The sequence below is a fragment of the Vigna umbellata genome, chromosome 8 (assembly GCF_029865625.1).
Source record: "Vigna umbellata cultivar VRB3 chromosome 8, Vumbellata_1.0, whole genome shotgun sequence".
Taxonomy (NCBI): domain Eukaryota; kingdom Viridiplantae; phylum Streptophyta; class Magnoliopsida; order Fabales; family Fabaceae; genus Vigna; species Vigna umbellata.
Window position 1 is genome coordinate 42,781,073 of NC_142172.1, and position 144,179 is coordinate 42,925,251.

General features: G+C 31.7%; 16 protein-coding genes and 1 non-coding gene across 22 annotated transcripts; 9 read left to right on the plus strand and 8 right to left on the minus strand.

Annotated features, from left to right (window-relative positions):
- Window positions 1-4,385: 4,385 nt before the first annotated feature.
- On the plus strand, window positions 4,386-7,918 carry I-2 (phosphoprotein phosphatase inhibitor). Its single transcript, XM_088096186.1, is given in 6 exon segments — window positions 4,386-4,608; window positions 5,936-6,010; window positions 6,105-6,217; window positions 6,638-6,814; window positions 7,376-7,540; window positions 7,543-7,918. Coding segments are annotated over 5 exon segments (561 nt in total). The 5' UTR covers window positions 4,386-4,608; window positions 5,936-6,005; the 3' UTR covers window positions 7,644-7,918.
- A 113-nt stretch (window positions 7,919-8,031) lies between these two features.
- LOC124838836 (Sugar isomerase (SIS) family protein) lies at window positions 8,032-8,954 on the plus strand. Its single transcript, XM_047314531.2, has one exon. The coding sequence runs from the start codon at window positions 8,100-8,102 to the stop codon at window positions 8,718-8,720; it is 621 nt and encodes a 206-aa protein (XP_047170487.1). The 5' UTR covers window positions 8,032-8,099; the 3' UTR covers window positions 8,721-8,954.
- A 1,697-nt stretch (window positions 8,955-10,651) lies between these two features.
- LOC124838842 (uncharacterized) lies at window positions 10,652-12,507 on the plus strand. The gene is made up of 3 exons (XM_047314538.2): window positions 10,652-11,117; window positions 11,416-11,504; window positions 12,215-12,507. Exons 1-3 carry the CDS (start codon window positions 10,892-10,894, stop codon window positions 12,299-12,301), a joined length of 402 nt encoding a protein of 133 aa, XP_047170494.1. The 5' UTR covers window positions 10,652-10,891; the 3' UTR covers window positions 12,302-12,507.
- A 4,586-nt stretch (window positions 12,508-17,093) lies between these two features.
- On the plus strand, window positions 17,094-18,936 carry LOC124838840 (transmembrane protein 161AB protein). Its single transcript, XM_047314536.2, has one exon. The coding sequence runs from the start codon at window positions 17,136-17,138 to the stop codon at window positions 18,510-18,512; it is 1,377 nt and encodes a 458-aa protein (XP_047170492.2). The 5' UTR covers window positions 17,094-17,135; the 3' UTR covers window positions 18,513-18,936.
- A 6,980-nt stretch (window positions 18,937-25,916) lies between these two features.
- LOC124838835 (heat stress transcription factor B-2b-like) lies at window positions 25,917-27,545 on the plus strand. The gene is made up of 2 exons (XM_047314530.2): window positions 25,917-26,536; window positions 26,616-27,545. Exons 1-2 carry the CDS (start codon window positions 26,291-26,293, stop codon window positions 27,306-27,308), a joined length of 939 nt encoding a protein of 312 aa, XP_047170486.1. The 5' UTR covers window positions 25,917-26,290; the 3' UTR covers window positions 27,309-27,545.
- Window positions 27,546-32,705: 5,160 nt separating this feature from the next.
- On the minus strand, window positions 32,706-36,945 carry EMS1 (Leucine-rich repeat transmembrane protein kinase). The gene has a single exon (XM_088095712.1). The coding sequence runs from the start codon at window positions 36,721-36,723 to the stop codon at window positions 32,848-32,850; it is 3,876 nt and encodes a 1,291-aa protein (XP_087951838.1). The 5' UTR covers window positions 36,724-36,945; the 3' UTR covers window positions 32,706-32,847.
- A 12,897-nt stretch (window positions 36,946-49,842) lies between these two features.
- Window positions 49,843-55,183, minus strand: LOC124838838 (E3 ubiquitin-protein ligase XBAT33). Of its 2 annotated transcripts, XM_088097520.1 has the most exons (11): window positions 55,020-55,183; window positions 54,656-54,935; window positions 54,468-54,527; window positions 54,017-54,088; window positions 53,626-53,810; window positions 53,058-53,218; window positions 52,901-52,959; window positions 52,775-52,821; window positions 52,549-52,692; window positions 51,410-51,501; window positions 49,843-51,084 (listed from the first exon to the last, which is right to left on the minus strand). In XM_088097520.1, exons 2-11 carry the CDS (start codon window positions 54,830-54,832, stop codon window positions 50,543-50,545), a joined length of 1,539 nt encoding a protein of 512 aa, XP_087953646.1. In that variant the 5' UTR covers window positions 54,833-54,935; window positions 55,020-55,183; the 3' UTR covers window positions 49,843-50,542. The 2 variants fall into 2 exon arrangements, with proteins under 2 accessions (XP_087953646.1, XP_047170488.1); XM_047314532.2 differs by having other exon boundaries at window positions 54,656-55,183.
- Window positions 55,184-64,407: 9,224 nt separating this feature from the next.
- On the minus strand, window positions 64,408-70,553 carry LOC124838839 (homeobox-leucine zipper protein HDG1-like). 3 transcript variants are annotated; one of them, XM_047314535.2, is made up of 9 exons: window positions 70,380-70,553; window positions 68,735-68,952; window positions 68,491-68,608; window positions 67,702-68,391; window positions 67,377-67,478; window positions 67,086-67,298; window positions 65,760-65,934; window positions 65,285-65,652; window positions 64,408-65,214 (listed from the first exon to the last, which is right to left on the minus strand). In XM_047314535.2, exons 2-9 carry the CDS (start codon window positions 68,941-68,943, stop codon window positions 64,834-64,836), a joined length of 2,256 nt encoding a protein of 751 aa, XP_047170491.1. In that variant the 5' UTR covers window positions 68,944-68,952; window positions 70,380-70,553; the 3' UTR covers window positions 64,408-64,833. The 3 variants fall into 3 exon arrangements, with proteins under 3 accessions (XP_047170491.1, XP_087952750.1, XP_047170489.1); XM_088096624.1 differs by lacking the exon at window positions 70,380-70,553 and adding an exon at window positions 70,059-70,180; XM_047314533.2 differs by lacking the exon at window positions 70,380-70,553 and adding an exon at window positions 69,086-70,019.
- A 15,904-nt stretch (window positions 70,554-86,457) lies between these two features.
- On the plus strand, window positions 86,458-89,855 carry LOC124832476 (RHOMBOID-like protein 2). The gene is made up of 5 exons (XM_047306688.2): window positions 86,458-86,936; window positions 88,228-88,391; window positions 88,553-88,716; window positions 88,899-89,149; window positions 89,488-89,855. Exons 1-5 carry the CDS (start codon window positions 86,644-86,646, stop codon window positions 89,603-89,605), a joined length of 990 nt encoding a protein of 329 aa, XP_047162644.1. The 5' UTR covers window positions 86,458-86,643; the 3' UTR covers window positions 89,606-89,855.
- Window positions 89,856-90,309: 454 nt separating this feature from the next.
- On the minus strand, window positions 90,310-90,383 carry TRNAV-AAC (transfer RNA valine (anticodon AAC)). The gene has a single exon. It is a non-coding gene; the product is annotated as a tRNA-Val (tRNA).
- Window positions 90,384-90,582: 199 nt separating this feature from the next.
- On the plus strand, window positions 90,583-91,216 carry LOC124832477 (putative non-specific lipid-transfer protein 14). The gene has a single exon (XM_088095850.1). It carries the CDS (start codon window positions 90,608-90,610, stop codon window positions 90,968-90,970), a length of 363 nt encoding a protein of 120 aa, XP_087951976.1. The 5' UTR covers window positions 90,583-90,607; the 3' UTR covers window positions 90,971-91,216.
- A 1,408-nt stretch (window positions 91,217-92,624) lies between these two features.
- Window positions 92,625-97,182, minus strand: LOC124832475 (protein IQ-DOMAIN 23). 2 transcript variants are annotated; one of them, XM_047306685.2, is made up of 4 exons: window positions 96,564-97,178; window positions 94,404-94,601; window positions 94,060-94,128; window positions 92,625-93,602 (listed from the first exon to the last, which is right to left on the minus strand). In XM_047306685.2, the coding sequence occupies exons 1-4, from the start codon at window positions 96,954-96,956 to the stop codon at window positions 92,877-92,879; spliced, it is 1,386 nt and encodes a 461-aa protein (XP_047162641.1). In that variant the 5' UTR covers window positions 96,957-97,178; the 3' UTR covers window positions 92,625-92,876. The 2 variants fall into 2 exon arrangements, with proteins under 2 accessions (XP_047162641.1, XP_047162642.1); XM_047306686.2 differs by lacking the exon at window positions 94,060-94,128 and having other exon boundaries at window positions 96,564-97,182.
- A 5,913-nt stretch (window positions 97,183-103,095) lies between these two features.
- Window positions 103,096-107,151, minus strand: LOC124832478 (protein FAR1-RELATED SEQUENCE 5-like). Its single transcript, XM_088095715.1, has 5 exons — window positions 106,812-107,151; window positions 104,065-106,429; window positions 103,724-103,876; window positions 103,575-103,634; window positions 103,096-103,454 (listed from the first exon to the last, which is right to left on the minus strand). Exons 1-5 carry the CDS (start codon window positions 106,979-106,981, stop codon window positions 103,371-103,373), a joined length of 2,832 nt encoding a protein of 943 aa, XP_087951841.1. The 5' UTR covers window positions 106,982-107,151; the 3' UTR covers window positions 103,096-103,370.
- A 3,889-nt stretch (window positions 107,152-111,040) lies between these two features.
- On the minus strand, window positions 111,041-114,788 carry LOC124832479 (putative methyltransferase PMT16). The gene is made up of 6 exons (XM_047306691.2): window positions 114,126-114,788; window positions 112,440-112,650; window positions 112,063-112,351; window positions 111,599-111,988; window positions 111,430-111,507; window positions 111,041-111,329 (listed from the first exon to the last, which is right to left on the minus strand). The coding sequence occupies exons 1-6, from the start codon at window positions 114,750-114,752 to the stop codon at window positions 111,119-111,121; spliced, it is 1,806 nt and encodes a 601-aa protein (XP_047162647.2). The 5' UTR covers window positions 114,753-114,788; the 3' UTR covers window positions 111,041-111,118.
- A 6,635-nt stretch (window positions 114,789-121,423) lies between these two features.
- On the plus strand, window positions 121,424-123,575 carry LOC124832483 (DNA-directed RNA polymerases II, IV and V subunit 6A-like). Its single transcript, XM_047306699.2, has 6 exons — window positions 121,424-121,556; window positions 121,874-121,907; window positions 122,008-122,174; window positions 122,254-122,305; window positions 123,196-123,263; window positions 123,343-123,575. The coding sequence occupies exons 1-6, from the start codon at window positions 121,522-121,524 to the stop codon at window positions 123,410-123,412; spliced, it is 426 nt and encodes a 141-aa protein (XP_047162655.1). The 5' UTR covers window positions 121,424-121,521; the 3' UTR covers window positions 123,413-123,575.
- Window positions 123,576-134,540: 10,965 nt separating this feature from the next.
- Window positions 134,541-137,652, plus strand: LOC124832470 (F-box protein PP2-A13-like). Its single transcript, XM_047306681.2, has 3 exons — window positions 134,541-135,172; window positions 135,292-135,410; window positions 136,925-137,652. The coding sequence occupies exons 1-3, from the start codon at window positions 134,843-134,845 to the stop codon at window positions 137,343-137,345; spliced, it is 870 nt and encodes a 289-aa protein (XP_047162637.1). The 5' UTR covers window positions 134,541-134,842; the 3' UTR covers window positions 137,346-137,652.
- Window positions 137,653-137,991: 339 nt separating this feature from the next.
- Window positions 137,992-140,811, minus strand: CRR1 (Dihydrodipicolinate reductase, bacterial/plant). Of its 2 annotated transcripts, none has more exons than XM_088096040.1 (10): window positions 140,617-140,811; window positions 140,390-140,512; window positions 140,228-140,302; window positions 140,083-140,139; window positions 139,585-139,680; window positions 139,278-139,394; window positions 138,745-138,837; window positions 138,521-138,619; window positions 138,341-138,427; window positions 137,992-138,249 (listed from the first exon to the last, which is right to left on the minus strand). In XM_088096040.1, exons 1-10 carry the CDS (start codon window positions 140,734-140,736, stop codon window positions 138,217-138,219), a joined length of 900 nt encoding a protein of 299 aa, XP_087952166.1. In that variant the 5' UTR covers window positions 140,737-140,811; the 3' UTR covers window positions 137,992-138,216. The 2 variants fall into 2 exon arrangements, with proteins under 2 accessions (XP_087952166.1, XP_047162638.1); XM_047306682.2 differs by having other exon boundaries at window positions 140,074-140,139; window positions 140,617-140,809.
- Window positions 140,812-144,179: the final 3,368 nt, after the last annotated feature.

The following is a 144,179-nucleotide window of genomic DNA, read 5'->3' on the forward strand; positions in this document are numbered from 1 at the left end:
TAAATACTGATAACAGAACAGTCATTTATATAATATTACTTATAGTATTTTATATTTTAATAAATAAATTTTATTTTATATATAGTTATATATCTAAAATTATAATTACTTTTTTTTTTAAATTTTATTCTTTTAATTACTATTTTTATAAAATAAATAATTTATAGATTTGAAAAACGCATACACACAAACGCTTAATAATAGATTAAAATACATGTTTCACATTATTATCATAATAATAATATTACTATATTCATAGACAAATACTTAAAAATATCTTAAAGAAAATAAATTATCATAAAAAGGAAAAAAGTGGAGACAGTTATAGTAATGTAAAATTTCAGATAAATACCTAATTCTGATTCGGATGTATCATGTCTGAAATGTCAAATCATAATATTTCTTTTGACCTATAAAACTTTATACATGGTAATGTTACAATTATTTCTTTAACATTTGTTACATTTTTTTAAATAATTACCATTACAGCAGTCAACGTACCACAAATAATTATTATAATAACTTAACCTAAATGAAATGATAGAATACATCATCTATACTATATTTTTTAAAAATACACTTATGGTGTACACTTTTTATTTTTCAAAATTTATCTTCTTATGTATTATTTTTAAATTTAAATAATTATTTATAATAAAAAAATTATTTTTCACTTTGAGAGATTAGTAAATATTTTTTTTAATTCAAATAATTATTCATTATAACAAATTTATTTTCTTTTTTATCGTTTTAGTAATTATTTTAAATTTAAATAGTAACTCATAATAAAATATATATTTATTTACACAATATTACTTATAATATTTTTCTTTTAATAACTAAAATTTATATTATTTATAATAGTTATATATCTATAACTATATAAATCCTTTTTTTTCAATTTTATCCTTTTAATTACTACTTTTAAAACATAAATAATTTATAAATATTTAAAAAATACCTAAAAAAATCAACAGTATTTGCACTAGTTCAATTAAGAATAATAAATCAAAACACATATTTCTCATAATAATAATATTATTATATTCACAGACAAAATAATTAAAAATGTATTAAAGAAAATAAATTATCATAAAAAAAGAAAAAAATGAAGACATATATACTAATAATAGAAAAAATCAGATAATTCAGATAATTATAGAAAACATTATATAATATCACAATTATTTCTTTATCGTTCGTTTCATTTCTTTAAATAATTGCAATTACTCGGTCAACCTACCACAGATCATTTTTTCCATAAACTTACTGTAAATCAAATAACTAGAATAATACTTTATTTAATAATAATAAATTAAGAAATAAATTTCTGGTCAACATCATAATAATAATATTATTATATTCAAGGTCAAAATTATTTGCAGTTGTTACTGACAAAACAATATTTCAAAAGTATTTAGTGAATTAATTATTTTTAAGAGTTATTTTTGAATTATAAATAGGTTGGTGTAGATTTCTACTCCGACATATCATTGTTACAATCATTGTTACAATCATGAGTGCTCCAAAATTCTCAACCGTTGTTCTATTTCTGATAATTTTGTTGTTCTCAGTAGTAGATTCGTATTCAACCTCTGGTTTGGATGTGCATGTAAAACTGGGAAGGAAATCATTAGAAAGAAAGGTTTTTTCCAAGTTTTTTGAGAGGTATCATCATATTCCTTCCTCTTTCAACACAAGAAACCCCAACAAGACTCCCAAATTTTACATTGATGTCAAAGTTCCTACTGGTCCCAACCCTCTTCACAATTGAAATTATTTATATACATCACTCTAGATCACATGTATTTCAAGTACTCATCATATATGTTTTAATTGCATTCTTATGTTATCAGCAATAAAACTTGTGTCTCCCTTTTTTTCTTACTAGTTATCAGATCGACCCCTGTGGCTAACCATACATTATCATTCGTATATGTTATTTTATATATCACCAAATTTACTTACTTATATATGCTTCTTAATTATGTTAAAATTAGTATCAAATAATATATACCCTGTCACTTAAAGAAGGTGAAATGTTAAGAAAAATAATATACAAAATACCATTCTTCATCGTGTTTAGGTGGTATTGTACACTAAAAAACTTTTTAAACTAAAATGAAATTAAATTCTAACTACGTATTCATTAAATAAAACGAAAAGAATGTGATATAATTAGAAACTATTTATCGAATAGAGAAAAATACCTTATCATGTTATCAAATAAACACATTCAACTTTCGAGTAATTATAAAAAAAACTAAATTATTGTTTCATATTGCTTCGTACCAAATTGTTAAAAATATCACTGTTAAAATTTTCAAACCAAGTTCTCTATTAAAAAAATACATTTTTGACATTCAATTGATAAATATGTCATTGTTGACGAGCAATTATGATGTAAATAAATGAATAAAATTCATCTTTTGTCACCGAAAAAATATATCACAACAATCCAACTAAAAAATGTGTGTAACTTTATGCCCCAATATGGGTTTTGAAACGATCAATAATACCATAAGAATAAACTTTTATAACAAAAACTTATCTACAACCAAACCGATTTTACAAACAATAATGAAACAATCTCTTAAGTTTGATTATTATGTAGAACACTTGGTTTGTCTAGTATGGTCTGACTTAAAGCATCATTCAAATATTTTGAAATGGTTAAAAAAAATAAATTAAAAAACGTATTTAAAAAGATAAAGATATATAACGTGGAAAGAAATTACGAGTAAAACGTATTTAAAAAGACTTACATAGAAAAATTAAAAAATCAAACTCACTTATTGAAATTGAAAGCACGATAATTGATTCTGAGAAAGTATCTGTCTCAATAACAGTCACAGAAGTTTTGTTCTTTTGTTTTCCTTCATGCAATTAAAATTTGTAATAAATAATATTTTCAAATAATATTATAACTAAAATATGTGTAGACTTTCATACTATTATTCATTGATAATAAGTGGAATCATTTTTAATATCATGGTTATTGATATAGACTTAAGTCAATTGTAACGTCCCGGCAACTCACAGGGACCGTTGACTGCCCCCACAGACCACCACCAGGCTTTCACCCATCCCAGAATTGCTCCAGCTTAACCATGGAGTTCTTATGAGTCAGGCTACCGAAAAGCAAATGCATTTTGGTGATATGAGTAGTCAAATCAATTCCTTTAAGCTATCCTTCAACCGTATAGTCCCATACCTATACAGTCTCCAGATCCCTCTCATTCCGGTGTATGTTCGATTCGTCCATGTACCCCTTCCACCCGAAGCTGCCAGGAGCCGCTCCTTGTCTGTGCCCCCTGCACCATGCTTCTTGCACCGGCGTCACTCCCCGCCCTCGTCTCCGTGCCCGGGTGTCACAAATATGACGTGAAATATTATCCAACTTGAATTTTTTTTTTTCTAGGAAGCCAAACGAAAAAAATATATACCAAAAGAGAAATCAACAATGCATAACAAGAAAAGAAGAGACAGAAAAAGAAAATTAGAGGAAAAAAAATAAAATAAAGAGACAATTGTCAATGTGTTTGGCAGTATTATTTATTATACTATTATATATATATATATATATATATATATATATATATAATTAATCACCTTTTTATTTTATTCACTATAATTTTTTTTAATTTTTTGTAATTATACATTGTAATTTAAAATTATCATCAAAGATAAAATGGGGAAACAATTTATGAATGAGTTACTTGATTTTCACTATAATTTACTATTTTTTTAGTTAGTACTTTTGTAAAGTTTATATTGTAATTTGAAAAGGACATTAACAATATATAAATAATTTGTATAAACTAAAGGAGAAATTATAGATTATTGTAATTTAAAAAGAATTTATTTATAAGCATTTCTGTAAATATTGATAAAGGAATTTTCTCTTTTTTTTAATTTATTTTCCAATTTTACCCTTTAAATAAGTTTTTTTTAAATTAAGATTTTCATTTTATTAATTTGACACTTTAAGTAATTTTTGTTTATATTTAATCGTTTTTCTAATTTGATATTTTTTTTAAAATTAATCATTTTTTAATTATAAAACTATCTACAAAATAAATAAAATAATTTACAATAAAATTAAACAAAATATTTATATTTAAATTTATAATTATAATAATAATAATTTTAATATCTTTATTATTTTTAAAAAATAATCACAGTGAATATGTTTTCACAGGTTTTTATTATTTTTTAATTGTTTTATATTGTTCGGGTAAACACAAGAAAAAGGGAGTCTATTTTTATTATTTTATTTTGTAAAACAGTCTTATTCTTTAATTAGCACTTGTAACTTATCCCTAAGACCAAACACGGCAATCCATTTCAAGGTACACAGGTCTCTCTCTCTCTCTCTCTCTTGGTTTTTTCACTTCCATCTTAGATTTTCAATTCCCGTAGCGAGAAAGACGGAACATTGCTTTTTTTTTTTTTGGCTCTCTCAATTTTGACGGTGGGAGTGCTAAACTTCAAATTTATCAAAGGTTTTCTTATCGCCATGAATCTTCATTTTTTTTATTTGATCTATGTATTCCTCCCTTTCTCCTCAATGAGGACTCAGTCAACTATCAAATGCGCTCATTGCTGGTGAATAACATACTCTCTACAAGGAAATCTTATCTTTTCTGTTTGTTTATGAAGCTCTCTACAATCATGCCTTTGGATTTAGTAAATGGAAATTGGATTGTTTCATGCGTCAACGCCTATAGTTGTTCATTCTTCTCCCAGATTGGAACCTAATTCTAATGTTCGATTTAGTTTTTTTTTTCTTTTTCATTTCTAATCGTGTAATGAAGTTGCCCTTTCTTTCTGATAGCCGTCCCTTTGTCTCTCTTAAGCATGGAATATGATGCCTGATGTCTTCCATTTGTGTTGGTTGAATCTGTTACTTTTGAAAGATTCTCGACTTTGTACCAGAGATTTGGAAAACTTTGTAAGAGATCAAAGTTTTGGATATTCTTTTTGTAGTTGCAACATACCACCAATTGATGGTAATTTAATTTGGAGTTTCAGAATCGTGTAGTACATTGATTACGGCCGAGTTTTAAGTTCATGCAAATGATTATACCTAATGATGGATGAATGGAGTGAAAGCGATGATGAGATGGAAGGAAATAACATTACCCTCGAATGGTTAACATTGTGTATAGCTTACGGTTTCAAAGTCTAAAAGGCATCAGTTTGCACTTCCTTCTCAGGAACCAGATTGAGGGGAACAAGAGTGTTGGATTGAGATTAACATGGGTTACTTTCCATTCAACTTTTTTAACAAGTGAACTCTAAATGTCTTCTTTTCATTAGGAGGGATATTAGGGAATAATAGGTTGGTTTCATCCTATTCCATCCTATGTCCCAAAGTTTAGGGGCGGAGGGAGGTGATTGAATGGAATTGAAAACTAAGTCGCTTTCATCCTTTTCAATCAATTCAAACTTAGTACATTTTTTAATTAATATGGCTGCAAAGAGAACCTTATTTCTTGAAGACATGGTTGCATTATTTACTAATTCTTCCTGTGAAATAATTTGTTAGTTTAATTTCCTTTGTTTTTTTTTCTTATTTATAAGGTATTTGATGAACTTTGTCTTGTCTCTCTTCACAGGCATTGTGCTGGCTTATATTTAAGTGATTGTCCATGTTAGTATATATGCACCCAGCAGAAATTCTATAATTATTAGTTGATATGGTCCGGTTATTTTTATTTGAATGCTTGGTTTTTGTGTGTTTCATTTGCTTCTTTATGAAATACTCAAATGATGTATATAATTATAATTGCAATGGGCATTATTTTACTTGTTTTGAATGTTGTTTCGTCAAAGATTTGGCTCTCTTTCCTTAATCGTTCGTGGTTGTTTCTTTCTTTATTTTGTTTTGAAAGCTCAAGGACTTACCACATAAACTTGTTTCTTTGACCAGTTAACCAAGCCACGCCTGAGGATAGTTTTTTCATACCTTTGACGTTCGAAGGGCTCTTCCATCTGCCAAAATGAAGTAATACTAGCAGTCTGGTTTGTTTTGTTGTGCTTATTTGATTTCGGAATAGAAAATTAATATTACGTGTCTTCCCTTTGTTTTCACATTGCAGGGGACATGTAAGATGGAATGAGGCTAATATTGGAGAAATTGAAGCAAATAAACCCGTGAGGCAAAAAATTACTGAACCTAAGACTCCGTATCATCCTACGATTGATGATGAAAGTATGTAAACTATAGAAACAGAGTGCTAGCTCCTACTTACAGTTAAAATTTCTTACAGTTGTCTTAAACAAGAAGTGTGACTCAATGTTGTGATTTACAACATTTTTCTACCAGTAACAAAGAATGTATTCAAAGAATTGTTTTAGAAAATGTGTTGCTAGCATTTCTCATAGAAATAATATTAGCAGGAAATAGGAGATACTTTATTATTTTCAACTGAACTCTAGTGCTTTTAGTCTTCTGGCAAGTCAGTATTAAATTCTAATCTTTAGTTTGTCTTCCACTTGATTTGGTTTTTTAAAATGTTAACACTAAGGGCTTAATGCAATCTTGCTATGGAGTTTGTTGAAGATCCTTGTTTGTACTCTATATTTTAAGTCACTTTATGTGGGGCTACTTTTCATATGAATAATCTTTTAGGTTCTCCATCCCCTGTTCGAGGAGGCTTTGACGAATGTATTGAAGATCAAGATGACTCTGCCAATTCTGAAGGAAATGCTTTCAATAATGCGCTCTCTTCTAGCAGAACAGGAACTAAACAATCTGATGGCTGGACATCATCTGAGGATGAGGTGCAAGAAACTGAAGACGAGGAAGGTAATGATAGATAGTCATTCGGTGTTTATAACATTGATCATTACAGCAGATCTCGCGCTTATTCATGAGAAATTTGTGTCGGTGATCAAGTCCTAATACCCATAATTTATATTTTTTGAGAGAAGTAAATAACATCCCTCGAAATTTGGTTCTTAACCAAGGTGATGGTGTTGTACAATTCATGTAGCTGACCGACCTTACCTGGTGAAATAAGCTTTGTGATGACATGGAAAGAAAAGCTGGAGAGAAGTTAACCTTTTTAATTTTGACATGATATTTAATCTGAGATTCCAGTGTTAAAAGGGGGAATTCATTTAAATTTGTGTAAGACAGCTACAGGAAAGGCCTGTGCAGTGCAGTGAGTTTAGTGAATACTAAACAAGTTGATTCTGTCTATCCAAGTCAGGACTTCGTACAGATCATGCATATATCTTCAGTCCTCACCGAGAACTCGGGGCAGTTTTTTCATACTGCACCCTGGGACCAAGAGGCTGGAGTAATTTTTTTGTATTGGTAGATTAGCTATTCTAATCTGACCCAGTCTATTTTATTCTTAAACAGATAAAAGTCTGAGTTTTAAGGAACACAGAAAGGCCCACTATGATGAATTCCTCAAAGTCAAAGAACTGCAACAGAATGCTTCTATCCTAGAGGATGCAAGTGACGAGGATAACGGCGCTGAGCATACCAAGAGGGAGGGGGAAAATGGCTCAACTTCTTCAACGAGCCCTCCCTGAAGGAGGGCGACATCGAGGGAGAAAATGTTTCATCAATGCCCACTCCAGCAAATAAAAACCTTTCATTAGCCTGTGTGTATGACGGGGATTAGCTGTATTATTGTGTCTTGTGTGTGTAAAATATCTTTTCTTTTTTCACCCGGTATGTCCATTTGATCTTGCATGCTCCATTTAGGTTGTAGACTCTCTTGTAATATGCCAAATTAGATTTCCTTTTGGCTAGCAACAAACTTCCTGACTATAAACATTCCAAATATCATGCTTAGATTGCATTGATGTAAGCACTCCAATATTTAAGCAGCTAAGGTTGCATGCTTAGACGGATCAAATTGTATTGATTTTTAATTAAGGAATTTTAGCTCTGCAACACCTCAGTGATGATTTTTTTTTCTTTTTTTTTTAACTGAAAGGATAAATTGTAGAATTTAGCATATTCAATTTATTTCTTGGCCTCGAATTAGGATATAGAGTGGATGGATTCACACAATCAAACAAAATCACACCCATATATAAAAAGGGCATAAGTCCAATGAGCGCGAAGATGGGTGATGGCTTCTAATTCTGGTTCTATCTCCCAAGGGGCTTCGATGGCCACAGAAATCTGCACCCAGATAGCCTCCATATTTTCAAAGCCCACGCATCCATACCCGCCCCCACTGGACCTTCTGGTCACCGAGCTCGCCTCCGTTGCCTCTCAAAACGGCCGCGTTTTTCTTTACGGGGTGGGCCGCGAGGGCCTCATGCTCAAGGCTCTCTGCATGCGCCTCTTCCACCTAGGCCTCTCGGCTCACTTCGTCTTCGATATGACCACTCCCCCCATCGCCGCTGCCGATCTCCTCATCGCTTCCGCTGGCCCCGGCGGTTTCTCCACCGTCGACGCCCTCTGCGCCGTGGCGCGCTACCACGGCGGAAGGGTGCTGCTCCTTACGGCCCAGCCCGAGACCGGATCGTGCGTGAAACACGCTAACGTTGTGGCTTACGTGGCAGCGCAGACCATGGCCGATGATGCGGACGTTGCAGAGGATGCGAAATCTCGACCGTTGCTTCCAATGGGAAGTGTATACGAAGGGGCACTGTTTGTTCTGTTTGAGATGGTTGTTTACAAGTTGGGTGAGGCCTTGGGTGAGACCCCTGACGCCGTTCGATCTCGCCACACTAATCTTGAATGAAAAAGTTTTACGAGCGGCTCGATCATGCCATGTGTGGTGCCAAGCGAAAAACTGTACGGAGATATAACTGTTTAAACATTCGTACAATCCATCTGAAAATTAGCTTTTGTTGTGCTAAGAGTTTGGTTACCGTATTTGTCAAGGATAAATTGTGTTCATTTTAATTAATCATCTCATTGTAAACAGTCGCGTGGTAAAAAATATAATTTTATTGGGGTGTTTAAAGTAGTGAAATATTGTTTCTATGACCAAATCATTGTCCTTTTATCAATGAAAACTAGTTTGATTAAAGAGGTAATCTGTCACAAAATAATAAATAATGACGACGCAGTCAAAAGACATTAAAATATAACTCTGAAGAATTTTACATATGACTATTATGATTGACTCGTATTAACACGATGAATAGTGTGACTTCCATGCTATTACTTAATCTTAATTCATAATGACTGTACTATAGGATACCCAATCCTTCAATGGTCGACCGGTGACTCGGGCGACTTGGTGACTGTACTATAGGATACCCAATCCTCCAATGGTCGACCGGTGACTCGGGCGACTTGGTGACAGTTGAACCAATACGAGGCCTTCTTAAAGATACTGTGTCGTCGATCACTTGACCCTCGACAACCAAATAGTGATGTCGCGACATAACGTTCGCACCGCGCACACGACAAGTCACCTATTTATGTCGACGCACAGGATGGTCGACATACAAGCGCCATATCGTAGCGTGCAGTTACAGATAAGCAGTTACGCATAATCAGCCGCGAATCTCGGAAGTAATTGACTCAGTATCAGCACACGATCTAGCAGTTACAACTTCTACACAGTCAAACTTCAATAACTGACCAGATTGTCAGGTAACGGTTTATTTTACTGTTTTAAATACACAGAGCACACCAGAAAAAATGTACGTTTTTCCTCTGAGAGAGATTATTCTTCTTCTTAATCACTTTGAACAAAAAGATTCAGGTGACTCCTTTTCTGACTTGAGCGTCAGAGTGCCTTTGCAGGTACCCAGCCCACCTTTTCCTAAGGAGCAGAACATAAAGAGAGGAAGGAAGCATTGTGACGAAAAGCATAAAGAGAATCAGTTCAGTTTTGTTAGGTTTGTATCTCGGCCCCCACATCCCTACTGAAACAATGACAATAATTAAACATATTAAAAAAACGTTATAATGTTTAAATATTTAATTAAAAACTAAAAAAAAAAATTCCAAGGGATAAAAACATATTTTATTATTATATAATTAACATATTTCTTTTTTTTAAATAACTAATCATAAAATGAAAATTGTGAGCATTTCAATCTAATAATTAATTTAAATAGTAAATGTTATTTTAGAGATATTTTATATGATATTAATTAAACTGTTTAAAGAAAATGAAAATATGTTATTTGTACATCAAATTAAAAAAAAAGTTATGCATAAGAAAACAAAAAAGAAGTTGATTTCATACAAAAACACATGAAACCGTGTCTTATCTTATTCTCTTTGCGTACAGAAAATTAATACAGAAAACCTGTAATTCATTTATTAGAATTTAATTTGCATCTACATCGACGAAAAAGTGATTTGTTTGGGAAAACTCTCTTTGCGGTAGTGATGTATAGGTACGGTCAAGGAAAAAGTGAAAAAGAAATAAAAGAGAAAAGAAAGGAAAAGATAAGACTGTTTGAATTGAGAAAATGTACGTAAAAAAAAACGAATAACAATTTATATTAAAATTTTGCTAGAAGGTATTCGAGTATATTAATATTAGTGTAAATTAATATGATTATCATACATAACTATTTATATATGTAGGGTCTTTTTTGTTTTATTTATGAAAAGGAGTTTAATTATGAATGTTTGGGTGTTGGAATGGATTGAATTTTAGTTAAAAAATAGATCCGAATAAAATACAAATTTGATATCTAATTTAATTTCTTCCATATTTATGTGTTTAACTTTTGTACAAGGGCATTGATGGATAGAGAATTAGTTAGTAGTTTAAGAAACTATGATAATGAAGATATTTGTTGGCTTTAAATAAAGAAATAAGGTGGCCAGCTAATAAAGCCACCGTATCAGTATTCCCATCCCATTCCTCTCTTCCTCTTCACTTCTTTCTCTTCACCCAACCCAACCTTCTCTGCTCTCTTCATCCACCACCTACGCAACACAATGGAATCCACGCACACCCAAACGACGTCGGTTTGGACGGACGAGAAGCACCTTCACTTCCTCAACACCATGGAAGCCTCCTTCGTCCGCACAATGCTCCACCACTACGCCGTCCTTTCCTCCCACCCTCCTCTCCGCCTCGACCGCTACCTCCCCGACACCTCCGAATCCACCTTGGATTCCAAGCCCAATCGCAGGCCCAAGAAACATGCTTCTGCACCCCCAGGTTCCCCCATGCACTTCATTTCCTTTTCTTACTCTTTCTTCACCTTCGGAAACCTGCTGTTTAACCCAAGAACACGTAACGGAATAAAATGAAATAAAGAGAAGGAACATCCTAATATGGAATATACCTGAGATATTTGTACACAAAGTAGAATTTCTTTTTTCTTTATTCCCACTCCATCCTTTCTTGCGTGCCTCTCTTTTTTTCTTTTTTATATTCCTCGTCACAAATATCTCCCCCCCACCTTATCTGGTTTAATTAATTAATTAATTATTCTCAATCATATTTCTTGTGACAGATTCAATGGGTCCTACTCCCAGGGGCAGAAGATCGAAGAGGAGATCGTCTCATTCCCACCCTCACCTACACAGATCCTTGGTGGAGCAGGTGAGTTTCTGAACAGGCCCTTGCATCTCTTTCTTGCCATTTTCTTCCATTCTAATGTGGGGCCCTGATGCACCTTTTCATTCTTCTCACCTTCTTGTTCTTTTCATTTATACAAAACAAATTCAAACCAAATATTTATATACCATGCATCTATTTATTTCTTCATTATAACTATTCTATTATCAAATTATTTTAATGTCAAATTTAATTGACAAATATAACACAATCGGTTTTTTCGAGTCTGATATTTTTGTGGGTGGTTTTGTCTTTTCAATTCCTCGCGTGTTTGGGAAGGAATATCTATTCCATGATATAAAAAAAACGTTTCTTTTTGCCCTATATGACATGTTTTCTGTAATTTGGTACGCCCAAAAATTAATACAACCCCTGCAGTACTGGAATCATGTCCTTCCATAAAAACCAGACAGCTCATTTCTTCGTTTTTACCAGACAGCTTTGAATCAAAGTGTACTACATCATACCATATGGTATTTAATTTCATTTATTTTGTTTACATTAATGTCAACCGATTGCGTTGACATGTATTTTTTGTTGTTGATATTCTTATTCAACGACTCCTATTTATAAAACCAGCGAATCTATTTATACAAGGCATTTAAAAGGTGCATAAATTTGGTAATAACCCTACATTGTTTCCGATAGTGAGCATATAGAGTGAGTAACGAGTGATTTGGTTTATGTCCCCACAGGCCGTAGCAGAACTAGAAAATGGAAGAGAAAGTGGTGGTCCCGTCGTTGTAGGAGGGGATGATGCAAAACCAATAAATAATGTTTAGGGGTACCTAATCTCACAGCACACAAAGATTCATGGATTTTCTTTTTTCTTTATATTATATTTTTTTTCTCTCACTCTGCTTTCTAATTTTTCTCTTGTTTTAACTTCTATTCAAGTTATAGTGTATTTTTATTTCTAAGGATTATATTAAAAAGATATTATTGTGATAAGAGGATATTAAATACATAAAAGTCCCTTATGCATCAACCTAGCTAGCTGTATTTGGTTCATTATTTTATTTGACGTGAAAGACTAACAGTGGCGCGTAGGTTTTGTAATCAGAGATTTAAAGGAAGATAATTTATGGAAGTTGATATCATTAGAATGGTGACATAGATATTATAGAAGAATAGAATAAGATTATATAAAGTAAGATTTGCGATATTTTGATGGTTGCGGATGATGATATGACGTTGGTACGAAAAAGAAAGTATAAAACGAATACGTATTAGGTTTATAGGAGGAATAGGATTAAATAGAAAGAGAGGGGTTTTGAAAAATTGGCCTACGATAGGGGTGGTTGGTGGGGTAATCCTTTCAAATCCAAGTTTGGCAGAACACGCTGTCTTCTGTTTTCTTTATTTGGATATTCAATGACTCCAACCACACCAGCCTTTCAATCATTCCTTCTTCTAACTCAAACTTTTTTTTTTTTTTACTTTAGGTGGATTTTATTTTAGGAAGCTACAGTATCTGGATTTTAAAATTACTAATTTAAATATGAAATATTTCAATTATTTTAGGATTGTTAAATTTTCTCCTCCAAACGTAAAATAAACTTATATACCTACGAAGAAGAGGATTAGTTCCATCCATTTAGCATATGTGGCTGTTGCAAAATTCACATATATTACGTAGGATCTAACAGCTTGGGTTTGAAAAAAAATTAATGTTTTTATGTGGGTTAGTTTTCAATCCGGTTCATCGGATTTAATATGTGATGAGTCAACCTAATTTAATTTAATTATTTATTATTTTGTGTTTTAATATTATTAATTAATATTTTTTTATTATATTGTAGATGGTAACAAAGAAGAAGATGTTTTAAAAAGAGAAAAATATTATAAATTTATCTATTCAAGACTCTAATATTATATATGGACAAGTGATACAAAAATTATCAATATTAAAAATTTATCTGTTCGTCTTTTGTATATGTTTTCTGATTACACTCTGATTGTATGATATATATTTTTTATTTATTTTGAATTATTTTTAGAGTTTAACATCATTTTAGTGTGACGTTTATTTAGATTTGAATTAAAAAAATTATAATTTTTTTATTTTAGAAAAAACTTATAATTAAATGAACCAGTGAGTCAGCCCGTTTAATCCATCAACCAGTGGTGGGTTGAGCCTGGTTGAGTCTGATTACCCGTTTTGACAGCTCTAATATTTGATAAAGAATCTTTAACTATACGAATTTGAGGACAAATTCTCCTCAAGAAGGAAGGTATGATGGATGATTATTTTTTTGAGAAAAACTTGAAGAAAAACATTTACAAGTCAAAATATCTATAACAAGATCAAAGATCATAACACGTCTCCTTGAATATTGAATCTTATAATCTTTCATAAAGAGAGAAATTTAAAGAATGCGAAGATCATGAGTAGAATAGTTTAGGAAATTAAATAAATTGTATTTTATTTTATTTGCAAACAATTTGCTTCTATTTTTGAAGTTATTTTTGAACCTAATGTCTTTGGACTTTGTTTAGGGTCTTTTAGGTACCTTAAACATTTGTATTTGTATATAGGAGCACAAAATACATATGTAGACACTTTTGAATCATAATATATGTATTTACTTTTGTGAGAGGATTTTCTTTGTTATTGGTTTTGAATTGTGATTTTTATCAAAGATTAACATCTTTGTGGTGAATCTTTTTTGACTTATCAATCTGCTAGATTGTGGCGTATTCATCTATGTCCTATCCCGTATTCTTCTTTAATTTTTTTTTATTATCTCTTAAAGATTCAAATTTGAAAAATATTATATTCTTTCATGGACAGGATCGTATTAATATTTCTTTTAATTGCATTACAATTATTAGGCACGTTTTACCCTTCGAAAAAGTTTGTCTAATTTGAATTAAATAGAAAAGGCTTAAAATTACATAGCAAAACTAAAACAACGTCAATATTCCTGATTAGTATTGTTTGAAAACATAAAACAATATCAATACAACGTTAATAAGTTTGATCTCAGTTTATTTTTCCATTTTTTACTGTTTAATCATTAATCTAGCTTATTTATAACATACTGCGTATTAAATAATAAACAAATAACTTACTTACAATACATTATATGTTTTAATTTAAATTTTAAAACAAGTTTTTTATGTAATTTTCTTAGGGATGCGATAATCTGCTTTAAATCTGTCTATTATGTTAATTACGTGGAATTTCTGAATTAACACTTTTTGGAAATTGGAAGTTTAAGCGGGCGGAATATATAACATGTCAAAGACGGAACTAGATTCAAAGGTGGGCTCCTCTGAATTTTTACAATTTCAAAAGGTTAATTTATATTCATATAAAATAATATTTGGAAAAAATTATAAATTGAGTAATGATATTTAAAAAAAATAAAAAATAAGTTTTCTAATAAATTACTTACTTTTTTTTTCTAAATCTTTTAATTTGAGAAGTATAAATAATTATATTTAGAAAACTTCATTGGTTTGTTTATCATTATGTAATTTTATTATGAATGATTTGGAAATTAGTACTGTTTATTAACCTATTTCATCGTGGTATGTTTAATTGTGAAGGTTATATAAACCAGTGATAGTCTAATTTCATTACATAATTTTTTTAAAGTTGAATTTCATCATGTATTTGTCAAAATGTTATATGTTTAACTAGTTTTAAATATGTGTTTACGTATGAGTTAATGTTGATTTGTATAAAAAAATAAAGATCAACAAAAAATAATAAATATTTTAAATTTTATAATTAAGTTTCCTGATAGAATCAATCTTAAAACTAATTCAATAGAAAGTTTGTATATCTATAAAAATATAAATAGTAGATTGTGTAAAAATATAAAAGATAAAATGTGTGCAAAAATATAGTACAATCTCTAATAGTATATAGGATATGAAAAAATATGTAGAGTTGATTCGTTAAAAATATTAATTAGTATATAAATAGATTGATGTAATGTGGATAGTTATATTTGTTTAATTAATGCATTAACAAATTCGTTCAATATGTGTTGTTAGATTTGTCTAATAAGCATACAAACACATTTCTCTAATGTTTATGGTTAGATTTGTCTAATTAGTATATGGACAAACTTGTGTAATCTATATTACAATACTTGCTTAATCAATAAAATGGAAAAAGTTGTCTAATGTGTATTAATAGATTCATCTAATATATGTATGAATAAACTTGTCTAACTTAGAATCATATAATATAATCAGTGTATGGACAAACTCGTTTAATGTGTTTTACAAGACTTGTTTGATCAGTGTATGGATATATTCGTTTAATGTGTATTTTTAGAGTCATCTAATCAATGTATTAAATGAAATGACTCGTCTAATATTTTTTACTCGTCCAATCAGTATATGAATAAATTTGTCTAATGTGTTTATTGTTAGACTTGTGTAATGTTTTGTCTATATTCATCTAATTAATTTATTAATAGATTGTTTAATATATATTACAATATTCATCTAAACCGTAAATGAAAAAAATTATCTAATATTCATTAATAAATTTGTCTAATTTATATATTAAAAAATTGTTTAATATATATTATTAAAATTGTTTAATATATATTATTAAAATAGTTTAATAAATATGTGAATAACTTTTCTTTAAATTCTCGGCGCGGTTTGAGAATTATTACGAGGGAGAGACAATATAACGCTTCCCAATACATGAGCAAAAGTATAAGAGGTTGTTAAATTCGGTTTAGTGACAAAAATCCGATTTGGAACCGGATTTTGAAATCAATTTAGGTATGGAATTCGAGCGTGTGGTGGTTTTTGAATGGATTTGGAAATCTGATTTAGTTGATATCCAGTGAATCCGGTTGTGAGCATCAGATAGGAAAATTCAAATTTTTGTAAGTTGTTCATCGTTTTCAAAATTATATTGAGTTAGGAACCTGGTGAATGTGAATTGGAATTAAGAATTTGGTATGTTTTTTTATTTTTCTGGAGCTTTATATTAAATTATGAAATCCAGCAATTACAACCATCACAAGAATTTATTAGATTTCTTGTTCCAATTCATATCACATTTTCTTAATTTTTTGATGCAGTTAGTTCTCTTATAGATTATATTATCCAATTTCTTATTATTAAGAGGATAAAATGGAGAAAAAAAATGGAAGTGCTGGAAGAAAAACGGAAGGTGCAGATAGAAACATCCAACTTTTGGAGGTAAGTACTGTTGATGTTATACTTTTTGGTGGTAAGGACTATTGGGTTAGTTCCTACGCCACTCTAATTGCTTCCGCAACACCATATTTTAAAAAATTTTAAAAAGTATTTTTATATTTTAAAAAATTCTACACTTCCATTTCTTTAAAAAAAAAATTATTCAACGAATATGCCAAGATTTATATATTTTTTTATATTTTCTTAGTTTTTAATTTATTATATTTAAATTAATATATATATATATATATATATATATATATATATATATATATATATATATATTATTTAAAAAAGTTTTAAATTTGTTACCTAAACTAATTTTATCATTAAATTATTATATTTTTTAATTAATTGTAATAAATAGATATGTCACATTTTGTAGGAAGACACAGATTTGAGAGTTGGAGAAGAAGAAAGAGGAAGCAAAGAACAAGGATGGTGGAGTTGGTGTTGTTGTACAAGAACCCATTGCTCCACGCATCACTCTCCCTGATCCTCGTCTTCACCTTCGCCTTCTTCAAAATTCCCCTCCTTTTCCTTCACGCTCTCCAGACCTACATCCACCCCGATTCCCAACCCCAATCCAATGGCCTCAGAGCCGCCATCCGTCGCCCCGGCATCGACGGCTACCAGCCCCTCTCCTCCAAAACCGCCGCCGAAATCAAGAAGAGGAACAAGTCCAACAAGGACAAGCCCGATTTTGACGAAAACAATGCCCAGATCTTCAGACTCACGCTCGACCATGCACACCTCCAGTCCCGACTCTTCGTCGATCAGTACTGCATCGCTTTCACTCTCTCCTTCACTGCCCTTTTCTCCCTCTTGCTCCACCAGTTCCTCCAATCGCCCCCGAATAATGGGTTCTTCGCCAATGGGGCTTTCGTTCCCATTCTTTTATCAATTTTGAGTCTTTACATGTGGGGGACGCTGCTCATTAAGGTCACGTTCGAGAGATCCGCGTCCAGGAGGTCCGACAAGCAATTGAGCATTTTTTTTGGGGTTTTGGGGCTTTGCTTTGGGCTTTTGTTTCTTCCTGAGGGCGTGTCTTCGGTTTTGGAGTTCCATTTTGAGGCTCCTATCGATGGGTTTTTGAGGGTTTTCGTTGCTGCATTGATGGGGTTCCTTGCGGGGTGTTTGTTCATTCCGGCTTCTAGAAGTGCTCGTTGTTTTTGGCTTGGGACTGATCAGATAGGTTGCAATTTGTCGATGATAACTTGTGGGTGGTTTACTCGTGCGATCCTTTATGCAAATCAGGTGTTAGTTATATTTGTAGCTCTGTTGTGGATAAGCCCCTTGGCTGAGATTTTTGTGAATAGTGGAGATGGTGCGGCAAAGAGTGGATTTGGTAATGCGGAGAAATTGGTGGGGAAAATGGGGTTCTTGCCTTCTGATTTTGGTAGCTTTAGGAAGTGGTGCTTGTTGGGGTCTAGTTTGTTGCAGATTGTGGCTTTGAGGCCTAACCTGCAGATGTATCTGAATGAAGCTTTGTTATCTTGGTACCAAAGGCTTCATGCTAGCAAGGTTCCTGACTTGGATTATAGTAGGGCAAAGATGTTTCTGCATAATCACTACTTGTGCCTTGTGGTTTTGCAGTTCCTTGCCCCTCCTGTGCTGGTTCTTATCTTTCTTGGCTTGTCACATAGTGATGGTGGTTCTTTTGGAAATCTTACGATGTTGAGTGATTTACTGCCCAGGTTTGCTTTCATCAGGGAAGTGACTTTGTTTTTGGCTTGGTGGGTAACCTTCCTCTGGGCACTGTTCTCCTCGGCGATCCTTATGCTACATCGCCACTGTGTTTTATATGTTTCTTGATCGAGCTTTAGTTTTTATGAGTGCGATTTATTGGGCCTTTCGGTGAGCCTTTTATAAATACTTTCATTTTGAGAAGATTGCTGGACTTGTAACTGAAGTTTTGCAGGTTAGTTGACACGGTATCATTCTTTAGCAGATATGAGGTTTCAAGTTGTTTGTTGTATGTTGTTACTGTTGAAGGTATTGGACATTAGAATCATACACAATAAACTGACTATAGAAAGGCTGAAGTTTATATCAAAGTATACACTCCCTTCAAATATCATGCAGACTTACATGTGTCATAGTTTGTATTTAGAGGTGTATGTGTATACAGGCTGAAGGCACTTGACATGATTTTATTTCGATAAGTGCGAAAGTTTAGCACTGGATTAGACATTCATGTATTTTTCCTAGAAGTAAATGTTATCGTGCTTGTTCATCATCCTTTTGTTGTATGACACTTTTTGTGGCCTGTGCTTCATACTTCTCTTGGAAACATTTATAAATACTTGTTTCAGTTGTTTATTATGCCTAATCATATCATTTTTAGATATACACCCTTTCATTCTTTCCCTCTATAATAATAGTGTATGAACGTGAAACAAAGTACAAACATTGTTTGCTATAACAATTTCAAACACTCCTCAGTCTTTCAAGATCTGTACCTACTGCAGTTCTTTTACTGTGGTGTAATTGTGGTGCATCTATGCATAATTATGAACATGTAGAGTGCATATGACACTATATTTAGTTTTGGTACTTACGTGATGTGTTAAATAAATGAAGAAATAAATCACATTTATGCCTTGATTGAAACTTGTTACCCATCATTCTCTGTTATTAGAATATTCAATTGTAAACAGAGACTATAAATTTAAACATTTTAAGGTCTTTGCAATATGCTGCCATCTGTTAATAAATGATTTTTTCTTTGAGTAGAAATACAACTTAGCTGGACATTGCTATTATGACATAATTTTTAGGGAGTGTATATGTGCACATCATAAATTATGCACTTCCGTGTCTCGTGTATTGGATACAACGAAATTGCCTAGTTATTTAAAATGATGGTTGAGGTTGTCTTCACCTGTTATAGTATTGGAGTATATACAAAATGGGGTGAGACATGGAGCAATTTTAGGTGACAACATGAGAAATAAGAATTACTAATCTTTACCATCCATGAAGTGTTTAGCCAAAAAATTAGCTAACCATGTTTCAGTTGTTATAACATGTAAACACAACTGTTATTCTATATCCGTTTATATATATATATATATATATATATATATATATATATATATATATATATATATATATATCTGTTTTCAAAAACAGGAAGCACCCTTATGTTGAGAATGAAACTTTTGTAATGTGATTGTTTTCTTAAAAGAGGGTGTCAAAATACTTTTTTTTTCTTTTCTTGTCCAATTATGTATATCTTCCTTGATTAGATTTGTGTGTTTTAACTTTTAATTATATTAGCATGCGCTTTTGTACCATTTTCCGAAATCACGGACTTGATACCTGCACATGCCTATAGGAGTATGAAATCTGATAATAGTTTAATATCAAACAGAGACTTTTACTGATTGGTAGGTAAAAAAACATAGAATTCCTTGATCGATGATTAACCATTGCATTATGTGTGTGAGAGCTTGCTTACAGTGCACAGAAAAAAGTTTCAAAGTTGTTTGGTGTAACATCCCAAAAATTCAACATAAAATCATATCTAGAATATTCACGGATAACAATATTACAGTTCAGTTATGAGAATAAAAAGTACAGTTATATTCGAACGGCCTTAGGAAAATACTACAGAATTTAAGATTTTTAAAAGCACAGTCTAGACCGAACGGTTATCAAAACTACGCTAATACCGATCGGTTATACAAAATAAGACCAATCCTAATGACCGAACGGTCCTATGGTTCAGCTTTCACTTTCACTTCTTCCAAGACTTCTTTCAGCAATTCTTCTCCTTCTACTCACATCCATAGGATGATCATTGCAACAGAAAAATACGATCGAACGGACAAAACAGACAAGACAAAAAATAGGATAAGCTTATGTAATTTAATTAATTCAGTAAAATATATATTTCACATAAATCTGATATACATTAAAAAGTCAATCATGCAATCATCCAATCATACATTTCCAACTATAATTATACGTAAATACATGTCATGACCGACCACCTCACTCTGACTGTTCGGACTGTATGAATTCTGTGTAGCTACGACGTTTTTGCACCCGGTGATGTAATAGCTAGGATGCCCTCAACAACTGTCGCCCGAGGTTAGTCTGTTCCGTCCAAGTTCACCTTATGGACTAGGACCTCCTGTCATTCTCACACATGACTTACTCCTCTCTACTTGAGAATGGGTAATCATATAATATCAAGATAAGCGCCAACTAAGCTTTGTTCACATTCATACTCTACCATTCAATAACCACTCATGAGATATTTCTCCTTGGAATACTCTTTCATTTCCATACCATTCCATTTATATTCCATAATACAATCGAACCGAACCAATACAAACAGATCCCATCTAAAACCAAAATTCAACAATAACATTCCCCTAGAGACAAGACCGAACATTTTGAATACTTTCTAGACTAACACAGTTGGACACTTAGTGTGAGACCGAGTAGTCTTCCACTTATACATAGAACAGGACCAAACAATCCATTCTAGATAAGACTCATCATAAGTCGAACACTCGTGATAATATTTGGACGTTTTACTGGTTACTCAACAGTTACTACATAACAATATTATACTAGACAGAACTCCTAAGAATGTACAACATACTAAAGAATACATATAATTTATACTTAACCAAAAATTATAATAACTATTGATGGAACCTGAGAACTTAAACCGAACCTTACAAGATTTGACCGAATACTATTGACTTGGACCGAACACTCTTAGTTCAAATAGAGTACACAATGGGGTATAATAAAAATACCGAGCGCTTGGTTAAAGACCAACCACTATAAAGACCGAGCGTTTAGTTCAAAACCGAGCACTACTGAGACCGAACACTTGGTTCAAGACCGAGAACTACTGAGCTTAAATCAAAATGAAGGAATATATATATATATATATATATATATATATATATATATATATATATACACACACACACACACACACAATTACACCACTTATTTTCAATGAAGGATAAAGGTAACATCTACGACTTTAAGTATTATAGAATACATTAACTAAACTGTTTAGGAAGCATAAAGAGGAAACTATACTTAGATCGAACGCTTACCTACAAATATACTAAGAGAAAACCGATCGATCATTAACTGAAATTCTCCACAGAAGAAGAATCCAGTCCAGACCGAACACCCAAAGGAAAACCGAACGGTCAATAATGACTTTCAGTGACAACAACAGGAATACTCAGACTTAGAATCAAAACCTTATATCAATCCATTTTCTCATAATTTATGTATAATACATTCATACATCCAAACATATAGTAACAATCATATTTCATATTCATCCAATGATCAACCAATATGTAACCATTCAAAACAAAAATCATAATCAAATTATATAAGTTTCCCTTACCTCTAAACGTAGCCGAACGTTCACAATTTGAACAGAATAGCTCACCACCAGAAATCTTAGAATCCTACGGGTTACGATTTTTGAAACTAAACCAAACAAAAGACCAGAAATGTGCTTAGAATGAGATGATAAACCAATGCAACCAGAATCTGGGTTTGCATGTGACAAAAACAAACGTACTAAGAAGAGAAGTAACTCACCTGCTTAAAATCACAACTTGATCGGTTTAAGTGAAAGCCCCTGACGCTGGGAGAGTTCAAATGTTGCCTGATTGGTGATTGGAAGAAGAAAAGGATGAGAAATCGTAGAGAGAAGATGGAGATTGTAGAGAGAAGGAGGAGAAAATGGAAGGTTCAGAAATTTGGAGAAGAATGGTGTATGCAGAAAGTGAGACAAAATTTCAAAATTTTAACTTATATACCTCCTGCACAAACCGATCGATCCACTCTCCTGCAGCCACCTGTCTTCCACTTTTTGAAATTCTAAACCCTTTCATTGACACCTCACTTCCACTAACTGAGTTTTTAAGGGTTCTGACATTTGGATTAACATTTGAAGATTTAATATTGGTTTTGTAAAATTGATCCTAGTTAAAAGTTGCTTTGAGGCGTAGTTTTTGTGATCAATTTGTGTTGCAATTTGTGTGAGATTCTAGGAATGTAAAAAAATGTTGTTTTGTTGTTGTTACTGATATAAAATATGAAGTCAGTAGAAAATTTGATTTTAATGCAAAACAATAAAATACAACTTTTATCCATGATCACGCAATGGTTTCTGAACTTATCTCTTGAGATAAAAAAATTCTTTTATTTTATTATTATTATTTTTACAATTTTATTTTATATTTTATGTTTGTCATGGATATTTTTGCGAAAATTGAAATAGTAAAGGGGAAATGATAATTTTTTTTTTTGTATAAAACTTAGAAATAGGGTGGCATTTATATAATCAACCTTTATAGTATGAAATATAAAGTAGTATTTAAGGAAATGAGAATTTTAATACTCTAATCGATGCTCAATTTTAAAAGTGAGTCAGAATGGACTAATTTGCATAATATACTGTCCTTAAATGAAACCCTTATATCCTCTTTTATTTGAATATTTAAACTTTTAACAAAAAAATAAAATGAGAGGCGATACTATTCATATGCATATTAAATTTATTCATAATGTAATCAATTTTTTAATTTGAAAAACAATAAAAATAAAAACAATTGGAATTTGAAATTTATTATGATTTTTTATTCTTCATATGATCTAGATAATTGCAATAACAATAAACAAATAACTATAAAGAAACTTTATAAACTGAACAACTAAATCCAAAAAAAGAACAACTACAAATCTTGAAAATCTCTCTTTAATCATTCCCATAATCGCGTAATAATAAAACAACATAAATGTGAGAAAAATTTAATACTATTCCTACACAGAAAATATGTAGAGTATAAAATCACACTTGTCTTTTGAATCTCCAAATTAATAGGCAAATGACGATACAATATTTTTGAAAGCTTTAGTTGGTGGCACAAAATACAATCAAATCAAGTTCTCGTAATTCACACAATTTATATAAAAGTAGAATTTTTAACAACTTTTTAAGAAAGCATACTAGTATTATCTAGAATATGATTAGACTCATTCTCATTCTCAATAACCTATCAAATAAAAAAAATCATATAAATTAACAACAAAAGAACAAAAATTTCAGTGAGATAAGAACATTAATCTAATTTAGATATACCAATATAAGAACACTAATGATCCTTCCAAATATTAATACATCACTTTTACTTATTTTCAAAAAAATATTTTCAAAAACAAAATCATATGCATCTTTAATATCATGTCAAATCGAGGACGAGTTAAAAAACATATATTTTTTATATGTAGACTTATGTAATAAAATAAGTTTGCTCCTAAACCAAAGGTATCGTGTAGACTTTATTTTTCACCTAAATATTAGTAATTTGCGAATTCCCACTCACCTGAAAATCACACGAAATAAACCATTTAATAATTAATATTTCTCTTTTGTATATTTTAGTCTAAACAAAATTTTGAATTAATTATTCTATCCTAGTAATAAGCTTAATAAACCAATAAGTGATGAGATAACAAGTCAACAATCACCAAATTTTAAAAAAAAAAATTGTTACAAATTTAATCAACAAAAAAAACTATCTTAGGAGCCTTACAAAAATTGACACACCAAATAAGTAAAAAAAATATTCTTTATTATAAGAGAGAAGTTTCCTTTATGTTTAATAAAACATGAAAAAAACATCATTACTATAATTAATTTAAAAAGTATATTTATGTACAAATTATTGGTTGTAATCTACATTTTAGCACCCAAAGTAGTGTTTTGTTATTATTTTCTTAATTGATACATTAAACTTTTGAGTCTCGCATTTAGGGTTGTTTAACAATTTAGCCCAATAAAAGTAATGGAGCTTTCATAGTAAAAACATACTGGACCATCTCAGTGGCCTCAACTGCAAAGTTACCACAGATCAATGTTGGAAATAAGATATCTTAACTTTATTTTTACCTATTTCATATTCATAATTTTATATCCCTTTCAATCTATTCTCTGTTATCTTTGTTTCTAAATTAAATGTAGAAAATTTATTTAATAACATTAATTATTAATAATGATAAAATCATGTCAAACTTAAAAATTTTAATATTATAGTTCAATAAAGGTTGGAGTACATTTTAAAAAGTTATATTCGTTATTCTATCAATCTCTTTTATAAAATGTGACGACTACTAACGCCGCTAGAGTTGATCAGCGTTGTCCATATATACATAGTTAACAATGTTATTAACAGAGAAAAAAGTATACACTTTCATACCGTAAACTTAATATTAGAAACTACAAAAAGAATCTAAATAAGTTTAGGGAAAAAAGATAGTAAAGTTATTTTGCTTCCCAATTTGCATGAGACAAGAGTTGGCATGTGAGTTGGTTGTCATCTTATACTTGCGTAGCATGTGAAACTCTCTGTTCATCTGATCGAAAAAATAAGATACTTACGTTCAATGATAAATCTCTTACGTCATCGACGCAAGAAGTTCAAGAGATATTGAAATTATATAAAGATTTTCTCCTCCATATATTTTTCGAGATATTTTGTGAAAAAAAAAAACCGACTGCTTCGCACGAAAAGCGATACTTGTGCTCTCATCCAACGTAGTGAAACCATCAATTTGGTATAGGATTCTATTGTCTATGTTTGTCTCTCTTGAACTGAAAGTGTTTATGTTTAATTTAAGAAGACTAAACAATCTGTGAATAATTTTGAGAATATTAGGTTGTTTAAATTACATAAACGTTTTTTTTTTTTATGACAACAACTTTAAAACTACACTCTAGCGATAACTTTTATTCATTGATAGTGTTGCGTACAAAAGTTAAACATTTGTAAGAGTTTCAAGTTAAGTGGGATTGGAAACCGATGACAATTTAAATTTAAAAATTGTTTTGATTTTTAACTCATTAATTAACTGATAATATTAACCATTATATATATGATCTAAATTTATAACTTTCTTTCTCATTATAACCAAGAGTTTCCAATGAGTCATCTTATATATAGGAAATTTTATTTCAAACTTTCATATTAAAAATAAATACATAAATACATCATTAAACCAAACTTTTGCATCTCCTTGGCTTTAACAATGAAGTAATGCCTATTTGGTCGATAAGATGAAACTTCCTCCTTCTATGAAGCTTCTAGCAGATTGTTGGAATGGTTAGGATCACATTTCAATAACCCCTGGCCACAAATAAAAAAGGAACTCTATTCAATGCTGTGTATTTTGTCTGGAAATCTTTTCATATTAGAAAAGAGATATTTTTCATTTCCATGGTTTCTGCCAAACATAGATGAAGACAAATTTTAATCATTTCCCACTTTTATTTTAAATGTTTTCTAAATAAAGAGATTAATGTAGAAGTTTCTTGATTGATTAACTTAAGTTACCAACCTACCCACATGGTAAGGAAGTTTCGCGAGAGAAAAAAAAAAAGGTAACGTAGAAGAGCTTCTTCTTTCTTTCAATTCCTTTTCTATCTCTCTCTTTCTCCGCTCATTCTCATTCCCTTCTGTTATATTTCCACATTCTACGTGAACCTTCTAGAACCATCACCACACAGAAAACCCGTTCATCGTCATTTCCATTCCATGACTCCGCGGCTGGAACACAACAGCGACTCCACCAGCGCTGAGTCTCAGAGATCCCTACCCACACCGTTTCTCACCAAAACCTACCAGCTCGTCGACGATCACACAATCGATGATGTCATTTCCTGGAACGATTCTGGATCATCCTTCATCGTTTGGAACACCACCGTTTTTGCCAGGGATTTGCTTCCTAAATATTTCAAGCACAACAACTTCTCCAGCTTCGTTCGCCAGCTCAACACCTATGTAATTATTTTTTCTCTATCAATTTCGTTCCTCTTCCTTTCCTACTTTTGTATTTGTGTTAATCTTGCTTGACTTTTAGGGATTCAGAAAAGTTGTACCTGATCGGTGGGAATTTTCCAACGAGTGTTTCCGAAGAGGCCAGAAGCAACTTCTCTGCGAAATTCAGCGTAGGAAGATCCTCTCCTCGTCGCCTCCAGTCGGAGCAACGGCTAGCGTGGCGGTTCCGTCGCCACTGGCGCTCTCCGCGATTCCAATAGTGAAGCCCATCGTGTCGCCGTCGAACTCAACGGAGGAACAGGTGATCTCGTCGAACTCTTCGCCGTCGAGAGTTCCGGCAGAGCTGTTGGACGAGAACGAGCGGCTGAGAAAGGAGAACATTCTTTTGATGAAGGAATTGGAAGAGATGAGATCGCTCTGCAACAACATACTCAATCTCGTGTCGAATTACGCAACCTCTAAAGCGGACGGTGGTACCGATGCGGTAAAGACGCTTGGTTTGATGCCGTCGAAGCGGTGCTCTGGTGAGAACGCGGCGGAGAAGATGAATCCGAAGCTGTTTGGGGTGGCGATTGGTACGAAGCGAGCGAGAGAGGAAGGACGTGGAGCGGAGTATGATACGGTTTTGAGTCTTCATCCGTTCCACGCGGACGTGAAATCTGAACCGTTAGATTTCGAAAGACATGGAGAAAACAGAAGTACTTCGTGGCTAAATCACTGTCGTACAGCAAATGAGAGAGAGTGTGTAATTGATACACGACGTTGTAAAAGCTAGGTAACATTTCAGGTTAAGTTAGGGGGCGTCGTAGAGAATCGGAGTCACTAAGAACGGAGACGCACGTGTCAAATGCACGTGTTTAACCGATGGACTTTTCTCGCAGAAGTTTCTCAGAAGAAATCGATACTTTGTTGTCAATTTCCATCTGTTTCTTTTTATTATATTCTTTGGACTTGGAGTGTGGATTTGACTGCAAGGGAAATATACTAATTAATGATAATAGATTATCTTTAATATTTTGTTTTTAGCTATATAAGAAATATATAATTGTTTAGGCAATACGAGGGGCAAGGTATTTATATTTCTTTGTAATATGGCGTAACTTATTAATTTTAAAATGTATTGGAATAATCAATTTCAAATGTGACGGTCAAGTAATTTTGGGACTTCATTTTCTCATTAATCAATTCTATATAATTGTTTAACAATATCTGTAGTTAGTTTTAGGATAATACTTAAGTTATTTTTCTGTTAGAGTTCCTTATTTCGTTTTTTCATTACAATATTTATTTTCCAGTCATTTAAATTGAAAATTAAGGTTAACAAAATCAAATTATCATTGCAAGCTGTACAAAAGGTTGATACGATTTTTACGAACGAAGATGTACTTTTAAGTAATGCAAACAACCTTTGGTTCAAATAAGAAAAATAAACAACATATAAATAAAATATTTGGCTTTACAGTGTTAACGTTAACGGGAAATAAAAATATTTTAGAAATAATTTAGTTAATAAATTAAAATTTTACATAAATAAATTTCTTTTCTCCATAAAAGTATGAATGGAGATATTTTAATATGGTTTTTTCTTTACTCTAAATTTGTAATCCATATTAATAAAGAGAAAAGGAAGAAAAAAAACCTTAACTGGAAGGACATCCATGACCAGTAGCAGCTGAAACGTCTAAAATCATGATTTGAAGAGAGAACAAACAAGATTCTACTGAAAAACAAAGTTCAGAGTTTTTCCAACAGAAAGAAAAACGTAGAATTGATTTTTCTCATTTGATATTGATAGAAGCATGGTAGAAGTAGGTGAAGTTTCTTGTTTGAATGAAGCTTTAATTGAAGACTATTATACTATAAACCCCACATGTTGGATCTTGTTCATTGAAATTTCTATTGGGTGGAAGACCTTTTTTTAGGTTAAGTAGAAGACATTTTTCATTCAAGTTCAGAGGTTTCTCTCTACCACCAACGTACGTGCTCTCATACTTTTCACCTTATCCTTGCGTTTTCATGCTTCTAAACTATTTCTTTAAATTTAATTTAATCTTAGTTCAAATTATTTTATGTAAATACAATAATATAAATTTATTAAATTTTAACCTTTTCTTTTTGATAAAATATTTCAAATTATAAATAAAAAAATTTATTTAATCTTTATTAATATTATTTTACTGTTAAAATTTCTTAAGATTTTTTCACCACACATCAAGGTTTTTTATTGACGTAAGAAGTTTTTTTTTGTCAATGTTGAACACGCCTATTACTTCTTGACAATGCTAAACACACACTTTTACATATGTTGACATTGATCAAATTATTTCTACAACGAAATTGGGTTAGGGTATTTTGTTGTCGTCGGCTGAAAAATTCTTCCTGATGACTTTGGTAAATAAATTCTAATGAATGTGGATAAAATAACAATTAATTTTAGTACGACAAAAGCTTTAACTTAAAAATAGTTATTGTGTGATTATGACACTCAATTTATGACCAAGACAATATTGTTTCAGTCTCACTTAGGTAGATGTTCTAACTAAACCCAGACGAATAATGTTGAGATGTCCTACAAAAGATAAGAAGACGGGATAGGCGATTGAGGTTAATTTACAAAAATGGTGTAGTATGGTTATTTATCAGAATTGAAAAAAAGTTGTTTTTGCTGAAAGGGACTGAGGAAACTCCTGCTGTTATCGTTCGGAAACACTCCTCCTTCACCGAACGGTCTTTCGCTTCCGCCTTACCTCCTGATTCTTCCTCTCTCAATGTCAAAGTGGGGGGACCTGCAGAAAACACTCCAACGCTCAAGTCAAAATTTATCTCCGCAAGTCTAGTGAAAATCAGTCAGATCAGAGGGTTTACCTTCTTAATCGATTGTTATTTATATGATTTCAAGGAATATTATCCATTAATTTACCTTTTAATGACAATCAATCCTCACCTTAACTGCTCGACAATGACCGTTACATTATTAATCTTGCATTCATGGACATTCAAAAGTTGTCTCCAGTCTTGGAGAGTTCGCGAGTATTACCCTGACGTCCGATCAGGAATGATCGGCTTTCATCACCCTTACGTGCCCGATCGGTCTGATTAATACTTCCATCGTCCCGGGACAATCGATCCAACCTACTCGATAATGATTAAGCATGCCCGATCGGTCTATCCTATTCGGTAGTAACAAAAGTAATTACGAGGGTAGATATCGGAATCACGATTTTACTTTTTAAAATGAAGAAGTCATACATTATATAAAAAAAAAAACTGGAATACACGTTTGATGGTACGACTTTAAATAAGACAAAAATAATAATTTTTGAAACTAAAATCCCGAGTGAAATTATTCATTGTTAAGTAATAATTTTAAGCATAACTTGTCCACACTTTGCTCTCTTTAATTCTGCCAATTTTAGTAATAACTATACTAAATTGCATTTTTTTTGTAAATTAGTCACCGACTCCCCAACTTTATCTTTAAATTTGATTTTTAATTTTATATTTTAAAAATTTGTTATATTTATACCACGTTTAATTAAATACATATTTTTTAAGTTTTTAATTGATTAGTTAATATCTTATAAATTAAAAATCAATTATTATTTTTAAATGTTAAATTATTTATTATAATTAATAATAAGAATTTAATTTGCAAATGTTAATTATTTAAGTTTTCGTATTATTGTATACCTACATTAGACTAACATAATACCTATACTGTTTTTTTTGCCTCAATTTTTACTTTAAAAAAAATGGACTGATGGGTTAGATGTGGGTCAAACTGGTCCATGTGTCAAATACTCACATTGACGCTATTAGAGAAAGAATATAAATACCTTTAAACTTTTATTTAAATAGAATATAAAATTCTTTAATTTTAAGTAATTCAATTACATAGATAAAATAATAGAATTTTATTTTCTTTTAAAAAATATATTTAAATAATATATTTTTGTCATAAAACATTTCAATTTTTTATAAAAATGAATTATTCTATAAAAATTTCATTTAAACGTACCTTAACAACAATCAACTTCAAAGTTTTTCTGACATTAGGATTATTTTAATATAATAATTTAATTAAGGTCATTTTCGTCGCAAGAGTCGTTATATAGGATATAAATTTATTTTTAAGATTTCACATTTAAATATAATTTTTTTTAACATCCCACTTTAATGTTATTTTCCTATAAACTTATCGAGAAGAGTTGTTTCTAAGATAAAAAAAAAAATTTGACTTTTAAACCCTAATTTCTTAAAGTTTTTTGTTATAGCAACAGTATAATAGAGGAGTTTTATAAGAATCAGCTCTTAAATTTATGATCATAAATATAATTCCCATATCAGAGACATCCTAATAATTCATCCAAAACATATCCATTTATTTGTTTTCTATCCCTTTTTATATTATTATAATATGTGGAAAATAAATTTAAAAAATGAGACTTTCACACATAATGAAAAATATCATTTATGATTACAATTTAATTCTTAAGTTTATAAAAAAAGTGATATTTATATCATCATCGTTAATATTAAGGTGAATTTTTAAGCCTAACTCAATCCTACAAAATTGAAAGTGTAATTCAATCCCACAAAATCAGCTTGTAAAATAAGGTTTGTACCTCACTTATATACTAGAAATTGATCTTATTTATAGTCGATGTCGAACTCTTGACAATTAATTATAATCACACTGTGTGGCATGATTAATAATTAGTTAGAGTGCATCTGTATTAGAAATTGCTTAGCAACTAATAGTTTATTTTCAATAAAAGTATTATTTTATATAGATCATAAACGGTTTACTATGACATTTTATATTGTGGTGTGGTTAAAAGCATGCCTTGACACTGCAAGAGAATGAGAGATGAGAACATCACATTCCGATGTTGATTAGTGGGGATTTGGGCCGTCTTTGTCAAAACAATTTTGGATTGGTTTAACGACCTTTCAGGCCCAATTCGTTTCCTCTTTTAAAATAATACTAATTTTAAATCTGTATTTATTAAAAGAGATTTGTACATCCAAAAAATAAATAGTAAATACTTTTAATTTTATTAATAATTTTAAATAAATTTTATTTATATGTTTACAAAGTCAATAAAACGCATATAAATATTTTTCGTTGGGTATATTTTTGCCTGAGAAACACTCTACATGTCTTTTGACTAAATTCGAACTTATTCTGAGACGTTATGAAATTAGTTTTTTTCAAATCCCTGTTGACATATCAATCTATTTTGTGATACTCAGAAAACATTAACTGTATAAATATAAGTAAAATTAAAAAAATGTATTAAAATCATAGTTATATAATAAGTGATAAAACTATAAACACGGGTAATTGGTTTTTTAATTTTGAAAACTGTAAAAAAAAAGTAAATTCTCATATAAAGAGTAATTTTGTAAATATATTTTAATACATAATGTTGATTAAAAAATCAAATTATTACATTCAATTGGATAATTAAATAAAGAATAAAAGTGAAAACTTCAAAATACAGATCATTCAATCATACCTTGCTTCTATACTTATGATTTACATCGAATATCTATGATGTTATCAAGAGTTCTCCATTGACACACTCAATATTTTCACCTACACTTTGTTCTATGGTTATATATTTATGGTTGATCCTTAAAGTGTGTTACATTTTAAATAGAGGAATGGTCACAAGGAAAAGCGAACACATTGTTCTTTTCCACATGTTAAAGCTCACATGGAATTCCAGTTTCAAATTATACCATTTTTGCATTTTTATTTGATGTGAATTACAGTTTATTATATTAGTTTTACGTTTATTTACAATTTTTATTTCAATGTAAAAGTTTTAAAAAAATATATAATCTAATTAATATTTTATTTAATTAATTATTAAAAATATATTTCAGATACTAATATTTTTTTTTTGGTTTTCCAATTTAGTGATTTAAATTGTATGCATTTATAATAATTATATAAAATTCAAATCTTAAACATATGATAGAATAATTACTCCAATTAATAGTTTGAGGTGTAATTGGTGGTTTTAGCTTTGTTTTATCTATGGTTATGAATATGATAAAAAAAAACACAAAAAATGCATGATCAAGCAATGTCATGATCACATTACAAGCATATCTGAACTATGCAGGAGTTCAATCAATCAGCATCTCTGTCAACTTGTGAAGCCATGAAATCAGATGGATAAGAAAGAGCTTTTATACATATATAGATTGATAAACCATAATCTACATACATAACATTAGATTACTAGTCTAGAGCTTGTGTTAGAAAAGTTCAGTTAATTGTTGATGTAAATACTAGTGAACTACTCCCCCTTCATCCCCTTCAAGAATTTGTGCACTTGAAGCATGGTAGGCCTGTTTGCAGGATTGTCAGATATGCAAACACAAGCAATTTGCAGCATTTGAAGCATCATCTGCTTTGAGTCGGCATCAAGAACTGATGGATCAAGAACATCAGCAGCCTGTCCCTTCTTGATCTTCTGAGTAACCCATCCAACCAAGTTACCACCTTCAATCTCTTTAAAATCTGGTCCTGTTGGCTCTTTACCAGTCACAAGTTCAAGCAAAATGACCCCAAAACTGTAAACATCTCCTCTTGTTGTGGATCTCCCACTCTGTCCATACTCTGGTGGAATGTAACCAAATGTTCCAGCAATATCAGTGGTGATATGAGTCTCACAGGCACTGATCAGTCTTGCCAGTCCAAAGTCTGCAACCTTTGGCTCAAAATTTTCATTCAGCAAGATGTTGCTAGCTTTAACATCCCTGTGAATGATGTGAGGTATAAAACCATGATGAAGGAAAGCTAATCCTCGAGCAGCGTCAGTTGCAATTTTGTAACGTTTGTTCCAGCTCAGGATTTCAAGTGCCCCGGTCTTATTTCTCAACCAAAGATCTAAGCTCCCATTTACCATATATTCATAAACGAGCAGTTTCTCCTCGCCGATTGAGCAATATCCAAGTAACTCAACGAGATTTTGATGCTTCACCTTGCCCAAGGTTTCCATTTCAGCCATGAACTCACGATGACCTTGCGTTTTTGCCTCACTAAGCTTCTTCACTGCAACCGTTTTTCCATTAGGTAAAGTGGCCTTGTACACAGTTCCAAAACCTCCATCTCCAATTATATTTGTCTTGCTGAAGTTGTCAGTTGCTTCAAGGATGTCCACCAAAGTTAATTTCAGAAGAGGCTGCTCAAACATTGCAACATTGATACTCAATGGCTCCTTTGATCTGCTACTGCTCAAGAAATAAAGATTGTGATCAACATAACTGTTTAGTTTGCGCTCCACAAGCTCCTCAGGATTAGTTTGCCTCCTGGTAATCCATTTATGCAGAACAAAAGCAATGCTTAGAGTTAGCAGTAAAAGTGTAACCGCAATTGCAGCAAGCCGCCATGCATTATACAATACTGATCTTCCAATGCTTTTATCCTGACAAATTATACCCAACATCTGGCCACAAAGGTTTCTGTTCCCTGCAAGTCTAAATCTGGGTAGGTTCTGGCAAATACCATTACTTGGTATCGGCCCTTCCAACCTGTTTCGTGACACATCTAGGTAAACCAGATTATCTAGGCCGCATAACTTGTCTGGAATCCTTCCAGATAGTTTATTACCTGAAACATCAAAATATTCCATTTGCATAAGATCCCCAAGGTCTAAAGGAATGTCTCCAGTCAACATATTTCCATGAAGATCCAAATTTGTCAGGTAAGAAAGATTTCCCAAAGACCGCGGCAAGTTCCCATTGAAGCAATTGTCACTTAAATTCACTGTCTCAATCCTCCATGTCATGGAGTTTGAGAAGAGCTCCCCTAGTTGGCCTGAAAGCCTGTTATTTTGCACATAAATCCCAACAAGGCTTTGCACTCCTGAAAGAGAAGAAGGAAGCTCGCCGCTCAGCTCATTATAGCTCAAATCCAAGTGAGTCAACCCTTTCATGTTCTCAAAACTCACCGGAATTGAACCAGACAACTTATTTCCTGTCAAATTCAGCTTCACCAAATTAGTCAACTTTCCAAAGCTTTGAGGGATGGTACCTGACAGCTGATTACGTCCCAAATACAAACCCTGGAGCTTGAGCACACCTCCAAGCTCCAGTGGAATGGAACCCGACAACAAGTTGTCAGACAGATCCAAAGTTGTAAGATTCGTCAACAGTGAAAGTGATTTAGGAATGCTACCAGAGAGCATGTTGTTGCTAACTAAGAGATTCACAACCACTGCACAACTCCCAATTTCATCGGGTATGGGGCCAGACAATCTGTTGTGAGAGAGATCAAACACGCCAAGGTGCTGGACAAAGCTCAGATCAGGGATGCTACGCTGTCGAAAATATGAAGATTTTTTGGCAGGAATGGACCCAGATAGATTATTGTGAGAAAGAACCAGACACTGCAATTGACTCAGTTCAACCAGTTTCTCAGGAATAGATCCGTTCAGCTTATTATTTCCAAGGTCCAGTGTGGTGAGGGAAGTGCAGCCACCAAGCTCAGTTGGGATACTCCCTTCAAGCATATTCGCGTTCAAATTAAGAACTGAGAGATTTGAGAGTCTCCCAATTTCCTTAGGAATAGTACCTGTCAGACGATTATTGCTAAGAACAAGCCTCTCCAGAATAACTGCATTCCCAATCTCCACAGGAAGAGAACCCTCCAAACGGTTATTAGCAGCGGAGAATTCCATCAGAGCCAATGATTTCCACAGCCCAGAAGGTATTTTCCCACTAAAATTGTTAGAATCAAGGTCCAGCACCATCAAGGGTAACTCAGAAAGATACTCGGGTATAGAACCAACAATCCTATTATTCATCAAAACCAACTGTGTAAGGTTCTTACACTTGACGAACACTTTCTCAAGAGTACCAGAGAGAAAGTTGTCATCAAGATCAACCTCCAAAAGTGAGGCAGCATTGCAAAGCTCCTCAGGAATAGGACCTGTCAGCAAATTACTGCTTAAACTGAGGTGCTCCATCACAGAACAATTCCCAAGTTCAGGAGGAATAACCCCAGAAAAACGGTTAGCAGAGAGCAAAAGAGAATCGATATTGCTCCACTTCCCCAGCCAAGAAGGCAAAGGCCCATGAAGCTGATTTTTCTCAGCAGAAAAGGTTAACATGGGAAGCTCAGAAAGCTCCTCAGGCAGAGACCCAGAGAGTGAATTGAAAGAAAGCATCACAGACCTCAAATTCTTACACTTCCCAAGCTCGGCTGGCACCGACCCATTAAGCTGGGCAAACACAAGGTCCAAAATTTTCAAGCTCTCCAGCTCCCCAATGAACCGGGGAATCGAACACCTCAAGGGGTTGTAAGAAAGGTCAAGCTTGGTCAACGCTTTCAGCTTCGCCATTTCCTCAGGCAAAGGACCTTCGATGGAACAGGAAGGAGAGTAGAAAATTTCAAGTTTTGAAAGCAACCCAATCTCCCTCGGCAAAGTCCCAGACAACTTGTTAATCCCCACGTAAAGGGCACTGATGTTCCGCCAGTTCCCGATTTCCGGCGGGATTACGCCGGAAAACGAGTTGTTCGAGATATCAACGGAAATCAAAGACCTCGCTCCGGTAAAGAGACTCACCGGAAGAGAACCGGATAACAAGTTGTTGCTGAGGTCGAGAAACTCAAGCCGGGTCAAATTCCCGACGCTCTCCGGCACTTCTCCAACGAGCGAGTTCCCGGAGAGGTCGAGTGTGCATAGCTTCGTCAAGAGCCCCACCTCCGGCGGGATATTCCCGGCGAGCGAGTTGGAGCCCAGTCGGAGAGTTTCCAGCTGAAGCAACCCGCCGAGCTCGCCGGGGATCTCTCCCGTGAGCTGGTTGTCACGTAGGTTGAGGAGAGAGAGCGAAGAGAGAGAGAAGAGCGACGAAGAGAGTGTTCCTCTGAGGTTGCGGTTGGGAAGAGAGAGCGAAGTGACTCGTCCGAGTTGGCACGTGACGCCGACCCAGTGGCAGTGCGGGGTGGCAGGGTTCCACGAAGGGAGAAGGTGAGGGTTTTGGAGACCCTCTTTGAAGGAAAGAAGGTAAAGCTTGTCGTTGTTTTGTTCTGCGGTGACATGCAGAAAACACAAGAAGAAGAACAGAACGAGGTAGGAGTTTACGAGGTTGAAGGGAAGAGCCATGAAGAGAGTGGCAGAGGGAAGAACGAGAGAAGGGTTAGGTTGGTTTAGAGGAATATGGAGCATGCAAACGGCGTTGGAGAAGGTGGAAGATAATGGGTAGTAGTAGAAGCAGCACGAAAGCTAGGCATTGCCATGAAATGAAGGAGTTGGTTTGAGGAGAGAAGAGCTACAGTGGCAATGCCAAAAGAGGTTATTTGTCAGAATGCACCACGCATAGCACGTGACTTCTACCTTCCCTAACCCCAAATATTACTTTGCCTTCAAAACTGAACTCCCCCAACCCCCTCATCTTTTTCACCCACACATATTGGAGAAAATTTAGTTTTTGTTTATAAATTTATACACATTTAGTCAGAATTATTGACTATTGAAGTAAACTGTAAGATTAAATATATTTTAAAATATACTCTTGCACATTGTTTTAATTGTCAAGAGCAAAACGATGGAAAGAAAACCACAAAAATAATGAATGTGAGTTCAAAGATAGGAAGAGATAAGTTTTATAAGTATTTTAAAAAATAAAAGACGGTAAACATGGTATATAGTAATTGAAAAGAAACATTAGACATACATTATTGAAAATTAATCTTTTAATGCAAAAATAAACTTCTATAGAAAGATTATTCTTTTATGATTTTATTAATTCTTTAAATAAATGAAAATTTATCGACAAAGGTTTAATGCATGTTTATCTATAAATTTTAAAACGATGACAATTGTCACCTACTGGCAAAGCTAAAAATATGCATGGTAGAGTAAGGCATGATTATCGTTTTATGATTTATTAACGTGTTTAAAGAGTAAATTATATTCTATCAATAAATATTTAATTCATATTTATTTTAAATATTTTTTGACAGTTTTTTATGTATTTTAAATATATAAGATTAATATTTACAGTTTTCCATAAAAAGAAACAGACTTTTCAATTAAAATATGTATTTTAAACAAGTCGAACAGTAAGAAATTTAAATTTGTAAAAGTTAAAACTATTTGCGATCAACCACTTGACTGTTACTTTAGTACTGCTTTCCATTTATTGAAGGAAGTTCAAAATGGATCTTTCATGAAAGAACCATTCATGATGTTTGTATTATAATCTTAAACCGTGAAAATATCAAGCTGAATCGGCATATTTGTTTTTAATATGGTTTTGTATCATTCTTAATACTTAATCATTGTTCCTCAAAACTCCTCAAACAGTTAACAACTGCAGCTTCCTTTATAAGATAATGGTAATTTTGGACATAGCTAAGCTATTGGCTAAGGTCTTCAGAAAAGAGGGGTTTTGTCCATATTTTTTCCATTGAATTAGGGAAGTTTGTCTCCTCTTATCACTTGGGTTTCTTATGCTGCTCACTTTCTTTCCACATTAACAAATTTATAGAGAGATTTTAAATAGTTATAGGACTGGGCAAGCTTGTGGGATTTGCACATTGCACGGCTATACTTACATTCCTAATTCAAAGTCCAAAAAGATTCTAACTTTTCTTTAGATTAAACTATAACACACTTTCTTTTATCTTCATTGCTTTCGAATCAAAGGTTTATGCAATATGCACTCTTTTTGTTTGTTTCCACCAGTACATGTCATGTCACCAAGTTTAATATTTATTTTTTCTCTTTTGCTCGCTTTTCTTATTATTATTTTTTCTATAAAGTAGTACAACTAAGTATTAATATTTCAATGTTCTCTTCTAATGTTATGTTTCTTTAAAAAATATATAAAATAATTTTTGAAGAATAAATAAAATACCTGCATATTATTTTACTTTGGAAGTGAGGTTGGGATTTGGGCATGAGTGTGAAAGTGAGGTTATTTTGGTCATTAGGAAGCAATGGAGAAATGTGTTGTGGGGTAAGTGATTTGAAGGGACATTGGTGAGTGACTGATGAAATCAGACCAATGGTGGCTTCAAACCAAACACTGTCTCTCTCACTCTCACATGTCTCTTCCCGGGAAGCATGTCCACTTTTCCAATATTTTCAAACCCTGCAACTTCTATTTTCACTCTCTTTTCATTCCGTTTTTGCCCTTTTTTTAAAACTACAAAATTTTCTCTTCTACATATTTTTTTCAATTTAATATCAGATTTTATTTTCAATACACTGCATATAATAAGAGAACAGAATTAAAAAAAAGAGAGGATGTTATATGTAATGTTCTGTTTTTTTAACCTTACTTTCTCCTTTCACCTTATTTCAAACACTACTCCTAAATTTACTGATTTAAATTTATGAAGTCACATTGTATTTTGTTGAAAAGATTATTTTGATCAATTTTTCGTGATAGAAATTAGATAAATTAGTTTGACCGAATACATGTTGAAATAAAAAAATTATACTTTAAGTATCGGTAATAGTTTTTTAATTATAACATCTATATTCAACCATTATTTTAAAGATTAAAAATCGAGTTTGAATTCAATGTAATTTTTGTTATAATAACATCACTATTTCTTGAAATTAACATATTTATATTAATTTTTAAAAAAGGATATTTTAAGTATTAATATAAATTTTGATATTTCAGTTACCCAAAACTAATTTATTATTTGTTATTACTTGAAAATTTATTATAGAAAGTAAAATTTATTAAAAGAAAAATACAAAAAATGGGAAACCAAGCCAAATTCATAATAAAATTTATATTTAAATACAGTACTAACACAATTATAAAACAAGATAGATTAATAAAACAAAAAAAATAGTCTTAAATTATAAATTTAGTATTAACACAATTATCTAAAAAATAATCATAATAATAAATATATTTAAAATCATTACAGATGACAAAAAAGAAAACTTCTTTGCTTCACACTAATAAGACAATCATTGTTACATCACAATAGATAAGTTAATGTGCAAAAAAAAGTTTTCAAAAAAACAAACTTATATATATTATCATACATCATTCATTCATAAAAATAATCATATCACATGTGAAGACTCATTCTATATTCAATTATTCAAATAAAACATTGATGCAAAATCTCGAGGACCATTGCACTTATGATAACCTCTACTGTTATGTAGAGTCATTGTCAATAAATTTTACTCTATTATACAAGATTAATCCATCAACAGCTTTGACCAAGATAAAATTCTTATATTAAGACTTCCTACACCTCTCACCACATATTTCATTATCCTTTACTTAGACTTAAAAGATGATAAGAGCATAATATAACCTTTAATGTCTCCTTACACCGATAAAAACACCATCATAAAATCTATCTACGAAATCCATAAAATTGCTCTAAACACATATACAATATAACACTCGTATCCAATAAGAAGCTCTTCATCGTCACAAATTTTACACATCATTATTCGATCGCATATGGGTGTTTATAAAAGCAATAGCTGCGGTATTGTCCAGTTAATGAAGAGACACTCTTCACGTTGAGAAATGTGGTGTTTACATATTGTTTATTTTGAAGTTGAGAATCCAAATGAAAAAGTGAGTAAGAAATTATGGTGAGACACGGCCTATGTGTTTGAATCCGAATCGGTGTTTAGAAGGGAACTTTTGTTTGAGACAAACACAAAAGAGAAAACAAAAAAAGTTGAAATTGAATGAAATGAGGAAGCCAAAGGCTGCTAGAAAGGCGAGTCGAATTTATTTAAAATGTTTCTGCTTTAAAAACTTGCAGCAATTGGGTGTGTTACTGACGGTACACTCACTAATAACCTCCCGTGTTGAGAAGGTCTGAGAGATGCAGGGAATACAGAAAAAAGGTTGTTAGGGTTCAACACCAAATCTACTCTTTACTCATTGTTAGACCGTACCATATCAAGAATATCATGTGCAGCCCCATCTCATACCTCTGTGGTCCCTCTAACAAAAAAAGTTCTCTCTGCATAAAGCAATCTTGCTCCAACCCTTTTTCCTCCTTCACTCTTTACCTGTGACTCCACTCAATCCTCTACACACTTACCATGCTACCTACTTTGCATATTCACCATTCATTTCCATAACATCCAATTAAGGTTTCATCATTTTCCCAACTCATCAAAATCTTCTGTATTTGAATCATTATTCACCTAATTACCAGATATTTTCAAAAATCACAGTCCTTTGTTCGGAGCAGCGCAACTTCAGTTGCAGGTGGTCCTGATCGTTGCAACTCAGACTAGGCAGAAACATTTACAAAAACTATCACTTTCAATCCAATATAATCAGATCCAAAATAGTTTCTCGTACTAATCGACTTCCAACATTCCTATCATCTATGCAAAAATCCTCCCCACCTGCCTTCATTCATCCATCGCCATCTCAATTCATTTTTTTTTTGAGGTAAACTTTCCCTTCATCTTTATAACCATTCTGCACCGCATTGCTCTTTTCTATGTATATACGACATTGTCATAAATCCAGAAGGTTTAAGCTCACCGATAAATGAACTAATAAATTATAAATATGTTAGTTTTACTCACAAGTATATCCAAGTTCCAGACATATATATTAATCTTGAATTCTAGATATAGAGACCAAAAATATTCAAATATCAAGATTAATAATAAATAAAAAAACACAGTATGTATGTGAGTATGTAGAATGAATAACATCATTTGACGTATGGTTGTGAATGTGAGTGCATTGAATGGGTTTTGATAGGGAGCTACCCGTTTCTGCGATTTACTGACATCACACATTGATCACACTTGTTTGTAATGCCCCTTGCATTGTAAAGAGTTGTGCTTTCTTTTTGTTAAACTTTGATTCTTTCTCCATGTTTTAACACACTGATAAGCCAACTATCAGGTATTGTACTATTCTCATAATCAATTTTACTGTTTTCTAAACATCAGTTCCTGCTGTTATCTTTTTCTCACCTTCAGCATCTCACTGATATTTGAAATTGCCATTTTTATTAAATATAAAAAACTAAAATATGCTTATTAATAATAAATATAACTACTGCCCCCCCAAGTTAGGAATTCACACAAGCTTGGGAACATTTCCTCGCAACACCCGTACAAAATGTGTTAAACTTTCATACTTTCCTAGATAGGAAATTACAAATACATTTTCTAATATATATTCTCAAGTCATATTTATACTTTTTTTAACCACTGTGACTTCACTTGTTAAAAAATGTATTTTTAATGCTGTTAAAGCTTAGAAGATGTAAAGAAAAAAAGTAACAATTTTTTGTTTTTGAAACAAAAAAGATACTTGTATAGAATTTTAGAAAACCTCGAGTGTGAGTAATTTAAGAAGATCTAAAAAATGCGAGACTAATTTCATTCCATATATAAGAAATACGAGACTGATGATATATAAATAAATCGTATGTTTTATTCTATAATTCCATTTATAGAAGTTGAATCAGACATAACATTTAATAAAAGAAAATTAACTTAAATACTAATTTACTTAGTAACAAAATAAAATTTTGCAACTAAAGTGCTTTTTAATTTTATTTTCAGCGAGATATTCACCTGTTGTCCATCGACTACGCCTTTCGGCCTGATCTTAGGCCCTGACTCACCCTCCGTGGACGAACCTTGCGGAGGAACCCTTGGGTTTTCGAGGCATTGGATTCTCACCAACGTTTGCGTTACTCAAGCCGACATTCTCGCTTCCGCTTCGTCCAGCACTGCTCGCGCGGGTCCTTCCCCCTAAGGCGGAACGCTCCCCTACCGATTCATTTTGACATCCCACAGCTTCGGCAGATCGCTTAGCCCCGTTCATCTTCGGCGCAAGAGCGCTCGATCAGTGAGCTATTACGCACTCTTTCAAGGGTGGCTGCTTCTAGGCAAACCTCCTGGTTGTCTCTGCACCCCTACCTCCTTTATCACTGAGCGGTCATTTAGGGGCCTTAGCTGGTGATCCGGGCTGTTTCCCTCTCGACGATGAAGCTTATCCCCCATCGTCTCACTGGCCGACCTTGACCCTTGTTATTTTGAGGTCATATCTAGTAATCCAGAACGAACATATACTTTCTTTATATACTTCATTCTTGTTACAATTGCATTATTATTTAACAATAATTATAAATTTATTTATTATGTTCTACAAATCTTTAATATTTTATGCAAACCGACCTCATTGAAACTTTTTTTTAATGAATTAAGTAATAAGAACCTAACTTGATTTTCATCAATTATACAATTTTTTTCCACTTATGAAATCATTGTATTGGAGCTGTTAATATTTGGTACAAATCTGTTAAAGGAAGTTGCAGCGGATAATATGAGAATCTGAAATCTGAACAATTTTTGTCCAGCTCGGCTGATGGTACGAAATTAAGATGTTTTTTATCGTTACGTTATAATAATGATATCAGGCCGTGTAAGGACGAGAGTAGGTCAAATTACCATCAAGACCTTGTTGTTCAAATTACATTAAATTAAGTCTTTTGTCAATGCAATGTTTGGTAACAATCCACATAAAGTCAAGTAATACAAAAGTAAATTACATAACAAATTAAAAATAAATTAAATTTGAAAGTATCCTTAAAACAGAAAAGTCGAGCACTGTTTATTACTGCTTATCCTTTTATAAACTTAAATCATTACAAAATTTAAATAAAAAAAAAACAAAAACAAAACATAACATTTTTATTAAACACATCTTTCTAACGTCAATGTATATATATCTTGGATATAAGATTAAACGATAAAAATAAAGTTAACTATACTCGTATCATGTATAATATAATCATGAACGTGAATGTTTTGATCTAAAAGATCTTTTAGATCTTGATATTTAGAAGTGAACTTTAAACCTAATTTAGTTCCACAAAACCATATAATTCAAGGTATATATACGAGTAATTCGATAGCGGATGAAACAATATACTCAATAAATAACAAATATCTTAAAAAGAGAATTTTAAGCCTAATTCAATCTCATAAAATTAGTTTAAGGTAGGATATACACCCACTTATATATTTTAAATTAATTTTATTTTGATTCGAAACTTTTAACTATCAAACAATTAATAAAGAAAGAAGAAGCTGCGAATAAAAATCGTAATAAGTTGATTAATAGTTCAACATTTTTCGGCTATGGGATTTGATTTGAGATTTAAACAACTTTAGCTGGATTGAATTATAAAGTAGTGAATTTGTGCGTTTCCTTCGGTTAAACTTCAATGGTTTTTTCCTTTTTTTCCAATTTATCCCCCTGTTTTGCTGTGCAAAGCATTGTTTTCATTATGATCTACCTATAGGTTGAACCTTAGTCACTTTTTCATAATTTTACAACTTGAAGAGACACGGCATAGGGGATATATATAATATTATATACATTTGTTTGAAAGCAACTGGTCCATGAAGTACCCCACACTAACTCATAATTGAGTGATATATGTATGTGGATGATGATAGAAGAAGAGGACTGAAGATGAGCGAACAATGGTTGGAAGTTTCAGGAGTACTTTCCGTGGATGTTGTTTAGATTAGAATTTGGAATACACATGCTTAATTACCCTTGGTGCATGCTGAAAAGTGAATTGAAATTAGTGGGTAATTTTCTGGGGAAAGGAAAGAACGAGTGATGAAAAGTGGGAAAATAGAAGAAAAAGGCATGCAGGTGTATGCAGGGGCCCCCAAAGGCCAAAACACATAAGCTCCAACCACTTACAACTCACATTTTCACTGCTATGTGACTGTGTCCTGTGCACACACAGTGATTGTATTTGCAATCGTCAGCTAAAGCACCAAAGAAACCAAAATAAAGGCACTGTCAAAAAAGGGGTTGGTAGAGTGAGTTTGGTGTTGCGTTATAATTACGATCCCATGGGATTGATCGAGAGACTCATGGTATTCATGGAAGCGTGTACGCTAAAAGTGTCTCAAAACTTTGAAAAAATTTCCTCAGATTGGTCACTGCTCATTTTTCAACTGCATAAAGAAATTGTCCCAAAACTGGAAAATTGAGAAAGATTGTGATATGACATTGCGTGACCAAAGCCAATTACGCGAGGCCAAATTAAGTCTCTGATTTTGACTGCTTCTCTATCTGCTTTAATGCCAACAGAGTGAGAAAGAAAGCGAGATTCTCCTTCCATTTTTTTCTTTTCTTCACACTTCATTGATGGGTATTTCTTGTACCCAAAATATGAATCAATTCCTCGAGGCACGGGTTTTGAATATCACAATCACTTTTTTTTTTGCTTTGATCTTGTATTCTTGTCCTGAAGTGAAGGGTTCTGAGGGTCCTCACTTGAATCTCTTGAGAAGTGAGCATTGATAATAATGTGAGGACTGAAGTGGGAAGGATGAGAAATTGGTTGAAGCAGTGTACTGAAAAAGGTTGGATCAAAGTACGTGGTTGTAAATATGATCATGCAAGCACTGCGCAGTAATGTGTTGGGGCCCTTTGCAGTTGAATTGGAATCTTTATCGTTTTTGTACTCAAAACTATCTCTTATAATCCCAAATCAATTGCTACCATTTTCTGGAATCCCAAATCAATTCACACTGCCATTTTTCTGACACTTTATGCGTACATTCGGATATCATCAATCGCTAGCTAACAATGCAAACTTCTCACCTCTTCACTGTAAAACATAATCAATGTCTATACTTTCTTATACTGCAATTTCTTTTACTTCTCCTAATTAATAAAGTTTGTTTGTTTGCATTGTTTATGTTTGTTGAGAAATTATTTTATTAGGTAAATGGTTTCTTAAATAAAATAGAATTTTGAATTATATTTTATACATTACCATTCATATCCTTTTTTTTTCACGATCCTAGCTAAAAAGCCTTCATTCTCGCACCTGATATTTGCGTGCTTTCTACATCACTGTTTCGATTATGAAGTACACGGTTGTCTTTATCTTCCAAAATAAGACCTCATTTTCAATAATTAATTTATGAATTTTGTTTTCTTTTCGTTGGGAATTGTATCTTGAAAATGAAAATAGGCTCAGCAATTGAAAATGCAGTGTGTATCCAACTTATATATATCTCTACTCATCATCAAATGGACAATTTTTTAAAAATTACGTTAAGTCGTACTACTTTGTGAAAAAATCATATGAATTTAATATATAACATTTTAAAGTTGAAATTATGTCAAAATAATAAGATTTTAACTCAGTACATTTTCAACTAACATGATTTTAGTTCAAAATGTTTTTAAAATAAAAATTATACCAAAATGAGATGATTTATTTATATCAATATTTTTTTAAGTTGTATATTATAATAAATTCTTAAAAAATTATGTTAGTATGATGAAAAAAACATAATAAACCCGTGTACGTCATACTCGTATGAAGAAGACAAAAATTATAATTGTTTAACAGTTGGAGGCACGTTACTTTCGTGATACAGGTCGCAATTATATAATAATAGTTAAAATGTTGTTTTATTTTTATTAAATAGTGAAAATATTATTGTTAATCTTTAGTGTGAGTTTAGTATTAAGTAGGAATGAGGCTGAACAGCATATATAATAAAAGAGATTCATATATTTATTTATTGTCTTGATATTTTAGATTATGAGTGGGGTTTTATTTATTTATTTTTTTATGTAAAACGCTTATTACTCATTGAATTTGATTTTTCCTGAAACTTTTTTAAATTATGTTGTTATCAAAACAATGTTAAAACAAAAACAAAAATATTTATGAAACATATTTATTAGTTTGAGTATGTGTCAATTCTCTTATGTATTGAGACAAATATGGTATCCCATTGAGTGGCAAAATGAAAATAAAAAGATTACATGCATTTTAACATACACTAAAATTAAAATATGAAAATACGAGCTTGAACAAAAATAATTTGGAAATGTATATATTTTAATATATAAAATACAAGTGCATGTGATAGCAATATCGGAAGTATATATATATATATATATATTATGTTTTATTCTCCGTTGTGATCAGTTTCTTCTGTTTATGAAATATGTCATTTAAAATTTTGTCTGGATGGCTACATTATGAAAGAAGGAGTAAATTCTTTCACCGATATTAGATTTAAATCCAAACTCCAAAATTAGGATGAATAATTAATAATAATACTTTAACAATATTTTAACATTATCTATTTGTTATTTTGTGATTGGTTCATGTTGATGTTTATGATTCTTATTATTGATTATGAAGTAATTTTGGACCAATCACATAATGACATATCGTAGATATTAAAATATTGTGAGAAAAATGTTGTCAAATTATCATTATCCGTAGAAACTAATAGAAATATTAAAAACTCTAACAATCAATTAAATATCTATCAATATGTTTGGTATAAAAAGAAATAGGTAAAATAAAAATAAGTAAATTCAATAAAATAAATTAAGAAATGAAGGTTTCAAATTAGAAACACGAGTAAAAGTGAAAAATAATATAATATTTTCAAAATTATTTGTCTTCGACTTCCATTATTGTTTTCTAATTAAAAAAAGAATAATGGGAGTTTGGAGCACAACACTTTTAGAGCCACCCTAAGAAGTAGAAGCTACGCCGCACTGCTGTCGGAAAGTCGATGGCACCGCACTTATTATTTTATTTTGTCATCAAGTTATTGTAAATTGCAACCGTACCACCGCTATTACTATATGCACCGCTTCCTACCATTTCATTATTTTCCCTATCTTTTTCATTAATCATCAACCTACATCATACGATGCAATCATCATTTCATCATTTTTACTCACCACTCATTATTATTCTTCATTTTACACACCACTAAATCAACCTTCTTCCATCATTTTTTCTTGTACTTTTTAAATTAAGGAAACTAGCCACATTGATTAATCTAATCATCAATATTATAGAATTAATATTTATGTTAAAAAAATTGTATAATCTAATAAGTTAAGTGAGGATGATATTTATGACACTTCTTGTTTCATTTTACTCGCCCATGAGTGTAACGTGTAAGATGAATAAATCAATTAATATATTCATTTACATAAATAATGGCCCTCTATTTCATTAATACACTTCACAAAAAATCATCCGAAATTGAATGATATCCATAAAACATATAAAACAACTACTTCTTTCTACATAGTTTATACTTTAAAAAATAAATTGGTGTGATAAATATCTTTTCCTTGATAAGACTTTTCTTATCAGGATAGCTAAAAATATTGTTGATCATTTAAATTTTCTGATCAAATATAAATAAGAATGTTTCTAAACTAATTAGTATTTTCTTCGTTTCCTAAATAAAAAATTGTAACATGACAGAAATAGGACAAACTGAAACAAAATAAAACACAACCATCGAGGTAATAATATCAATATAATATTGTACAATACATTCATGATTATGACAGACGTATGACAGGTAAAACGACAAAAATAAAAATGAATAATATGATATAGTACATTTTTGATCAATGAAAAAAGAAATACAAATTATTTAGTTAAAAAAAATATTTTTAGCTTTTCGTTTTCTTAAATATGAACTATAAGAATGCTATTTTCTGTTCTTAATTATTTTTCTTGTATAAAAAATGTAAAATGAAATAAACTGTTTAACTATTTTTCAGGTAGATAGTTGAAAATAAGAAATAAAGAGAAAAAGGAAACATGTCGTGGTCAAAAAGAAAGAAAGAAATGAATTTTTAAATAAGAAGAGTTTGACATTTGTGATGTAGAGAAGAGGAAAAGCAAAAAGGAGTGAATGTGAGATTTGACCATCAACAAAAGTTTCAAAGAAAAAGTTGACTGCTCATAGAAACATGTGATGCGAGTGAAGTGTTAATAATTACCTAACAATTACTAGACTCGATTATTTAATAGAGAAGCATGGTTACTTAACAATCATCTTCAAACCTTCTAATATCTACTGCAACACTACCTTTTAGGAACAACAAAATTATTATCATATTTTGGATAAAGACATTTAATTTTTTTTTCTCTCTTCTTTTCAAATTTTACTGGTTTTATTTTTACTGTTTTTTTTTCTATCGTATTCTATGTTACACTAATTATGATATTTTAAAATATATTAAAAACAGTGTAACTTGAAAGTATAACAGAGAAACGGCGAAAAACAAATAGAGAATTAAACACTAATATTTATACAAAAATTCAAAATAATTAGGAGAAGGTGAAAATGGAAAACTTGTGGATATTGACAGCAACGGGGATAAAGGTGGGAGATGAGGAAGTGGACTGCTAGGCAGGTTTTAGGAAAGAGAAATATTATCAGCACATTCTCTTATATATTATTAATTTTTTACTAATAATTATTAAACATTATAATTTCTTTAAAATTTTATTTCTATTCAATTATCAGCTCTCATAACTTTGCATTTTTTAATTAATAATAAAATAATTATTAGCTTTAATAAAAACCAAATGAAAGAGTGAAAGGGTAAAGGAAAAGCAAAATTCACAAAAAGAAGAAAAAAGTGCAAAGGGTCCAGATTTTGATTTTTTATTTGGACCTGACAATTCTTAAGTTTCAAAATTGTCATAATATCTTGCAGTTCAGAATACAGACCGTTATTTTCTACATCCCATCAAATTTCTTTCTTGATGCAATAAGAAAAACTTTAAAAAATTTCTTTCGTGATTGGAAGGGGTGATTACTTTTCGAAGAAATATCAGAATTGTTTATAGTATTCCAATATATTTTTGATGCTGAAAGAAATATGACAGGATGCAGGAAGCAATAGCCATAATCAATCATCATGTTTTTTTTGTTTGTATGTGGAAATTTTTTGTTTTCTCACTACATTGTTGATTACGCTTTTATTACTTGTTTGAAGTTATTTTTGTTAATGAGAAGAGGAAAATAAATATTTCTGTTTCTTATGTATTTTAAAATAAGGTATTTCATCATTGTTAAGGGAATTAATCTCTTTATATTTTAAATTCTTTACTTGTCGTGAGAAAGAAGTAAATATGTGATGTTCTCATGGGGATGAAAGTCGTTGCCTACAAAATAATATCTATTTCCATTTATATCTTTCTCATTTTCTTTTATTGAAATAATATTATTTTAAGGGTTTATATTTATTATTATTGACGATTAGAAAAGCATAAAAGCATAATGTGTAAAGTAAAATGAGGAAATGCGTTTGGAGAGGTGCAACACAAACAAAATTTCCTTAGTTAAAAACCGGTCTCCTTTTCTAGCACTATACGTATTTAGGCATTAGAACATTAACTAATAAGCGTTGCATGGTGTATTATGTGTCATTATACAACACCAGATTTGTGGAACCATGATATCTTAACAAGAAGCAACTACGAACAAATTCTTAAAAAATGGACCAACTAAGATCATAACATAGCCAAACTTAGGGGCAAGTCACAAGTAGACAATACTGTTAATAGTTATAGTTTGACTCAAATAAGACGATCCCATAAAAAACTTGCACCACTCTATTAAAATGCCCTTTACAGAAGCCAATATGGCATGCTTTAATCACTATTTCAGCAGCTCCATATCAACTCCACAGAAACAGGTTTTCATAACTGTATCAGCAGGTTTCAGTCCCCAACTTCGGTGTCTGTAAACCTATGAAATTCGTCTCAAACATAATATACAGATGCTCCAAACGTGATACATGCTATAAAAAGCGTACGGTATTCCTTTCCCCCTTAATAGAAACTATTTCTTTTTCGGTAAGATGAAATCCAATTACAATAAATCACAATAACAATCTTACGAAACCGAAAGTAATTACACATACTCTCTAAATATCAGAAAAGAACATATCCAGAGGGTGGCTGTGTTGCTGAAACACCAGAACTGTATCTATCACCTATAGCATAGAGCCTATGCAGCCAAGCAGATCTGCAGAGCAGTTTTTTTCTCCTAGAGATATCCCGAGTTCCACCTTTGGAGGTTGGTTACTGAGGCAACTGTGGATTGCTGTGTTGATCTAAGTGTACCATACCATCTATCCACAACACAAGAGTGGGTCATACAAACACCATACGAGTCAAGCATTTATCTCTGAATTGCATTGGTGCTCCCTGCTGCAACTTCTTCTACCCCAAAACATGCTAGAGCAAGTTGTTTTATCCAATCTTGGCCCTTCAATTTTATCCTGATCCACTGTTGATGCTTGAGAGTGATGAGGTGATTCATCTCGTGTTTCTACTTCTCGGGGTTCAAATGATGGACATGGACCATCATTGCAGGTACATAGGGGAATTGCCATAGATGGGAATGGACTACAAGTGACGGGGCAGAGTATTTCTGATGGAACAGAAGCTACACGATTTCTTCCAATCTCAGGTGTCTGAGAGATGGATGGCTGATCTAGGTCACGTGGATGTAGCATGCAAGGGGTACACAGGCCCAAAGACACGTGTAACTTATTTTCTTTTGCTTGGGAACCTGGTAACTTGACAAAAGAGACAACTGCATGTCTACAAAGAGGGCAGGGGATAGAGCCCGGAGGGCCAACCATTTCAGAAGAAACATTGTTTGTTGAACAAAGATAAAGCGCACATCTTACACAAAGCTCATGCCCACATCCTGCAAGTATGATCTAATGGTATCACTTAAGCTGTTGTTCAAAAGTGAATCTAATACCAGAATCTTGAAAAATTGTCAAGGAAAAAGGAAGAAAATATGGTGTCAGAGGATGAGAATCTGCTATACACACAGGTATGGCAGCTTATTATACTCTGAATGATATTTCTGACTGTATTTTTTGGGTTCTGGAAAGTAGTCCTTACTTCCTCGCATAATCAATGTCTTAGGAATTAGGAACTAGGTCCACTTTTAACTGATACAGTTCATTAGATGTTTACAAACAGAAGGCATGCAACATATACTCAAAAGATAAAGAATGTAGTACCTTCAGCAGCCACGGAACAAGGTCTCTCCAGACATACAGCACAAAAGTCAATCTCGTCAGAGGAGGTTGTAGATGATTGTAATCCATACTCTCTGCAGTTATTTTAAATCAATCTTAGCCATTTTTCATTATAGGATCCAGTCTTCCCCTACTGTTAGTATTTAACTACAAAAATATCGTTGAGCTAACATATAAATTAACTAATCTGTCATTCTAGGTTAGACAACAATTTAGATTTAGTTGCAGCATATTTCATAAATAAATTTTGCTGTAAAGGCAACATAAAATTTACTTTCAAAATATTGGTTCATGTCAATAGACATTTCAAATTTTCATTACACTTGCATATTTTTATATTATCAATCAAACTAGAAGGTGCATCAAATGCCAACAATAGCAGTCTACACAGTTCTGATGTAATATTCAACTTCCCATAATTACGCTCATTTGCATTGCATTACTGTTCAAAATTCACCCGAATGAACTATTTAGATTACTTAACCAAATTCCCTTGTCATTTACATTATATAGCCATTCCAACATTCTTTTATTTCCAAATACTTCCATGGAAACCTTCAATTTCCATTTCAATAGAAATCCCTATGCTAACCACGTAGAAATCTATAGAGTTATTTTCTCCGTGCAATTTTTAGAATCTAAATCCTTTCCCTTCAACATTTATTACCCCTGACTTCATTCGTTTATTATTTTTAATGATAATACGAGAATCTAAAGTTTCTTGGGTATTTACAGAGTTCAAAATTGACATTTGACGGAGAAACCGATCGAAGGGCAAATATAGATGTCCATTCATAATTTCAAATGGTCGAGGAAATTAAAAAGGCATGGTTTCTCTTTATTTAATCTTACAAAGTGAACCAAAGTTTAACGAAGGTTGTCTTGTAATATATAATTCATTTTTTAATTATGTGTAAATTAAGGGTCCAAACTGATGGGTCACAAGTTCTCCTTTTCTTATCTAAATGAGGGATGATCAAAGATATACGAGCCTACTTGCATGCCTTACCTAAATTACTTTACTTTTTTTTTCAATGGAATTATGGTCCCAAATAATCTGCAAAAGATCTACACAGAAACACAGTTGGTTGGAGAAACAGAAACAGATGATTGCAAAATACCTAGCTATGTTGAGCACACTCATGAGAGGCAAGGACAAGTAGTTTGAATGAGAGAATGTAGGTACTGTGGTATCAGAACTGGGTGCCAGTAATTGTTCAAGCCAATGACGGCCCCACATCCTAGCAATATCAAGAGGAAGCCACCTAGGGGGAAAAGGTCCAAATTTGTATCAGTATGATATCAAGCAAGTGAAAGTTTGCACTGAATAACATTTATATATCTTACCCATTGCAATTTAAAGCCATCCGACTTGCACCTCGTGCAACAAGGATCTGAAAAGAATAACATCAGTTCCAGTTTCAAAGGAAAAGACACTGGGAATATTGAAATCAAAGCTAAATCAAATCTTGCCTGACAGCATTTTAAGTTGCCTCCACAAGCAGCATAATGCAAAGGAGAACTTCCAGCCCCTGGATCAAATCACGTTAGTTATGTTGAAAGGGAGGGGTAGAGGGTGGGGGGGAGAACGACCATAAGAGATATTAAGCACATTATATAAAAGACATACCGATTAAATCCATTGATGTTCCGTAATGAAATGTCACAGCAGACACATTGGCGTTAAGATCAAGCAGAAGTTGTACACAATCAAAGTATCCATTTAACGCGGCCATGTGAAGGGCAGTTATACCACCATCAGCAGTCTTATTTACAAACTTGGACAGGGCACTGCACTGGAATAAAGTAAATAAATTGCAAGAATATAACAAACCTAAAAGAAAACTCTCGTAGAGTAAGGCCTTAAATCACTCATAACAGCAAGCACCAAACAAAATATCATTTTCATCATTCCCCCAATAAAATTATGCATAGTTTTTACAACTAATTTTTTGTCTAAGATATGTTTATTCATGTGGAACTAATCATGTACTTGCATAAGAAAGACACTTGAGAGAAAAATCAAAGTAACTAAAAAAATGAAATATGCAAAGAAAATTTAAATAAAAGCATATTACATACTGTCAAAACATACCAGTCATTAAACCCTATTAGTCAAATGGAAATTATAACATACAAAATTCACTACAATGACATGTTGTTATGGGAAATAAATAATAATGAAAAGGAAACAGTACCTATGCTCATGTTTTCCTTTCACATTTGATCCACCATCCTTGTCAATATTTGTGCAAGCATGTATAGCTTGATAAGGTGCACTTGGTACAAAGTCAGCCACAACAAGTCTAATACATCTTACATGCCCATGCACAGCTGCAAAGTGAAGAGCTGTCCTCCCACTAAGATAATCAGCCCTCAAAACCTGTTATTTAATAGACAACAACCCAATGATTTTGAAATCAACGTTTACCATGTAAAAAGAGGTAAATACAAACAAACAAAGCAATCAAGTCCCACTTAGCAGGTAGTATCTTAAAAAACCCCAATTCCTAGCTATCACATAAATACGAAACATATGGTGAAACCTAGAAAGTTCAAACGGGGAAAATAAAATAAAATCGGACTCACATTGCATCTGAAGAGTAGAAGTGTCTGTACAACTTCCCAGTGCCCATATCTACAAGCTTGCATCAAGGCGGTCTTCAAATCAAGAACCAAGGTAAAACATACTATCAAATTAGTAAAGATATACATGTACGCACATATAGGGAGGGTGAACATATCCAAAGAAATTTTGTTAAACAGCTTAAAGTTCTCATTCTTCTATTGCATTGACACCAGATCAATCGATGTAATTGCTTATTACAATGAACACTCTAAATATGCTTCCTTACAGACAGCAACTCGCCTCACCGAACAGAATCCTACGCGAAATGAAAAAATGGAATACTCCAATATCGAAAAATTCAACTCTAAACTAAGTATAACCATCTCACCAATCTGTAATCACATGATGTGTTTTTATTTAATGTTTGTTCGCAAATAAAACCCGATATTCATAAAATTAAGAAAATCTCACCTGGCCACAATAATTTCTGGAATTCACATCAGCTCCATTCTCCAGCAGCAATGCCACAATCTAACGGTACCCCAACAGAGAAAAATAAACAAATAAATAAAGAGAAAACAAAATTCAATAAATAAATAAATAAAATTAAAAGGGTTACGTTAGATTGGATATGTTTGTGGATAGTGAAGCTAAGAGACCTCGTTGTGGCCTTTGGCTGCTGCAAAATGAAGAGGGGAATTGAGGCCACCGAATGTTGAATACTTGGCGAGACAGGGGTTGCAGTTCAAAAGCATCTTCGCCTCCACCAAGTCGCCGTCCCTCGCCGCCGACACCAGCCTCTCGCCGGAGGCCGAACACCCGAAGGAATTTCCCATCTCTCAACCAACACGCAACGTTTCAGTATGCTGACGTGTAAGGTTCAACCAACTTGGGTTGTGTTGTGGTCGCTGTTGTGTTGGTGCTTCTTTCTTGTTCTTGCTTTTGTCTCAAAACACATATCAGCAAAAAATAAATAAATTAACCTTAAAGTTTGCAATCAATACGCTTGCCACTAAACTTTACCTTCTCTTCCTCTCTGCTTTTCTCTCACATTGTTGGATCCACAACCACCTTTTTCTTTTCCATTTTTTCTTTATCCAAATTAATATAAATGGACACTTCCTCAATTAGAAAATTGAAATCTATCACCAAATGGTTAATTAGTTTGATCAGAGTAAACAAAGTTTACTGATATTGTTTCTCCGCAAACAATAAAATCAAAGTTTTTTTTAATTGTATTTGTTAGAGAGTTATAGTTTCTGGGGTCTTAAAGTGGGTAGCCCATCACACTCATAAATCATAATATATGACCCTTTTCTGTGCTCAATCATTTTTTTTTCTTTATTCTCATTGCTTTCATTTTCCAAAAGAATTATCTTCCCGGCTTAAATGGGTGGGTCAATTTAAAGGTATAAGGATTTGTGTCATTTGAATAGTGTGAAATTAACATCTATCGTCTTCCTTCACAAGCTTAATTATTACTATTATTATCTAAGAACTACTTATGCCAAGCAATTAGAAAGTTGTGTAATAATCACATTTGAATGTTCTGTCCGATTTCTAAATATTTGAACCTAACCCAGATATTTATTATTCAATTATGCCACTTTCTTTTTCTTTTTGTTTTTTAAGAATTGATAGCATTAGGCAAAAAGTGAGCAGAGAAAACACAGGCTTTGCCAGAAAGATTTCTTGTCTTGCATGTATTTTATTTGTTTCAGAAGCTATAAGTAAAAAGGAAAGTGTCTCTTAAAGAAAGATGGTATGAAAGCTGCTAAAACTTCACACGCTTTAATAATTTGAAATAACAATAGACGATCTGATTTGTCCATAATATATGACATTCGGACCAATTCCCCATCTTCTAATAAATATTCCATACATTTCCATTTCGAAACAGATTTCTAAAATACATAATTCAACTGTTAAATTTAAATTTCTCACAGTATATCAAATTTACATAACCTCACCTAATTTAGAAACAACTTTTATTTCATAGTATCATTTTATTTTATGGTATGGAAACATCATCTTAAGAGGTATTATCACTATAATCATGATATATATATATATATATATATATATATATATATATATATATATATATATATATTACATTTTTTAGTTTTTTCAATAAATTTATCTCTTTATAAGTAATTATAATATATTCATATAAAAAGAAATTTAAATAAAGTAGAAGACATATTTATGATTTTTTAGTCATCTCTATAAATTATTTTTTTATATTATTATTTATTTTCACATAGCACGTGGTCATTATACTTACGTGAGGAACAACAATAGCACTGAAACAGAGAGAAAATAAATTTTAAAATCTCACATATATGCATATAATAAAAGAGAATATATACATTTTCATAATTTATGTAAGTCGTTTAAATAGTATTTATACATTTTTGTGATAAACACTTCATAAATATATTAAACACAAAATTTAGAACTCATACATAAATACATATCAAATATCATGTAACTAAAAATTATTAACTCTTTTACACGGATTAGAAAATCTCTTACCAAAATATTACTCTTAACAATTTTACTTTTCATAAGATATTTTAACTACACAAAAAAATCTCAATTAAATATTTAATCAAATTCTCATCATCACAAATAAACAAATATTCATATTGAGTTATTATAAGTAGTTTACGTAGACTGCAAAAACAATATACAATTCAAAATGCTAAATTAGTTTTAAAAGGAATAATATGCAACTCAAAATACTAAACTAATTTTAAAAGGGGTAAAAGGTATTAATTTTTTAGGCAGTTTAAAGAACGAATAAATAGATTTATTTGCCCATATTCTTCACGATATCCGCAGTAGCAATATTGGACTGATTCCAATGGTTAAACACCTGTGAGCGATGTTTTTTATAAAGGGAAATCGTTTTGGAATAAGTCTATTTTCATGTACTTTCTCTATGAATTTCAGTGGAAATGTAAAGCTCATTCTATTTCTTAATTTTAATATATATATATATATACATACACACAACCTTCATACTCATTCAGATAAATAAATACACAATTTAAAACTAAATAAGCTTCTTCTTTTTCTTTATTGGAAAAAAAATTGTCCCAAGACCAACTGAAATTTCCATTTTAAATTTGATGTGAGCAACACAATTTTCCTTGAACAAAAATAGTCCGGAGAGCAATTCTACTCCTAATTCTTTTTTTAACAATATAAATATTACTTGAAGAGCAACACAAATCAATATTTTTCAATAATCTACTATATCAAAATCATAATTAATATATCAAAAGTATCACAATCACATATCTACGCACTTCCAAAACATACAAGTTCAACTATTATCATAAAAAATAACATCTCTACTTAAAATATATTATTGTTATTGTTAAATATAGTGAAAATTATTTATGGGATTAATCTCCCTTGTCTTAAACACACATAGGATTATCTATTTATAATAGAAGAAATATGGGCTAAGCCCAAAATACAAATAAAAAATAATAACAAACTAACTGAAAGATAAAAGATAAAGATAAAATATATAATATTTTTAACCGTTATCAAATTATATTTAGACAATTCAGATGTTTTGTCCTAGAGTGTTATCATAAATAAAACTTCACTTTTACAACTTTGTCTAGCTTAAGCTCCCAAATTTTAATACCCTATCATATACATGAAATACTCTTATAAACAATCTAAATGTATTATCATCTTTATGGACTAACAAAGTTCATCTTTATCCCACGAACTCTACGAATAAAGTTCTATATATAATATACAAACGACCATACAAAGGAATGTAATAAGAAAAAAGTCACTCCCGTACGACTTTTAGTTAAATGATAGAATTCTACACTCTATTACAGTATCTAAATTAGATTCATTTTGAGAAAATAGTAAACTACTATTTCAAAAAGAATTAATGAATAACTGTTACTTGAAACGTGTAATAGAATCCTGTTATTTAGCCAATATTCTAAAGATATTTGTCTATATGTTTCTCTTACAATTCATACAAACTAATTTTTTCAATATCTTTTTGAAATACAACCACTCGATGGTTCCTTTCATTAAACACAAAAAGTTAATACATATTTTAAATTTTAATATTTATTTATGTTTATCATCATTATCACATTATCATTTTCTATATTATTAATAGGAAGAATTTGATTCATAATTATTCTTTTATAAAAATTCCTACACTTTCGTCATTTATTATTATAACTATTTTTTTAAACTTAACTATAAAAAGAAAAATTACTTATAATAAAATTATTTTTTTATAATAATTTTTATGAACATATTTTTATAATTTTAATAATACTATTTATTTTAATAAATATTATGATATTTTTTTATTATCATAAAAGATGGAAACACGTGTTTCATTTATAACTATATTTTATATAGAATTTCTTAAGCGCGTGTGGGGATATCTTGTAAGTGTGTCTGATAAAAGAAGATGAGATCTGGTACTCCAAGGACCACACAAGAAGCATGGTCTTTGGATCCCACGGAACACGTGCCGGTGACATGTGGGGCTACGTTGACTTAGAAAAGAGAAAGTTGAGGTGTTGAAAATTCCTTATCTGCTTTGCTTTTTAATGCAATATTAATTTAAGTGGAGCCTGTTAAAAAAAAATCAACCACAAACATAACAAGAAATATTTTTCAGCATTTTAAATGCTAACATGATTGATATAAGTGATGGTAATAAAATAGTTTGGAATTTGCCAAATAAAATGTAAACACAAGACTTTCAATACTATGACAAAACGAATGTGAACATTTTTAATTCAATTTGATTTTAAGTTCAAACTTAAACCACTAAAGGTCTCAAACATTTTTAATTCAATTCTATTATTTTTGTTCCACAGTAAGTATTACTCCATTTTATAGCTTTTGTATTATATTTTTCCCACCAAAGAACTTCTCTTCAAAGGCGTGAGTCATACCTAAAAAACCTAACCATGATATGGCCTAAATATTTAGTCATGCCTAATCATGTTAGTTAATATATAATTAATTAAGCATTAAAGAAATAGAAGATATTTTAGCAATGGCTGATTTTGGTGTTCTTGTTAGGTTTGGTGACCTCACCAATTCTCCAAAAGAAGATTCTTGAAAGAAAATATGGCGTCTTCTTTTGAAAAAACATTCGAATATTAGTTGTTTCCCATCAATGAACAAACATGTCACTCCACACATACACCAATCACGTATGTAATCTCTTCTTATTTAACTCATAATGGCAAAAAAAGAAGAAGGTGATTGCTGTTTTGTGGCTTACGTAACCAAACAAATCCACATGTTGCGATGTTATTAGAGTTTGGTTAAATCACGATAGTTGTTGGATTAGTAAAAAAGACTATTCCCTCCTAATTAACGGCACCCTTATTACGTCTTACAAAGTAATTTCGATGTTAAACAATGATTTAGAGCTATTATTAAGAGTGGCTTTTACGTTTTATAATAATAAAACTACATAATAATTACAGCGACATTTTACAAAAATTATTTTGTTTGATGAACTGTTTAAAATAGTTTTCTTTTATTCGTGATTTTTTTTATATCCACAAGTAAACACGAGGGAATCTCTAATTTTTTTAAAACGGCAACAAATGGGCAAAAAAGGTCCTATCGCATTTTAATTTTAGTTTAAATGAGTGACCTTTAAATTGAATTGCTGACTTGAAACTATTTAAAAAAATAAATGATAAGATATGAATTACTTTAGAAAGTTAATTTGAATAATTATTTTTTAGTTTAATTTTTTAAAATAAGATTATTCATAAAAATAAATTTGTAAGCTATAACTTATGAAATTGAAAATTATACTTTAAAATAACATGTTTATTAATAATAGTTGAAGCACTATAAAAATATTTTGAAATGGTTCAATTTGATTCTATACAGTCAAGATTTTAATTAAATGAATGAAACCCGTAGAAGAAATATATTTTGAGGATTTATGAGTATTATAACCTTAAGCCTGATGATATTTGGGTTGAATAAGTACGATAAAATCGAACCTTATCTCAAGGATTTTACCCTAAGATGCATGTGATCAAGCTATTACCTCAAAATTAGTTCAAATAGAGTTTCGTAACATCCAAGGTTTTACATTAGTAATTAGATGATATAACTGAAAAGATGATTTTATTAATTTAAGAATGTTATGAGTATAGTTGGAACAAGACTTTTGAAAAACACAAGTGTGAACTATATTCAAGTTAATCGTTCACACGCATCTTCACTTCGTATGAACACAATTGTGATGTCCCTGTGAATAAGTTCTTCAACGAGTCTTTTCGTACGAACTCAGTAGTTGGTATGAGGGAGTAACAATCACGGAAACGTTGATATTTCCCAACCTACTTTTGCCTACTAGGAAGTTTTTTTCTCCTGCATGATTCTATGAGAAAAGGGAATGCATATTTTTCTGCTATCTCAACGACTACATAGTGCTCAGCAAATGGGTGTTGAAGAATACACTACTTAAATTCTAAAAGCTTATATTTTATCCTGACTTACGAAAAAAATAATTTTAAACTGTATTCTAAGACATGATTTATGTCGGTTTAATTCGAGTTTAAAGAGCATTGAACTCCGCTATACATTTCACGCATTCTTCATATAGTGGCTTACGTTTGAAATTAAAAATAACCACATATTTAATTGATACCATATAAAAATATACAGTTCAAACAATAAATAGCATCATAAAATGGACTCTGAGAAAAAAGACGTAGATGGGAGTGGGTAGTGTATATAGAAAAAGTTATAACAGTAAGATGTATCAGATGCCAAAGCAGGCCACAACTATAAGCCCAGTCCGAGTAATTTTGTGGGGTATATATTCAGGATGCATGTAATGCAATCTGCATTGTCATATAGTTTTATTTTTCACTAAAATTTTGTACTTGTAAGAATCCCGCAAATACTTGACTGTTATCAACGTGATGTCCTTTCTCCTGTGAAGAGTTTGCACCCTTAAATCAGTAATAAATCATGAATGTAAACTTTTTATGCAGACAAAAAGATTGTTCTACCAAGTTTGATGGTACGAAAAGATATCATGGACAAATGTATCAGAACAGAACACTAATGAAGATTAAGATCGACTTTATGTAATCCGATACAGTAGAATATCGAAATTAACATTATGATGATATCATAGGAGTAATGTTTAGGCGCAATGGAATATTACCTGACACTGAGAGTAGGCAATGGAAGATGATGATGATGATGATGAAGCGTAAAAGTCTTACAATGAATTGAAAACACAAAGCACACGGGGTAGCTGGGTTTAAGATGACAGGTAAGTGCATTTAAGGATCATAATATCTCAGCGCCCCAACAAATAAAGCTATGGTTCCATCCTTTGAATGCTAACCTTCAACTTGTTGCAGATTATATGGTCCACATAAAAGACATGACACGAGACTTTTCAAAGCCCAATCAACCACTCAAACACATTATTTGTTGCAGATGGAAACTTGATGCCCCTTCCATGGGTTACCATTGACTTCCAACAACATGTCAGTGACACTGTGGGAAAACCATTAATACTCTTATCTCAAATGGGAAAAATTATTCAGCAAGGGTAGTGAATAGTGATCATTTCAAACAGTTCACTCTTTCATCTCTGTCTAATGGGACACATTTTTATTTTCTCTACCTGTGAAGCCATCTACCCATAATCAAATCTTCCACACTTCAATTTCTGACGTCGTCATTGCTATGCCATCACTCCAAACAAGTCCCAACTTAAGACTGTACTAAGCCAAAAGCTTCTCATTTAAATGGAAAACTCATAAAGCCTTCTGTTACTCTATCTAACCCAAAATAACAAAACCTAAATAAGTCTTGATTATGTTTTTGTTTTGCCAATTACACTAAAATTTAATCATTTTATTCATGTACAGTGCCTTTATGGGGACTTCAATGTCACAAACAGTTAAATAAGTTTCCTGACGCTGCTAATTCTCCAACCTTCAAAATATTTTAACATCAACCATAGGAGTTACTTGTACTTTGTTTGCCTGCAGTTTTGAATGGGACATCATCAATGTCAAATATGCATGTATGCATCTTTTTGTGATTGTATATATCTCTTAATATATCGAGTTGTACATCACAAGCACTGTTGGTGTGTTCGGTAGGAATTAAAATAGGCTGATGCTAAAAGGAAATTTATTTTAATTTTCAAGGGAATATACGATCATATTATTCATATCATTTCCATTTTCCACCTCTCATATTTTTGGCATATACCGAACTCAACCAATATCATTCAAGAGTGTATCAGTCTGCTACTAGTGAGTTCATCAGATGACAGCTAGCTTTATATACTTGTTGAATCAATTTTACTGTCTCGGCTGGCAAAAGCAGTATCAGTTTGTGCCGACTGAAATAAATATGTCAACCTATCTGGAAGATCGATCAATTTAAACAAGAAAAAGATACCTTTTGACATGACCTAGTGGAATAAACCCTGGTTTTTCTTGACCAAAAAAGCCTGTATTTAAAATTGATTCAGTTATGACTAGGAGGGTTGGTTGTGGTACAGAATTTCCACCCAACATATTTCAGACAATAGTATTTTTTTTTCTTGTATGAAATTGAACACGGTACCAGAGTTCAAATATTAAGCATACAGATGTGTTGTGTTAAGATTATACAATAACGAGAGAGCATTGACAAGTCAATTATAACAGCTGCACTGAAGAAAAAAACCAGACAGCTACTTCTTTGTATGCCTCACTGTTTGCACATTGCATATGACTGCATGAAACAAAATCATGGTTTTGAGCATTGAAATTAATTACCATTCCTTTTTGCCCAGTAATCGTGACCTCTACCCGAAAAAGAAAGTATATTGTGTAGATGCATCTACAAAATTTCATCCAAAGAAACATTTATGACATTGGAACCATGTGGAAAAAAGATATGTACTTTGGATTTGCTGCTAAACTTGGTCGCTGTTTACGCTCTGCAGGAATAATCACATAGAAGGGGATTTGGGTAAATAAGCACAAATATATGTGCAATTATTAAATTATATGAATTTTGGTGGTGCATTTATAAATATACATCATGGGCTTGAGCTTTATGTGTATGGAGGCCCTTGTCAAGGAGTAAGAGCAAATACTTGGCCCAAATAAAATGTTGTAAAAGACTACTATTAATTTGGATGATTTTAATTGTTTTAAAATATGGCATTTTTTGTTTTGAAAATTAATACAAAGGTATTCCAATTTTAAATGATGCATCTCATGATTTTTGTTTGTTGAAACCCGAAACCTATAAATATTACTTGGCAAAGATCAAAGTAAAAAGTAGGTTGAATGAATATGAACACCTGTAATTTTGAGTGTAATCTTTCCCTGTATTTTCTATGATCAAACTTCTGATAGATAATTTTTTAGAAAATTAAAAGCATTAAACATGGTTATAGGACGATATTGTAACAAATTGTCTTGTTGAACTGCATGAAAAAATCATTGGTTATAGGATGAGAGTTGCAATGAGTGTCGTAAGCATATACCAATCTCATGAATTGTAATTTATTGAATCAAGAACAACATTAGAATTTTTTCAAACATAAAATAGTGTGAGCTATGTTTATTAAATGTTTGATCTTAGATAAGGAATTCATTTATTGTGAAACTAATAGAGAAAGTTAAACAAGATTAGGAAAAAACATAAAAATGAAAGAAAAAGATAGATAGAATAGTGTAGCGTAAATTAAAGAGTTTTCCTACCATAATGAAAATTTCAAAACCCATAAAAGGCAAGAAAAGAGTTAAAATCTCATAAAAGAAAAATAACTAAAACCTCCTAGAGAAGATATACCAAGTAAAACAAATTTTACTCATCCTCTATCTTTAATAATGGCATTACAAAGCTTATGTGAAACAATTAACTGCTAACTGAATATGCTAAGATATATATGTGTGCAGATTCTAATTGTTTGAGAAAGTATAACATTGACTATCTCCCAATAATTCTCAAGACCAAATAATTGCATTTACCCATATGCTATTTTCCAAGTTTTGTCTTTTACTTCAAGAAGCACATGTGTTTGAAATGTTCATAAAAGTCGAGAACATACGTTTTGACGATATCAATTATCTATTACATAAAATCTTTTTTTTTTAATGTTAATATGTAAAATCATAGACTTTTCATACTTATTTGAAAACATACGACCGTCAAAACCATGCCTTAATATTTAAGTAACATAAAAGTCTGTTGCTGTTCGGTTCATTTTCTACTTATAATAATTCAATCAGAAATAATCTGGTATAGTAAGTTTATCAATTTTTACTAGATGACAATGAAAACACCAGCGGATTGACCCAAATTAATTACACAAAAAGGAAATGAGGAGCCAAAATATGGAAATGTGAAAATGCATTCCGAAGTAAAATAGACTAGTTCAGCAATTTGCAAGTGTATGGGAGGACACTGGTAATAATAAAATAGAAACACGCACATATTTTTTTTTTATGGAAAGAAGATGGTGAGACTAACTCGCAGGTCAACGAGTCAATACCCGAACCACTATGAGCAGAAAACGCACAGCGGTTAGTGCAGTGCATGCAAAAGCAGCAGAATGAAGTTCCTCCATCGCGGTTCGTTCTTGACTCGAAACCTTCCTTGCGCGACCCTTTCTGCCTCAGCCTCTTCCACTACTCTATATAATTTAAATCCTATACACCCAACCAAATATAAATAATATAACCCCTCCCTCTCCTCAGAACAAAAAAATAATAAGGTAGGTAACTTAACTTCCATTCGCAAAATGCTTCTCTTCTCATCTTTATGCAACTCTCAGAGCACCTTTGATCTTCTGAATGGTGCACGAAATCAGGTTATTCACTGTGTCCACTGACTCTACTGTCAGCTTTGCCGTTGGCAGACTGTTCACCAGAATTTGAAACCCCACCGTCAGAAGGCTTCCGCCGCTGTCTTCTCCTCCTCCACCCTTCTGCATTGTCCCATTGCAAGTGCTGTTGTTGCAGTGACCATCGGGGACAATGGCGAAGCCTGAAGGCAAGAGTGCAACGTATGCAGAATCTCCCCCACTCATTACCACGTTCAGTGATTGCACGTCAACTGGCGCATATACCACCACCGAGCACGACGCGTCCATCCATGTCTCTTGCAGAATCAGCATGCTGCTATCGTTCGCATTAACAGCCTGCAAATGAGACACCGTCCAGTTATATCAACAACAAAAACCAACGTGTGTGCCTGACAAAACAACTTACGTTGGCACGGAGAAGAGAAACACAGTTTCCATGTCCTTGTCCTTTGGCAATATGTACCATCTCCTGCATCGGTCCACCATTGGACAAGATGTCCCACTCACTTCTCAGCCGTTCATCACGCAGAAAATCAAACACCCTTTGCCGTGACACTGGCATCCAAACAGAAGTTGCAGCACTGAGTACGATCCCCGGAGGCTCACCGGGGTCATCCACGTTTTTCCTAGTCATCACCTTCATGTCATCACCGAGAGTCCCAATGTGAAGCATGTCCCACTTGCGAGCAGACGAAGCACAAACCCCCGAACAGAAGTTACTAGTCATGCGTTGTGCCAATTTCAACATGCTCCTCCGACCAGCTTGGCTCAATGCTGCAAAACCATAGTGCCAAAGTTTACACAATGATACTGTGACATCATTACATTACATTACAGTACATGAGATAAAAGGGTAAACAAAATGTGGCATGCATGTGCACCTGTGTGATCATCACTTGAAATGGAAGACGACATGAGGATAGCCAAGCATTCACACTGCCTCTGGAGAGTGGCGATCCATCTATGAGCACCAAATCCAACACCAGAACTAAGCAATGGGCGATAAAGTTGGTGAACACCACTCTCATCATACTCCCAATGCTCAAGCCAAGTAACCTACAAACAGTGCAACTTATCTTCTATCAAACCCAAAAAAATATATATTTTTTTTAAAACTAGCAGAGGTTCTGTCATATAAAGATTCCCAAGGCAATGTAGTAAATGTTTGCATGCCAGTTGAGGAGCACAAAATAAAAAAATAACAATTTTTCCTTCCTTTATTTTTGTGTTTTAGAATTCAGATGTGCATTGCAATTCATACAAAATACGTTTCTAACTTTTATCCGAACATAACTATAAGAATCAAACTTCTCTGACGTGGTCATGGATAAAATTAGAAGGTTGGGTTATTATTGAATTTACGTAAAACTCCACATAAATAAAAAACGTTTGACATAAAACCCTAGCCTAATTATAAATTAATACCTCAGCTAAGAAGTATATGTAGAGGATTATGTAAAATATAAAAATCGGAGCAGATGTCAACGCCATAGGAGAATCCCAACAAAGTTAGCAGATCATGGAATTTTTTTTAATACTATAAAACCGATATGAATATATTAAAGGGCACGGATTAACACATCACCTGTCAACATTATAATATACGACTGGATCCAGATCATCAATGTCTCGTATGCAGTAAAAAAATAGTTCGTTCTATATCAAAGGAGATAGGAATAGAAGCATCAAGTGTACTTTTTTATACGACAAAGACTGAAGAATCCAAGATTTAAAATTTTCATACACTTATAGATGGTAAAAGATGCGAAACAGAAACGAAGTTTCAAGATATTGCTAAACAATATAAGCCTTGATTCACTATTCTCTAGGAGTAGCACTGGACAAATTAAATACAGACAACAGGAAACCCTTTCACTGAAGTTTCAAGATTATATAGAATTTAACAAAGGAAGCATCTCCCAAATTAAAAAAACTACTCAACGTGACTGATTTCGCAGGCAAAGTTCAACCTTATTCTATTTATATCAGTCAAAACAAAGTTCACTTGACAAAGAAGTCAAGTGAAACTTCTTGCAAAAGTATTACATCAGATATATCAAAACACCCGTTCATTAAAAAAAAGGGAACGAAGATATCATAAACCTTTTTTTAAAACTACGAATGCTATAAAAAAAGCAATAAACAGATTGAAGCAAAGATTAAGAGAAAAGAAAATGGTCTTAAAAAGAACTTAGATCAGCACTTACCTTGGAGTAACCATTGGGCATATCCTGCACAATACAGCCAGAAGGAAGCCTCCTACAGCTCATGAATGGCTGTGCATTAGCAGCATCGTGACCAACATCAATAGAAACATCAACCACAGCCCATACACCTTCTGCATGTTGCTTACAGAACCGGATGAATCTCACTTGGCGAACGGGGACTAGTGGTGAAAGCAATTGTACCTCAGCATGCATCTGAAATGAATAATCCTGGTCATCAGTTCCAGCAATTATTAAGACAAAGTCAAGCATATATACAGCAAAGAAACGCACCACTTGTAGAGCACCATTTCTTGTTCCACCCATGCCATTGGATATAACATCGAGGTTGATAGCTCTAGCAATCATAGAAGGAAACATCTCTGCCCATCGATTCTATTCAAAGAAATAACCAATTAAAATAAGATATTAAACATATTAAACAGGAGGATATCAAAGGTCCATTAATTAAGATCAAAAGCACCAAATCAAAGTGTTATCCTAACAAGTACTACGTTGCTCTGATCCCTGCATCATGGGCAATTCACTCACTACAGAAAACTAAAATTGGTTTAACTTCACTGAAGCCAAGCTCGGAAGTTAATCATCATAGACATACCGCGTCCATCAAAGTTTCCACAAGGGCTAAACTGTTGATGATTACTATCCCAGTTTCTCTTGTAGCTTCGGTTACATAACCAGTGGGTTTTGGACCAATACAAGGAGAAAACAACCTTGCATACTCCTCATGATTAAACACTTCCTTCTCACCATCCAAACTCTTAATCCAAAGAGGGCTCTCTGCCTGAGTCATCTTTAGCAATTCCTCCATAGCAGCCAACGCAAGATCTATAAGCATAGATCTCTCTAGCTGAACTTCGTTTCCCATCAACCCCAATGATGGTCTAATCCCAGGCATTCCAGTTTGAGTGCCCAATACTCCATCTCCCAAGTCAAGTCCCATTGGTAAGGGAGTGCCGAGAGTGCTTGAACCACCAAGCCCACTCCTTCCAATACCAAGTTCCAGACCAGAATTTGAGGTTGGTAGAGCCATGGGACCGGTCATTGATGAGATTGGCTTGCCAAGGAACTTGTTTGCTAAGGCACATATACGGTTCAACTCATCTTTTAGTCGAGCATTCTCAATTCTAATCTGGTGCTCCTCAAATGAAATTTGACCAGGAATCGCTGGCCCACCACAGCTGTTACACACTGGATTTGACATTGCTTCCTTCATCAGACTGTTCTCAGCTCTGAGCTTATCATTCTCCTGTCTAAGCATTATGTTCTCATGGCGTTCCAGTTGGGTCTGATTCAAGGAAAATCACTTCAATTAGCACAATATCTAAATTGAATCGCCAAACTGCATTCAAGTGCAATAATTCTACATTACTGTCCTTAAATTCACCTTCATTTGGGTTCGTCGGTTCTGAAACCAGAACTTGACTTGCTTATTCTCCAACCCAAGCCTCTTACTGAGATCCAACCTTTGCTTCTCATCAGGATGAGGACACTCCTTGAAGAAACTAAAAACCAATAAAATCAAAAACCCAAAAACCACAAACCAATCTTACCACGTAACTCAATTACAGAAGAAAATTAGAAAAAAAAAGTAAATAATTAAAAAGCGACTAAGTTTTATTAAGTCATACGACTCAAGCTCTTGAATTTGGTGAGGAGTATGTCTGTGGTATCTTTTCTTCCTCTGTGGCTGATCATCACCACCGTCCTGATCATCACCAGATACACCATCGAAGTTATCACTTCCAGAGCGGCTTTCATACTCATCATCCCTCATCCTCCCCATCAAACCAGCATCAAAATTTTCCCCAATGAGACCCATCTCACTGGGGCCCTCCATTTTCCTTTGCTGTAGAACATAATAATAGCTTCATCAGCAACGAGAAGGGGGATGAACAATAAGATGCATAAATGAAATTCAATGCCAACAGAGAGAAATAAACAAAAAATAAGAGGTCTGGAGATGGAGACCGAAACCATACATTTGAGTAGGAGAAGGAAGATGAATTTTGCATTGAAGAGGAAATGGATTGAGAAATAATTATCAGTCACAACAACTCTTGCACCCCAAATGCTAACCCTCAAGGCTCAATCCCCACAAAAGATTTTAAAAAATTGGACTGACCCTCTACCTTTTATCTCCCAAAAAATTCTGTGCTTCTCTCCCTCCCACGCTGACTCTCATGTTCTTCTCTCCTTTTGTTTCTATTTTATACCCGAAATTGTCACTATCACTTTTGTCAAGAAGCTTTTTCAGTTTTTTGACTCCTTATTACGCTTAACTTTTTGACCTTTAAACCAGATTGAGCTAAGCACTGACAAGATTGAAATTTTTTTTTTGTGAAAAAGTAGACAAGGCCAAAAAGTTGTTTCCTTGTCGACACCCCTTTCTCTCTCCAGCAGAAAGCCAAAAGGCTATCCTAAAACAGATGGAAAGAGCAAGAAGACAAAGAAAAATCCCCTTCCTTTCTGATCCAAGGTTCACACCTGCATATCATGTCTGCAACCCCAACAGCAGAAATAACACAAAACAGTGACATGAGAAGAAGAACTCTTGTTTTTCTATATTTCACACTTGACCGATTCTTTGTCAGTATAGAGAATTTTGAAAAAGACCCCAGCAAGAAGAAAATCCAAAGAAGTCTAAGCCAAAACGTCCCTCGGGAAAAAAAGAATAAAAAACAAAGATTGAGAATCTTTTCACACAAATATAAAAAAGGACAACAACAAATACAAAAACTTCTCTCATAAGTATCTTATCTCGGTCATATTCACACACCACCCTGACTTTTCAAATGCATCACACCAAACCTAAGCTAAAAAAACCGGTTGACACCACCCCCGTCATTCTCTCTCTTCTCTCTCCACCCCGGCACTGTTGATATAAGTGAGAAACTGAGAAATGGAGAAAGTTAGATGGTATACAAACCAACCATGGTACGGCGAAAACGATACCTTTTAATTTGACAGTGTGCAAAGTAAAAGAGCCAAAAAAACAAACAGAGCCGCTGGGTTCCACAGCCTAGAAAGTTATGATTTCTCTTTTAAATTAAATAATCCAATTCGTGGTTGATAAATTTGACAGCCAGAACATTAAATCTTAAAAGGTTAAAATCTCTTTCTCTTACTGTTTTTTTTTTTCTTAAAGATTGAAACATGCTGCGTCTATTGAGATTAGTGGAAGAGAAAGGGACAGATAAATAAAATAAAATGGTTTATAATTATATAAAATGCCGATTGATTAAGAATTAAAAAAAGAAGATGGAGCTGACTTACAGTGACTATGGGGGTAATGAGAAAGTCAATGGTTTTCTGCACTAAGATAATTGCGTTTTTCCTAAATGAAACAAACCCTTTCGGCTTTTTCTTTGAAATCGAATCCAAGTTAGATTCCAAACCCCTTTGTACCTGTTCCTGTTAATAACATAGCTGCTTCTTCAACCAGATCTTTCTCTCTGGTTACTCTCTGCACACACTTATTATTTTTCTATCTTCAATGTATAGCATACGAGTGTGGGGTCCATGCTAGAAAGAGGGGTTCGTGATGTCCGCCACCAATCACAACTCAACATGGAGCGCGTGCACACGCGTCTGCTTCCGCTATTACTGTTGTCAACTACAATCTACTCGCGTTGTCCTTTTGAATGGTTTTTTTTCCGATGTGTGCCAGTCCACCATAAGACCCGAAACAGCCAATAAGAATGTCAAGGGTTAAGGACTATAATGCCATTTCATTGATACTAAGGCTGTTTCTGGATCCAAGACTATGAATGACTTAGACTTCCTTCGTTTCTCATGAAAAAGTAATGAATATTTGTGAGAAGTTATATATATTTATTCTATAAATAAGAATATCTCTCTTAACAAAAACTTCATCTTCTGTAAATAAGGGAATTATTTTATTTCATATATAGGTTAAGAATCTTCTTTAAAATAAAGAAAAAGTATATTTTCACTACAAATTATGAAAACCGGTAGATAATTGGTAATTTGAGAGATCAAAATAGAGACTATTTGCATTCTCATTTTCATTGTTTTTACTAAATTAAATATCATAATTAATTTTTGCTTTTATTTTAAAATTATTGACGTTACTACTTTTGTTATTTTATTTCCCATAGTGACTATTTTTTATCATAAAAAAGGGAATTTGCTATATTAATTTTTAAAAGTGTTATCTTAAGTTATCTTGTTAGGCAGACTTTTAATTTGTGTAACTCAAATAAAGGAAAAATATTTATGATTGAAAAATGTTTGAGCTAAATGCATGGTAGTATTCTGATTGGGAGTCAATGTTAGAAGATTATTAATTACAAAATTCAAATTGTAAATCAAAGCAACTCAATGAAAATTATTCATAAAGATTAGGAATTTTTATATTGCATAATGACTATAGAAATTATCAATTTTTTATTGAAGTTTGTTCAAATATTTATCAATTTATGTCAATGTATAAGAGTTACTTACAAATTCTGAATATATAATTTAGAAGAAAATACTCTAATAGAGGTCATGTTGTCATAAAGTTATCAACATCGGAGTAATCAAAAGTTGGAATATGAAAAAAAAAACTGTTAACACCTTTAGAAGATCAACAAACTGGTTGATAAAGATATAAATATAAATTGAAGATGTTTTTGAAGCATGTTTAACCCTTGTTTTTCTCCTAAAGGGTTAAAAAGGTGTAGTTATCATTAATAATAATTTTTACCATACGGACAACTTAACTTGAACGTTGACCTGCTCTTGCATACTATTTGCTAGAATAATATTATACTGTGAATCTTATGTACTTGTAAAATTTTATAACTCGAATTATATTTTTTTTATAAATTAGTTTATCCGGTTTTCTAGTATTATTCTTTTGATGATCACATTTTTTTTAATGACGAAGCATATGTCTATACACTAGTTTAGAAATATAGGAGATGTTTTGAATTATTAGATCCGTATTATCTTCTTTTAATAGTTTTGATGCTATATGAGGTGCTTGCTATCTTAGTAAATGAGGTTTTTTGTTTTCTTAATTTCCTAGAAAATGAGATGCGTGACCGAAGGATGGAAGGGATTTGAATCCGGTGTATCACAACAAATCTAACAAATCCTGTGTTCCATACTTCATAATTTAAAAAATGGAAATAATTGAATTGGATTAATAATATTGATTTTGAAAATTCAGTATGTAGTAGTTATACATGTAAAGACTTTTTTATTTAAAAATATTTCGTATGATTTGTATAAATATAAATAAATAAAATGAAGGGTGAAAAAGAGAATGAGGCTATGTGTTAACTTATTGTTGTGGTTGGGTCAAATATAATTTTAGACAATCAGGCATTAACAAAATTCAATACTTGGGAATCAAAACTGTATTTTTTTTTATTTACCCCACTGCGTCCCTTCACGGGACCATGTCTTTTAAGTAAATATAAAAATACCATTTCTTTGCTATTTCATTTCACTAATTGAAAAATATAGTAAATAAATATATATATATATATATATATATATATAAATAAAATTTTAATAAAGTCTCACAGACTCTATTTACCCTGTCTGGAAACTTTTTATGTAATTATGTTATAGTTAATAATATAGGTGATGTCTTATGATTTAAATAAATTTTGACTCTGAAATTAATAGTAATATTTGATATTTATTAATTTTGTATGTGACCGTTAGAATGTATCTGCACAGAGTTGAAAAAATAAACATATGAAGACAAAAATAATTAAGTAAATAATTAGTATAAATATTATAGAAGATTTCTTCTTAAAAGTATACCATATTTGTATATACTTACAATAACTATTAGTTATTGTTTACAATAAATTATTTTATTATCTTTTATCATTGATTACTTATCAGTTTCAAAGATATATATATACACACACATTAGTTATGGTGATATATCTTTGACACTTTTTCATTGTGATTTAAAAAAAAAACTATGTAACATCACTATTTAAATATAGACTCAAATAAAAAACAAAAATCTTAAATTGTTAATTAGTGCATCAAAACATATTCTTATAAATATAAAGAGTTTTCCAAACAAGTTATCCTACCTTGAATAAATTATTTTTTAAATAAATTAATTATAAAAATATAAATATATAAAATTAAATTATAAAAAAAGACAACTTTTTATATTTTCCTTACGAATAAATTTAAATGAAAATAATAGACAAATAAAAGTGACTAAATAGGTGGTAAATACAATAATACCCATATTCATATTCATCTTATTAAAAAAATTAATAATTAAGATATTTATACTCATTGTTTGTAAAGATTTATTAAAAAAATTTATTTAGTAATAATATAATTTACCAGTTACATAAAACATTTGAACATCTCATTACTTATTCTTTTTCCTGTTTGCTATGTCTTTAAATTTTAAGAATTTAGATTCTTTGTTAAATTTTGTTTGCTGTCATCTGTGTGGGTGTCTTTAAAATGCACTGATCTATATTAATTTTTTATATTTTAAAATATATTAAATATATTTTTAATATATCAAAATGATGTAATTAGAAAGATAATTAGATAATAAAGAAACACAGAGATATAAGTGGACTCAATACATTAAGTAACTTGTAATTTAGTCCTCACTGAATTAAATTTCAATACATTTTAAATATAATTAAATTTTTTAAAATTAAAGTTATCCCCTTTGAAAGAGTCGTATTTAGATTGTTAAATTTGACACATGACATTTTTTATATTGTAATATATAACATATTACAAACATTATTAATATCAATTTAATAAATTAATCAAATAATTCTATTTAATAAATATTAAAATTCAATTAAATAAAAAATATAAAAATTAAAATAAACTATAAACATGATAAAAATACAAAGTTATTGCTTAAATTTTAAAAAAATAACTCTCGGACATAACTACGGTAGCTCATTGTTGAAAAGTAGATTCAAATTGTTTTAAATCAATAATTAATACTAATTAAAAAATAATAAAAATCCTTAAATATTTAACAGATATTTTATATTTTATCTAGATTTCAGTCATACATGTAAGTGAAACTCAATCTCCTATCTCTAATTTACATGCAACATACTTTGATATTTTGATGAGCAAAACTTTATAACACTTTCCTTTTTTCTTCTTACATGATTTTATTTAGGTCTATTTCTAAATTAAATTAATTCAAAGTAAAATAAATCAAATTCAACCTGAATTTAACCTGAATTAAGTAAATTATTTTCCTTCAATATAATTAAGTAATTACTTTGAGAGAAAAAATATGTTTTATTTTTAATAAACAATTATAAACATGTTTTAAATTATTATTTACTTCCTGATAACTAGAAAACATTTTTACAACTTTTTGCAAAAATTAATTTTCCTTTAAAAAAAATGTGGGAAAAGAGTCATCATAGAGCATCACGAAAATCATTTAATTTCATTTTCATTTTCACGTGAATTAAGGTGTTTTAGGTGTTTTCTGGCCAAATAAAAAAAACACAATCTCCATAATAAATATATATATAATCAATCAAAATCTGCATCTTTTCATTAAGTATGTATTTAACCAGTTTTCTTTTTTTTTATCTATTTACACAGACACTTCCATTTTAACTTAAATTTTTATTTTGTTCTAATAATATCTTCGAATTATTTAACTTTAAGAACAAACATCTCATGTGATAAAAAATATTCCATAAGCAACATGCTCATCACCTTTCTGTTTTTTTTTTTTTTCTCTTTTTACTTTCCAAACATATTTTCAAAGTGATGAGTATGAACCAGTTGATAATTAAAAAGTTAGCAAAAGAATGAGAATTTTTAGTTAGTTAATTATTATTGCACTATATTGCATTTTTTAAAGAGAGGTTTCACAAGTAGATTGAATAAGTAGAAAAATATTGTCACTTTCCAGATTTTACACAAGTGAGACAATAAAGAATTAATGTTTGAAGAAAAGGATGCATCATGGAGTTTTTGATGATTAATTAATGGGGTTAAATGATAGATATATGATGGTTAAATAGCTTTGATTTCACAGGTGAGATATTATTAAGAAAGTACTACACTATATAATGTAGTTCATGACTCCACAAGACTTTATTTGCACAATCCAACTACAAACATATACATTAATTATTTTTATTCATACATTAATTGACTTTTTAAAAACATTTTATGACTAACATTAGAAATAAATTATTATTATTATATACGTTATAAACGTCCATTTTCAGATATTATTATAAAAAAAATGAAATATAATTAATATAATAGTTTCTTAAGAATATTGGTGCTGGAATGATAGCAATACCACAATAAACACAATCTCTACCTATCTAAGATCGTGTTACAAAGAGTATTTTCTTAAACAATCTAAGGGAATATATATACATTGGACAACTTAAAAATACTTTTCTTTTAAAGAAAAATAGTTAATACTTAAAGATAAAATGAGTTTATAAATTATAACATCCCAAAAGTATAAACCATATAAAGGAGTTATCATATAATAATATTGTAAGACAGTTAAAGATGTTATAATAAGATTACAGTTATTCTAAAATAACCATAAAATTTAAAGCTTTACTGGTTGGTAATTACAAAATTTAACCGAACGGTTCAACCCAAAAACTAAAAACAGTAATATGACCGAACGGTCATATTTTAAACTGCAAGATTCTCGCTCTCCAACTCCTGCTCCAGCGTACACTCCACATCCTCTGCTCACACCCAAAAGGTGATCATCGCAAGAGAAAAACCGAACGGGAACATGGGCAAAACAGGAAATAAGAGTAAGCTAATGTAATTTAGTTATGCAAACATACATACAATTCGTACAAGTACAACCAATGCATAACCGAATACTCCAACATACCAAAACAAAAACATATATGCATATACAAATGAACACTATACTTCATGCATAAACCGTACACCTGACTTGACCATCCGGATTGTATGAATATGTAGCTTGAGGTCGTTCATGCATTCGAGTGGTGTAGTAACTGGAAAACCATCAGCTGCCACCCGAAGTTAGTCCGTTATAACTCACCCAAGAACCTATGGGCTAGGACCTCCTGTCATTCTCACACAATGCCTTACCTATCTCTACTTGAGAATTGGTAATCATCAGAATATCAGGATGAACTCCGTGAATTTCACTATCCATGTTCATACTATAACACCACTTTGATACACTTTTCACTTGAGACATTTACCACTTCAATACACTTTTCACCGAGACATTCCTCCTTGGAATTCTCTTCCACATTACTTGAAACTTGTTCCTTGTTTGAAATATCAATACAATTTCCCATACTCAGTAGATTAATACAACTATCTCAACCCATCAAATTCAAACAATGATAATAGCATTTAAAGACCAAATATTCATTCATAGCAGAAAACCGAACGTCAACAACGCAAACTCCGAGTACAACCAAACGGAAAGATCAACAAATCTTATGGACAAGACCGGACGGTAAAACAATTCCCATATGAGAACATGACCAAACAGTCATTTAAATAGTAAGACCCAAACAGGAGTTAAACAATATTGGCTTAAACCGAACCCTATTGGCTTAGGCCGAACATTATTAACTTAGAACAAATACGATATTGAGCACTGGTATAAGAACGAGCGCTCATAAGAGACCACACAACCCAATAATATTGATCGCTAACACTATCATAAGTGCTAGTACAAAACCGAGCACTATATCGAACGAGCGCTGGTCCAAGACAGAGCACTTACCAAGAACGAGCGCTAGTACAATACCGAGCACTACCAAGATAATACATGATCGAGCAGTCAATAACAATTAAAACCTATCATAGACCGAACGATGTTTACACTCAAATGTCGTGTCTAGACCGACTGCTATATTTACCTGAATATCAATACAAGATCGATCAGTCATTAACTAAGAATCCACAAAAGTAGAACTCAATTAAGACCGAACACCAATACAAATCGAGTACTATTAATACCGAACGCTAAACCTATTACGACTAATAACAAACGACAATACCCACCCTAAGACTGTCGAGATAAAAAACGAATACTTTTAAAACTGAACGTCAACATTAAACCGAACAACACTTAACCAGATTATCACTACGGAACCTAATACTGCTAAGCCCGATTACATGACCAGACCGAGCGTTCTATACCGATCGTTCGATTTTCTACAAAACTTGCAGAAACTGCTCAACTACTTCACAGATTTCGTTCAAACACAGAATATTATATACAATTCAATCAAACATACAATTGTTCATACATGCAAACGTTCAAACAGAGATTCCAAATACAACCACAGAAAAACATAATTAAATTACTAGTTTCCCTTACCTCTTAACTGGACATAGAACTTTCAGTGCAGAAACTTGCTCACCACCAAAAGTCTTAGAAACCTAAGGTTCACTGATTTGTGAAAATAGACTAACCACAAGACCAAAAATGTGATCAGAATTTAATAGAAAGAGGTAATAAACTCATGCAACCAGAAACTTGGTTTGCATGTGCTGAAAAACAAACGTTCTAAGAAGAGGATGAACTTACCAGCTCAAAACAACATCTTGATCGGTGCAAAGTGAAGCCCTTGACACTAGGAAGACTCAGAAGTTGCCTGATTGATGATCGGAATAAAAAGAAAGTGAGAATTTGTAGAAAGAAGGAAGAGAATTGTAGAGAGAAGGAGGAGAATAAGAATTCAGAAACTTAGAGAGAAGAAGTGCATGCAGAATAAAGTGGCACGAAATTTTGAAAAGTTTCCTTATATACTACTGTCAAAATTGATCGGCCACTCAGCTACACACACCTGACTTCCACTTTCTGAATTTCTAAATCCTTACACCTACTCCTGACTTCCACTCAGTGCTGAATTTAATGGTCCTTAAAGAAATAGTCACGAAGATGAAATGTAAATAATCTTAAAATTACATGCTTAAAAAATCTTGTCTTGTTTCAATATTTTATGACTAATTTATATATATATATATATATATATATATATATATATATATATATATATATATATATATATTTATTTATATATTTATATTTATTTATTTTCTTGACTTTAGAAAATAGGAAATATATCCTGTCGCCTAACGAGGAGGGACAAAATTCATTAAACCTCAAAGATCGTTGAACATAAAAATATTTAATTATTAATTTTAAAATTTACATAATTTAATTCTATATTTTCAAATTTTAATATACATAATTTTCGTTTTATCATCGGGAGATGGGTAAACTCATACCTATATTCATCCTTCCACTTTTACAAATATTAATTAAATGTTTTTTTAAAATAATCGCACTAAATAAAATCATATTATTAAATATCAAAGTCAAAATATAAACATTTTTTCTATCTAATATCACATATATATATATATATATATATATATATATATATATATATATATATATATATATATATAATGATATAAACATCAAATAAAAAAAATCAAACAATAAGGTTAAATAAAGATAGAAAAAAAACAAAGTGATCAAATGTATATTTTAAAAATAAATTATGAAAGTACATATCGAAGAAAAAATTTATATAAATTTTTTAATATTACTTAATAAATTAAATATATTTTAATAATATAAAAAGAGATCAAATACAAGAATAAGAACAAAAAGATGAGTATAAAAATGAGACGAGACAAACATATCATATTTATCATATTCACGTATATTAAAAATTTAATATAACTCGATAGCCATATTCATACTTTATTGATGTGAAGATTATGCATCTAAATTAGAATAAATTTAAATTTTATATATATATATATATATATATATATATATATATATATATATATATATATATTAAGTCTCCTTAATTTAAAAGTATAGTTATTGATAAAAACCTTTGCCTTTATTAATTACAATTATATTGTATTTAAGACGATACATCATTTAATATTCAATTATCTTATCAAAGTTTTAATTGTTAAACTGAATATGACATCAAATTTATTTTTTAATTTGTGACAATAGTTCATTCAAAAGTTATGACATATACTAAACAAAATTTTAACACCTGAAATCACTTTATAGTTATAATATTTTAATGGAACAAAATTATGTTGGTATTCTGTCCTCCTTCACGTCTGTTCTGCATTTTTCTTCAATTAGAAAACTGACTTTCACCAATTGTTAAGAATGATCAAGATTTAAGTTTTCTAAAATATTTGTTTTCCTTATTCATTGTCAATTTCGCTGTCGATTTATTTCAAATTATTTTTCAAAACACTCTTTAAAAAGAATATACTGATTATTACAGTTTTGCAATAAACTATATATGTTTAAATCATGCATTTATTTATGTAGTATTTTTTTGTTCTCTTTTAAGTGTTTTTATGTTACTTTATTAGATAAGTGATTTGTAATAAAATGGTCCATATGTTGATGCACACAACACTTCCATTTCGTAACCTTTGAGAAGCTTATAAATGAAATCGTCAAATAATTAGGTGATTTAAAGATTATCTGCGATTAAAACTATCTGTATTATGTAGACAGCTAATATTTTTAGGAAGAATCGAAAGGCACATTCAGCTGTGAGTTTAGCCTTATTGATTTTGGGCATGCTCAGATTTGGGCTTTGAGTGATATACTTCACGGGTATTACTTCCTCCACCACCACACACTGTTGCCTGCACCTCCCCGTTTCTTTTCTACCCTTCACTAATATTTAACGGATGTCAACATCCGTATACGGATATCGACATCCGTTTAAAGGACAAACGAATGTATATATATCTGCATTATATATCAAACTGCTACACTTAGCCAAAATAATTACTAATAAAAACTTACTACAAATAGATATATATCTGCAGGACTTTACCAGTATGATGTAGGATAAGTCAACGACGAGGGAGTTCTCGACAACACAAACACAAAAAGGTACCCTTCATAAACAAACACAAGCACAAAAAGTGACATGCACCTGTTAGTGGCATGCACCTGTTAGGTGAGCCAGCAACCATTGTTTCCAGTATCTAACCATTGTTATAAATGAGAATTAATGTTAATAGGTCAGAATCACATGTCCCACATTTTTGTATCAAAGGCTTGACATTGCCGAGAAGGTATAAGGTATTTTTGGAATTAAAAAAATAATGGAGAGGTATAGAAAGTTTTGGGGTGGTGGAGGAGCAACACCCTACTTCACGACCTCCTGCTCAAATTTTAGAAACACTTTCTTTATATTTTGAAATGTATTATCGAGAATACTTTTTTATTTTTCAACATTTCAAAAAGCCACTATCTGAAATACATTTTATTTTTTTAACATTTTGGAAAGTAATTTGCACGTAGGAGTGGAGAATGTTAGAAAACATGAAAAATGAAAAAAGTGGTTCAAATTCCAAAAGTTATTCCTTCGTTAGGCTCTCTTATCTTTATTTACATTTTAAATTGTACTTTCGGGAACATTTTTCTTTTTGACTTTTCATATACATATTTTGTGAATGTAAAAATGAAAAAAATGGGTATTTTCTCAAATGTAGAGTTGTCAAAAACGGATCAGCCGGCCCGACCTGACCCGACCCATCACAGGTTGGTCACTTAGTGAGCCAACCCAACTCGGCTCATTTATTAGCGAGCCAGAAAAATTCGAACCCGACCCGATCAACCACGGGTTGGTGGGTAAACGGGTTGGCTCACTCGCTCACTTAGTTACAATTTTTTTTAAAAAAAAATTACAAACTTTCTATAATTCAACTTTCTATAATTCAAATATAAACAAATTTCACTCCCAACATGAGTGTTTAATTAATTTTGAAAATAAGGAACTTAAATAATTTTTTCAAACAAAAACAAAATAATAAATATTTTTTTATAAAATTAAATTTTAATAAAATAAAATTAGGTAGGTGAATTGGTGGGCCAACCCGGCCCACCACGGGTTCAACCCTCATGAGTCAGGTTGAAATCTGACCCGCATAAAAAAAATACAATTTTTTTCAACCCAACCTGGCTCAAACCCGTGGTGAGCCGGATTAGCCAGTAGATTGTAACCCATTTTGACAGTTCTACTCAAATATTAAGAAAATAAAAAACGCGTTCCTAAAATTAAGATAATACGTTTGAGAATGTAAAGAGATGAAGTTGTAAAAAATACTGTTTTTAAGTTTCATAAAGAGTACTTGGAAAGAAAAAAAAAGAAAGATATTTGGTAAAAATAGTTATTAAGAGAGTGATAATTGTTCACGGCATTGAAAATAAGTAATTGTGGAAACGCAAAGGAAATAAAAGAGTTTTGGAAAGCAGGAAAGTATGGGTGGAAGTACGTAAAAGTAAAAGTAAGTGTGTACCTTATCTGTGATTGAAGGATGATGAGAATTGAGAAGACACCAACCAAAAATGATGATTGTTATTATGGGTTTACAATGACTTTTGAGTTTCTACATTCATTGTTTTATAAGTTTTTGTTGAAGACCATTTCTTTTGGGCACGTGAGTTTTTTGTTTCATCACTCTTTTGGTTGCATTTAAGGATTCCACTAACATATTCAATTTCTGTGTCTTTCTTTCTTTTCAGGCAATATCAGACGAGGATTGCTTCTGCCTACAGAATAACTTCTTAAACATCTTTCGTCTTATCTTTGCACACCTCAAAAAGAGGACTTCACTTTTTTAAAACAACATTTAAACTTCTCATTTATTAATCATAACCCCCACAACTCTAAATACAAAATGTATTCAGAATGTACTCTCCAATTAAACCTTTTGCAATGAAAATAACTAATTAAAAAGAAAAAGAAATAAAGATAAACCAATATTTTTCTCTTTTAATTATTCTTATATGTTTAGTAGTTTAGAGTCAAAGTTAAATGGAGTTTAATTTTTTTTTCTGTTTCTTAATTTATCTTCTAAAAGTAAAACTTAAGACAATATTTCATATATATATATATATATATATATATATATATATATATATATATATATATATATATATATATATATATATATATATATATATATATATATATATATACACACACACACATATATATATATATGGTTTGCTAGCTAATTTGTGTACGTATGTTTTTCAGTTGATACATTTTAGCAATATATACCGGGTTTTAGTAGACAAAAATACCCTCATATATTATGGATTCTAAGTTTTAAGGTCAAGGGTATTTGAATAATTTTATTCTCAAAACAAAAAAAAAAAACAAGAAACCCCAAAACCCTTTCGTCGCTAAACAATTTGTCTTTGTAAAGAATAGTCATTGACATATTCATCTTCATGCAAATGTTTATTCAACATCTCTTCAATTTCACCATCTTCACTAACCTCTCTAATTTCATCATCAGGAGGTGTTGAATCATCATCTCTAAAAACAACCCTCCAGACCAATTACCAATTCTTTCAGATGTCAATATGCTTGTGAAAATTAGATAAAATTAGGTAAGACAAAAATTATAAAATGAAAACTCATTATAAAATCATTTTTTGTAAGAAATTGTTTAACGAGTGTTTATGATTTTTTCCTATGCAATTACCAATTCCTTTGATGTCATTATGCTTCTGAAAGTTAGATAAAATTAGATAAGACAAAAATTATAAAATGAAAACTCATTATAAAATCATTTTTTGTAACAAAATTGTTTAATCACGAGTATTTATGATTTTTTCCAAGTCAATTACCAATTCCTTCATATGTCATTATGGTTGTGAAAATTAGATAAGACAAAAATTATAAAATGAAAACTCATTATAAAATCATTTTTTGTAAGAGATGAAAGAGAAAATGTTGGGGTGAGAGAGATGAAAGAGAAAGGATTGAGAGGAATGAAGGAGCTGAGTAAGGGTTTGGGGTTTTTTTGTTTTTTTTTTTAGTTTTGAGAATGAAAATTATTCAAATATGCTTGGCCTTAAAACTTAGAATCCATAATATATGAGGTATTTTTGTCTACTAAAACCCAGTATACATTGGTAAAATGTACACAAATTTGTGAGGCCAAACCTTCTTAACATTACTTTGTTTGCTTCATCACTCATTAATTTTAGTTATTTAAGTGTTGCCTTTTGTTTGGTTATGGAATATTTGTTTATACATTTGTTAGGTTGTGGTATTTATAATTAAAAATTTGCGATTAAGATGTGGGCTTGAACTTTGCACATAGAAGTCAGAGGGGTGTTGCTCCCTCCATTGCCATCCCTTGCTCCCTTCACCACTTTATTCATGTTTTACCCCTCTCTTTATTTTCTCATTCATATTTTACCTTTAGTAAAATTTTAGGGTTAATAGTTTTTTTTAACCTCTACCCACTCCAATCCTCTACATGTATGCAGCGACAACTCTTCTTTCTCTTTATCGTTCGTCCCCTCATTATTTCATTGTGCTCTTTTTCCTCTTTTTCACGTTCCACTTCTTCCTCTCATTCTTTTAATTGTGATAGAATTGTGGTCTCAGAGTGTGGTAAACTTTCATTAGCTGGTGTGCTTAGTGAGAGATTGCAAGTGGTGGTGGAAGCAATTGATCAACCGTGCCAAGATCGGTGTGTGGTGGTGCTTGAAGGATTCGTCGTGAAGGTGCGTAATAAACCCTAAAAGAATAAACATATAATCTTTAAACAGATGTGAGTATCTCTCTGCGAATGTCAACATCCTTTTAAGGGAAAATGGATGTCGATATCCGTTTTGCTTTAAACGGATGTTGACATCCGTTTAAAGTTACATGTTTATTTTTAATTTATTTATTTATATTAATTTTGGAGATATTTTAATAATGTAATTTATATGTTTTGATGTATTATTTTTTAATATATTTTTGATATATTTTAATAATGTATTTTTGAAGATCTTTATTGTTATTAGTTTATATTTATATTTTTTTTGTATTTTGCAGTTATATATAATTAGTTTTTTGTTTTAATGTTTTTGTATAATATATATTTTTATATATGATTTTTGTATTCTTTAACAATTTTATAATTATATAAAAAATTATTTACTAGTTTAATTATATGAAATATATAATTTTATTATATTAATATTTTTGTAATTAAAACAAACGAATGTGGTGGAGTTGGGGTGGGAATCTGAAAAAAGAGAGAAGAAGAGTTGGGAGATGTGGTTGAGTGAAAAGTAAAAATGGATAGAAAGATAGAGTTTGAGTTTAAAGTAAATAAATAAATTTAAAAATAAAAAAAATTATTTTTGTAATTAAATTTTTTTTGTAGAAGGTTGGGGAGTTGGAGGGAGAAGTGGTGATGGTGGAGGGAGAACACCCGAGTCAGAGAATGTTAGATCCAATGCGCTATTCGGCCTTTGAAGAATGAAATAGGACTCAATAAATCCGTGGAATTATACTTGTGATTGTTTTCACGCACCGATTGCCTACATTTTTGGGACAGGCTCTAATAAAAATCATGTCGATGCTGCAATCTAAAATTCTCTCTCCATATTGTATTTAGGACATTGATTATAATGTTCTAATGTATGTCTCCTAAAATTTGTTTTTAATGCATAACACTCCATTTTAAATTTATTAGATGGTTTTGGTTAACAAATATAATCTTAATTTAATAAATTTCAAAAATATATTTAATATAAAATTTTCATAAAAATTTAGGATTCTCACAAAGAACTTTTTAAAAAAAGTTTATAAATATGTAATGTAAATAGTTTCGAATTAGGAATGATAAAATAATCAATACACATGAATATCTATAAATAAATTTTCTAACAGATGTTGACTATATATCTTTAATAATTATATGTGAATAACATATAAAAATATTTAATTATCAACTAGTAAAATTTATTTGAATGTTTTTAAATTAATTAATTTAAATAAAAATTTCACTAAAAAATATATATCATAAATAATTATTTGAAATTTAATTTGATATATTTTGTATTTTTCATTTATATTCATGAAAATTAAGTATTTTTATTTTTTCTTATTTATATTTTAAAGTAATTCATTTAAATTTAGTTTTTAAATAAATTAAATTTATTTATAATAATTTATAATTATTATTTTTATTTAAATTTATATTTAAAAATATTTTTCTGATATTTTATTTAAAATGAAAATTTTATTGAAAAGAAAGAAAAAAAAAAGAACCGAAAACATGAGAGAACCTTGTCGAATCCATAATAAAAATATATCTAACACATGCAAAAAAAATATCCATGATGAAAAAAAATTAAGAAATACATATGGATAAAAAAAGTAAACCAATGCAACACAAGTAGAAAATCAAAATTCAATAATCAAATTCTTCACCATATTAAACTTGTTCTAAAATTTTTTATAGTTATTTAAAAATCTTTATTTTTTTGAAGGTTTAATATTACTTTTTTATGATCTATTCGGACTTCTTATAGTTTGAACTATTATCCTGACCATATCAATATCAAGAAATATGAAATATATAAGAAGACATATTCATCCCTCAAACCAATAATATTCTTCCTACATTTTTAAAAATAGATTCAAGTTCAAAAGAGAAAATATTTACATCTAAAACTGAATTATTATCATTTTATTTCTCTTTTTCAATTTAATTTAATATAATATTTATCTATATGTAAGAAAAAAAATCAATAAAAAACGTTTGAAATATTTTTAAAATTTAAATATTTATTTTCTTTTTTGTAATGTTTTAAAAATATTTTTTAACTTTATCAATTTGTAAATCAATTTTATTTTATTAATTTTACAAATTGGATAGATTCATAAAATTGATTGTGAAATATTTTATATACTTTATTTATTTTAATTCAATTATTATTTGACATTTTAATCTAAAATTTAATTATAATTTATTTTTTAATATATGATACTTAATTATACGAAAATATATAATTTTTGTATTGAATATTTAATACTATTAATATCAATTTTTAATAAAAAATAATCAATTAATAAAAATGGTAAGAAAAGTATAATCAGTATGAAATAACGAACCAAACCAGCGCAGCAACCGTTGCCATTCCTAATTGCAACTTACCCGTTCATGCTCTATTTCGGTCTATATGGACATGACTTATCAGTGCTTAACACAAAACTCATCCACTGCTCCCACCATCACAATATCTAAACCTATCTACCAACCAAAACCTGCCACATCGTCCCAAGTCCAATCAGTTCAAAATTGCGTAAATTTGGATGACTTTCGTTGGACTATTTTTTTGACAATATTATAAAAAATCTTCATTATTACCTGTTAATATTCTATTATAAATATATTTTTTAATCTTTATATATTTATATATTTTGTGGAATCATTATCTAACTAAAATATCGAAATTTTGGGACTGATCAGAAACTCAAATAAATAGTTTGATGTGGGTAATGCGAAGTTCTTACAGTGGCGGTTAGCAACGAATGACAGAGTGAAATGGCTCACCCCACTAACTTGTACTTTTTTCCCCCTCATTCCCCAATTTATACCCATTCACCAACTCCACTTCTTTCTTTTCTCCTATAAAGCATCCTTACAGAATAAAGTTTGAGACTTGGAAATTGGGTTTGATCGAGAGACAGAGATTATGGCCAGAAGAGATCTTGAGAGTGGCGGTGGGAGAACCAAGAACAACAGAACAGAGGAAAACTACACTGCGCATGAATCTTCTAATCTTTACGAAGCTGATACCCATTGGACATCATGGCTGGTTCCTATGTTTGTGGTTGCTAATATTGCTGTTTTTGTTGTTTCCATGTACATCAACAATTGTCCCAAGAATAACCTCGGTCTCCAAGGTGGCTGCGTGGCCAAGTTCCTTGGAAGGTTCTCCTTCGAACCTATGCAGGAGAATCCGTTGCTTGGTCCTTCTTCTTCAACGTAAGTTCAATGACTTGTTTTTATTTAATACCATGTGCTATTTATTTGATTGTTTTCGTTTCTGGTTTTATTATTCCTTTCTCTTGGGGAATTTTGATACGCTTTTATTTGGGGTCTCATTTTGGATAGAACCCAATTTGGGATTTTTCCCCCCGGTTGTTATTGGTTTTGTCTTCTTTGGAAAATTTTGCTCAATTTAGTGAATTGGGTGTGTTCTTAAATATGTTGTGCATGCTAAGCGAGTGCTTTATGGTAATTTTTTGTGTTTACTCTATGAGATGAATTTCAAATTTCAAACGACTCACTCTTCATTGCCTTTTCTGAACTGTTCTCTTGGTAGAGATTGGCGAACTCGATGACATCTTTTTCTTACTTTTGCGACGAATATCCACACTTCTCAATTGATTTTTTTCATCTCAGTGCCGATTATAAGATGTAATCATACTTAAAGTAAAGTAAGAGATAAAAAAAAAAATCTTTTGGGGAATCGTTTTGATTTTAAAAACATCGTATCCTTAATAAGACCCTTTATGGACAGAGTAACACTTTCATTGGATATTTTATAATTACTCGTGCATTTGAAGGAAAGGAAAGAAAGCCGAGAAGGGTGAAACGTAAAGGTTCTTTGCGTGCTCAAGTTCCTCAACTGAACTGAGAAAGTTGGGCGCATTTTGTGATTAACAACCGTTTGACTTGGCTAGGACTATGTCATTTTTTATGTCTTAAAAAATTAGCCACAACGCACAACGCTATGGAGTTATATTCTTTTAAATTTCGTTCTTTATTATTGTATGATAGAGCAGTATAAGTTTTTTATAATGCTTTCTCCATCACCCTTTTTAAGGGCCAAACAATGTAAGGTTCAAGGATTCTTGAAAACTGGTGTTTGGACCTGTACTTTGTTTCAGGTTGAATGCTCCAGGAAACGCTTTTTTTCTTCTTTCTTTTTTTTCCCTTTTGTATCTCAGTTTGGTTTTGTTGACTGGTTTCATGTTGTCATTCTTAAGAAATGTGAAATGGGATTTTATATTCATCGACATTTGAATTTTATTGGATACATATTGAGCTACAAATGGTTGCAGCTGACTTGTTTCATTCGGGTTCTTGACTTGGTTGTACACTTCTACCAAAAGGGCCAAAGCAAAGTATTTATCTATCCAGCAATGAGGGTGTGGGTTTTCCAATCTTGTAATTGTAACTTGCATGCACAGTTCTTGTAACAGTTCAAATGATAGCCTATTTTGTTCTCGGGAAAATTTATTGATTTCAAATGTTTCATTGACGTATGAAGATTGACCAAGATGGGAGCCCTTCGGTGGGATAATGTTGTGAACGGGCATCAAGGATGGAGACTTGTCACTTGCATTTGGTTACACGCTGGGATTATTCATTTGCTTGCTAACATGTTGAGTCTGGTATTCATTGGGATTCGTCTGGAACAGCAATTCGGGTTTGGTATGTTTTTCTTGCAGAAAAGTAAAATCTCACGTAAAATCAGTAAAACAGAACTTCTGAGTTTATCATTTGCTTCCTACGAAACTTAGTTTAGTTTCTCTTTTGGTCAATGTTTAGGTTGTACATGGACCTAACATTTTCCTTTGTCAAATTCATGGCAGTGAGGATTGGAGTTATATACCTGGTGTCTGGGTTTGGTGGAAGTGTTCTGTCATGTCTGTTTATCAGAGACCACACTTCGGTGGGTGCTTCTGGTGCCCTTTTTGGACTTCTTGGCGCAATGCTATCTGAACTTATCACAAACTGGACTATATATTCCAACAAAGTGAGTCTAGTTAATTCTTTATGGTTTTCGGTATGTTTGTCAGTTTTCTTCAACATGAGAGACACATAAAATCTTCTTACACTGTGGCTCATTGTCATCAATTAGTACCATTCCTTTAAATTAGATTAATATGGCAAATGTCAACTTTTGTTTTTGACTCATTCTTGTGCCTTTTTCTGTAGGCAATGGCATTACTCACCCTTCTAGTGATCATTGTGATCAACCTTGGCATTGGCATTTTGCCACACGTGGATAACTTTGCTCACATTGGAGGATTCGTGGTGGGATTTCTCCTAGGTTTTATTTTGTTGCCTCGTCCTCAGTTTGGATGGTTAGAGCAGCGTCGACTTCCTGCCGGTGTGCGTTTGAAGTCTAAGTACAAAGCTTACCAATATGTTTTATGGATAGTGTCTCTTGTTCTGTTGGCTGCAGGGTTAGTTCCTCCCTTATATCCCTCAACAGTAATGTTGTTATTTTGATAAGGATTTTTCTATAATTGATAGAATAGAACTAATATATTGTTTTAATTTGGTATGTAGTATAGTATACGGTCTTAGACAATTTTCTTGTCTTTTTTACATGTCTTTTTTACATGTCGATATAATCAGGTGAATTTTAAATAAGTTCATGTTAAACATCAATATAAATTTTGACATCTTATCTATGTTGACACCAGAAAACCTGTAAGTCATTAAATAGTTTCATGAATTCATGCATAAAATGTATTAAACAAATACATGCTAAAATCACTGATTTTTTATTGAATGGCAGGTTAACAATTGCATTGGTGATGCTATTCCGGGGTGAGAAAGGGTATGATCACTGCCATTGGTGTCGGTACCTAACATGTGTCCCGACCTCTAAATGGGAATGCAGCAATGGCAGTTAAGTCAGAGTGGGCAAACGATATTCACTTGCAAGTTCTTTTACGTGTATAGCCATAGCTCACAGAAACCTGGTTGTTTTGTGCATTTCCTTCTTTCTTTTTCTTTTTTGCTTCAAATAATTGGTTTGCCTTTATGGATATATGCTAACTTCTTTCTTTGTTATATAGTATGTGATATACAAAGAAACTTGTATATGAACCCAGTTTCCATCTTGTATATGAATATAAAGTAATCATGGACTTGGAATTTAAATTCGAGAATTCTGAAGCAATTATCATTGTTCATAAGGAAGGAAGACAATTTTGGTACAAGCATCGTGGAATTTAAACTATGGCCAACGCTCAATTTTTTATAAGAAGCAATAAGCAGAAAAAATATCCGTCAAACAGATAATGTGTTAAGAAAAAGACAAATTAGGTAGTAAAGCAATTGGTGAGAACAAATAGGTTGACGTCTCACCAGAATCACCACTCATTCCTTTAACAATACCCTTTTGGGTTCACCTAATTTGTGTTTGTATTTAAAGACTACCAGCTGTTCATTACTTCTACTGTACACTCGGTTGGGCTTACCCATTACTTTGGTACAAACGGGGATTTCTTAACAAGTTCAATTGGGGTTCTGAAAAAAACACTTATAACTTAGCCCATCTACTTTCTTCATAAGTCAGAAGTATAATTAAAAAGTTGAAAAACTAAGGTAAAAGTGGCGTCGCCCGGACTCGAACCGGAGACCTTCAGTGTGTTAGACTGACGTGATAACCAACTACACCACGACACCATGTCATTTTTACTGCTTCTGTAAAGATTAATAAAACTAGGACCATGATATCTTTTCAAATGGTTACGTCATGCATGTCTCAAAGCTCATAGAAAATTCATGTAAAACCACATGCTTCACATTGCACACCAACCCATTATGTTATTCTTATATATCATATAACTTAGTTTCTTTAAGGAAAGGCAATAGGGGGAAAAGAAAGTCTTCCTTAGAAGCATATTGTGATGGAACTTTGTGTGGGATGCAACAAGGCTTTAAGAATAATTGGGTTGGCGATGTTGTTGTCCTCGGCTCCAATTGTATCTTCATTTATAGAATGCTCCATAATTACTCAGCTTTTCTCAGCATGCTCCTTGTTCATCACCCACGGCACCCCAGACCCCATTCCAGGGTCCCCTTGTTGTGATGCTATGTCTGGGGTGAACAATATTGCCAACACTGCTGATAATAGGCAATATGTTTGTAGGTGTTTAATGGACCTCATTGACAATTTCAGTTCAAATGCCTCAGCCATTGGTATCTTACCAGGCTTATGTGGTATCTCTTTCGGATTCAATATTGATCCTAATACAGACTGTACTTTATAACTTTATAAGTATAGTTTATACTTTTATACCATATTTGGCGTATAATAATCCATTTAGAGTTCATGTTTAAATAAGATAGAAGAAGGTCTTCATCTACCACCATTAATAGTCACTAAAAATATATGAATATATGTGGTGTGACCATGGCAGATGTTCATAGCCATGTTAGTGACATTGCTATGTCCCCACACCAATATGTTGGGTGGTGGTTGTCGTTGGATACTTGAAGCTAAGGTCGTTCCAAAGTTTTATTGCACCCATTTTTCTAGTATTTTACGTTTGAGTGAGATCAGTTCAACTAATTCATAATGACCGATGTCAACCATAAAACTCGAGCTCTCTCTTGCTTTTAATTCAGGAGAAATCCGCTAACAGTAAATCTGACCTCTTTATTGTAAAGGTGCAATTCAATTCAAAGTTGTTACTCCTTTACAACTTTTGCATCAGTGGAGAAAAGCTAATGATTTTGGCATAATGAAGGTGGTCACACTTTATAAAAGCAGGAAAAGGAAAGTGCGTGTGCATTATAAGTAGGCATTTGATAAAAGCATTTACAAAAGGAGGAGTAGGGTGTCTAAGTGAGATTAGTTGTACATTAATTATTCTCAGAAACAGCTGCATATAATCGCTTGATTTCAACTGCATGGCCTAAGGTGAGCATCCAAGGACACAGTTCCAATTCGTAGTCTCATCAAAAACAAAAACTAGAACAGAACAAGATAAGGGAAAGATCCAAAGGTGTGAATAATGCTGTCATATATGAATTATTTTGTCCTTTTGTTTCATGTCCCTGTCTGACAAAATGGACCACCGAAAGACCAAACTACTGAGAAAGCATAGATTTAATCTCCGTGAGTTCACAGTGAATAAATCAAAATGGGAATACTAAATAAAAGCAACAGTTATTCTTTAAATAACCCTCAGGCAAGGTTTTGTAAAAATTATTGTTTGATGCACAATGGGATACTAAGAGGAAGAAGGATGCGGAGTCAAACTTGCATCCATGCAAATTATAGAGAAAATAAGATGATTGCTAATTCCATTATGATACATCATCTCACGTTTGAAGGGAAGACAAAATTACATTGCAAGTTATATATATATATTATAAAAAGATGAAGACCTTTACAAGTTGATAGAAAAAACGGTATGTGTACCTGGACCCGTTTTCTGGAATAGAGGGATGAAATCATCAAAAGAAGCAAAACCAGATTAGTGGATTTTGATAAAAGCTTTAGCGTTCAAAGGAAAAAGTGCATACCCCACAGGCCAACATCTTTCCAAAAATTTCTGCGGTAAGATCACTTAATGCATTACGTAGTAGATATGTTTTAGAGTTTGAAACAACTTTGATTTTGCAAACATAAATCAGTTAAAAGTGAGTATATAATACCATTCTTTATGTTTACTTACTATCATATCAAAAGTAATTTGACAAAACAAATGTACTCCGAATCATTTACCGCAAAATAGCACATTAATTACAAAAAGAGTAAAGTTAATAAAAAAGTGTTATTAGAAATCAAACTTAACATTTTCCCTTTCTGAATTAAAAAAACGGAAGTCTTTGTCGTACACATAATGATGTGCCAACTGCCAAGCATTTGTCCCTAACGATAAATGATTGCGAGGATCCATCATTAATTACATGAAGTGGTTAATTCCATGTAAGTTATGATTCAAAACATGCACTCCACTAAGCAAACAGTCAAAGCAAGTCATCATTTACACATCCACACACTGGACGTCAACAACGAGAGAATAATGGTGTATGGACTATATGAATACAGGTAAAATATATAATTACATTCTCGACTGCTGCCACACACAAAAAACTCAAACAAGAGGAAATATGTCTCTTCATTTTATGGAAGAAAGTGAAGATTGTCTTATAAAACACTCAAAGTCACCTTAAATTACTACTCCCAATTCTGTTGACAGTGTTAGAAGCAGGTAAGACTTTGTTTCTTAAATCTGAATCCTGGTCTGAATTAGGCCCCACCACATGAACAGGTCTCCTAGTGGAACTGTGTCTGTCAAACTCCAGCCTTTGTCTTGGTGCACTTTGTGATCTAACCTTGGCTTGAAAAGATTCAGTATTTGCCATGTAATTGGGGTGACCCGAGTAGCCACTGAAGAAACCCCAGGAGTACTCACTCCCGGTAGGTGTAAAGGGACCCCTCCTTGCACCACTTCCATTTCTAGAATTGGCTGAAAAAGCTTGTGGACTATTGTCAGCAGTTCTTGAAGTCGCTTCTTCTTTCCCCTTCTGAAACTTCAGAGAGTTCAGCTGCAACACCTCCCTTGATGAGAAACTTTGGTTTACAGTCTTTGCCGAACGTTTTGATGGAGACTCATGTGCCATAAAGTTATCATTATTGTAGTCAGAACTCAAATAATAATGTGCTGTCTGAAAGGAGCTGCTACTGTGGTGAGACTTGAAGTGTGGCCTCCAAGTATCTACTTCGAGAATCTTGTCACTTTTATCATCGTCTGGGCGTCCAGTTTTCAATGAAGCATCTCCAGTTTGCCTGCACTTGTTATCTAATTCCATCCAACGGTTTAACCAATTTGAATCAAACCGGGGTCGTTCTGAGTCAACGTTCCTAAAGTTGGCATTGGAACTACATCTCTGCAAGTTTTAAACAGAAAATGCTATTGAAGTTAAAGAGAATTAAGAGTGGAACACTTTTCTTCAAGTTATGTCAACACCTAACTGATTCAAACACCGGTCCAATGCGTCAATCTAAGCTTAAAGCAAACTTGTTATAAGTGGTTCATAATTTATGATGATTTTCTTTTAAATTCATTTAACATTTCTTTTCAATTCTAAGGAACATGATCAAGCTTAGTGCCTAACAAATAACAAAAGAAAGAGAATAAATACATTTGTGTGTTGATTTAATACTGTGAAGGAGAGAGAAATAACATTACTGAAGGGACTAAAAGAAGCAATGCATGCAGCCCTTTTTATTAGAAGAAATATAATCATAATAAGATAGGGGGGCCTTTTAAAAGAAAATAGTATTTTCATAAAAAGTAAAGATATTATTTATCTGTGGTGCTTAAATGGGGAAAGAATCGTGCACCTTAAGGATAGAAGATCCATCAAATTTTGTATTCAGGACACGAGGTGGGTGTTCATGTTGTTCAGGGACCTACAAGTAAGTATAAATAATAATAATAATAATAATAAAAATCAATCAGACAAGTTAATGGTTGTGAGCCATTCTTTGCTGAGCAATAATAGAACCCAATCTTTTAAACAGATAATCCTCATTAGTTCAACCTAAAACAGCATACTAGACTAAGCAGCTTCATATTTTACAATTTGGGTTGCTCAGCTTTCGTAGTACATAGTAGCATTGAAGTTGGTAGTTAAACGACAATAAAAAACAGTTGTGAAATGGAAAAAGAGAAAGTGTTTGCTTACAGGGTAGTGAGAAAGGGAAGACTTGAAAGAAGGCGTATTATATGACAAGTGCGCACGGCTTGCACGTGCCTGGGCCTGAAGTCTCACCAATGTCTGCATGCGCCTCAGCATATCAGCACTTTGCTTTCTCACAATGTGGCCCCTAACCAATGCTTGCAGCTTCACCAATGCTTTTAGTGCTCTCAATGCCCTCCTTGCCTTCCAATTTCATCCAAACAGATTATTATTTTTTTCTCAAGTATTTTCCATCATATTCTTATACACACCATCCATCCTATAACTACCACATTCTCCCAATCCATACTAGAGAGGACCACTAACAAAATCAATTTCCATGAAGGAGAAAATCCAAATCCAATAAAACATGTTTGCTACATGTTTAGTTTGGGACCTTCTAAACCAGGAAATCTCACATGCACAGTCATTATTAAACAAACACACGCCGTGAAAACCCATCCTATAATCATGTTCCTTTCTTTTCCAGCAAAGTTTTACGGTTCAATTGAATCTAAAGGCCTGTTTTTTATTTTTAGTAGATCATTTCCTTCCTCTGAAAACCATCCTTGTGTAAAAATTATTGTAATAATTTGTTGCATCATCCTATGCTAAATTTCCCTTTTGGTTTGGTTAGCATAGCCAGCAGTAGAAAAGCCAATAAGGTAAAAGTAGTTAAGTTCATTAGCCCAATGAATATTGCAACATCATTCTCTCTCTCTCTCTCTCCCTAACTTTTTCAGACAAAAGAACTTAACTAGAGTTACTTGTTTCTGATTAAAGCTAGAATGAGTTTATCTTAAAGCAAGGTGAAAACCCCCTTTTTTTGTCACGAAGGAGTGGTGTCTTGCTCTTCTGATATGGCAAGACAATGACATGATCAGAAATACTCTCCCCTCATAGAAGGGCAAAAACAAGATTAGTGGTTACCAACTTGGTCTTCTCTCTCTCCTATTACAGTACATTAATGGCTATCCCCACCAATGAGTAGTTAGGGTCATGAGCTTAGATGTGGTTGAAGATGGGCTGGCACAGGGCCACTAACCTTTGATGTTTTTTGGGCAGAGGGTCATTCTACTTTGCCTCTTGCAAAGGTAACTATCATAACTCACCATTCACCAACTATGTGGGCCACTCTTATGCTATTCACACACGTCCCATTTTCCTCTTTTCAGTCCCCCACACACTCAAATTCCAAAAACGGAACTTTTTCTTAAAAAACTTTAACCTTGCTTCCCACTTGCAAATCTTTACCCATCTCAAACGGGTAGGCAGGGCAACTTCCCACTCTCCATTTCATGCTATTCCTAATTATAATTTCATTAACTTTATCTAAAGTGTCGTTCGTTGTTGTCAATCAAACTATATATTCAATAGAGAGCAACGTCACATTCTCCAAATGTAGAGCCAAAGTTCATGAGATAAGCCACTCAAACGCACATTGAAGATATGACTCAAAGCAATAAATCGAATCAAATGTTGTACACAGCACGTGATAAGAAGATGTAATAATATTTTTTATAATTCAAAAGAAATGATCATGTCATGCGACCAGAAAAGGAAAAAATGAATTTCTTCATCAAATGTAAGTATATAAATTATGATTAGTCAAACGTAAACTGTGTCGAAAAGGTTATAATAGAAAAATAAAAGGAATCTGCAATTTGAGTATGATGAGATAATATACATATAGTAAATTGTCAGCACTCAGCAGCAGTATCCAACTCTGAGAGGACAGAGAGAACAAATACTTTCCAGAATCTTACTATATAAAATAAAAAAATAAAAAGAAGTCTTTAATTAATTATATAACAATGAATTCATATAGGATTTTGGAAGGAAGTAAAGGTGGGGTGTGGTGGTGGAAGGGGACCAATACCTATGTCCCCGGAACAGGTTGCTTTCAGTTCAAAAATTTATTTAAAGATTAAAAAAAAGTCTCATTATTCAAAAATAAGCAATTTTGACCATCGTTTGTTCCCGAGGAAATCCGTGGAAAAAATTCCATTTCAATAAAAAAATAGTCAAATAAATTAAGTCAGTTATGACCGTGGAAGAATATTTTTCACACAAAATATAAACCGAGACAGATAAACTTCGGAAGAAAAAAAACATGACCATGAAGAAAAACAATTTTCTAATTCTTGGTATTTGTTTTTAACTTACCAGGTAGCCACGGAACGCTGATTGTATCTTAACGGCGGCAGTCTGCTCCGGCAACCGCAGTTGGCTAACACGCGCCGCGGCAGCCGGTCTTGTGCTGTTGCTGGTACTTGTGGCGGCGGTGGCGCCGCTCGTGAGTCTGACAACCTCTGCTGCGGCGTGCGCAGCGGCTAGGGCGGCCTCGGCGACGGCGGCAGTAGCGGCGGCGACGGCGATGGCATGCTTGTTGGCGTCCAAAGGATTGGAAGAATCAAAGTGGGCGTTGAAGGCAGAAGGGGGCGGTGGCGGTGGGAGTGACTTGTTCCGGGCTGTAGGCTTGAGGAAGGCCCATCTTTTCTTGGGGGGTTTGGAGTCTGAGGGTTTTTTGGCGCCGAAAATTCGACGGAGAAAGCCCATTGGTGAAGTCAAGTCATGGTGGAGAGAGAGAAAATGAAGTGAGTTTAGTTAGAGAAAGAGAGGGAATGATAATGGAAGTTGCTGAAGAAGAGTGGAATACTTGGATTTTGTAGTTAGAGTGTCGGAGATTTGGACGTCTCGTTTTGTTCCCCGTTCAACTCCACGCGCCTTTGCAACACCTTCTTCTTCACTCGCAATTCCCTGTTTTGTTTTTTTCACCCACCCTCCTGTCACCAATTGTCTTATACATTTTTTATTTTCTTCGCTCAAACCTTATTGCATACTATTATGTAGTATATACCAGCAGATAAAGTTAGTGGAGTTGGTAACAATTGAATTCTAGATATAGGTTCAGATTAAAATTTTGTTAGTGCAGTATGACTATCCTCTCAAATTTAACTCATCTGAATTTTTCTGTATCAGTAAACTTTATATTATATTGTTTCCTTTTTAAATGTCGTACGTAGGTTGTTTGGACTAATTTATTTGTAACGTCTTCAAATAAAACAACATTAGTTTATAAAAAGTAAATATATTTATTTTACTTTCTTTTTGGTAAGTTGCTAAACTTTTCTTTGGGTACTGTATTTTATTTTTATTTATTTTACCTTTCTTTCTTGTAAGTTGCTAAACCTTTCTTTGGGTACTGAATTGATATAAAATGTCTAGTAATTTTCCTCAACACCAAACTCCTAACAATTTTTAAATTGTTTGGTAATCTAAGTCTTTACTATAGTATTATTTTATATATGGTAGATTATCGGCAAGAAGTACTATTGTCAGAGCTCATTAAAAACACACCCAAAAACTCCTCTGAACGGATGTCAGGTGTCAAGCAACGAGGATCCGAAAATCAGATAGTGGAATGCAGGTGTCAGCAGGAGAGCGGACGTTCGTTTTCAACAAAACTGATTTTTCTGAAATTCGCGTCACACTCTCTCATTCACTCTTCTTCTCCAAAACTCTGATCTTTCATTTTCTCCTCCTTCTCTCTAAAAGCTCTCCCTTCTCTCTACCAAAACTCACTCTTTCTTTACTCCGATCTCCATTCAGGCATCGTAGGAGCACTTCCAGCGTCCCAAGCTTCAGTTTGAACCGATTAGTTTCGAATTCTGAATAGGTAAGTTCTTCTTGTCCTTAGCCGTTCGTTCTTGTACACATGCAAACCAAGTTCTGGTTGCATGAGTTCTTAGTTTCATTCTGAACCATTTTGGTCTGTTGTTTGATTTTGGTTCGAAGAGTCGTTGAGCGTTGAGGGTAGAAGGAATCGTAGTTCGGCGAACTGAATTTCGGTCTGTAGGACGTTCGTTCACGCTCAGAGGTAAGGGAAGCTTATTTAATTTAATATGTATGTTTACTGTGCTGTATGAACGTTCGTTGATTTGATGACTGGAAATGAAATATGGTTGTGCTATGTTCTGATGCATGAAATGTATGAAATATCTATGTTTGGATGTTATGAAATATGAAAGTGATTATGATATGAATGTGGAAAGTTATGAAGTTATATGTTAGGAAATGAGTTTGAATATATATGAATTTTGAATATGAAATTCCCCTAAGAAAGTGTACGTTCGTTACTGAACGGTCTTTGACCGTTCGGTTTTCTAAGTGAACTTGGTTAGAATTGGATTCTTTCATTTGGAAAGAATCCTAGTTGAGGACGAGCGTCTTCGTGTTGTAATACTATGCTTTGGCGTTCGGCCAAGTATAGTTGTGTCTTGGTATTCCGTGATAAGTTTAAGCATATATATTTCTATACGTATTTGTATATTTTAGTTACTCTTAGACACTACTCCAATACTATTTTAGTATATTTATCAAACCTCTTCTCTTTAAATTTAGTAGCACTAGATCTTATACTAAGTGTTCGTCCTAAGCAAGTGTTTGGTCTTACACCAGGCACTCGTTCTAGCTTCTTAAGCTAAACTTCATAATAAGAACGTTCGTTCAAGCCCTCTTGGGTTCGCTCACTATAGTGTTCAGTCTTTGACTGACATTCGGATTTCTTGATACCAAACTCAATTAAACTAAGTATTCATAAGTGTTTGGTCTCTTCATGTGAATCATTCTAAGTATTAGTTTTGAAATGCCTTGAAATATCCTTCTTCATTGGTTTCACTCTGGAGTCCTCGTTCTTGGTCTGGTCTTTTTGACGTTCATATGGAGTTCTCAAGAATCAGTTCATCTAAATTGGCTCAGCGTTGTAATTGACGTTCGTTTCTTTTGTTTCTTGGAATATATGATTGTGCTCGTTATCTTTCTCAACCCAATATCAATCCCTTGTTCTTAATCTATTCCAAAATTTGAGATCTCGTAATTTTACTCTACGTGTCTGGTCTCGTTCTGAGTTCGGGTTGAACGTTCGTTATTTGGAATCCTTCTGAATCTTTGTGCGAGGTGGTTAAATGAGATACTTATTAATGAAAGATGAAGAAAATGTGATATGGAAATGTTGTGGATTTTGAACGAGCGTTCTAGGGAGGAACGACTCATGGATGATTACTGAATTTGTAAAGTATGAATGTGGTTATGCTAAGTTGGCGGTTCATCCTGATGTTCCGTGAGTACTCGTCCTCACGTAGAGGAGGGTAGGTCATGTGTGGGAACAAAAGGAGGTCCTAGTCCTTAGGGGTACTTTGGACAGATAGGACTAACCTCGGGTGGCAGCTGATGAGAGTATTCCAGTTATTACATCACCCGGGTGCATGAACGTCGTAGCTACACAGATTTCATACAGTCCGGACAGTCAGTCTAGTAGTAGGCCCTGCTTGAAACGTATGTTGAAATGTATCTTATGTGCTTGAATGTGAGAAATGTATGTTTATACTTGGATTAAATTACATAAGCTTACCCTGTGTTTTTCCTGTGTTGTCTGGTTTTGTACGTCCGTCCTTGTCGTTGCAATGATCATCCGTGTGAATGTGAGCAGAAGGAGACGAGCTGGTGGAAGAGGCGCTGGAAGAAAAAATTTGGTAGAAGTAGAAGTGAAGACCGAACAGTAGGACGTTCGGTCAGTAGTTTAGTTTAATTGTAAGGTGGTCAATCGATCACCTTCTCCCTTTCGTTTTGTATGACCGTCCGATGTTTGTTTTTTTTGTAAATCGTTCGGTCAAAATTTCTTATCTTGCACAGTTTAAGTTTGTAGCTCTTTGTATACGTTCTCTTTAGTGTAAGACTGATCTGTATTATTATTCAATGTGATTATTCTATTATATAGTTTTAGACTGTATTTTTGAGATGTTATAACTATCATGCTTTAAGTAAAATATTTTAATAATTTGAGTCAATTTTTAACTGTATAATAAATATAATTACTTAAATTTTCAAATGAATTATCATGAGAATTATTGATATATCATTAATTTTCTAGTGATAATAGTCCGATTTCTAAAACTAACTCAAATTATAAAAATTTTAACTACTCAATCAACTATTGACCAAATAATTATACTACATAAATCGACTGTAATTGTTATACTATAGACAACTTTTTTTCCTATACGCTCTATTAATAAAAGAAAAAGAAATAAAATATAAGAATCAAGTTACCTCAATTTAACTTTTACTGCATATTATAATTTTTTATAAAAAAAAGTAATTTTTTCTGTTAAAAATAAACTGATTATGTATATAATGCACCAGTCTCTAGTATTTTATTTTCCCAACTTAATAGTTTTGATAGCGGTAAAAAAATGTCATAACAAAATTTGCTAAAAATATTGTAGTTAAAAAATATTATAGTAAAATATAAATTAAAATCAGTATATAACTGAAACTTTAAATAAAGATAAACTATGAAAGTATAGTTTAACCCATTATTTGATTTGATAGACTGGTGGAAACAATTATTTGGGTGACTGTATGTAAGAATGAATGAATGAATAGTATGAATTTCTTGGTTGAGTGAAATGTATCTAACCGTCTAATGTTAAGGTTTTAATTCCTAACAGAAGTATTTATTGAATGGGATCGTATATAAACACTGTGAGACATTTATGTATACTCAGTTGTCCATTCATAGTAGACGCGTGGAATTTAATATCTAATAATCTGGCGAACTACCTTTTGGGTATGACCGTGGAAGAACATAAAGGATTTGACCCGTTGAGACTAAACTCTTTTAGCATTACAAATTTAAAATGTTTTTCAATATATTTCTATTCTGTTATAATAACATTTTTTTATAAAAAAGAAATTGCATTTCTTTTGCCAACGAATGGATAGAAAATAGTTGCTATATAGTTCAGAATTTCGCAGTGCCAAAAAAATAAAATAAAATTAAACATGTGTCGTACTTTGAGAAAAACTGCTGGGCCGGTTGTCAAACGACCAACATGCATTAACGTCTAAGCATGGCCGTGCCGTCATGCTCGCGTTTATATCTCATCCATTCTAATCTTTTATATGTTAATAAAACTTTATAATATATTCAAAATAAGAAGAAAAAAAAAAACTAATGTTATTTTATATTTTCTTATGTCTTGTAAGTTTTGAACAAGATAAGTGGATTAGAAATATCATTGTCTATGCTCACTCTGAATACATATCACCTAAAACTTATTTGTACAACTATCGATTGAAAAAAAGAAAATATTTAAAACAGATCATCTAACCAAAATAGGAAAGGTCCATGTATTGCCTTCTACCAGAATAATAAATATAAAGCTGCTTCTGTATTTTATTTTCTATTTTAAACCACCTAAACATATGTTTTGGGCAATAATTATTATTCTTTCAGTTCAAGCAAGGAGAGAGGAATAGTACCATCTTGCTTCTCTAAAATTGGCCAATAATAATCCTAGTTTTTGTTTATCTTTTTCAGTTCTTTATGGAAGAAAAGAAATTCCTTGCAATGCAAATTCATGCGATCGTGTGGCCCTTTTAGCCATGATCACTTTAGACAGAAAAATAACAAGACATTTTGGTTAATATGGTTGATATGGAAGTTGAGTTTTGCAGATACCAGTTTACCGTTTAGTTCTGACGTTGGTTAAGCACATTAATGAAAAGTCGGCAAATGCGAACGCTATAAAAAAACACACAATAAGCAGCCAAGTCAATGAATGTGACTTGGCGATGGGAAGATTCTATATCTGGAAAGTCAACAAAATTAAATAAGGTACTGTACAATAGAGCTACAAAGTAGTCAAATTAGAATAACACATGCGTGGAAGCAGGAAAACACAACACCAGAAAGGTCATGAAAATTCATTCGTTAAAATGATATCAAAATTCACACCACTGTAAAATAATTAAAAAAAGAATGACATTTCTGTACATATCAGTATAAAATCATATAATATCAACTAATTAACTATAACTTTAAAAATAATTAATATAAAGATTAATATACTTTTCATACGACAATTTATAATTAAATATCGGTACAAATTCTTTATATTACTACACAAATCTATCGAAGAATCATGTTCAAAATATGGAGATCCGAGAGCCATTGCTCCAACATCAAATTTTTAAAAGATGAAGGGGGAGGGGGGCAAATAATCTGAAAATTCGTGGTTCCCGATCACGAAATATCTCCTTACCAATTTCAGAAAGATATATAATAGACTAGAGACACAACACAAGTCCATGATCTAAATGACCAATATTTGGACAGGGTCCCGAATTTCGGCACAATGTCCCACCCTTGAATTTGTAATCACTTAAGATAACAAGGTCATGTGCTCGTATTACAAGCGAGAGCGAGAGGATCCAGATCCACAAGTAATGTAACTATATCGTGCTACTAAAATTTCCAAGTATAGAATTATCCAATTAAGAACACTGGATTAGCAAGATAAATATGAACAAATATGAAGCCATGCAACTATTTTAAATGATCATATGACCACAGTCAACTTTTAATATTTTCCATCTTTATATTAATTATATAGTCTAAATTTGTAGTTCTCACATTATGAAAATAACAATTACTCTCGCTATATATCAACTTAACAGTGTATCAGAAGTTTCTTAAAACAAAAATGTATCAAGAACTTTCAGAATCATCAAGCAGAAAATGTCTAGGGCCTCCAAAAGTTTTTCTCGTTCAGATTAGCAAGGAAATATTTGAATTGCATTCCTTGTAAAAGCAACGGAACAAAAGTAATTCATTTCAAGTAATAAGAGGATAAAAAGGAATGTATTATCTACCATAAAATATGGATGTATTTGTAGCTTTTTGTTAACTTTCATTCAAAAAATTTGTGTAGCCATCGCATTCGATTATGTAATGTTCATATGAGCTACACAATATTGTATGATGGATGTTTGGTTATTTACAAAGAGGGAAGGATGATTCTGTTTCAAAGCTAATGACTACATCAATCCGCACTGTACAGCAAAACATACTGATACAATCAGAAGAGATTACAAGAAAATGATTTAACCATTTTATCCCGTTGTACTTCATGCAGACTCAGAACTTCTGTATCTATGGTCATACAGCAAGAACGACGACGAATGAGGATTTTGGATGTCAAGATCCATTCCCTGCAACCAATATACCCAGAGCAGATTTAAAAAGTTAGCGACATGAATCTTCCACCAAAAATCTTTTTATTTTTTCAGGGTTGGGGTGATACTGAGTGTTTTGGACCAAGAGGTGTTTACCTGCCGCATCTGATTATTGATTGGCATGGACTCAAGGTAAGTGCTCTGGATTATAGGCTCCTGAGTAAAAATTTCTTAAAGTGTTATATTACATACACATGCATGTTCCGCATACGATAAAAACCCTAGATGACTAGAAAATTGAACACCTGCAATAGTTGAGATTGACCAGGAGAATCCTGTGGGTTAGAAAAGATGTTTTGCGGTTGCATCATGCTAGAATTAGATTGACTGTCCACCATAAGATTAGTCTGCTCATACATGCAGTTAACCACTTGATTGGCTTCAAAACTGTACAAACCCTGTATCACAAATGAAAGAATCAACAAATGTCAGTCTCTTTGGCGCGTGTATGTATATACACAGATATAAAAAGATAGAACTTATTATCTCAAAAAGTTGACTTATGAGCACTGAGTATGTTGATAATTGTAAATAAATAATTGATCACAGTATAAACTGTCATATCTGATAAATGATAAAAGATGACCTGCACAATCGGATTCGGTGCTGCAGGCTGAGATGAAACATATGTAGAGGGGGGGCTTGAAATACAGACAACAGTATTTTGCGGTGACTCTTCTACATTCAAAATCCTGTCAGAATCGGCTCCATTACATGTCATGGTTATTAAGTGCCCCCTGTCTGACGTGGCTCTCCTGTCTTTTCCACCATTTGCGCTGTTAATTTCATCCTGATCCTCAATTATATGCTCATTCGGAAAGATCTTTGCAGGCTCACTTTCTGAAGCATCTACATCAGAATTACGTGAGGTGACAACTTCACCTTCAGCTTTCGGTGTCAAGATTTTCTCCACTCCTACCATCACTTCATCAAGTTGCCTCATAGCAAATTGATAAGCTTCCTCGGATTCAGACGCTATTGTTGACAACTTGAGCAATTTGTGGCACAAGTCTTTGTAACAGCTAGCAACAACCCTTTTAGGATTATCTTGCACCTTACATTGCCTAATCTCTCTAAGATTTCTCATCCTCGCATCTTCAGTCCATCTCTCCAAGATGTACTGAGGTGGAACTACTTTTATGTTTCTTTGATCAAGAACTTTAAGCGCATGATCACACAGAAATCCAACACGGTCAAACTTCATACAACTGCAGACAACTGTGTCATCAGAGGAATTGAAGGTGACATTGTATTGTCTATTATGCCCAAATGTATTTGCTTTGTACTGAAACAATGATCCATTTCTACTGTATTGATTAACAATAACATTCAAAGACTTCTCATATGCTCGCTGAAATACTTCAAATGCTCTTGGTGTATAAATATTACTTGCATGCTTCAACAGAACCACATTACCCATTAGTCTTGGCAAACACCTGCTCATTTCATCACTAGCTTCTATTTCTTTATAACGCTGTTCACCTACTACCCTTTCAAAATGCTTAAAAAATTGAACTACATCAATTTCAGGATTTAGATAACTTCTAAACTTATGAGACAAAATCTCAGCTAAATGAAAGCCTTTGATGTCTACAAAAAATGTATTTCGACCAAAGACAACAGCCCATTTCTCTCTTTCTCTATACATCCATCTCAGCCATTCATTTTGCTGCAGATTATACTTCTCTATCACAGTTTCCCAAGAATGAGTAAATTCCTCCTCATCCTTGGGGTCGTAAAGAGTGCTCCGCAGATCATTTGCAAGAGATTCCGCATCCTTTACAACATGACTGAGGTGTTTCAAAGTGTTCTCATACAACTGCCATACACATGTACAATGATTTGTGTCAGGTAAAACTGTATTGACTGCTTCAATGATTACAGCTTCTTGTTCTGTGAGAATGGCCTTTGGCTTTTTCCCGGACATAGCATTAATGAAAGTTCGAAATAACCAAGTAAATGATTCAATGGAATCATCATACAAAAAAGCAGCAGCAAATATTAAAACTTGTCTGTGATGGTTAACACCTAAAAACTGTACAAGTGGCCGAAGATCTTCATTCGTTCTGCAAATTGTATCCAAACAAATGACATCTCCAAAGTGATCAAAATCCACGACCATACTGTCGTCAGACCAAAACATATTGCTAACCTTGTCATCAACATCAAGCTGTATGGCATAAAAAAATGCCGGATTTTCGAAGTGCTGCCTTTGGAAGTAACAAAGCAAACGCCCTGCTTCTCCTTCCCTCATATCTCTTTCCCTTGCACAATGAAGATAGTTGTCATAATTCATTGAAAGTATATCAAGAGATTCGTGTGCACTTATTTTTTTATTCAACATATCCAATGCTGACTCTGATTTAGGTCCCAAACTATTGTTTGATTCAGCTTCCATAGCTTGAGCAACACTAAATTCATTTAGCAAGTTTACCACGTTAGCATTGTTAGGGTTTACATTGTCATGATTATGTTGTGCTTCAAAATGGGTGACCTGGTATTTTCCATTTGGCTGCCGAGTGACGATCATATGTGCCAAACAGCCAGTTCTCGTTTCCTTCCTATGCTTCTTCACATTGACATCTCTTTTGTCTTTCCTGCGGTACCCCTCTTTGGAGCAGGTAAACTTTCTAGACACCACCTGACCATGCACCTTACTCCTATTTATCCAATCTTTTCTAACATTGAAACCCACCAAAGTCGCATACTTATTATAGAATCGGTATGCATGATCATCAGACTCGAATTCTGCACCAATTCCCAAAACAGTATTTGTGCTGTGTACACTTTTTGATGGAGGACAAGATTGATTGTCACTAGCATGAGCAATGTTTGGACTACAACAGTTCTGTTCCACATTCAAGTCCAAGTTATTGGACATCTCAGGTCCAACATCAACACCACCTTCATGCAAAATACCCAACCCATTTCGATTCCCATCCATTGATAACCTTCACCCAATTGGGAGACGAGCAAATTAATGATAAACATTTATAAAAAAGTCTACTAACTCACCATACTCACTCATTCTGATTGAATGATAGTGTAAAAAATGCATATATAATTGATTTTTAACTCAATTTGCTTAACTCATAAAAAAATATGGATCAGAAATTAAACCCAACAATTGCTGAGAATTAAGTTCATACTAAATCAACAAATAATTGTTTCAAAATCCACTTAGTTTCACTTTGCAATTTGCGCAATGTGCAATTTATCCTGAATCAAGATCAAAAGGTGGTACTGTAATTTTTTTAGAGGATAACAATTTATCATCAATCAGTGCTAGTAAACATTATGCAGCTATTGTTATTCCAGTGCAAACAACCTTACCGGTAGTTATAGAGAGGAACAAAGTAGCCAAGGAATCTAAGACGATGTAGCACAATTAGGGTTTGAGACAGAGCAAGTAATCCTTGGAAGGAACAAGATACCAACACCGTCCATGACCTTTGGGATATAATCAAATCGGAGAACTTTATGTGTTGAATCGTAGGATGCATTCAAATATAGATAATTGCAGAAATATGTGAATTATAGGTGCTTCCATCCCTGAGAGTTGGTGAGCTCGAAGAAAGACCTGAAATGGCAACTCTGCAAACCCTAGCAAGATGAAGATTGGAGAAGACGAGAAACCCTTCTGATTCTCTTCATACAAAATTTACAGTTAAAACTCAAAGTGACAGTTAAATTTTTTAAGAGTAATTATAACATGTAATGTTCTTTACAGTAAATTGCTTTTGCCTCCTCTAAAAGATTTTTATTAGATTATTCTTGGTCTCCTCTCTTCTTACATTAAATGTAAATTTTATATACTGTCATTGTAATTTTTGGAATATATTTTTCATTTAAGCTATATCACTTTTACATTTTAGGAATTGACTTTTACATAATTCGTTTAAAAAACAATGCTAAATAAATATGATATAATAACGATTATATTTTATATATAATATAAATTTAATGTGTGATTACTTTATTTATATAAATATTAGAATAATATAAAATGCATCGAAAGACAAAGTTTTATATACAATTTTTTTAAAAATATATATATAATATAAACATTAAATACACATTTTAAATAATTAAATATAAAATTTTTCATATATTTACAATTGGAGAAAATATAATAATATAGTATCCTTTTATTAAAAATTCAAATTATACCGGAATAAATTTTATTTAAAACTGGTGGAAATATGATGTAATAAAATCCATATTAAATTTATTAAAAAAATTATTAAAATTATAAACAAAAAATCATTCTTATAATTTTTTGTGATCAATTATTTTATTTTGTAAGTGATTCTTTTTTATTATAAATGGTTACTTAAGTTTAAAAGAACAATTGCTTAGGAATAAAATGATAATAATTTGTATATAAAAAAACATAGTTAAAATAAATAAAATTTTATCAATTTTATAGATTTGTAATTTATTTTATTAATATTATATGTTAGGTTGTTAATAACTGATTATTTTAATTCTACATTTCAATTACAATTTTATATCATTGTAATTTATTCTTTTTTATTTTGTTAAATCTTAAATAAAAATTTATAATTATCAAATCATTTATATTTTAATACATTTTTTAAGTTAGGTACATTTTAATCTTTACGAGTAAAGTGTTAAATAATTTTATATTAATATAAATTTTTGTATGTATAATATTTGAAACGAAATTTCAAAACGTAAAAAAGCATAATCAATCGAAAAGGTGTCGAATCATGCTTTGATTAAAGTTATACAGATGTAATTTGATTTTTTTTTCTCTCCTCTTATCTTATGCTGTATTATATATAAATAAGAAAATGTTATTGAGTTATCGTATAATTGATTTATGTAATACTAAATTTTACAAACTAACTTTTTTTATATTATCTGATGATATTTTATATATGGTTTAAAATATTGATAAAATTTATTATTGTTGAATAATTTGTATTTATATTTTTTAAATATATGTAGTATTCTTTTAATATCAGTAAAGTTAAAGTAATCACACTTGTTTATATTCATTATTTTCCTAATTTAAGAAAGAGTTATAGCCATGTCTAACAGTTTTAATGAATTTTAAAATGCTTAGTTAAATAATATTTTTATTTTTCTTTAATATGTGAATTTTGCTTATGATTAATCTTTTTTTCTCAAGTAGGTTACCGATGCAACAAAATTATTTTAATTCTTACTTTACAATAATTTAACAATGAATTATTCATTAAATGAAAATAAAATTTTAATTTTTCCTAAAAAAATATTTTATTGTTTTTTATTAGATTTTTTTTGTTATTATTGAATTACATCTTTTAAGGATAAGTCTACCAAAATTATTTATTATCTAGTCTTTAAAACTGTCATTTGATCTTATAGACTCTTAGAAAAGCCTATAAAATGAATAAGATAAAAGAATCACAGCCTAAATTGAATGGATTCCTTTAGAATAAACTTGTTTGCCTTCAAAGAAAAATATAAATTACGTTTTATAAAATAATCATCATATTTTAAATAAATTAAAAGCATATTAGTTTTAAAATAAATATTTGTATTATAACTTTTATTTACTTATATATTAAATTATTACATCTAAAATTTAAAATATGTATTGAATTTTAAACTTTATTTAAATTAATTTGTTTTTTTTTTCTTTTTCATTTTTAAAAAGAAATCAAAATGTTCCGCTATATCAACCGAAATCTAGTCAAGTCAAAAAATTCATGTATTTAATTAATTTAAACTAGAGATTGTGATTAATATTTAATTGATATATTGATGTTAATTTTAGGTGCAATTCATTAAGGGTTAATGTACTATAAAGTTGAGATATTTTTATAAAATTAAAATGAACATTTCCCCGTTCTAACACTTAAGTCAAAGATACATAAAAGAATGTAATAAACGCAATATTAAATTAACAATACACATATTGTAAATAGTGTCACATTTGTAACATTTTAATGAGATTTTATATATATCAATGGGAATGAATTAACTTGATCCAGGTATCTTAATACTTGGCTAATGTATTTGTGTCATTTTGTCATTTTAGTAGAGTAATATTGAGATATCTTAATTTACGTATAAATAATATTTTGACTAGATTTTCGGTTTATTACTATAAGTATTGACATATTTCTTTTCAATACAATAAGAAAAAATTGTGATAAAATAATTTAATTTCGTTAACTTTGTTTGAATTTCATATTATGGTCAGAATAATTTAATATATATTAAAAAAATATGTTCAATAACAACTAAATTTATAGGCAAAATATAATTAGACATAATGTTGTCTAAATTAAACACTATTTTACAGATTAAAAATTATTAGTATATAAAATAATATTTATTATTTAATAAAGTATTGTAATCAATTTGTGAATTATAATTTAAAGTGATTTTTAACATTATCTATTTATCATTAATGATTCTAAGTCTCTATTTTCAAATTATGACTAGTTTAAAATTAATAATAATAGATAACTAAATTCTTTACACTCAAATTTATTGATGAATATTTTTACGATAGATTTTACAATTTAATTAAAAGGAAGTTGAGATAATTAAAAACATTATCATCTTTCTTTATGTTTAAAATTCAACAGTGGTTTGAGTTTTATCTCTAAGAAATTAATTTTATGAATACTCATATAGAAAACATTGAAAGTATATTATAATATTTTAATGAACAATGTGTGAAAAAAAGTTTGGGACCTAAGTCTCCTTACAATTAAGTAAACTTTGATGTTGATTGGTTTAAATATTGAAACTCTTACATGTGTCATCAAAAGTGAAACAAAGTACTAAGACCCATCATACTAAATTACACCATCTCAATCTCCACATCGTCTCAACCCCCACATGATTAGGATAAGTTAACTTATGACTTAGCTAGAAAAAATATCTCATGCTTATCCTGTCATAAGAATATTCTTCCACTCTAATCATCTAAACTCTAATTATAGAATATAAGACAGTTTCTCACTAACACATATAATACATGCAAATCTGACCGAGATTGACACTTCCTTAGAAGCCCAAATCTCAAATAACAATACAATAATATAATGTGAAGTTTCCACCTTTCCACTCCTTTGACTCTCATACCAAACATTCGCATCCACCAATTCTCATAAATTCTCAAGGATTTTCATTCAAACAATTTAAAAACATAGAATATAGCAAACTCGTCCTCAACGCCAAGACTAGCTAGCGCCTCTTCGTCAGTGTCCAACGCAATCTCCTTTTGGAGCTCTTTGTCAAAGGAGCGCCCAACGGTAATTGGGTGATGCTCAACGCCCATAGCCCTGGAGCTATTTGCTAAGGTAGTGATTTAGTGGCACCCGACGCTATGATTCACATGCTTAAGTGTTTTCAATGATCAAATCACTCATTTGAGAGTTATACCCTTTCTAAATTTCCATCAAGGAGTATTTATAGATCTTATAAAAGTGAGCTTCAATTATAACACAACCATACCTAGAAGTTGCACTTTTCACAGTTATATTTTGCATTGCAAAAAAAGTGCTCGCATGTACCCCTACCTTTCCAAAAAAATATAAGTAAAAAGGAAAAATAAATAAATTTAAAAAAGTTAAAAAAGGAAACTAAAAGCAAAAAATCAATACAACAAATAATTAATTTTCCGTCCAATACTTCTTCACAGCAAATAGAACTTTCTCCTTCTCAAGATGCCCATCTTCATGGTCTACAATTATACTGTCCCATTCCAATCCATTCACGATGCTCTTTACTCTGACCAACATATCAACGTCATCTCGTATGATAACACATCCTTCAGGTCGAACAATCCTATCCATTTCTAACAGAATGTCTTCCAACTCACATCTACAACACACAAATTTGTTAGTTGCATTTTACATTGTCAGAATATACACTTAAAAAACTCGTCTCTCCAAGAAATATGTCTTCTTAACCAACATATTACCTGTTACTGTAAAGACTGAACATTGAATCAGCATGAATTAGATCATAAGTTCTAGGATAAGTAGACATTGGTTCACACCTGCATGACAACCAAACGATTCATTCATACATATTATATATGGAGAGAGATTCATGAAACATGCGACGAGATATTTTATTCTGCTAATTACCAGTCATGATATATTCCAATCAACCCGCGTTCATATATTGATCCAAGTGTGTCAACCTTAGCCTGAACAGGAACCACATTCATAACCCAAACAGGGTCCTCAATCAGTGCAGCAGCAAATCCACCCAAATAAGCATTCATATCCAAAAGATTACGGTATCTCCCGGTTCCTAGTAGTTTGTTTACTGTCTTGTAATATGATACCCTTTTCTTCCACAGCTCATAATTTTTTGAAAAGCTTTCATCTGTAACCCCTTCTATGGTACCCCTATAAATTCTCGGTGGGGTGGATTTTAATCTCTTTGGCCAATCATCCACCACCCCACCCGAAGTTTCTTCTTTGTTTGAAACTTCAGGAAGACGAGTCAAACATGTCTGCATATCGGTATACCTGAAGAGCACCAAAATAATTATAGAAGAACACGTCAACAGTAAACAGAGCACATGCAAGGAGGTTGGACTAACCAGGCTTTGTCAGGGTCATTTTGTGCACTGCAAAAAGACCTCTTTTGTGCGAGCTTACAATCTAAATGATTTTTGGGTTTTTGCCAGATAGCTATATCATCCTTCTCCACTAGCTTGTTCCAGCAAAGGCTTTTGGCTACCTCCTCAATTTTGGTCTGCTCTTCGTTCAAATCCTTCTCCGTTCTTTGCCACCCTTTCCAGTATTTCTTCCAGTTGATTGGTGGCCCAGACAGAATCCAATACCCACCAGGGCGTAGAACTCGATCCACTTCGTTGAGAAAAACTCCATCTGGTTCAACAAGTCATGACTTAACCCAAGGTCTGAAATATATATCATATAATTTGTGGTTTGATGATGTAGCACAATAATACAGTACCATATTCAGCCCATGGGATGAGGCAGCGAGAGCAATGGGACATGTCAAAAGCTCTTGAAGGGAAAGGTAGCCTCTTAGAGGCAAGAATTCCAATGAGTGCAGGAACTCCACGCTCAAGGGCAAATTGAACCTGTGCTTCGTGGGTGTCCCTTGGTGCCATTGACAATGTTAGTATATTGCGCGAGAGAAGATACGCTCCCCAACTAGCCACCTGCATATACACTATTCATTATTAAGCTATCCTGTAACACACTTCCGAATTTAAATTATCATTTTAAAATGTTTTTAAAGAACCAAAATAGGTAAACTGCAACCATTGGCTCCAAGCCATTTTTGTCGCATTGTTATATGCTTTTAAGAAAACCACCAAGCGAAAACAACGATTATCCAACACATCCAATTGCTTCGGTCTTCTACTCTCTCAGTTCATGGATAAGAAAACCAATAATGAAAATGTATTCACCAGTCAATGTGAAGTCTTTTACACACTTAAACAAAGGATTAATTACTTTGCTTCTCTTAGACCTTTGTTTTATTCAAACAACATTTTTTAATAAAAAATTAAATAAAATATTTAATTTAAAAACACAACAGGATGACTCTTTAAGTCTTTCAATTTTTTAAAATATAACAATGAAACTCTTTTATAAGTTGAAAACAATGTATTAGTTATAAATTAAAAATGTCAATGTTTATTTATTAACTATTTATTATTAATTAAGTATTAAAAATTTGAAACAAATCATAAAAATAAAACGGTCAATACATAATAAATAAATAAATATTTTGAGCTGTAACATACTGATACAGCTTAAAAAACCCAAGTATGGAAAGTATGGTCAGAAATTTAATATTAAATATAAACAGTTAAGGTAAAAGAATAGCGGTTAGAATTGGTTTGAGTTGACTCCTTTGTCGAAAATCATAAAAACGTGACGTGTGATGTGAACATACCTTAGTTTTACACAATATCCAACGCGTACTCCGCATATAAACATTAGAAGCAAATGCCTTCTCACTTCCTTATTTCTTATTTCGGAACCAACTCACGTACACGCTTAAACTTTTTTAACTTTCCAAACAATCTCTTATTTACTTTTTTAGTATAATAATGATAACCATATTAATATTATTCTAAATAAATACTCACACAAAATAAATCCTTTTACTATTAAATACATGATGCATCACGTACTGTAAAGCTATTACACAAAAAAATTATTATGAGTTCATCAAATATTTATAGAAATATTTATTATTAAGTGTCTTTGTAGAAAAAAATAATTATTATCTATTTAAACATGCAATAATTATGAAGGATAAAATAAACAACAGTATAAAAATATCCTAATGAATTATTCTTTTCATTAACTAATTTATTCATTACGTAAACCTTAATCAGCATAAAAAAAAGGTTGAATTGTATCTACCATGAACATAAATCAAATTTAAAATAGGTGTTAAAGATCTGAATTGCCAGATTTCCATTAACAAATGTAACCTGTGTGAATATGTGTAACTTTTTACAATATTGATGAATCTATTGTCCCAAAAAAAAGATGGCTAATAGTCATTCATTTGTAGAATAATTACTTTGAAAAATATAAGTAGGGTTTGTTTTAATTGATTTATTAAAATTGAAAGAAAATATTTTTAGGGAGAAAACAGTGAGAGAAGGTTAATTACCCCACAACCAGTGTCCAGAGCAGTTCTAATGGAGCCGTCTCTGAGATTAATCAACTTTCCGATGTCCTCAATGTAGGCATCGGCGCCATTGGGGAAGGTGGTTCCGCCACCGGGAAAAACGAAGCGCTCGCCCTCGAAGCGGATCCAGTTCTGCACGGCCTTCTCCACGGTGAGCTCACGGTGGGGGACGTTAGCGAACCACGCACGGTCTCTACTCGCGGGCCAGGGAAAGGGATTTCGATATCCATGAGGGGCAGGAACCCTACATTTCAAGGGCTCCTCGGGGCAGTGCCTCTCTCGGTATATCATTCTGTGCCGCTTGTACCCTAGAGACCGATGAGGATCCTGGCAGGGCGTGTACTCACTGAAGTTGGCGCTGCAGCGTGGGAACGTTCTAGAAGTCTGGGCAGTGAGGTGGTTGCACGATGCGGAGAGGTAGAGGGAGGCGGTGGTGAGGAGGGGCGCTCCTTGGTGGTACGCGGCGAGGAAGTAGGAGGCGATGCAGAGAAGAAGAAGGAGGATGAAGGTTGGCGTTTTTCTTACGTTGAAAATGGTGGGGGAAGAAGAATCAGTATTGGCCATCGCTATTTGGATTCTTGTAATAGAGAAGATGGTAATGATGTGCATTTATATATGCAAGCAAGCACAGTTAAAAACTATTTCATTCACTCTTTGTATGTATCTTTCTTTCTGACAGACAACTCAGGTCAGCTCATCTCCTCAGTTATTGAAATTATTTTCTCCTTATAAAGAATAATTAGTAATATTTATTATGAGTTTTTTTCATATCTTCTTGACTTAAATATATACTCTTTCAAAATCTACAATTTTTAATTTTTTTTATTCACAATATACCTCTCAAAAAGAAAAAAAGAAAATCTATATTTTGATCCAATTTTTAGTTTTATAACGTTTACTTTTCAATTTTCATCTTTTAACTGATTAAATTATTTTGTTAAATACTGAAAGAAATCACTAATACTTTTAGAGATTTTTGAATGGGTAATGATACACAGATTTTTCTTTTTACAATATTCACAGAATATATGTTATTCTTTTATAATACATCAATTCAATAATAAATAAATAATAAAATAGTAAAAAATACACGTGTAAAATGTTAAAAAATATTTTTTTAACGAACACTTTGGCAATATTTTTTACTTCGAACTACTTGTTTATTCATACTTTAACGGTATACATAAGATTTATATGGTTAATTGAACTAAAATAAAACATAATCAATAGTATATTAAAATAATGAATTTTCAAATATTAAAATATAAGGATCGGAATCACCGTATCAGAGTTCAAAGGAAATTAAAATTACATTTAATATATATTTTTCAATTGATTTGAAATAATAGTAAATAAAATATTTACCGAAAAGCGTTTATTTAATAACTCTTGTTTGGTAAAGTAAATGGTTAATAACAGAGTAAAAAATATTCTTAGGAAAAATTTTATTATCTAGATTATTCTAGTAAAAAAAATGTTTGTTTATAAAACATGAGATTTTTATAACTTTAAGCGTAATATATTTTTTGTTTGGAAAGTTTTTATTTATTAAAATTGTATATATTCATGAATGTAACTAATTATTTTAGCATAAATAAAATATTGTGTAACATCTATCTTAAATGCAAACTGAAAATGTAAATACATTTATTACACAAGAAAATGAAAATTATTAATGCAAACTCTTATGAAATAAAATGTTTCACTACTTTCAATAATTTTGTTAAACATGAATCCAAATTATGTTAAAGAGAAATATTTATTACTCCACAAATATAAATTTAGTTCACCCACTTTTGTTTGATTGCTTAAGTATTGTGTTTATTTTTTAAGTTAAAAATGATATTAATTGTTTTTTATTAATTATATATTTATTGTATCATCAATTAATTATAAATCAGACAATGATCACATATGGACGATCACCCAATAGATCATTCAGTCATACATGAGATTGGATGATCAACCACACCTTTTGAATGACAAGTTGTTGATCTTAAACAAATCGTTCGATCATACATCAAACCGAATGATCAACCAAACCATCTGAATGACAAGTTGTTGAGTTTGAATAGTCACCTAACATATCATTTGATCATATGATAAATTAAATTTAACCAAACCACCTGAAATGACAAGTTGTTGAGTTTAAATGGTCACCTAACAGATCATACAACAGACCGATCAGTTTAAACAATACCAATCAAATCAACTATAAAACCAGTTAACGGTTAAAACGTGTATTCACAATTGACTCGTAGTTAGCGACCCTAATAAGAGGTCAACCACAATATTCATAAATAAATATTTAAGATAAGAATATAAATTACACATTAGTTATAACATTGTTATTTGTTTTAATTAATCTTATTTTGGCATGTATCTTAATGCCATCTAAACAATTTAGAAACATAAAAAATTTCTCAACGGTTAAAAAATTGAAACGAGACAACAAGGATCAAATAGTTAACTTTAATTTTAAACCCAAAACATTTACCATGTGCTAATTTTTAATTAATTAGTTCATATCTATATATTTATTGTAACATCGGTGTGAAAATAAAAAATAAAAATTTTATAAGATTTTATTAAAGTAAAAAATAAAAGGTATTATATTTTTTGGTCATTAAAGTAAACCTGACATTTTGAGACAGAGGGAAATGGATGCTTTGGTACTGTCACTGGAATCACATAATCTCATGGAAGTCCAATTAAATTCAAGAGTTTCATATCAAACGTGTCAATGGCATTATTTATGAAAAATTAATGAGTTTAATTTGTATCCATCCTCTCATTAGTACCAAGCATCACACGACTGGCTCAGTTTTACCTGAGTTGTGAAACGGTGGTTCAGAGGGGAGTCACAGACGTTGAAAACAAGAAAAAGGTATGCGTTTGTAAATGATAACAAAAATTAAACTAAATATAAACTAAGTTTAAAATTAAATTAAATATATAAAAAAATTTAAAAATGTGAACATTAAAACTTTTTTTATAAAAATAAACTAATTTTATTATATAATATTTTAGTATTAATTGTTTTAATCAATTAAAATTATTATATCACTTGTTACGGTTAAAGATTGACACTTTCTTCGCAAATTTTTGCATGTTCGCAGTGAAAGTTAAATAAGAATTACATTCGCGTTTGTGTTTTCAGCTTTAAAATTATCAATTTTATAGTATTTTGTAGTCTTTTATCTTTGCATATCTTAGAAACAAATAAAGCATAAAGACTTTGTTTTTTTAAGATTATTTGAGGGGTAATGAATAAGGATCACAATGGATTAGATTAAAAACTATTAGTGTTTATTCATTATTTGATTTGTAATAAAAAATTTAATCCATTATTTGCAGGTTATTCATCAAATACTTGTTTAAAAGTTCTATGTGTAACATCCAAAAAATACAGTATAAAAGTTATATAAGGAAATAATCACATATTAATAATATTTCAGATCAGTCTTACAAAAGATGAGACGTACGCTTATGGCCGAACGACCTTACAAGATAACGGATAAATTAAAACTGTACAAATATGCAATCTAGACCGAACGGTTTACAGAGACGTACCGAACGGTCATACAAAAAAAAGAAGAAAACAACAAATGACCGAATGGTTATCATACAAAGAAAACTAACTTCTGACCGAACGGTTCTACTGTTCGGTCTTAACTTCTACCTCGACCAAACTTTCTTCTTCCAACGCCTCTTCCAGTAAAGTTTCTCCTTCTGCTCACATCCACACGGATGATCATTGCAATATAAGGACAGCCACCGAACGTACAAAATGGACAAGACAGGAAATAGGGTAAGCTTATGTAATTTAATTCAATTATCAATATATATCTCATTCAATTATCAATATATATCTCATGCAAAAATGTGAACATTAAAACTTTTTTTATAAAAATAAACTAATTTTATTATATAATATTTTAGTATTAATTGTTTTAATCAATTAAAATTATTATATCACTTGTTACGGTTAAAGATTGACACTTTCTTCGCAAATTTTTGCATGTTCGCAGTGAAAGTTAAATAAGAATTACATTCGCGTTTGTGTTTTCAGCTTTAAAATTATCAATTTTATAGTATTTTGTAGTCTTTTATCTTTGCATATCTTAGAAACAAATAAAGCATAAAGACTTTGTTTTTTTAAGATTATTTGAGGGGTAATGAATAAGGATCACAATGGATTAGATTAAAAACTATTAGTGTTTATTCATTATTTGATTTGTAATAAAAAATTTAATCCATTATTTGCAGGTTATTCATCAAATACTTGTTTAAAAGTTCTATGTGTAACATCCAAAAAATACAGTATAAAAGTTATATAAGGAAATAATCACATATTAATAATATTTCAGATCAGTCTTACAAAAGATGAGACGTACGCTTATGGCCGAACGACCTTACAAGATAACGGATAAATTAAAATTGTACAAATATGCAATCTAGACCGAACGGTTTACAGAGACGTACCGAACGGTCATACAAAAAAAAGAAGAAAACAACAAATGACCGAATGGTTATCATACAAAGAAAACTAACTTCTGACCGAACGGTTCTACTGTTCGGTCTTAACTTCTACCTCGACCAAACTTTCTTCTTCCAACGCCTCTTCCAGTAAAGTTTCTCCTTCTGCTCACATCCACACGGATGATCATTGCAATATAAGGACAGCCACCGAACGTACAAAATGGACAAGACAGGAAATAGGGTAAGCTTATGTAATTTAATTCAATTATCAATATATATCTCATTCAATCAATTTAAACAAGATAACTCATTAACTCTTTCATGCAAAGTCTAATACTAGACTCTGACTGTCCGGACTGTATGAATTCTGTGTAGTTACGACCTTCGTGCACCCGGGTGATGTAGTAACTGGGATACCCTCAACAGCTGTCACCTAAGGTTAGTCCGTTCCGTCCAAATTAACCATAAGGGCTAGGACCTCCTGTCATTCCCACACATGACTTACCCTTCTCTACGTGAGAAACGAGTAATCACGGAATATCAGGATGAACCGCCATCTTAGCATGCCCACATTCATACTTTACCAATTCTAATATACATTCATGAGATATTCCTCCCCGGAATAATCGTTCATAACCAAAGTCATTTAATCCATATCATATTCCATCATCTTTCATTATTAAAACCTCAACTGAACCAATTTGAATAAAGATCCCTTAGGATACCAAATACCAAACGTTAGTTTTTAATCCAGAACAAGACCGAACACTTGGAGTGAGACCAAGATGTCTCCGATTCAAAACAAATCAAATCAAGAGAGTTACTCACTGGTTGTGAAATGAATCGAATACAATAATACTTTTCATAGACTAATATAATCGAACGTTATTTACCAAGTGAGCCAATTTAATGAACTGACTCTTGAGAGTCCAAACCGAACACCGTAAAGCCTAGGCCGAGTACTAAAACTCTAGGCCGAAACCAATGGAGACAAACACTGTAGGACATCAAATAATAGTACTTGACGGAATCATATGAAGAAACCGAATGTCAATAAATACTTAGCTTCTTAATGAGTTAAACATCAATAAAACCGAATGTCAGTCGAAGACCGAGCACTATAGAGAGCGAACACTATTGAGTTTGGACGAACACTCTTATTATCAAGATAGATTACGGAAAGGAGAACGAGCGCCTGGTGTGAGACCTAACACTTACTTAGTATGAGCGCTTGGTATAAGACCGAGCACTACTTAGTATTATAGAATAAAGGCTTGATAAATATAAGATACCTTTTAAGTAGTGTTCAAGACGAACAATATATATACAAATACATATAGATATACTTAAGTTTATAACAGAATACCAAGGAACGAATATCCTTGGTTGAATGCTTATATACAAATATTACTAAACGAAGACGCTCGGTCCTCAACTGGAATTCCATTCAAATGAAAGAATCCAGTTCCAACCGAGTCCACAAGAAAACCGAACGGTCAAAGACCTTCAGTGACGAACATCAATTTTCATATGGAATTACATACTTAGAATTCTTTATATCAATTCATTTCTCAACATCTATCTTCATAATTTCATACATCCATATCATAGTAAATATTCATACTTCATACAGTCAAAACATAGCAACAATCATATTTCATATTCATTCAGCAAATCAACGAACATGCATCCATTCAAAACGAACATAAAATCAAATTATATAAGCTTCCCTTACCTCTAAGCGTGACCGAACGTTCACAATTTGAACAGAATAGCTCACCACCAATTTCTTAGAAAACTACGATCACGATTTACGAAACTAACCAAATGAAAGACCAGAAAGGCGTTCAGAAATGGGTTAAGGAACTCATGTAACCGAAAACTGAGTTTGCATGTACAGAAAAACCACTCGGCTGAGAGAGATTAACTTACCAGTCCAGAATCCGAAACTGATCGGTTCAAACAAACGCCCTCGACGCCGGGAGTGTTCAGACGGTGTCTGAGTGGTGATCAGAAGAAGAAAAGATTAAGATTTCTTAGAGAGAAGTAGGGGGTTTTCAGAGAGAAGGAGGATAAAATGAAAGTTCAAAACTTTTGGGAAAGAAGGGTGCATGCAGAAGTGTCGTGCATTTTTGAAAACTTTGAGTTTTGCTTCTACCGTCAAAACCGAACGTCCAATCTGCATCACACACCTGTCTTTTACTATATGATTTTCGGATCCCCTGTCTTGACACATGTAATCCATTAAGATGGAGTTTTGAGTGGATTTTAAGGGTCTGAAAATACGTGTGATACTGATAATACTACAATATTAATAAAATGTTGATGAATATTTACTATAAAATGTATACATCATATATTTATAACATTTTTTCAAAACAAATAAAGATAACAGTAATAATAAATATAATTAATTCTAATAAAGTATAAAGTAATACTACAATCTGAAGAACAAAATGGCACTAGGGTAAAAATTACACATACAGCATAATAATTATTGAAATATTAAAAATTAAAAATTAAAAATTAAAAGTTAAAAATTAAAAATTAAAAGTTAAAAATTAAAAATAATATTATAAAAAAGTATACTTAAAGATGTAAGGATTTCAAATTGAAAATAAAAACAAACTTTAAGTAACTCGTGAAAATAAAGTTTCAAAAAAGTAAATTTATCATGAATTATGGAATTGATCTTAAAATTCAAAACGCCCAAAACAAAAAATAATTATATCTTTATAACGTAAGGGTAAGATAGGAATATACGTGTAAATTATTTTATTACATATTGAGACTGATAGTTGAAATTTCTAGTACATCAGTTACTTCCTGTGAGGGTTTTAGGCACAAACACAGGTTTAAGCTTAGAGAAAAGGGTATCTTTCATTCTCTGCCCACCATGGCCGACGAAGACTATGATGACATGGACATGGGGTTCTCTTTCTTTCTCTCTACTTTACTGTCTCACTCATCTGCACTCACGGACTAACTAGGGTTTTACCAAATCAATTTGTGTATTGAAATTAGGGTTTATGGTAAACTGTAGTAGTTTTTTTTTTTTTTTTTAATATTCAAGCGACATAAAAGCTTTTCAAATGCTCATCTGTGGTGTTTGATGATCACATTTGTCTTTTTCTTCCAAGACTCTGCCAAGAAATTATGTTTCGTGCTTCGATTGCAGATAGAGTTTGTTTTGTAATCTATATATTTCTATTGAATGATTTTTCATTGATTAAAGTGTGCTCATACAGGTACGAGGATGAGCCACCAGAGCCTGAGATTGAGGTAAATAATTCTGTCTTGTGTCCTTGTTGTATTATTCAACTGATATATGCTCTGGGATGAATTAATGGAATTATTGACTGGTGGGATGATTGATTTGCAGGAAGGTGCGGAGGAGGATTTGGAAAACAAAAATGACGAATTAACTGGAGATCCTATTGACACTGAGGATAAGGAAGAGGAACAAGTGGACCGCCCTCGAAAGACCTCGAAATATATGACTAAGTACGAGCGTGCTAGGATTTTGGGCACCCGAGCTCTTCAAATCAGGTTTGGTTCAGGACTTTGTTAGCTTAAGATTATGCTTATTAATTATTTCTAACATGTTACAATTCTTCTGGCTGAACAGTATGAATGCACCTGTCATGGTCGAATTGGAGGGGGAAACTGATCCACTTGAGGTATCTTCTTTTTTCCTTTGCAATTTGATAACTTGTTTTGGTTAAGTTATTGTTTTTCAGCTCACTGATTATTTCATTGCTAAACTTGTAGTTTTGAATTTTCAAATATACGTCAGTTTGACCTTATTTTCTTACCAAATATCTGGATCCTTGATTGAATGGGGTGTTCTTGAAATTTGGTTTATACGGAACCCTGCAGTTGCACAGATGTGCTGCATGAATAACAGAATAAATTATGCCCTTTGAAGTTGTAATATATTCTTTTTAATTTATATTTAATAGATATTCCTAACCTGGGAAGAACAATTTACATGGGAAGTATTATAGTTATGACTTTTTAATCTGCTTGTTGATTACTTTCCCCCATTATAGCTTGCCTTTCTTTGCCTCTAGCTCCCTTTAAGAAAAAGTTATCGGTGCTGGGCATAACTGAGATTGGTTTGTTAGTTTGACAATAACATACCCTTTTTAGTATTTGGTTATTTAGTTTAAGTATTTATTAAGTCTCTGCCTGCACAATATCTACTTCCGGCGCTAAACTATTAACCTAAACTGACTAGTAATACGAACTGATTCAGTCTTACAATATTGAATCAGTCATATATTCATTTAGGATTTTACATAGTCTCCTTTAGACGATAGTGTACTGTGGCAGTGAAGTTTTTTATTCTCAAGTTTTTTTTGAATCAGTCTTACATAGTGAAGAGTGCACTGTGCACACCATTCTAGAAATAAGTTGATTACTTATTGGGCAATTTACTTACCATCAATATACATTGAGCTTTTTCTTTTCATGCCAATTATCCCAAATGTTTGATTCATGCGCTATACATGTTTTGTTTGTAAGCTCTGTTATATAACATGTAACATCGTGTTCTCCAATATGTTAGATTGCTATGAAGGAACTCCGTGAGCGAAAAATACCCTTTACAATCCGGCGTTACTTGCCTGATGGAAGGTAGATACTGTCCATTATACAAGTTAGGTAGTCCCATTTATGCCATACTTACTATTATTGTTTTTCACAATTTCTGCAGCTACGAGGATTGGGGAGTTGATGAACTGATCGTGGAAGACTCCTGGAAGAGGCAAGTAGGTGGTGATTAATGGTTTAACTGACATGCGTGGAGAGGAGTAACATAGAATAGATTTTGTGCCCTGGTAACTGTTATATTTGATTTCACAAGTTTGATAGTTGATACTGATCTAGGATTCCCCCACCTTAAAAAACTTGGTTATGCTTATAAAGATGTATTAGTTTATGGGTTCCTACTGTTTGTGCTTTTAAGCTTAGTTCTAACTTGTACAAGGGACAGTTGTGTTATAGTGTTACTTGGTCTGATAAAACGGAACAATGTTTGTCTAATCTACTACCTACTAGAACGATTAGGTTGTGTGGATTTGGATATTTCCATTAACACCTATATAATCCGAAGTAACAGACAAATGTGCAGGAAAGAGTTTACTTTTCTTAAAGGCTAAAACAGTAATATTCTAACAGAATATTAAATTTAGTATAGAAAGCAAATGATGAAATGTAGTTGCTCACACACTCTGTATGAAGTTGTATTGAGGTTATTGGGGTAGAAACCAACAACTGATGTAGTTTATTTTGCAGAGGATTTTGGGCTTTTGGGCCGTTATTATGGACTATGCCCTGAATCAGAAATAACAATGGGAGATTTCTCTTGCATCTCCAATCATTTTTCCCTGCACCTCCAACTTTTTATATAATCTCAAAACTATCTTTTGCAAAAAAAATTTAACTTAAAAGTAACTTTTTTTTACCTTTTTTCTCTCTCTGCACAAATTAAAAATCCTAACCCTGCACCTAATCTCTTCTCTTCTCTTGTGTTGTTGTCTTTCCTTCATCTCTCTCAAACTCTCCTGCATCTCTCCATCTCTCAATCTTTTGCACTCATCTTGATTTTGCATCTCTCCAGAACTCATTTTCATCTCTCTCATATATGTGGATGTTGTTTCATATATGTGGACGTTGTTTCTTGGTTGTTCCATCTCACATCACCATTGTTTCTTGTTCTTGCGTGACAAGTGACGTTGAGGTATTAAATGAATTTTGAAATTTGTTTTAGATTTCAAAATTTGTTTTTGGATTTTGAAATTTTATTTTTGTTTTTAAGTAGGTTTTGAAATTCGTTGAAGTTTTTAGCCTTGTTTATATTTTTTTTTTCTAAATTACTAATAAATATTTTAGAAAGTTAGAGATGGAAGGAGAAATGATTGGAGGTGTAAAGAGAAACCTTCGTAACAATGGTATTAGGCAAACAAAACATTAGTGTTCGGCTTAATTTTTTTATAACAGAACCGATGGTGTGATGTTACTCCCCACACGGGGCTGATGGATTGGGACGAATTCATCTCAATTCCTATTTAATTTATTTATTTATCCATGAACATAATCTCATCAAAATTTCGATTATATGCAACATAAGATCGAATTAATATAATTTGTTGTCCCAGTATATTATTTATAGCATTGCATATAACTAAATGAAATAATTTAAGCTATCTAAATTAAAATTAAATTATATTGTAAAGAAATAATATTAACTATAATATCTTATTATGTAAACATAAATTAGATTAAGAAATATTATTAGTATGTAATTATTTTAAAATGATTTTATAAAGAATATAAAATACAATAGCAGGTTAAATCATCTCAAACTATAGCTTAAATTTAGCTTCAGAATATACACAAACTAATTCTAAAACTTGAATCCATCATGATTAACTTCACACAGATGCATATTCCATCTTCTACAAGTGGATGGTTAAAGTATGACTATTTTTATGTGAAAATGGAATAAAGACAAGGGTTATGTGAGGGGGTCGTGCACCGTCGGTGGTTCACTGTTGACAACGGTTGAATCATGCATGTTGGCAAAAACATTTTAAATATTAACTAAATATTAAAATAATTCATCGAGTAATCATAATGAGTGAGTTGTTTAAAACTGAAGACAACCCATGAAGATACACGTGACAAATGTTGAAACATCTTAGTCAAAGCAAATGCCTACTGCCAGGCAACATTGCAACAGCTATCATGCTCACAAAAGTCTGAATTTAAGGGGTTTCTCGATTTCTTTCACATTTTATGAACATTTTTTTTTTCAATATTTACGAAAACAATAAACTTACATTGTAATTGTTGGCGTTTTAGTATACGATTTAATTTCTTTTTATATATTTAATTGCTGTGTCATGCATGGCCTTGAACCTCTTCACCCACAAAGTCATTGTGATAAGTCAACTGCAAAAATATCTTTTCCCAGTGACAGAATTGTATACAGGGTAGGATAAAGGTATAACAAAATGTCACAATTATCTTAATTTCAGTTTTGAGGAATTCAGCCATACCCTTTGTCTTCTGTATACGAACAGAGCTAGATATTATTTATTGAGGATAAAGATTCCTGAAATAAATTTTAAGACACAGAAATGAAGATCATGGAAGAATAGGTCGTTGGCCCAGAGGTAGAATAAAAGCATCAAGCTGGTTAAAGAATGATACTTCAAAGGTTGGAGCAATATTACAGGTTTTAGAGGATAACATTGCTTCTGAATCCAGATATTTATTGTTAGAAACATGCTGCAATTAACTGTTTATTTAAGTTGAGTCCTTTTTCTTCCAAATCCTTTTCGTAAAATTTTTATGGACGCAATTTTCAAAGAAACAAATTGAAGATACATGCTTAATACAATTAAATCTTGAGGAATATGTTTTTCGTATAAGCTATTCCAATCTTTCAATGACTACGACTAATTACATATTATGACCCGATAGCTAATAATTAATAGCAACCAAAATGATATATGCTGATTTATGTTTGTTTGGCTTTTATTGGTTGAGTTCGAATTTAATGTGCATCTCCGTATACATGCATTCTTCTATTAATTAAAGAAAATGCATTCTCATAAACAAAAGCCACACGATGTTTAAGAAGCAATGCTCAAATTTATTGTAGAGGAATGCTGTCAGTTTTGAAAACGGCGCATTTTTAGTATTACCAAACCGTCGAGGTTTTGTTGATGTTTTTGTTTATTATTGCTTGAGATGACAATTAACCAATGAAGTCTACTAACATGCATTATGCTACTGTGTTTACACTATTTTCTTTTTGTGGTTTGAAAATGAACAAAAGCCAAAGTGTGCCAACAGTTGATATTGCTGTCATATTTTGATTCATATTAAAAGTGGTTGGTTTTGTTCATTTGATTTTTTCTAAGAAACAGGTATCACCTAAGTGGAAGTTAACAAAATAGTACTGATACATGTTCGGATAAACTTTTTTTCATAAACTCTCCTATCAAAAAAATTTTAGAAGAATAAAGATAAATTAATTTTTCTAAAGACAGTTTCCTTGTCAAATAAACAGATAATAAGAATTATATCAGAAAGCTTTTTCCAATTACTTGAACAGTAGTCTATAACCTTAATTTATGAAACAATCTATCAAATTTGAGAGAAATATGCGTTTAGTTTCCGGAAAACCAGAGTCGTGTTTCTAGCCTGATTCTTATTTTCTCATTTATATTCCCTAAATGCAGGTAACCATACCTTCAAAAATAGTTATTTCTGAGGATTTTCTATTTGGATATGCATTGCAGGGATGCTATCAGGAAAAAAAAATCGATAGTTCAAATATTAAGTAATTTGGCTGAACTTAATTATGAAAAGGATGCAATGATACATGTACGACCAACTTGTTTTACACAAATAATCAATTCTTCTTGTAGATGCCAATTCCATGGACATAGCTAGAGACGGTGTTCTTAGATTTCATTAAGGAGACATAATCATCATTAGAGAATGCAAATTAGATTGTGTTGTGGTTTGAAAAAGTTTATGTTTTGTTGGACACAGCTCTTTTACCTTATAAAAGGAGTGCGATAAAGCATGAAAAGGATCTTTTGACTTAAGGGACACTATTGATGTTTGAGTTCAATGCTGGTGTTAATTACATGTGTTAGAAAATCAAAAGGAAAATTTAACATGTTGGTCTGCCCCCACAGTTCCATTAATAAATAGTTAGGAGGACCACATGTGGAAGGGTCAACATCGATGACTATTCACTGTCCACTATTGCTATCCTTTAGTTTAAGATTTAAGTGATAGTTTTGGTTCCATGTGCATTATTTTATGTTAATTGATTTGGTAATCCATTCTTCTAAACGAAGAAAATTGATCATATAAAATCTATGAAAGAAAATTATATGATACACGTGGTGCTGGTGCCTTATAAAATAGTCCCTAATTAGAAAATAGAAAGCGTAACCACGTGATTCTCCATTTGCCAGGTACCATCACGATCAACGTCATCTCAACTTGTAATTTATGTTATGGACATGACAACAAACCAAATCTTTTTTAAATTGCATAGACTTTAGAAAACAGGGTAAGTGGATCATGCTTCAATCTTTGATATTAAATGGGTTTTAATATCTCCAACCACTGGTTCGGAAGAAACATTTATGTGGGTCAAGGAAAAGAAACATTTATGTGAGTTTTAATATGAAAGTTTAATATTGTAGCTCTTTTTCTCCGGAGGGTTTTGAGATTGGAAAGTGGACTTTTAAGTCTAATTCAACTCCACAAAACCGGTTTGTAGAGTGAGGTTTGCATTCACTTATAAACTAAGAATTGGCTTTATCTCTAGTCGATGTGGACTTCCAACACACTACCTTCACACTGAGGTATAGACATCTCATGCGTGATAATAGAAATTGGATGGTCCGATAACGGCCCGATAGCGGGTGAAATAGAAGAATAGAATGTCTATTTAGAACTCGCTAGGATAGACTCTATGGTTCTGATACCATGTTAGAAGGTGGGTTTTAAGCCTAACTCAACCCCACAAAACCGATTTGTAAGATGAGGTTTGCACCCAATTATAAACTATGAATTGACCTTATCTCTAGTAATCACATTCTATTCTTCTATTCCACTCGCAATCGGGCCGTTATCGGACCATCCAATTTCTACTATCACGCACGAGATGTCTATACTTCAGCGTGAAAGGGGTGTGTTGGAAGTTCCACATCGACTATAGATAAAGCCAATTCTTAGTTTATAAGTGGATGCAAACCTCACCCTACAAACTGGTTTTGTGAGATTGAGTTAGGCTTAAAATCCACTTATAATTTTAATATAATTTTAAAGGTAATAAAATCAGTAACAATCTACTTTGATAAGAAAGAAGAGGTCGAATTTCCTATGTTATGTCTTAACATATGTGAAAATTTAGTTACTTTGTTTACATCATGTGTTCACAATTTTATTAGTATTTTGTAATTCTGTTTGCTTACATGAGTAGAACTGGGAGAAATTCTTTTCTCTTGGAAAGACTTTATGGGTTTCCTCGATATCAGAACTTTTGAAATCTGAAAAAAAAAAACACTGATAAATGTCAATATCTGGCTTAAGAACAGAACAAAAAAGCATTTGAGAAATGACAAACATGGAAAAAGAAAAAGAGAAAAAAAACACACGTGACTGTTAAATTGAAATACTGGTAGCCATATTCGCCTAATATTTAATCTATCAATTATTGTCTGTGGTGCTTATAAAATCCTTTCAGTCGTTATATAAGAACAGAAACTTATACAGTGGTTTAGAATTATTCTTAAACTTTATTTTTCTAACATCTTTTCATTTGGTTGATTTAAATATTTCAATTCTGATGGAGCTTTAAAGTCCTGATTAAAATAATTAATACGTGGATCTTATAATGAATATTTCAATTTGTCTAATTGTTTGTCAGGGAAACAACTTCAAAAAAGACACCACCATGCTTAATCACCCCACTTTAATGTGATTAATTTTAATAAAAAAACATTATCCATGCAACAAAGATACACCATTTTTCTGTTTTTCTCATTCATATAATCATGCTTTAGCCATCATACTACTGCTTATTTGTTCGGTAATTAATTATCTTAGTGATTTAATCCTTCAAAGATATAAAAATAACATTAAAACAGAAAAAAAAAAGTATTCTGTCTACCAAAACAAAGGTGGAAAACAAAATTAAAGCTTTGTTATCCATCATCATGTGACAACAATGATAGTTCAATGCTTAATCATCTCCCACAGATTATATTCTAACACGTACCCACAGAAACTAGTTTCTCACTCAATTTTTTTACCCACAAATAATTGCATATATGTTTTAAACAACATAAAGTGATAATTTAACTTGAAAAGCCAGTAAGAATTAAGATTTTAATTAAGTGGTACTATATATGTGATGGGTGATTAGCTTCGTCTATGATCTTTTTCATCCAAGACTTATCCTCTATTCCTCTATCAATTCAGTTTCAAGTAGGAAACGGTTGATTTGGAAATTATAAAACATAGGATTAGAAGCTTTTCAACAATAAATTTTTCAATTTTACTTATTTTATTATTGTAAATAAATCAGAATAATTCCTTCCATCAAAGTGATCAACATGTTATGAATGTGTCATTTAGGTACAAATCTTTCTCTTTCAAGAAAATATCAAATTCCTTATTTACAAATATTCCTAAAGTTAGTTTTGTAATTTATGTCAAATGTATACATTAATTTAACATCTGAACATAATACTTTTGAAAAGTTTAACTTTTGTACCTACTAAACAATCTTTTACACCTTTTTCTTTCAAGATGCTGAAAGTTGAGAACAAAAGAGATTAAAAAAATGAAAAACAAAGAACAAAAATTTAATAAACATGAAAAAAAATGAAATCGTGTTAAATTTTGATGCAAAACAAGAGAACACTTGTGGAAAAAATTGATGGTCCGTTATATCATAAGACTTTATGAATGATATTGTTAGAATTAATAAAATGTTTATGATGTAATTGATTATGTTTGGAATATATAGGTTATATTTTAAGAGATTACGTAAATTAACAAATCTTTTATATATATTATTATTAATAATTATAAATATTTTATTAATATAAAAATAATTTGAGGTATACCTATGTTAGAAAGTGGGTTTAAAGCCTAACTCAACTCCCATGTGGAACTTTCAACACACTCTCCCTTCACGTCGAGGTATAGACATATCGAGCATGATAGTAGAAATTAATGGGATGATCCGATAGAGGCCCGATAACGGTGGAAACAGAAATGCCTACATAGAACTCGCTATGATAGGCTTTAACCATGGTTTTGATACCATATTAGAAAGTGAGTTTTAAGCCTAACTCAACCCACAAAACCAGCTTGTAAGGTGAGGTTTGCACTTCACTTATATATATATATATATATATATATATATATATATATATATATATATATATATATATATATATTATATTTTGGCCTTATCTCTAGTCGATGTGGGACTTCCAACACATTTCCTTCAAGTCGAGGTATAGACATCTCGAGCGTGATTGTAGAAATTAGGTGGTCTAATAATGGCCCGACAACGGGTGAAATAGAAATGGCCAAAAAACAAAAAATATTGTTAAGATAGGTCCCAACCATGGCTCTTATACCATATTAAAAAGTGAATTTTAAGTCTAATTCAACTTCACAAAACCGGCTTGTGGTGAGGTTTCCACATCACTTATATATATATATATATATATATATATATATATATATATATATATATATATATATATATATATATATATATGGGGTTTGCTAATGCGCGTACGTCTGTTTTTCAGTTGGTACATTTTAGCAATGTGTACCGGATTTTAGTAGACAAAAATACCCTGTATATATGGATTCTAAGTTTTAAGGTTAAGGGTATTTTAATAATTTTCATTCTCAAAACTTAAAAAAAAAAGAAACCCCTCAAACCCTTACGCACCTCTCTCATTCCTCTCAATCCTTTCTCTTTCATATTTCTCACTCCAATCTTTTCTCTGTCATCCCTACTGTAGCTCCAATTGAAAAAATCAGAAACAATTGCCGTTAAACAATCTTACAAAAAAATGATTTTATAATGAGTTTTCATCTTATAATTTTTGTCTTATCCATTTTTATCCAATTTTCATAAGCATAAAGGAACTGGTAATTGACCTGGAAAAAATCAGAAATACTCGCGGTTAAACAATTTCTTACAAAAATGATTTTATAATGAGTTTTTATTTTATAATTTTTGTCTTATCTTATTTTATCTAATTTTTACAAGCATAATGACATCAAAGAAATTGGTAATTGGCATGGGAAAAATCAGAAACACTAGTTGTTAAACAATTTCTTACAAAAAATGACTTTATAACGAGTTTTCATTTTATAATTTTTGTCGTATATAATTTTATCTAATTTTCACAAGCATAATGAGATGCGAAAGAATTGATAATTGGCCTGGAGGGTTTTTATAGAGATGATAATTCAACATATGCAGATGATGAAATTAGAGAAGTTAGTGAAGATGGTGAATTGCCTGAAGGTGAATATGTCAATGACTCAACTCTTTACAAAGGAAAATTGTTTAAAGACAAGTGTTTCTGATTTTTTCAATTTGGGCTATAGTAGGGATGACAGAGAAAATGTTGGAGTGAGAGAGATGAAAGAGAAAGGATTGAGAGGAATGAGAGAGGTGAGTAAGGGTTTGGGGGGTTTCTTTTTTTTTTTTTAAGTTTTGAGAATGAAAATTATTAAAATACCCTTAACCTTAAAACTTAGAATCCATGTATACAGGGTATTTTTGTCTACTAAAATCCGGTACACATTGCTAAAATGTACCAACTGAAAAACAGGCCTACGCGCGTTAGCAAACCCCTATATATATATATATATATATATATATATATATATATATATATATATATATATATATATATATATATATATATATATATTATAAATTGATCTTTTCTCTAGTCGATGTGAGAGTTTCAACACATTTCTTCACACCGAGGTATAGACATTTCGTGCGTGAGAGTAGGAATTAATCGAAGAGTCTGATAACGGCCGAGTGAAATAGAAATAATTTGAGGCATACATATCCAAAACAATATCTATAACACGACATGAAGCTGGAAATGGTGAACTTGGGAAGATGTACCGCAATTCATGCGCAATTATCTTAAGTGGATGAATGAGGTCGACTTTAGTCTCTTTGATAAAGAGATGCAAGATAATTAATTATTTAATTTAGAAAAGAAGGAAAAAAATTATCGCTTAAATTTATTTTATAATTTTATGAAATCAATTAAATCACACCTCTTCATCTTTTTTCTATTTTATTTTATCAAACAATTAAATATTTTTTTTTCTTATTTTTTCTATTTTTTTTATTATTTGTATTACTTTTCTCTAAATCAAGCAAATCCTAGGTTTAAGTAGAGTTTGTATGGCATAATTAATAGAGATGACAAGAAGCCTTGACGCTAAATAAAAAAATATTCTTAGTGTAATTTAAATAAAATTATATTATGAAATTAGTTTTCATAAAATCAAACTTAATAACTTGTACAATACAGTATAATCTAAATAAAGTTAATTTGTCATAAAATAAGTTTGATTTCATAGGTTCAAACAAGAATCTAAATCCATAAAATAAAAAAGTTTCAATGTTAAATTATTTTCATCCATATCTTTATTTGAATAAATTTATTCAAAAATAAATAAATAAAAATTAATAACAATTAATAACAATCAATAACACAATAACTATATGTATCCGTTTTCTTAACGAATAAAGAATAAAAAAATATATATACTTACTATTAACATATATTTATTATAAACATCCCTTTAATATCCGGCGAATTTTTTTTTAATCCAATTGATAAACGTTGCCTCAACAATCTAGTTATATTAGCGAAGCTCTACTCACGTATGACGACGTATCATTGCAATAAAATAGGTAGCCCCACACACATAGGAAGAAAAAACTTTTACACTTATTAGGAGAATTAATAATTAGATAAATAATAAGAGTTATGCATTTATATTGAGAAAGAAAGACAGAAAAAGGATCAAGGTTATTTTCAATGTTCCTATTACTTTTAGTTTTTAATATATGTTTTTTAATCATTTTAGGTATCTTCCACAGAAGCAATTCATACATGTGATATAAAATTTTATAGTGTCACATCGTTATTAAATATTTTACACTATTTTTACTCCAGTAAAAGAAATTGTAAAATTTCTTAAACAATTCGAAAATTTATATTTTTAATTCAGACTTAATTATAATAAAATTTATTGTTCCAATGATTATGATATATATATATATATATATATATATATATATATATATATATTTTTTTTTTTTTTTTTTTAAAATGAGTTGCTTGAAGTTGATTGGAAAAGAAATTGAGAAATTTTTAAGACAACTTTGTAGTGTTACATAGGACCACGTTAATGGAAGAGTGGCTTAAAACAACCCAAAAGCATCTCTCACATTATGAAATCTATACCTTGAATTATTTGTTTGGTTTTTAATAGATTGTATAATAATGTCTCATTTTGTCCCCTTCATTCTGTTAATGTAACACCCAGTAATTATATTATTTATATGTATTTTTAAAAATAGTTACTATTAAACATAAAATTGGGATATGATGGTTAATTATAGTTTTCTTTTGTAGTCAACATGCACAAACACTTATTTTGTATCCAATGCATAAATGAAATAATAAATTTTATTTGTAAGAAACCGTACAACAAGAAGAGCTTATATTTGTGCAGTTACAAAAAAAATCGTACTTTCTTAAAATGAAGTGTCCATGCCTTAAAAAAAGGTACATGCAGTGAGTAAAGAAATAATAAAAAGCATATGATAGATAAAAAAGAAGAAGTCAAATTTAAATATAAAATGATCCGATTAGATAATTATCATATAATATTTATGACTATAATATAATTGGGAATTATTGAAGGAAATAATAATTAATAGTTGAGGATCATAACATAAGTATGAAATATTGTTTTTAAGCCACTTGTATAATTATTATATGCATATGGAAGTACGAATATTTGATTTCTGAAGGATTATGCTTCATTTATATCCATGTGAATTAGCGGAATCGAAGAGCTAGATATGATGATGCGATATTTTGATAAACAGTTGTAAAACATAATATTATAAAAATGCAAAAAAGTGTTAAGAAAATGAAGAGTAGACGTGGAAGCAAATTATAGGCGCGTGATCCCACACGTGACGAAAAGAAGTGAGAAAATTGGAAAAAAAAAAAGTTGTCGAAACAATGTCCATGCACACTCTGTCCACGTCCCCTTCGTTAGAAATTCCTTTCTTAGTTGGAACGCCGAAGATTTACGGGACACGAAGAATTTCACTTTATCCCTTTTCCCTCACACGCACACACGCGCACCATTTTTAAAACCAGAAACCTAATGGTGCCTTTGTCACTCCTTTCTCCTTAATCCACACCATCAAAATATGGAAGAATTTGCACCTTCTTCATCATCACTCTTTTTTTCTCCTTCAATCTCGCACCTGCTTTATCTCCTCCTTCTTTACCTGTAAACAACTTTTACAGTTTAACACAACAACAAACCCTCTTCTTTTTGTATATTTATTTTCCTTTTCTGTGATGGGGGCTGCTGTTTCTTCACCCGATAGAGCTGCAGACGAAGAAGGGTCTGATTCTCATCCATCAAGACCGGGTCTTGCTGATATCCCAGAGAGTTGCATCTCCTCCTTGCTCATGAATCTTGATCCACCAGATATATGCAAATTGGCAAGGGTGAATAGGGCCTTTCACCGAGCTTCCTCGGCTGATTTTCTGTGGGAATCAAAGCTGCCACCAAGTTACAAGTTTCTTGCTAATAAAGTTCTTGGCGAACAAAATATTGCTACTATGACAAAGAAAGAGATTTATGCAAAACTTAGCCTACCCAATCGTTTTGATGGCGGCGCCAAAGTAAGTCGATTACTTAATTAAATCTCATGCTATGCTATGGATCCATGTTCTTCATTAGTAACTATTACTTTATCATTCTTGATGGTTTTTTGTTGGTTCGGTTGTGATGATTGTTGTAGGAAGTTTGGTTGGACAAATGTAGTGGACTGGTTTGTTTGTTCATGTCATCCAAGTCCTTGAAGATTACAGGAATAGATGACAGAAGATACTGGAATTATATTCCGACCGAAGAATCCAGGTGAGGGATGAATAGATATTTTAATTGGTTTGATGTTTCTTTGACTTTTACATGATTTTGAGCCTCTTCTTTTCTCTCTCTTCTGTTTGTTCTTGATTTACGCTGAAACATGGATTGAAAACTGAGGTCTAGAAATGTTTGTGGTCAAATCGTGTGTCCTGACCCTGACCTGGCCACCCTTCGGTTGTCTGCTTTCCCCTACAATTGCTTCTGTTTTAAGAAAAATTATTAGCTCCTTCAAAAGTATTTTCCTTATTTTGCTTGTTTAATTTAGTCTACAAATTTGGATATTTTGTTTCTTATTTTCATGGCACGACCAATTGCAAGCTTTATAGCTTGAGGAGATTAACAACATATTTTTTAATAAAAACAAAGCACTTACTATATTAAAAAATAAATCCCACTTACTAGCCATTGATATTTCAATTATGATAAATTCTCTTCTCGCAAACTAAGTCAGATTAATGTGGTTTGAAGGTATTAAGTTTATTAAGTGTGACCACCCATTATTATAAATGAGACGTCTTTTACCACCGTGGAAAAACTACTCTTCTGTCATAAGAAGTAAAAGTCGTTTTTGAACAAAAGAAATATCGTGGAGGAATATATCACTTTATGAAAAGTTCCTAACTAAGAAAACTTTTCTTAATTAACAAAAACTGCTTACGAGGCCACAAGAAATGTAAAGAGTAAAATATATCCAAAATTAGGCATAGTTAGTTGAATAAATGTAAGTGATACGGATTTCTAAAAATCAAGAACAATGTCAACTTATTTTAAAATAAATCCCAGAAGAAAAATTCAACTAATTAATATTTTACCAAGGGAAATAATTATTATTTAATGTAAAACGCGTTGAAGACATTTAACCAGAAAGAAAAATCAGTGCTTGGCAGCCTAAATAATTAATTGCATAATTAGTTGCAGAGATGAAATTTTCAGGAATTACGACGGAATCACCTCGTGTTTAGATTCTCTTAGATTAAAATTTTTAAAGAATGGAAAAGGTTACGAGCAATGCCGAATTCTTGCAGACAAAACCTTTCGTGTTCAGACATTAATATCTTATTATAGGTAATTGAAAATGTGGCTATGAAAAATACTACCCTAATCACTGAAAATGACTTGTGTTTAAGTGAAAGTGATGTTAAATAATAGATCTATTGTGTCTAAGTCAGAGAAGCAATGCCATATGGTATTTGTCATTAGCTTCATTCCTTCAAACAAAAGCTTCTTTTCACATATTTATTTATTTATTGCCTCAGTAGCTTTTCCTCTTAAATTAATAATAGTAAACAACTTGGGATGGGATGCTTGTTTTTTCATTATGCGAATTTTTGGTGGCATGGGATGGGAGCCTCCACTCAAAGTTACATTATGCTATATTCTTAAAAAAGTTATAGTCACTTTTACTGGAATCTATGCAATCTAACACGTGCTTTTTTTTAAAACTTTTTAGAAATTATTTTTTGATAAAGGTAAATTAAACATGGTGATTGTGTTTGTACGTGCAGGTTCAAGAGTGTCGCATATCTACAACAAATGTGGTGGGTTGAAGTGGTGGGGGAGCTAGAGTTTGAATTCCCTGTGGGGAGTTACAGCTTAGTTTTCAGACTCCAATTGGGCAAGGCCTCAAAGAGATTGGGCCGGCGAGTCTGCAACGTTGATCAAGTTCATGGTTGGGACATCAAGCCCGTCCGATTCCAACTGTCCACATCGGACGGCCAGCACTCACTCTCAGAGTGTTACTTGCAAGGACCTGGGGAATGGGTCTACTATCATGTTGGAGATTTCGTGGTCGAAAAGCCCAATGAGCCAACAATTATGAAGTTCTCATTGGCCCAAATTGATTGTACTCACACCAAAGGTGGGCTCTGCGTGGATAGTGCCATCATCTGCCCGACGATGTTGAGAGAAAGACTAGGAAAAAGTTAATTAATTATTATAGTTATAATTTACACAGTTTAATTATACACTTGTGTAAAAGGAAAAAAAAAGAAAGAAAAAGAGGCATTGTTTTATTTATTTTTTAACAGAAATTTGGTATTAGATGAAAGTACTCAAGTATAGCCCTCGTTTTAGGTGGGTTTGAGTGTTGTTTTGCAAATTACGTGTAGGAATGACTAACGTTAAATAATAATGCTAACTCGTGAACTCACAGAGACTTCCTTGTGTTAGTTCTAATACAATTTAATTTGAGTGTATTAATAATAGTATAAATATTTGTTTTATCGTTATTTAATTATAATAAATTGTCATTGTTTATTGATTTTTTAACAATTATTTTAAGCGTGACGTTTAGTATGGTTTTTGTAATTACTTGAATTCAAGTCAAATTATCGATTTAAAATTTGGACAAAATTATGGCTTACGAAATATTCAATGTGAATATATTTAGTGACTTAGCTATTGAAATATCAAGTTATTCAAGAAGCTCAGCAAACATTTTTCTATACGCGTATTTAAAGATTAAAGTTATAATTATACTATTAAGGAATGAGATTTTACCGTATTTTAGATAACTCTTATTTTTTATATTCCTAGGTGGGATGATTTTTTATTTATTTAATTTAAAAAGCAATGCAGATTAAAATGGGTAGATCGTTTTGACATAAAAGCCATCAATACATCTGAGTTATAATCGGATGTACAAAAATATTTCCAAAAGGAAAATTCATCAAATGATGTGATTGAATAATTGGGTCGCTAGAAAACAATGTGGGAAGGACCTGTTTCTATTTTGTTACTTATTTTGCAACCTTCTATGTGATGTTTGGCAAGGAGATTGAAGAGGTGGATCATTTTTTCATATAAACTTCTCCAGGCCATATACCAAATTCTGCAAGATTCATAAAGTGACGATAAAAAAGCTTGAGCCAGATGAAGCTGAATGATACAAATAATTCACGGTGATGTGATTAGGTAGGTACCTTGAGACGCACTACTTTTCTAATGGCTAAGAGCAAGCCTGGCATGAGGCACTGCACATCTGTGATATCATGCTTGATAGAGTAAACCTGCAGCAAGGGACTTGATGATCAAACAAATGAAAAAAATAGTGCATCATGGCCAAGATTGAACGGAATCAGTTCAATTTATAGAGAACATACATCTCCTGGACCAGAGAAGTGAACTGCTGTACTAGAAGGAAGTCCTGGGAGGACCAAGCTGTGAACACGAATTCCATCTCCAAGGACTTGACCCCTTGCCTAAGGTCACAAATATATATAACATGTTAGATATGTATCTCTCAACTGTGTCTATAGAGTCTGAACTTAGTTGTATCTGATTTTGTATAAGTTGGAACATATACTGAAGCTGTTTTTATCCTTACCAGGACATCTGTCGAAGAGTCTTCTCTGTTATAGATTTGTCCTATGTTGGAGAGATTGTTGGCAATTTGGTTTGCATCTGCTGATGGAAGATCCTGTTCACCAAGACCAATTCAGTTTGATATAATTTATCAGGTGCATTTATAATTTTTTTTTTCCCAGAACTTGTGCTTCTGGCAAGCACATATTTCCTTTTTCACTAATTTTTTTGGTTCATGGAGCGATATAATATATCTTAAACTGAAGTGAAATGTATTTTAATGAAGTTGGAGTAACAGGCTAACTCCATGCCCAGCCCAAGATTTTAAGTAGGGATCAGGTACTGTATCAGAATTTCTTTTTCTATGGATTGTCATGTCTTGGTCCCCTTAGTTGACTTATTTTCTTGATGATAATTTCATCGTTTTAATTTTAACTCATTTTACAATAAATAAGTACTCTTCATCACTCATATATGCCTTGTTTTCCCACTCATACAAAAGAAGATGCAAAAGCTTAACATTGTTACAAGTATAAACATGAAAAGAAATCTTACTTTTGCATTAGCCCTGGACTCCACAATTTCGACGTTGCTGTAATGGAAAGAAGCTGAAATCGCAGCTTGTTGCAGTAATATTGATCCTATGGAAAGGGTTGGTGCAACCAAAACACCCTGACATCAAGGTTAATCATAAGCCACATAAGAACAAATGGCTTAGGAGCAGGTTTTGACTAATGCTGCAACATTTGCTATTCATCAAATACGGAGTGTGGAATAACTAAAGACATCATACAACAGAAAAGAGTAAAGAAACAATTTGAAGTAAATATTATTTTGTTCTTGTGTCTCACCCCGTGCTCACCATGGTGGCCTTCTCGCAGAGTGCAGATAATGCAGCCACCGTGTCTAATTTGATTCGAGGCACGTAAACTATGCTTTTCATGCCAAATGCTGTTGCCTAATGAAGAAAGAATCAATGTTAAGTTCAGCACTTGGCACATGTGGAACCAGTATCAAAATACAAATTCTCATGTTACAAGTCATGACGAATCTAGTCATGCTGCCTAACTAGCTCTCGAATTGTGTTCCATGGCTATTAAAAATACAAATCTACTACTAATTTAACGGCCCAAAGATGCCAAATTTCTAATATAGCATAAATAGTTTATAAATGCTGATGTAACTACATCATACTCATGCTTCCTATTTAACAATCGCCCTTACACTTCCCTTTTGCTTCTGTAGAAGAATATAGCAGAAACATACCACATAATAACCACTTAGTTCACAATTTACAAAATAACACAAGCATATTTGTAAATCTAATTTTCTAGCTAGCCACAAATCAAACCTGCTTTACGTTTTCATATACTGAGGAAGGGTCGGTGAAATCAACTACAACTCCCGGTGCCTTGGACTGCAAAATGCTATAATCAAAACATAATTCAAGCAGAAGAGATAAAAGAAAAAGAAAAAAAAGGAAGTGTGTTATTGGTTTACATTACCTGAGATATAGAGCCCAAAATCAAAGTAAGGTCATTTATTATGGGTATTTCAAGGGGCTCTTCCATGCCACAGACCTAGAAGAATTGAAAACTATCTAAAAAAGGTAAAAGAAAAACTCAAAGAGTTGATTTAGTTTGGCTAATAACAGCAAAGACAAAAACCTTTCCAATATCTTCCCCAACTTGACAAGTATCCACAGCTCCTGCAACTTCCATTCCTCTAGCCTTAGTCACTGCAACTACTGCTGCCCTTCCTATTTCCTTGGTTGCCCCATTAATCACAACCTGTTTCCACAGAGGGTGTGTTGCAATGCAAACACTTCGTAGTTTAACTTCTGCATCGAATCAAAGAGTTGAATCTTTATATTGCATTACATTTCAGCTTATACCTTAATATTGCTTTGTGTAGGCTGCGCTGAGCAAGATATGAAACGTTTCTTCTTCCCGCTATTGACATTCTTAGAATTCAACAAGTTGGTGGTATGAAAGTGACAGCTTAAGGAGGCCATGGCTACTCAAAAGAAGATAAGAGTATATATTTGATGAGCGTATAGTAGAGTATAATCATGGCAATGTTTTGATAGATAAGGTGTTTGGGTTTTTTATGACCCTTAATTGGAAGGGATATAGTGACAAATGTTTGTGAGATAGGGGACCCACGAATGAATGAAATGAAAAATCCAAATTTCACACTATACTAGACTTTACCTTCAAAAAGAAAAACCACATAAATCTCCTCTCCCATTTCATTTATAACAGTTCATCTCTTTAACTAAATAGTTTTTACCGTACTCCTAAAGTTTGATTTAAATTTTAGTAAATTAAATTTTGTTAACTTCAATGTTGCAATATCGGATGACTTTGAGGTTAGTGTTGAGAATTCAAGTGTGAGGTTAAGTTTTATATTGGATAGAAATGAGAAAGTAGCGGTATATAAAGATGAAAAATCCACTAATGTATTTTCTTAAGATTTTGGGTAGAGAGTGGTGTCAGTTGGACTTATATTTCTTTAGTACTGTGTCCTCCGATGAGGGTGTTTCATCCTGTACTTCCAAAAATTTCACTTTTAACCTTCTAACATCTCATCCTTATCATTATCTTACACCTTCAACTTTTTCAAAAATTTAATTTTTAACTTTAATAAATACTTTTTCATTTTTTTTCTTTTTTTTATTAAAAACACTTTACACCATCTTAATAATAATTAAATTTAAAATTCAAATATTATTTAATATAATTTTATATTTCAATAATTATTAAAACATAATTTATATTATAATAATAGTTATTTTAAAAATATAAAAATAGAATAAATAAAATAAAATAATAAAAATAAACTAAAAAGTATATTAAATAACATATTTAAATATATTAAATTAAATTAAAATAAATAATTATTAAAATTTAAATAAAAGCAAAATTTTAACAACAATCGAATATTAAATAAAATTATATTAAATAAAATATTTAAATACATTTAAATTATATTAAAATATTAAATTAAACTAAATAATTATTAAAATTTAAATAAAATAAAAAATTTTAAAAAAATTGTTCATCACGTATGGATATCCGTGAGATAATTTATCGGATGTATACATCCGATTAACAAATTTTTCAAAATTTGGATTTTGTTTAAAAATTAAAAATTATTAATTTTAATTTCATTTTAATATATTTAAATATATTTAAATGTGATTTTAAATATTACTTTTATTTTCATTATTGTTATTCTTATTTTGATTATTGTTATTTTAATTTTTTCAGTAAAATTATTATAAAAATATAAAAAGTTATTTTAAAATATAGAAGATAGTTTTAGAATTTAAAAAAAAATTGGTGGTGCAGGGAGCAATATGGGTGTTGTAGAGAGTAACCTCGCCAATTTATTTCTTGCATCTCCCGGATAAATTACGTTAGAAATATTATTAATTGTATGATTTGCAAATTTGTTTTAAATTGTATGATTTAAAATCTAAAATATATTTTCATCTGTTAAATTTGAAAATATATATTAAGTTATACAATTTAAAATATACCTTAAGATTTAAAAATGTATTTTACATAAACAATTTAGAATATTTTGGATTACATAATGTAAAAATACATCTTCGATTATCTGGAATGTATTTTGAATTATATAATCGAAAAATGCATTCCGCATTATATAATAAAAAATATATTTCTAGATAAAACAATCCGAAAAGCCATTATAAATTATATAATCTAAAAAATTAAATATTTTTAGAATTAAAAATGATCTTAAATTGCTTAATTCAGAATGCATACGTGGATAAAAAATATATTTCATATTTTGCAACGTGGAATACGTTTTCTAGATTATTGTACTTTTCCAACCCCCAGGAGAGGTGCAGAAGGAACTATCGGGTGTAAGAAGCAATCGCCTTGTTCTAAAACAAGTGCCCAGAATATCTGTGCAGAACAAGTGTACAATATGTGACATCCCCATACTATACTACATGCATATATAATAAAAACGTCATTCGGTTATAATATTGGAAAGCAGTTAGAGACATATAATAGATTACATTGGTTACAGTCATCCAAAATAAAATCAGAGTTGGTCTCTTAAACATAAAGGACCACTGTGAATTATCATCAGAATAATACTACTAATCAAGATCCTAGACATACTAAGCTGCAACATTACCTTCTTCCAGCGCTTGCTCCACAGACACCTCCTCTTCATGTGTTCACATCCAATTTAGGATGATCATTGCAACAGGAAACATACCCAAACAAAACACGAACACACAAGCAAAGGTGAGCTAGTTTCACAAGCAAGCATACTATATTAAAGTAAACAATTCATCAAATAAATACTTTAAGCCAAGCAAGTTAAACCATACAAAGGAACATGTCATAAACTAGACTTGACACGTCCGGACTTAAAATGATAGTCAAGCTATGGCGGGTCCTGCACTCGTGGTGACTTATGAAACTTGGGTTCCCCACCCTGCCACACTCACGAGGTTAGCCTGTTCCGGGCCTTGAGGCATACTGGAAGCCCCCAAGACTAAGACCTCCTGCTACTCCTCACCACATGGATTAATCCCTCTACTTGAGTATGATTAGCCATTGGAGTTTCAGAATGACCCCCAAGACTGAGCTCCTACTTTCATTCTAAAACACTAAGGATCTCACCAAGAGATCCTACACAGATGGAACTTGATTTACAACTTGGATCATACTTTCATCACTTTGTAATCATATACTTTCTGCTACAATCAACATATACACAATCTCAACAATATACATTACTCACCACTCACAAATTATAAAAATAACATCTCCACAATTGAATCTAAGTTAATCAATACCAAGAATCAAACAGCTCCAACTAACCCATAACAGCTCATAAAATGCATCAATTTATACATACCAACTCACGTTTCAATATAAGAAACAACTATCCTTACTTTATTTTATATATATATATATATATATATATGATACGTAACGTTATAAATATATATTATTATATTATATATATATATATATATATAATATAATATATATTAGTTTAATATAATATAAAAATATATATTTATAATGTTATGTATCATATATATATATATATATATATATATATATACCCTTCCTTTAAATTCCAAACACACAGTGATTGATTTCCTAAAATTATAATTGACTATAAATTATTAGAAGATAACTTTATGCATCTACAATCAACTTGTTTTATTTTATTTTCATCCTAGTAGAGATATTTCTCTACCCCAATTGGTCACCGGAGAGGACCCAGATGTCTGAACGCATCAAACTCACCTTTGACGCCAGCACATATGACTAGTCACAACTGACTGAGACCAGGCCAGGGCTGCTCTATGATTAGGGATGTGCCAACTCAGGTTTTTAAGGTTCCTCTATCCTACCAAGAAAGACTCTCAACAATTAACAATTAATTTAATTATCT

Excerpts from the sequence above, each read along its gene's own strand:
- LOC124838836 (XM_047314531.2), top strand. The coding sequence starts at position 8,100 with ATGGCTTCTAATTCTGGTTCTATCTCCCAAGGGGCTTCGATGGCCACA.
- LOC124838842 (XM_047314538.2), top strand. The coding sequence starts at position 10,892 with ATGGAATCCACGCACACCCAAACGACGTCGGTTTGGACGGACGAGAAG. Across the intron at positions 11,118-11,415 it reads ACATGCTTCTGCACCCCCAG|ATTCAATGGGTCCTACTCCC; the intron begins GTTCCCCCATGC and ends TTCTTGTGACAG. Across the intron at positions 11,505-12,214 it reads ACAGATCCTTGGTGGAGCAG|GCCGTAGCAGAACTAGAAAA; the intron begins GTGAGTTTCTGA and ends ATGTCCCCACAG.
- LOC124838840 (XM_047314536.2), top strand. The coding sequence starts at position 17,136 with ATGGTGGAGTTGGTGTTGTTGTACAAGAACCCATTGCTCCACGCATCA.
- LOC124838835 (XM_047314530.2), top strand. The coding sequence starts at position 26,291 with ATGACTCCGCGGCTGGAACACAACAGCGACTCCACCAGCGCTGAGTCT. Across the intron at positions 26,537-26,615 it reads TTCGCCAGCTCAACACCTAT|GGATTCAGAAAAGTTGTACC; the intron begins GTAATTATTTTT and ends CTTGACTTTTAG.
- EMS1 (XM_088095712.1), bottom strand. The coding sequence starts at position 36,723 with ATGCTCCATATTCCTCTAAACCAACCTAACCCTTCTCTCGTTCTTCCC.
- LOC124838838 (XM_088097520.1), bottom strand. The coding sequence starts at position 54,832 with ATGGGAAATTCCTTCGGGTGTTCGGCCTCCGGCGAGAGGCTGGTGTCG. Across the intron at positions 52,960-53,057 it reads AACATCAATGGATTTAATCG|GGGCTGGAAGTTCTCCTTTG; the intron begins GTATGTCTTTTA and ends GATTTGATCCAG. Across the intron at positions 51,502-52,548 it reads AGTGTGCTCAACATAGCTAG|AGAGTATGGATTACAATCAT; the intron begins GTATTTTGCAAT and ends AAATAACTGCAG.
- LOC124838839 (XM_047314533.2), bottom strand. The coding sequence starts at position 69,118 with ATGCAAAATTCATCTTCCTTCTCCTACTCAAAT. Across the intron at positions 67,299-67,376 it reads GAAATGGTGCTCTACAAGTG|ATGCATGCTGAGGTACAATT; the intron begins GTGCGTTTCTTT and ends TATTCATTTCAG. Across the intron at positions 65,935-67,085 it reads TGCCCAATGGTTACTCCAAG|GTTACTTGGCTTGAGCATTG; the intron begins GTAAGTGCTGAT and ends CACTGTTTGTAG.
- LOC124832476 (XM_047306688.2), top strand. The coding sequence starts at position 86,644 with ATGGCCAGAAGAGATCTTGAGAGTGGCGGTGGGAGAACCAAGAACAAC. Across the intron at positions 86,937-88,227 it reads CTTGGTCCTTCTTCTTCAAC|ATTGACCAAGATGGGAGCCC; the intron begins GTAAGTTCAATG and ends TGACGTATGAAG. Across the intron at positions 88,392-88,552 it reads GGAACAGCAATTCGGGTTTG|TGAGGATTGGAGTTATATAC; the intron begins GTATGTTTTTCT and ends AATTCATGGCAG.
- LOC124832477 (XM_088095850.1), top strand. The coding sequence starts at position 90,608 with ATGGAACTTTGTGTGGGATGCAACAAGGCTTTAAGAATAATTGGGTTG.
- LOC124832475 (XM_047306685.2), bottom strand. The coding sequence starts at position 96,956 with ATGGGCTTTCTCCGTCGAATTTTCGGCGCCAAAAAACCCTCAGACTCC. Across the intron at positions 94,602-96,563 it reads CAGCGTTCCGTGGCTACCTG|GCAAGGAGGGCATTGAGAGC; the intron begins GTAAGTTAAAAA and ends TGAAATTGGAAG. Across the intron at positions 93,603-94,059 it reads ATGGATCTTCTATCCTTAAG|AGATGTAGTTCCAATGCCAA; the intron begins GTGCACGATTCT and ends TAAAACTTGCAG.
- LOC124832478 (XM_088095715.1), bottom strand. The coding sequence starts at position 106,981 with ATGCATCCTACGATTCAACACATAAAGTTCTCCGATTTGATTATATCC. Across the intron at positions 103,877-104,064 it reads CACCGAATCCGATTGTGCAG|GGTTTGTACAGTTTTGAAGC; the intron begins GTCATCTTTTAT and ends TTTGTGATACAG. Across the intron at positions 103,635-103,723 it reads GTCAATCTCAACTATTGCAG|GAGCCTATAATCCAGAGCAC; the intron begins GTGTTCAATTTT and ends ATTTTTACTCAG.
- LOC124832479 (XM_047306691.2), bottom strand. The coding sequence starts at position 114,752 with ATGCACATCATTACCATCTTCTCTATTACAAGAATCCAAATAGCGATG. Across the intron at positions 112,352-112,439 it reads CATCCCATGGGCTGAATATG|ATGGAGTTTTTCTCAACGAA; the intron begins GTACTGTATTAT and ends TTGTTGAACCAG. Across the intron at positions 111,508-111,598 it reads ATTGGAATATATCATGACTG|GTGTGAACCAATGTCTACTT; the intron begins GTAATTAGCAGA and ends GTTGTCATGCAG.
- LOC124832483 (XM_047306699.2), top strand. The coding sequence starts at position 121,522 with ATGGCCGACGAAGACTATGATGACATGGACATGGG. Across the intron at positions 121,557-121,873 it reads TATGATGACATGGACATGGG|GTACGAGGATGAGCCACCAG; the intron begins GTTCTCTTTCTT and ends GTGCTCATACAG. Across the intron at positions 123,264-123,342 it reads CGTTACTTGCCTGATGGAAG|CTACGAGGATTGGGGAGTTG; the intron begins GTAGATACTGTC and ends CAATTTCTGCAG.
- LOC124832470 (XM_047306681.2), top strand. The coding sequence starts at position 134,843 with ATGGGGGCTGCTGTTTCTTCACCCGATAGAGCTGCAGACGAAGAAGGG. Across the intron at positions 135,173-135,291 it reads GTTTTGATGGCGGCGCCAAA|GAAGTTTGGTTGGACAAATG; the intron begins GTAAGTCGATTA and ends TGATTGTTGTAG. Across the intron at positions 135,411-136,924 it reads ATTCCGACCGAAGAATCCAG|GTTCAAGAGTGTCGCATATC; the intron begins GTGAGGGATGAA and ends TTGTACGTGCAG.
- CRR1 (XM_047306682.2), bottom strand. The coding sequence starts at position 140,736 with ATGGCCTCCTTAAGCTGTCACTTTCATACCACCAACTTGTTGAATTCT. Across the intron at positions 140,513-140,616 it reads CTACACAAAGCAATATTAAG|GTTGTGATTAATGGGGCAAC; the intron begins GTATAAGCTGAA and ends CTGTGGAAACAG. Across the intron at positions 138,620-138,744 it reads ACTCTTCGACAGATGTCCTG|GCAAGGGGTCAAGTCCTTGG; the intron begins GTAAGGATAAAA and ends TTGTGACCTTAG.